Here is a 144,179-nt window from a genome sequence, read left to right on the forward strand (position 1 = left end):
CCATGTGTGGTGTGGGCTTGATATATGGTCTCATGATGTCTATCTCTGGAGACATTGTGTCATTATGTGCAGTCAATCTTCTAGATATTTGGTAAGATAAACTTAACACAAGGAACTTATTGATGGTGTTCTTCTCCAAGATAGGGGTTACCCTCAAGCAGAGGAAATATGCCTTTTAGGACTGCTTGCCCTGCCTTAGGGTGGGATCAGTTGTTGGCTAATTACCTGTATTAGGAATCTTACTTCCTAAACTCCCTGGTTTTTAAAATGGAATCTTAGCCTTTTGGATGGAGTCCTTCCTGTTCTTACTCTACTATTTATATCTCAGCATTTTTCATCGTAGGCAGAAAAAATTACCCCCGATGCTTCTCTTATATCCCTGCTCTACCTCGGTTGTAAAGGGTTTGCTGGCCTTGTGTGAGGGAGGAATGACCAGAAAGGAGATAGACAGCATTTAGAGTGTATATGTGTAATTTAAAAAATAGTTATATAATTTGTACATACAGTATTTTTTACCCTTAACAAGTAAAACCGAAGATGTTTCTGATTGTTTTTATTGCCTTTCACTGATGTGACGTGTGAAGTACTATGATAGATATCAAACCCTGTCACCTCCAGGAGCCAAGGCGAGAAAAGCTGAACAAGCGCTGTCTCCTAGGAGCCCTGAGGCCAGGCAGCTCTGGGAGAGCTATGGGGAGAAAAGGACAGGGGGCAGGGTAAAGGGTCGAAGTGTGGAGTCCGCCCTTACTTTAGAAAAGAAATGCTTTCAATGGAAGGAACGTGATCAACATTAAACACTGATAGGGGTGACAGCTCAGCCCAGTGCGCTCCTGCCGGCAGAAAGGTTGTGAATATTGCCTCTTGCTTCAGGTCATTTATCCACCATGGGAAGGGGAAGGCATCTTCTCAAATATCCTTGGAAAGTTTTAGAAAGAAACTGAGACACCTTGGTTGGTTCATGGGACAAATTTCTAAGACAACACATAAGCGTATTGATGTGATTGTTTATTTCTTAATTATTCTGGGTACGATATTCACTTTAGGCTAGAATTATATAGAGTAAGGCTGTTATAATTGTCACATGCAATAAAACTAGATGAGCATTTAATAATTCATTGGGGCCTTTGGTGTACTCGATGTATACATACATTAATAATGCTTTTATTAGTCTTGGGGCATACTTCTACTCTTCTAAATGTAAAGTCATTTATAATTGTTTAGTTTCATGCTGTATTTTTTGTCGTATCTCAGATGTATCTGATGTTGAAACTTGGTCGGAAATACAGAAACTCCTGTTTGTATTTGCCTCAGATTCCAGGAATATATGGATCCTAAGCAGCACCTTGTTTAAGCAAAGCTCACTTATTAACTGATATTCTTGGAGGATTATTTGCAGTTCCTCGCTGCTGGCGTCTAATGTTTGGGAGAAGGCCAACAGATAGCCTGGGGAATGAAGCAGGACAGTCTGAACAAAGGCAAAATTCTTCTTTCTAACAGATACTTAAATCACACATTAGTTCCATAAATTCCAATTTCCAGATGATGAGTTGTCTTAAAGCAGAGCGCACCAATATTGAAAGAGTCACTACCTAAATACACTCGATGGTGCATTTTGAGTATTCAAATGCTCCGCCTACATACTTTATTGACTCTCCAGTCCAAAGTATCACTAATAACCAGAGTTGCCATTCCTGGAGTGCTCGCCATGTGAACGGCTTTCTGATGAGCACATTTCATACATAATCCCACAAAACTGGTTAATAATTCTTTGATGTAGGCATAGTTAAATATAAATATAAAAGGCAGCTGCATCTGGGGAGGTCTCTCCCTGCACACCTGGTGAAAACTCAACCTGGATGGGGGAGGGTTCTTGACTCTGAATGAGAGAGAATTCTCGAGCAGGTCAGATGAGTTTAGGTAAGGAAAGAATTCATTAAAGCAAGGGCAGCAGGGAAAGGCAGCTGCCTTGCAGGCAGCAGAGAACAGGAAAGTGCAGAGGGTGCGGAGGGAAAGAGAAAGTTCTTGGCCTAGGGCAGATTCCCCTGCCAGCTCTTAAAGCCAGGGTCACTTGGCATCCGTGTTCACTTGGATCTGCACTGCGTGGGGACCAGCCCTTACCACCCCGGGATTTGGGAGCCATTGATCATGAGATGGAGTGAGGTTATGTTCTGAGAACTTCCCAAAGGAAGGATATCTTCAGGCAGGCTCCTGCAACGGTAGTTCCGTCCAGGTCACCCAGGCGACGGGCACTTGTAGGCCTAAGTCTGAGCTCTTAGCAGCCTCTCCCTACTGATCCGGAATAAAGCAGAGACAGAGTGAAGACTGGGAAATAGAATGAAATAGTAAAGAGACAAAATGCAGTAATTTGAGCAGTGAGAAAGCTTTATTTAAAAGTACACACTTAAAGAAAGGAAAATGTGGGTGTCCTCAGAGAGGAGGAGCGCTGAAAGGCTGGGGATTCTGTCTTTTCAAGGCTTTCAAGAAGGGGCAAAAGGCCAAGGGGGTGTTGTTGGGTGTAGGCTTGACTTGTGGTCTCATGATGTCTCTCTCCAGTGAAGGACACTCTGTCCTCATCCACAGTCAGTCCTCTGGATAATTCTGTAAGATGAACTTAACACAAGGGGTTTAATGATTCTGTTCATCTCCGCGGTAGTGGTTACCCTCAAGCAGTGGGGAAGTATCAGTTAAGGCTTCTTGCCCTGCCTTAAGATTGGGTGGGTTATTATCTGATCACCATTTTAAAATGGAATCTTAGCCTTAAGATGGGGTCCCTCCTGTTCTTACTATACTGTTTATATCTCAACATTTTTCATCATATGCAGGAAAGTTTAATCATGATGCTTGTCTCATGTCCCTGCCCTGACTCATAAATAATAAAGAAAATGCCTAGTAGGGGTGTTGGGAAAAGCCAGCATAATTTTGAGAAGTATTAAAATGGAACATGAACCATAAAAATAAAGTCATAGTTCTTTTATACATTGTATTGATGAGACCCATGTGAGAGTAGTAAACTCAGTTTAAGAAGAAAGGGTTAACAAGGAGCAAAAGCATGATCAAGAAAGAGAAGATTTATTCTAAAAACAACAAAAAGATATGAACATGATTTGTTACAATAAAAGAAAGCTACGGGTAACTCGATTATTGGTTTCAAATTATTGTTTTTCAGAAATACATAGTTTCCAGAGAGATACCACCAAAAGAAATGGGTTTAGATGAAGGCAGGAGGGCTTTCTGTTAGATAAAGAGAGGAATTGATAAAAGATATTTGACCTAATTGGGTGGTAGAAAATTGTCTGACCAAGATTGGGTGAACTAGAGATTTGGTGTTGCATAGACTTGCCAGTGTGTAAAGGACTGATAGCTAACTTCTGGGATGTAAGGAAGAATAAAGACTTTCTGCACTACCCTCTTAGGTTCTTGACTGGGATCCTATAAATCAGACTGAAAAAGGACAGATTAGCAAGAGAAAAACAAGCATAAGGTTATTAACCTGTGCATTGTGCATACATGTGGAAGTACCCAGTGATGAGTAACTCAAGGAGTCTTAACAAAAGAACAAAACATTTGTAAAGAAGTGACAAGACAAAGGAAAAAGACTAGATTTATAGGGCGTTGAACTGTGGGAAGATAAATATATGGGGGAAACATAGCAGATAAGGCTAGTTAGTAAAGGTTGTTACAGAGGTTCCTCTGGTGCTGTCTGTGGGCTGAATAGGGTGTACTGTTGTTTCTGGTGATTAACTGCTGTTCTTCCTGGTAGAGGGCAGGGGAGACACATTTACACATTTATATCCTGCTTTTAGGCAAATAGGGGAAGGGCAGAGAGCTTTTCTTGTATCAGCTTTTCAATTGCCTTCAGCTCAAAAATAACCCTTGCCAAACTGGCATGTTTTAGGTGGCATATTCTGCTATCCTTCAGGAACTTAAAAAAGAATCTACTAAATTGTGGTTTCTCTGTGGGAGTTGCTGCTGATAGTTCAGGAAGGAAGGGGGTAGGGTAGCATGGGGTGTGGACATTAATGGCAGGGCCGTAAAAAAGGCGGTGGCCTCACTGGGATGGATCCTCTCACTCTTAACACTAAGTACATCTAGAAAAGCATTACTGGCACCTGCCACAGCCTCGGTGATGAGTTAGTGTGCATGCAAGCCTTTGCACTCCAGTCAGACAAAAATTTTTAAAAGCACTTTGCATCCTGAGATACACCAAGACAGCTCCCCAGATCTTCCTGTCTGCTTAGAGTCCCCACAATAAGGAAACCATGAGCCTTTCCTGAAAATTATTGACTTTGCATCAAAGATAATTTTATCCATGATGGTCTTAATGTTGATGTCTGAAAATATGTGGTGACTTTAGTAGATAAAACACTGAGACAAAATTGCTGTTTTCATACCACAGAGTAACTGTAAACTTGGTTGCATTCTTATCTTGTGTATAGATGTGGGTGTGTTTTGATTTATGTGTTTATCTCAGAGTTTCTTGTTTGTTTTGTTTCTGAGCTAGTCTTTTTAAAACTTGGACCTCCTCATTAAACTTCTTTGCAAGTAAGCGACTTTTTTCCCCCTAAATGCTTTTCTCAGAGGGAATGTGTGCTTAATGATGGATTAAATAGTAGAAAACTAAAAACTTGGGGCCATCAACAAAATCTCAGGCAAACTGAAACCTGTGAAAGTGAATGCATGAGGCAGGAAGCTGTACGAGGTGGGAATTCAGAAAAGAAATTTGTCATCCCATTCTTGATGGCTTTGAAATAAGAGATCAGGCACAGAAGAATGAGTGTTGGAGGAAGAACTGACAGGGTTGACTAGTCTTACACAGAAACATACACACTTCAATGATGTTGGCCTGTCCTGTTAAAGGAGTGTGTGGTGGGGGGCATCCTGCCAGTCTATTTCATGTAAATTTCACGATTACCTGGAGGGAAATATCATAGGTAAGTAGTAGCCCATGAAGTTAATTATCCAGGAAATTAATATTCACATAATTATATACATTTACTGTGTGAAGGAAAATGATGGGGTTGGGCGATTTTTCTAAAATCCAGACATCTGCCTTTGGAGAAGCTTCCAGCTACAATGGCCCATGTGCAGAGACAAGTCAGAGCCCCCTTATCTTCCCTTCGGTATGGTTCTCTTTGAAATCTGAATCTTCCCCCAGTCTTTCTCATCTTCACAAAGTCTATGTATGGTTGACTCTATTTTTCTAGTGGTTTTTTAACTGGGGAGCCCAGTCCCAGGGAAACTGTCTTTCAAACACGAAGACAATATGAACAAAGATTTGTTCTCTAACTGCTTCCCTTAGTTTCCAGAACACAGCCTCTATTTTACAACTTCTTTTTCTTTCTTTCTTCCCATCCTATCTTTTGTGTCAATTTCTCTGCCAACTCAGAGAGTCTATTCTCCTACTTAATAGTTGGGAATTTGAGAAAATGGTTTTAAAAATCAAATTGCCTTTTAGAATTGTTAATTGAAGAATATGGGGAGGAATTCAACAACAAAAAGTATACAGTGAAAAGTACACCTCCGTTTTAGCTGTGCTTGTTCCTCTCTGCAGAGGCTTCTTAAGTGTGCATCTTTAAAAACATTTTACAGCTTAGTAGCTTCTAAAGTATCCTTCAGTAAATAATTTTTGTGTATACAAGCATGTATGTTTATGTTGGGGGAGCGTTGTGTGTTTTCCTCGGTTCTTGTCCCCGCCACGACAAAGGATTGAAGGGCAGAGACACAGTAGCGAAGCAGAGTAAAAGTTTTATTTAAAGTTACTTAGAGAGAAAAAGTACAGGCCACGTCAGCGAGGACCACCCCTGAAAGGTTGAAAAGAGAGAGTTTAAAGTTAAAAGGTTACACACTTAGAAAGTGTGGGTGACCTCAGAGAGAGGAGTGCCCGGAAAGGTTGGGGCTTCCCCCTTTTAAGGATTCTTCAGGAATGTAACTAAGGGATGGGGGTGTAGACTTCTTAAGTGGTGTGTGTAAAATTGTAATATTTCCAGAATATCTCGCCTGGCTTTAGTGTATTTGCATATCAGCAGGTGTTACTCAGGTGGAGAGAAGTTCATCTCCATATCAGTGGGTAATTACCTGGACAACAGAGAGATTATCTGAACCTGAGAGGTGAGGGAGAGGCCCTTGCTTGCATCTGCCTGAGTAGGAGAGAGAGAGATGGCCCCAACTGCAATTTGTAAGCAATAAACCTTTTTTAAATCTTATTTCTCCTTTTGACTGATTTTGGTTTTAGAGGTATTTTGCCCTGGGATTTCCTCTCCCCAGACTTACAAGTGGTCTTTGAATATTTATAATTAACCTAACACAAGAAATTTACTGCTCTTATTTTTTCCTGTGATACCAGCATTGTGGTCTGGGGGCATATCAAACAAGACTGCCTGCCCAGCCCCCAAGGTGGGCTGAGTTATTGTCTGTTTGCCAAAGAGTAAGTTAAGAATCTTACTTCTTAACTTCCTGGGTATTAAAATGCAATCTTATTTTTAAGATGGAATCCTTCCTGCCTTTTACTATGTTGTCTACAGCTGGGCCTGCAGGCTAAATTAGTTGCCTAGGTTGCAAACTACTTGATTAGGGCTGAAGGAGAAAAAAAATAGTATATAGGTAAAGTTAAAAAATAAGCTGGGCCTGCATGATTAACACAGTGTAGACATGTGCTCTGCTGAGGTACCCTCCTTTATCTGGGGAATATTCAAACATTCCAGGCCAAGTTGCTCCTGGATTTTTGAGCTTTAACTGATTAATTCTGGGTACTTTCAGTGGGCTTTCCTGGCCTTAGTCTCTTTCCACTCTGCTCATATCTATTTTCCTGCCTAACATTTATGTATCTCATTTTACACAAACAGTATTGTGCACTCCACTGTAAAATGTTTTTTAAAGATGCACACTTTAAAGATGTTCCTTTATACATACCATGCTTTCCTTTTTTCTTTCTTTTTTCTTAATCAATTGTAAACCTGAACTAAAATTTTACTATTTAGTATCCTGTAAAGTGTTCAGAGAAAATCTCACCCAATAGCAATGATGTTTAAATTCCCTAACTGGATCAAATTTTTAAAGACATCATTGTAAAGGGCTTTAATATTAAATCCACAAACGATATCTAAATATGGTCTGATCTCTTATTCCAGGAACAATTATTAACAGAAGATTTTGGTTTTATTTATTTTACAAAGTAAAGGCCTGATTTGTTGACTAGGTTCAGCTACTGAGTGGGCAGGAATGACATGCAGGTGTGTAAATCCGGGAAAAGGAAATCCTGGGGCAAAATACCTCTAAAAATCGAAATCAGTCAAAGGGAGAAATAAAGTTTAAAACCCGTTTATTGCTTACAAACTGCCATCTGGCCCATCTCTCTCTCCTGCTCCAGTAGCAGCAAAACCAGCCCTTCTCCCCTCACCTCTCAGGTACAGGTAAGCTCTTATTGCCCAGGTAATTAATTACCCATTGATGTGGAGATGAACTTCTCTCCATTCCTGAGGAATTATGCAAATCCACTAAAACCATACTTCTCTCCACCCTTGAGCTCCTGTTGATACGCACATGTACTAAAGCCAGAGGAGATATTCTGGATAAATTACAATTTTACCCTCAAGGTGTTGCTGGGCAGCTGTGTCCAGGGAGGTCCCTCAACCTAGACAGGGCAAGGTTCTTGATGCTGAACAAGAAAGAATCCTTGAGCAGGCGGGTCTAGTGTAGTAAGGAAGGAATTCATTAGAGCGAAAGTAGAGATGAATGGCAGCTGCCCTGCAGGTGACTGAGAATAGGACAGTGCAGAGGAAAGAGGGGAAGTTCAACGAAGTCCTTATCAGCCTAGGGCAGATTCCCTTGCCAACTCCTAAAGCCAGGGGCACCTGGGGTCCTGCTGTCCATTTAATCTGCCCAGCATTGGGACTAGCCCCTACCAGCCCAGGATTTGGGGGAGCCACGGAGCACAGGATGGAGTGAGATGATGTTCTGAGAGCTTCCCAAAGAAAGATTTTCAGGCAGGCTTCTAAAAAAGCAGATCGTGCAGCTGTACTTCCGTCTGGCACCCAGGTGACAGGAACTTGCAAACCCAAATCAGAGCTTTCAGCAGCCCCTCCCTGCTTATTGGGAGTAAAGTGGAGACTTGGAAATAGAACGAAATAGCAAAAAAAACAAAATGCAGTAAGTTGAACAGTGAGAAAGCTTTATTTAAAAGAACATTCTTTATTTAAAAGAAAGAAAAGTGCTGATGACCTCAGAGAGGAGGTGCGCTGAAAGGCTGGGGGTTCTGTCTTTTAAGGATTTTTCAGGAATGTGACAAAGGGCCAGGATGTATAGACATGTAAAAGTGGTCTCAAATTGCTTATCTCATGTGGGAGACATTATATCTCCTCTCTTCTATTATCAGTCTTCCAGGTAATTCTGCAAAATTAACACAAGAAATTGGTCAGTTCTTCTCCAGGATAGCAACTTCCCTCTGGAAACATTATCAATCAAGCTGTCTGTCCTGCCCCCAAAGTGGGTTTCATTATTGTCTGTTTGCTGGAGTATGTTAGGAATCTTCCTAACTTCCTGGTTTTTAAAGTGGAATCAGCCTTAAAATGGAATAATCCCTCCTGTTCTTACTGTCTGTTTGTATGTCCTGCCAATGGGTTTCAGCCCTGGGCAAGTTCGCTATGGATTCAGTGTGACCAAAGAAATTGACAGCAAAACGTTCTTTGAGGTGAAAGGGTTTATTACCCGGCTTGTTCTCCCGGGGCAGGTCTAACACTAACTTCTCTACCTCTGTCCAGAGCACTGGGCTGAGCTCTCTGTATAGGGCAATAATAGCTTATTGCCTGAAGGTGTGGAAGCGGTAGCCTAGCAACAGGCCAGTTACTTCATCAGGTGGTTTAAGTTCAGTAAGGATCCTGGCCATAGGAACCCCAACTTCCCCACATTATATTGCAGCATTTTTATTATAGGCAGGAAAAGCTAATCATGATACCTATCCCATGACTCTGTCCTACCTCACAGGTACACAGCAGCACTTTCTGTTTTGAATGTGTGCCCATTTCCTTATGGCAGAAGGCTACCTCCTCAAAAAAGGTGCCTTTGACTTCAGGAAGATATTCTGCAGAAGCTCCATGTTCTAGCAGGAGAATGCATTACTGAGGAGTGGTGGGCACTGAAAGAGGTCGTGTGACCTGGAATAGCTGGAGGGGTGTGGTATGAACTGATTTCCCTGGAGGGTGGTGCACTGCTGTGCTCACAGAAGAGGAAAAGGGCAGACAATGGAGAGAAGGAACCAGGCTGGCAGGACAAAGGGCAGTAGAATTCCCTCCCCTGTCTGGTGAGGTTGAGGGTGGAAGCAGATGCACAATTTGGACAATCCTCAGAAAGGGGCTTTGATCCCAGGCACAGGGAGAAAAGGAATGAAATCTTGATATATGCTATAATACGGAGGAACCTTGAAAACATTACGCTAAGTGAAAGGAGTCTCTCACGAGAAGACTGTGTATTAGACGATTCAATTCCTGTGGAATGTCTATAATAGGCAAATCTACAGTGATAGAATAGACTAGTGGTTGCTTGGTGCTGGGAGAAATGGAGGGCTTGGGAAACATGTGATAGCTAATGGGTATGGGCTTTTTTTTCCTTTGTGTTAATAACACTCTAAAAGTGGTTGTGACGATGGTTACACAACTCTGAAATATGCTAAAATCCATTGACTTGGACACCTTAAATGGGTTAATACATAGATAGCAGCAATTGGAATTACCAAAGGGTTCTTAACATAAACAGTATCTTTCTCTCTTTGTACTTATTAAAGATATTTAGGTTCATCTATTGACAATAATATAAGTTAATGAACACTTCTGAAGGGTCAGGTTGCATGTTACGAGCATTCTATTTTATCCTCAACACAGGTTTTTGTCCCCATTTTAGAGTTATGTTACAAAAGGTCAGAGAGGTTAGGCAACTTGCCCTAGATCACACAGCTATTGAGTTGCCAAGCTGGGATTTGAAAGCAGGCAGATGGACTCTACAGCTTCCATCCTACCCTTTATCTCCTCCTGTCTTCATTGAGAGTATATGTTGAAATGCTTTGGACTCTATTCTGTCTCTATGAGCTTCCTACTATTTAGATGGATATGGCTAGTCTTATTTAAACATTTACCATCAGAAAAAAAACCCACAATCTATCTTTTTGGGGGAATAATTACTCAAGACAGGCAAAAACTCAGTCCCAGTACCTCCATCTGACTTCACTATTGGGTGTATTGATCCTGAGATCATGCCAGGAGGATACGTGTTCCTTAGCCTTTTGTTTCACCTTGCTAGAAAGTCACAGCCTCAGACCTTACTTAAAGCCTGTATGTATACCTGTTTTCAGAGGAGAAAGGAAGGTGAGCTAGGTTGATTAACTCAAGAATTGTTGAAAGTTTTGTAAGGCTTGCAGGGCCCGGTATGGTTTTGTGATATAACTTGTCATTAATACAATAGGCTATCGGCGCGACGAATCTGCAGTTTCCCCACGTGCTCCAGATCACTCTCTCCTTTGATGTAGGGTCAGAGGCTGTTTCCCAGCACTGTGGCAGGCCTTGCCACCAGAATAGATTAATTTTGTCATTACCCTTTCTCAATTTCTGTCTTTAACCAGAAAAAAGAGGTTAATTGTGTTCCATTTCTCAGGAGAATGAGGTATCAGCTTTTTAATTCCTGATATTTTATGAATTGTGGGCAGCTAATTAAAACTTAAAGATTAGAGGAGCTATTTTAGCTAAGAGGCCATTTGCAGGATTGTGAAATGAAGAGAACAAAGGATTGTCTTTTCTTTTTATTCCTACAGCTTCAATGAAACTTCATGCCGAAATAGAGCCTGGAATTGTTTTACATACTGAGTATTCATTGTATTGATTCTAATTTTAATTTTGCAGCAAGTGGTACAGTATCTGAGAGCTACTGAGGGGTCAACATTGAGATTATTGGCAAATGTATGGAGGCTCCATTTGACCTGTCTTGACTTCTGGGAGACATCTTAAAGTCAGATAGGAACCACTTACAGATTCTATTAGATGTCCTTAATTACCATCTCAGAACTCATACATATCACATCTTCTGTTCTTCCTCACAGTTAACTCTTTGAGTTGCACCACAGTAAAGTAATGGACCTGCCACAAGCGTTGGGCTTTTTCTTGGTTCTTTTACTACCTGGTTGACTTTCAGGCTATTCCATGTCTTTGGCTACCACTGAAATCACCAAGGGCGTATGTCTTTAAGATGTGAATCAAGGAAACCACTAGCCTCTACCTTATTTTGCGCAAATTAGAAAAAACTCCACATCTTCAGCTGATGCAGTCCCCACAGACACATGGCTTAGAAAGCCAAGTGTGGATGGATTTTAGGTCCTACCCACCTCCTGACTATGTTCACTTAAGCAGGGCAGAACCCATGTGACAGATGACTGTGGCCATGATTCAAACAACTCTTTCCATCTTCCATTTCTCAGACATGTGTCTTGATATATTTCTTGATGTAAAATAAATTCTTCTTTCTCAGGTGGCTTAGATTAGATAAGAATGAACCAATGTCCAAATGCCAACTTCTTAGGTGCAAAACCAGGCTGGGCTCATTTTTTATATCCTGACCTCCTACTTTTTTATTCCTTCTGTGCAGAATTGAATAAGCAGCTACTAAGGCCTAGAAATAACCATGGTGGAGCAAAGAAGAGAACACATTCTTTCCAAACAGAGGAGTGTGGGCAACCACTCTGAATCTGTAAAGAACTGGGTCATTCTAAGAACTGAAATAAAACCAGCAGATTGAAGCTTAGGGATTAAGGAGAAGCATGAGGTGAGATGAAACTGTAAGGAGCAGAAGGGACTAAATGAGGGGTTTTGAGTCCATGCTTTGGATTCAGGAGTTTTACCCTAGGAGGAACTGCGATTGATTCAGATACTTAGTTTTAAGTACAGACATAAGATGATCAAACTAGTATTTTAAACAGTAACTCTGGTCATGAAAAATGAATCAACTGGAGGAAAGAAAGCATGGATGTGGGGACCTGTGTCAAGCCTATGGCCCCAGTTTAGGCAGTGGACAACGGGAAGCCAAACATGGCCTTGGTGAAATGTAGAGAAAAATGAACCATTCTGAGAAATCTTCAGAAAGTAAAATCCGCAGGACTTGGTGATGGATCAGCCTAGGGTGTGAGCAGAGGAAACTGATGAGGGTGACTCCCAGGTTTCTGGCATGAGTAACTGGGAAGGATTAGTACCATTTCCTGAACTGTGGAACACTGAGATGTAGGTTTGGAGTGTGAGATTCTGAGATCAGTTTTGGACACATGGGATTTAAAATGCCTGTGTGACCCCTCCACGGTGAGTTGGCAGTTATGTATGTATGCTCTGGAACATGACTGAGAGCATGCAGTGTGGAAGGCACATTTGAGGCTCACAGTCAGCAATTTTGGGTCGCATCAGTCTGCCTGGTTGTATGATTTTTCAGCCACAGCACTTAGTAGGTCAGAATAACCGGAGATGACCAATGGTTAGATGGGCCCAGGGTGGGGAGTAGCTCAGCTGGCTATGGACAGAAGGGCGAGGGATTATGAGTAGGTGCAGTATTGTAACGATGGACGGGGCATTCAGGATGGACAGGGAGGGAAGAGAAGACAGAAAGGAGGGTGAAGAGGGTGGGGAGGAAGCCAGTGAGCCAAGGGTTTTGCAGCCCCACAAGACTAATGGAATATCAGGTAACACATAAAGGTTATAGACATAGCTGAGGTGAGATTTACAGGTCCCAGGGCTTGGGACTAAACATCTTTTGGGCCATTATTCAGCCTACCACAGGATACTTGAGCAAGGAATCAGGAAGGATGGGAGGTTCTGGTCACAGAATTGGGTATTTACACATTTTCACTACTTCACCTCCAAAATTACAGTCGTCATTTTTGGAAGTGAAAACTTCAGGTGATGTTGAAGTCAAAAATGGGACCCTGAAGGTGGTATCTGAACTAGAAGGAAGGAGTTATTTATTGGAGGTGAGGTCAAGGAGATGAGCACCCATATACTAGGGAGGCGTCCACACGGGCTTTGAAGTCATTCTGGACAATGGCAGAAACAGCAGTGGTCAACTGTCGAAGTCTTTAAACAATGTGGAAAAGTGATTATAAATTAAAAGAGGACAAAAAAGGAGGAAATATTGTTGGTGGGTAGAATGCAACTCAAAAGGTGGAAGGGAAACTGTCTTGAAGCCATTTTCAACCTATACCACTCGCTTCAATCTCTGACTTCATCACTTAACCTTTCTTGCAATATAGCAAAAGTTATGTTTTGGGGGGAAATTCTAGAAACTACGTAATCATGCCTTGTGATATCTTATTTGCAACAGTGAATCTTTGTGTAAGTTTTACTTTTTAGAATATACTTTTGATACCAGTTATTTTGTCCTTCTTTGAATGATCTTCTAAATTACTTGGCAGGTAAACATGGAATGCTTTTAAAGATTTATTCTTTTAAAAGGTTCCCTCCCCCAACCCCACTGCAAATGAGACAAACCATGAAATCTTTAGCACAGAGAAGAGTTGTTTAGTTCACTTAGTTTGAATCATGGTTTTCATCGGACATATTTCTCTTCTGGGCTTTATTTCATTTACATAAGGGCTTAAATTTAATGTAGAAAACATCTTACCCAGCGTATACCTCAGTCCCTAATTCTGCCAGTTTTCCTCTCTTCCCATCCACACTTGACCATCACCTCTTCCTATTTTGAGCTAATCCAGATATACAATACGTGCCTGGCACACTGTGTCAGGAGATCCTTTTCCGTACACAGCCTGGTCAGTAGTGCACTGGATGGATAAGATGTGGCTTGGGAGCTGCTGGGACCACAAGTCTGGTGCTGCTCTGGAAGACAAAGGGCTCCGAAGGTTAGAGATGGGTGGGCAGCATCAGAAAGCATGGTTTGCTGCTTGCTGTTGCCTTGTATTTTGGCCCACTGTGGACACTGTCCTTAAAAACTGTCTCTCATTTTTCTTTCTGCAGTCTCTCTGGGTAACGTCATTTCTGAGCCCCACAACTCTCAAATCTGGCCTTCTGGTTCAGAGCCTGTGTGTGTGGCCTGGATGCATATACTGCACCTCCTCTGGGAGATCACACAGCACACCCCTACTCCACCTCCGTCCCCAGCTGAGCTTCCAGGGGAGCACCTGTTAGTGTGTGACAGGCCTCCCAGACAGCTGCTGACTGCTTCTTAGGGGTGGACTCACACTGGCATTGAGGCTGGCATCCGGGCTTTCCTGAAATTCTTCAGTCCTGAAGTAGCCTCTCCTCTGGGCAGCAGCTCTAGAGCATCTGAGAACCACTGCTAACCCTTGAGATTTTGTAAGCCTCTAGTTCCCGTATTAAAACCTGCTGTGCTCGGAATACACAGAGCAGCTTCTGTTTCCTGACCAAATGCTGTCTGATTCAGTAATTGTTAGTGACCTCACCACCTGCCCAGTTGGCTATGCCTTAAGCTTGGAAATGGTCCTGCACATCCCGTGCCCCTCACCACACACACCCAGTTGGTTTCCGAATTCTTTGTATTCTTTGGTATCTCCTTAATACAGTTTGAATCTGTCCAATCCTCTTCATTCCCCACTGTTGCCAACTTGGTGTAGAGACTAATGTATTCAGTAATTGGATTATTTCAACGGTTCCTAAGTGATTCTGTGCCTCCTGTGTCCCCTGGAACCCGGAAAACTTTTTCCACACTGTCGCCGGGTTCTAAAACACAACATTGATTAGATGCAACTCTGTTCTGATGTTCCATCCATGCCTAAAACCCCTCAAGCTCCTCACTGCTCTCAGGGTGACTCCCCATCACCTCTGCTCACCATACAGGTCAGCCATGCCCCTTCCAGGTCTCCACCTGTATCTTTTCCCCCTCATACCCTGCATTCCGGCCACATGGAAGGTCTTCAAAGCACCAGCCTTTCTCATTTCTTTGCCCTTCTCTGCAGTCTTCCCTTTGCCTACTTATTCCCATTTTGCCCTGTTGACTTTTTTTTTCCTTCCCAGGTCAGTGAGGTCTCTCCTAACACTGCCCTGAACCTTGAAGCCTGGATCACGGGCCTCATCACATGCTGCAGCGGCCCTGGGAAAGCACAGGATCTTCCAGGGATTCAAACCAGCCACAGGTGACCTCTGGGGAGGTCGCCACTCACTGTGCTTACCTGGAGTCTTCAGGGCTCAGCGCAGTCTGTGCAGGCAGGAAGGGAAGCAAGAGTGGGTGGCTCGGAAAGTCAGCTTAGACTCAAATGTGGTGAGCCCCGTCCACCCCTCCTGCTTTGGTGGTCTGGCTAAAATTCATACTTTACTTAATTTCCTCTTCCTTAGGCAATCCCTGTGTTGCCATGATGTCACATCTGCTCTCCTGTTTTCCAGCAGGAGGGAAATGGAGGAATTAAGTGCAGACACAGTAGGCCGCCAGGCGTTTGGCCTCGAGGCTCACACCAAGAAGTAAGGGGGCCTTCTACCCTTCCAGCCTGGACATTTTCACCTGAAGTACAAGGAGAGATAATCAAGGATATCTTGCTTTATCCCCCAGCCTCATTCCCAGGAGTCAGGTAAAGTCTTCCTTAAGGCCTGCCTGGTCCCAGATGGTGAGAATCACCTGATTAGTGCCTGCTTGGGATGCATCATTGATGTTTTTGTTAAGAGTAACTTAATTTACTTCTGCAACCCATTTTTATTGAGTGCCTGCAATGTGTCAGGTTCCATGGATCCTGATCCAGTTGTGCTTATGGTGTAGTGGTAATAGGAGATGACATTTTTAAGCACTCCCTGTAAGCCAGGCACCAGGCTAAGCACTTCACATGCATTAACTTGATGGATTCACTCTCACTTGATTCCACAGCCCTCCTGTGAGATGAGTGCATTATTCTTCCATTTATGGATGGGAAGTATGAGGCCTATAAATGTTCAGTAACTGGCTCAGGACTGGTGTAAGAGTCAGGTTGGCAGTTATGCTGAGGTAACACCCTCAAAACCTAAGTGGCTTAAAACAACAAGGATTTATTTTTCACTTACACTGCATGTCCATCATGCATGACAGATCTCTGCTCTACACTGTTGTCACTTTGAGACCAGGCTGCAAAACTCACACTGGCTTTACAGATATCACGTCCCAGGCCAGAACAAGTCATGTGGCCACAGCCAGTGTGTCGTGTGGGGAGGTCTAATCCTACTGCACAGGATAAAAGATCTGGAAATGTTTGGAAATAGCACCAGTGACTACCCCAGCCAGGAGATGGGAACCAGGAATTGGACCCAGGCACCACTGGGGAGAGAAGTTTACAAAGGTAAGAGTCTTCCAAATATTAGAAATCACGTAGGTCTCACTTGCTCTGAAAGGCTCCGACGTCAATTCATCGAATATCTAAACTGACTTCTTATCCCCGAACACTGACTGAGTTTGCTTCTGCTCACTCAGCACATACCAGACGAGACAGCAGGAGCGAGGCGCTGCACATCACCGCCTCTCGCTGGGGCTGTGCAGCTGCCACCAGGAGGCCCAGAATTCCTTGCGGAGCTTCTTGGCTACAAGAAACTTACAAGGTCTTCTAATGTAAGTATCAAGCCCCTGCTTTTATCCTTCTTTTTGTCTGTCTGGGGACCAGGAGCTCACCAAGTCCTCAGGCAGCCTTGTCTGTCATTGGATTTTCCAGCTAGAAAGAGTTTCTTGAGAATGAGCTGAAATGTGCCTCCTCTCTGAACTTCCTTCTCAGACCACACACAACAATTCTAATGCCCCTTTCTCAAAACAGCCCTTCACATTTTTTAAGATGGCATTCATGTTCCCCCTGAGTCTTTCTCTCCCAGTTTGAAACTTCTCTAATTTAAAACACATCACAGCAAAAGTTCCACTGGGTGACAACATGGAGAATCTTCATGCAATTCTAGATGTGTCTCCTTTCCTTCCTCTCTTCCCTACTTTTCCCCCCTCCCCCCATCACAGTGCTAATAATTTGATAAGAGGGATAAAAGGGGATTGGCCAACAAATAGTGGACATCGCCTGTGGCACCCCAGTCACTCCCCCAGAGCAGAATGTCCATGGCGCCCCGTGTACACCCACCTAGCTCTTTCTCTACAGCCACTTCTTACTAACAGATTAAGGTCTGCTGCCTCATCTCTGCCTGCCTCATAGGGTATTGACAGATTAAAGTAAATAATCCAGTAAGTTGTCTTCCCAGTGCCCCATACATAGTAAGAATAAAACGTTAGTTATTATAAGAAAAAATTAGAGCAATGTTAGACAACATCTATGGCCCACGTAATATATGTAATGATTAGTGGTGACCACTTGTTCCTCATATTAGGAAACGTGGCATGCTATTATGTTGTGGACATATTGGCAGATAACTGAGGTTTTGACTATGTAAGTCACGTGAAAACATAAAAATATGACTACAGAGCAGTACAGAAGGACCTGATGTGCACCTTCTTTCTTTTGTTAATGATTTGGATGAGCAATTCCTTCTACCCTTAATGATGTGAAGGACAAAGGCAAAAACCTGTAGACTCTTGACTCTATAAAGTTAGAAGGGATTAATTAAAACCGGGCTAATGTCTTACAGGGATTTAAAGAAAAATAGCCAATATAGCAGAAATGCAAACTCCACCTGCTGTTGAAAAGCAAGGTGTCCTTTGATATGGCTTGATAAGTATCTAGTAAGTAGAGACTTTCCTAGTGTAGACCAAAGGTCTTCTACCCACTAAGCTGTGGTGTGAGGCTGAAAGACCATTAGAACTCCAGCCTTAGGGTACCAGGTGGAGTTTTTTATTTTTAATCTTTTTATTTTGAAGTAACTTTAGACTTGCCTAAAAGTGGCAAAAAAGAGTAGAGAGACATCCCACATACCCTTCACTCCAGCTTACCCTTATGTTACTATCTTATATAACCACAGTATAATGATCACAACCAGGAAATATTGATACATATTTGAAAATTGATTTAATAATTAATAATTAATGGACACAAAACATCAATACAATGATATTAACTAATATAGAGATTTTACTTGAATTTTACTAGGGTTCTCTGATGTCCCTTTTCTGATCCCATATGGCACTTAGTTGCCATGTCTCATTACTCGCCACTGATCTGTGAAAATCCTCAATCTTTCTTTGCTTCCATGTTTGGACACTTTTGGAAAATGCTAGATAGTCAGAAACCTTTGTTTTCCAGATCAAGAAACTAAGACCCAGAGAGTACCACACAGTCAGATCATAGTAAAACTCTCAATGTGCATCTGTCTGATTTTGTTTTTTCGTTAATTCAATGAAGTTAGGCACTTTTGGCAAGAATACCGTCAAAGTGGTATTGTACCCTTCTTGGGGCATGGTATCAGCAAGTACATGACATTTCTATGTTACGCCTTATTGTTAGTGATGTTAAATTTGATTAATTACTTGCTTAAGGTGATATCTTACAAGTTTCTCCAGTTTTTTTTCCTTTTATAATTAATAAAGATCTTGTTTTCAGACTATGTACATATACTATCTCTCATCGTACAATGATTACTGTGGAGTTTGTCTTGTTATTTTCTAATTGCCCCATTCTTTCTATGTTTATTAATTCTATTGTCCCTTCTCCCATTCTTACTTATTTATATTATAAGGGACTCATGAATATTTATTTAACTCTGTGGGTTATAATCTTATTACTATCATTTAATTTCTTTCTCAACTTGTTCCAGGTTGACCACTGGAGGATCCTTCAAGTTGGTTCCTGTGTCCTTTTGACACACCCCATCATTTTTTTTTGACCCTATCCTTTCTTGAGCACTTCCTTATTTTATGGAACTACAAAATGTCTTAGGCTCTGTTTTTGTTTCTTTCTGCCCTAACTCTGGAATCAAGTTTTTCCTTAGGAGCTCTACTTCAATTGAGTGGAGAAACCAAGATCAGGATGCTAGGCGACCAGATGGAGTTTTAATCAGCAAAGTAAATACCAGAGGGAAGAATAAAAAATAGACATTGGTGTTTAGACTCCATGGTGCCAGGTAACAAACTAAGTTCTTGATACCAAGCATATTAGTTATTAGGTATTTGCTCTGTAACAAATTACCTCAAAATTTGGCAGCTTCAAACAGCACACATTTATCATCTCACAATTTCTGTGGGACAGGGAATTCAGGCATGCCTGAACAGGGTCCTCTGTTTCAGAATTTCTCACAGGCTGCAATCAAGGTGTGGATTGGACTGCAGTCATCTTGAGGATCAACCGGAGATAGATTTGCTTCCAAACTCATGTTGTTACCAAGATTTGCATCCTTGCGGGTTGTTGGACTGGAGGCATTAGTTCCTTGCTGGCTGGACACTGTCCTCAGTTCCTGCCACTGAGCTTCATCAATAAGGCAAGTTTGCTTCAAAAAGTTGTTCAAACTGAGAAGGCAATAGAGAGAGTTTGTTAGTAAGATGGAAGTCACAGTCTTTTATAACCAAATCAAGAAGTGACATCCCATCATTTTTGCCATATTCTGTTCTCTCTACTTTTGTGCCATACTCATTCTCATTCAACTCTGATTACATAAAACATCTCTTGGTATTTCCCCTGTCTTCCTCCAGGGATGATAAAAAACATATTCTGCCATGGAAACCAAGATGATACATGGCCACATAGCTTACATTCTAGAACTTGAAATATTTGTTTTTCTGAAATGTAGCTTCTACAAATGATGTTTGGCCAAATCCAGACTCTGACATTGAATAAGATAATGCCTGCGGTTAGATTAGAAGAATTAGGAAATTGTTAGCCCTTGGCAATAGGGATGTGGTGTCTAATCTTGATGTGCTTTTGTCTTTATTTAACAAAGAAACAGAATTTTTGAAGCTGATAAAGACCTTTGCAGACCACACTTTAGCTTTCTTTGTTTCCTGGATGAAGAAACTAAGACTTCAAGATGATGATAGAACTCACCTGTCAAGAACCCTAGGCCAGGATACCAGATCCTGACTGAAGCTGAGCCCACAAGTATTTCTGTAACAAAAATGATTATTTATTCTTATGAACATTTAAAAAAACTTTTTGGTTTACCAAGATTTCATTCTCTCACTCATCAACCTGAACTGGGGAGTCACTCTGTTCCTGACGTGTGCTGGAGATACACAGATGCAGGAAGCGCTGCCTCACTTCTGGCATAGCACAGAGCCCGTGGGGAGATGGACGTGTGAACACACAGGCCTATCAGAAAAAAGCACAAGGCCGTCATCTAGAAGGTACCTCAGATACAAAGACAAGAAGCCAATGCAAGTCACTTTGATTATTTTTCATTAAAGACGAATGACATCTTTTTGTCGTGTCACAGAGCCTCACCCGTGGCTAACTTGTTTGATTTCCCAACCACCTGATCAGATAGGTGTCAGATAGGCATTGGAAATCCATAGCAATAGTTCTCACAGTGGTGCATATGGGCATTTTGAGTGGGATGGGCTTGGCTTCGGCCCATTGAATTCCAGGAATGAGCACCCCCAGATCAAAAGCCAATGGCCCAGCGCCGCCAAAGGTGTGCATGGTGGTCGAGAACCTCTGCCTAAGCCAACAGGCAAGTGTCTACTTGCAGCGAAGCTGCTGAGCTCACACTGAACACAAACAGAAGCAGGAGGGTGCTTTCCCAACAGTTTGGGAGTGTTAATTTGGAACTGATGATTTTGGCTGACGATTAATTACATTTGCCACACAGAAGTATCACATATGCCTTAAAAATAGCAAAGATCGCACCATTTTACATTAGCATTTTATTAACTCTGCATCTCGCCAGTTCGGCTTTGGATTAGGATAGACTAATGTTTATTTTTGCTTTGACTTTGATAAATGAGTTCAGAAAGCCAAGACATAAACAAATAAGACAGAAATAGTTTTACCTCGCTTATGCACAAGGAACACCACTCATTTTGCACGTCAAACACAAACATGTAACTCATGAATGACCCTCAGAGAAAACCGGGGCCCCCACTTGATAATTATGTGGGCAATTTTTAAAAAGCAAGTGTTGGTTATGTACCTATCTGTATTAGTTTTCCTCGAACTGCTGGAACAAATGACCACAGAATGGGTGGCTTATAGTGACAGAAATCTATTCTGTCATCGTGGTGCTGGCCAGAAGTCTGAGATCAAGATGCAGGCAGGTGGGGTTCCCTCTGGAGCCTCTGGGGAAGATCCTTCCTTGTCTCTCCCAGCTTCTGGTGGCTCCAGCCTCTCCCTTCAAAACTCTTTCCCTTCTTGAACTCATAACCACGACACGAAGATCGTCTCTGGGCCTTTGTAATACTGCACCCTGTGGCCGGGACACTGCCTCCCTTCACAGCCCCTGTTCTGGTGTCGTGCCCAATGTCCCCACAGCCCTGTCTCTTTCTCGATCTCAGTGTGTCCATGTCCCTGACCCATAGCTCTCTTCTTCCTCATTATTGTGAGCCTGGTGCTTAGTGCAATGCCTGGAGTACAACAGGTGCTTAATAAACATTTTTTCAGCGAATGCACTAATAAGCTAAGGAGGTTGGGAGGTAGAAAGGTCAAGTTACTTTCTATGTAGTAAATGTACTAATTTGTTTAACTTTCCCAACCACCTGATCAGATAGGTATGTACACCAGCTCCATTGTATAAATGGTAAAAATAGAGACTCAATGAGATAAAGGCACGCAAACTGCTTTAAAACCTTTTTGGAAAAATTATTTAGAATGAAAGGAGCTAAAAATAAGTCGTGTGAAGTTGGCAGAGGTGGAGGAGTCCGGAGGAGTCGCCACCAAATGTAAACGGGGTTGTCTCTGAGTGGTGGGTTGTGCGATTCAGTTTTTGTTCTTGTTTATCTGAATGATTGTTTGAATGAAAGTGTATTTAGAATGTGAAGGCCAGCTGTGTTTAGGGCTGGAGTGAAGTGGGGGTGTAATCATCTCCTATGGAAAAGGTTAAAGTCTGGGAGGTGGGACCAGCCAGGGTATTAAGGGGAGGTTGGCTTAATGTTCTCAAGGTCTTGGAGCTTGAGTTTGGATTCAAGTGTCAAGTGATTTCTAATGTCATCGATTGCTTCTGGTGTAAAATTGTGGTCATGTTCAGCCACTGAGGATACCCTTTGCTTCTTTGTCCAATAAGAATATGTGTTTAAAGTGAGGCAGTCTAATTCGTGCGGCCACTTTTGCTTGTGAACATCTTGAAAAGATCCTTCTCTTTGCTATACTGCCGTCAACAGGCACTGTTTGGTGTTTCAGACAGAAAAAAGAATCCTTCCTCCGTGCTCTTCCTGCTTCTGGAATGGATATAAATAGTCTTATGCTTTTAGTTTTTTTGTGTTAAATTTTATTCAGGAGATTAAATGAATAGCTCTCAAAGGCTTTCTGTTCAGCCTAGCCTATTTATTTATGTTTCTTCGACAATTTTAAGTGTGGTACTGAACAGACTATCAGCAAAGCCCTTCCTGTTAGGCTGGGTCCACCTGCTTTCTCCCACTAACGGCTTCAGCAGGGCCCTTAGCGGGGGTGGGGTCCTATGCATCCCTTGATGCACCAACACTTGTGGTCTGATGCCTCCAACATTATTCCTTTCCTGGGAGGTAAGCAGACTTGTGATTCTGTCTTGCTATTGTCCTCTATCCTGTTTGCGTCCTGAGGACAGAAGCTCTTATTTAGACCTCTAAAAGGTTGCATGGTTCTAAAATTCTGGAATTTTCCCCTGAAAAGTGTAGAGCAGGTGTTTAGTCAGAGTTTTCCAGAGAAACAGAACCAATAGGATGTGTGCATGTATATATATATACATACATACATATATGTGTGTGTATGTATGTATGTATATCAGAAGGAGACAGAGACAGAGAAATTTTAAGGAATTTAAGGAACGTGCTCCCAGGATTATGGAGGCTGGTAAGCTTAAAATCTGCAGGGTGTGTCAGCAGGCTGGAGACCCAGGGAAGAGCTGATGTTGCAGGTCAAGTGTGAAGGCTGTCTGCTGGCAGAATTCCTTCTTGCTCCTCTGAGGTCAGTCTTGGTTCTATTAAGGCCTTCAACTGATTGGCTGAGACCCACCCACATTATGGAGGGCAGTTTGCTTTACTCAAAGTCCACCAGTTCAAACATTCATTTTATCAAAAACTCCCTTACAGAAATATCCAGAATAATGTTTGACCAAACATCTGGGCATCCAGTCACAATGACACATAAAATTAAGCACCACAGCAGGTTTTCCAGAGGCAAGACTAAAGAACACTTTTGAGGCACAACCTGATTCCATACCCACGGTGCTCCTTGTGAGTCTGAAAGGAAGCCCAGAACTCGGGTAGGGACAGGTTGGGGCACTGAGAAGTGTCTCTCATGGCTCTCCTCTGCAGCACCCTAGGTTACTCTCCCCAGAACCTGTGGAAGCCCCTTTATCAATGTGCTTTGAAGTCCCCCAAATCCCAAAGTGCACTGCAGCTTGCTAGGCAGGATTTCCCAGGACGAGCAATGAGCAGGCAGGCTGAGCCCCCCAGCGATTCTTCTGCTTTTCCCACCAGATGTGCAGAGCTGCGCTGAGGCTCACCTAGGCTTACATGAAATGCAGGCCGTCTCAGGGCAGGACTGGGCTGTAGAAAGCACTGGATAGTGTTGTCTGGAGGAAGCTGCATTTACCTCAAGCTTCCGTAGGGAAGCCAGTTGCAGAATCTCAACAAATTGCAGGAAGCAAAGATGTAGAAAGTGAGCTTCAGTCCTCATGGTTAAATATTTTGCAGGGATACCCCAGAGACTGCTCACTTCACTGTGGAAAGAAGGCTGAACAATTTCAATATCATAAAAACAAAGAGTAAAAATGCCACCCTAAGCTGCTCCAAGAAAACAATTGGTCCATAGAAACAAAATGCCCAGCGTACGGGGGAATAAGTGTATCCTGGCAAAGAGAAGTGCATTGTTTATCAAACCCTTTGGGAACTAGATACTTTGCAAGACTGTGATATTGTCCACAAAACTACTAATATATTGTCTGTTAGTCTTAAAAATACCCCACAAGATGTACACCCGAAGCTATTAAGTCCTTAGTTTTTTGTGGAAGAACACATTGTGCTTTATGAGGGTATAGGTCAAAGAATTTAGTCAATGGGCCTGGAAAGGCAAAACTGCAAATGGTGCTTTAATTCTAAATGTAGCTGAAGATGTCTCCTTGCAGTGGGAAAATAAGTATTTTCCCTCAATTAACCTGATTTAATATTCACATTTGATGGGCTTCTTCAAGCAGAACTAATAGGTCAAGAATAGGAGGCAGAGACACTGTGGGAAGAATGGCAAAACACTGGGAGGTTGTTACCCTCTCTCTGGGCTCTCAGAGCACTTCCCTGGGGCCTCTCCGTGTTGTCCTCCATCATCAGAGCTGGCCCAGTGGCTGGCACACACCAGACTCTCTGTATGTGTCAGTCGAATAAATATATGAGTGAAGAGGCAGGAAGAAAACCGAAGTATGGCCGTACAGGACGTTCTGCTGAACCGTAAGAAAGGAGGTAGTCCTTGCCTCCCCCTGGCTTACCAGTTGAGGTTATCTTGGTATCTGCAGCAGGCTGCAGTGAAATTTAGTTTTAATCAGGTTAGGATCTGCTGTTTTTCTTTAAAGTTACCAGGGGATGGATAGAGTGGGAAGAAAATTACGAAGCATTTTATTAGAAGAGTATTAAGAAGGGAACTGGAAAACAAAATAAAAATGCAGGCAGTCAAAGTCCAGGTGGCTCCATTTTTGCGGCCATTCTGGTTCTGGATGATTTTCTGGGCCTTTGGCCTGGCCCAGGTCTTCTCTTCTTTTCTCAATCAGGTCTTCAAACAACTCTGCAAGTTTGACTCCTTCCCCGGAGGCTTGGGAGTTTTCATTTGTAAATCTTGGGGACCTAGCTCTAAGTGGAATCTATGTTGCCCACCTATGTTTTGGCAAACAGCAAACCAACATATGACCTGGGGGTTTGGGAGTCTGTCTGGTTGCCTCAAGGCCCTGGAGATCATGGGGATCTGGGATTGTTGGGAAACCAGCCTGGGATGGTTTGGCTGGTATATGACCATCATTACATTGAACTGGTGACCTCTCGAAACCTCTGAGCAGTAGCGGGCAGCAGGAGGACTTGGCTTTCTATTGATACTTAAATATCAGCCAGATTTCACTCAACGTTGCTATCTCGGTGCTTTAGCAGTTAAAAGAGGATGCTCGGCAAATCCAAAATATGCCATACATAAATATCTTCTCTCCTTCACATCTCCAGTTTCTATGCCTTAGAACATCCAAATCATGTACCTTACCACTAGCCCATACTTGAAGAAAATCAATGAACTCTGCACATGCTATTGTAAGATCTCTGAGATGAGTGGAAAATGTTGATAACATGCCAGAATCCACTCCAAAAACAACTGGTATAACATACAACACTTAAGCTCTGAGTTGATTAACCTGGATTGCACTTTACAGGGTTCAGAACAAGATCAGAAGATAGGGTTGGGTAGCAGCAATATGTCATTTAAGGTAAGTGAATGTCGATGACAGAATGAATGGAGTATGAGGAAAGCAGAGAGGAGTCAGTTGGCAATGCTCAGAGGCATGCAGGTGTGTTATCCTTTTGGGAAGAGTCTGCTATCTAGATTTCTTTTATAAAACAGACTTAACATGCAGTGTCACTAGATATTATGGAGTAATCTTTGCATGAATTCTGCAGAGGTGCCATATTAAATTATTTATGACCAGATTTAAAAGAGATTGCTCCTAATTGAAATGTGAAATCATCACATTAAACCTAATGACTTTATAAAGGCTTATACAGTTAAACCATGTTTCCCTCTCTCTTTGAGATATGGTCATTCCTCTGTCCTCTACAACTATGGAGTTATTAGTATAGAGGTGGGTAACAATTAATATTTAACAGAAATACTATATTGTTAGTGGTGTGACATATTCCATAAAGGTCTCATGTGATATTCTTATTTTCTCTTTGAATAGTTACATTTACATCCATGTTTTAATGAGTATTCCCAAACCCACTAAAATTTAAACTCTGATGATAAGTGAAATACATTTTTCTTTAAGTTTGGCCTTAAAGGTGAAATTATTTCTTGGGCAATTGCAAGAAATAATTTCTCTTGGGAATGGAGTTGGTGCAATCTTTCTGGAAGGCAATTAGAGAACACGTAACAAAAGCATTGAAAATAAACATGTACTTTAATACAACAATCCCACTTCTAGGAATTTAACTCATAGAAATGATCAAGAATGAGTACAAGGACTAATCAGCAACGATATCTGTTGCACAATTGTTAATACAGGTGAAAAACTCTAAATAAACAATGGTAAATGCCCCCTATTAGGGAAATAATTAAATTATGATAATATCACAAATATTTGTTGTGCAGTGAGTACATAGCCCTTAAAATCAAATGAGAAAATTGCACATAATATGAAAAAAACTCTCATACAGAATATAAAAATGATCACAGTTTTGTTTAAAATTATGTACAAGTACTGAAAAGATTGAAAACATAACGGTGAAGATGTAAGCCAAGGTTATTTATTTCTGGGCAAAGGAATAATGGGTGAATTACTTTCTTCTTCGGCCTCTTTGATACTTTTTAAATATTCTATAATGAATCATTCTTTTGTAAGAGAGTAATGGTAGGTGAATGCTAGGGAAGATCCTCAAGAAGCCAGACAGCAGAGGATTAAACAAGATTTCCCACACAGATGCCCTGACTTTGCCCACAGCGGAGGGTGTGTACAGAGGACCAAGGGGCGGAAGGGAAGACCAGTGCCCAGCAGGTATCCTTGAGAAGATTCCCTGCCCAGGAAATATTCAGAACTAAGGAAAAGGAACTAGTCTCAGGGAAATCCCCAGCAGAAGAGTGAGCCAGACTGCACCTGGAACCGACCTAAGCGACCCAAACAAGGGTGGAGGCTGGGGATGAAGGGACAAGGGAATGAAACTAGACCTCCAGGGGCGTGCCAGGAACCAGGACCCCGGGAGGCCAACCCCGGAAGGCAGATGTCACCAGCTGTGAGATCTGCAGGGGCCGGTGGCCCTGTGTGCGCCACAAAGACTCGCGAGAGAGCTGGGGAGTTGGTTGTGGATTTAATGCAGGGTTTCTAGAGTTTCTGGTCTTGCAGGATGAGCTGGAGATTTGAAGTTTTAGATGGAATCTGATTTTTTAACTGTTGGCACCTTACAATTTTTTTTTAATTAACAGATTTTATTTTCTGGAGCTGTTTCAGGTTTTTAGAAAAATTGATCAGAAACTAGGGAACATGTAACAAGATATACCATATGCCCCTTTCCCCCTGGCCCAGTTGCCCCTGTCATTAACAGCTCGCATTAGTGTGTTACATTTATTACAGCTGATGAGCCAATATGGATACATTATTATGAACTCAAGCCCATAGTTTACATTAGGGTTCGCTCTCGGTGTTGTACAGTCTATGGGTGTTGACAACTGTATGACAACATGTATCCACCATGACAGCATTGTGCAGAATCATTTCACTGCCCCAAAGATCCCCTGTGCTCTACCTATTCATCCCTCCCTTCCCCAGAACCCTGGGCAAGCCCTGATCTTTTTACGGTCTCCACAATTTTGCCTATTCCGGAATGTCATGTAGTTGGCATAATACGGTGGGTAGTCTTTTCAATTGACTTTGTTCACTTAGCAACACACATTTAGGCCCCTACATGTCTTTTCCTGGCTTGATAGCTTATGTCTTTTTATCCATGAATAGAATATCATTTTATGGACACCCCAGTTTGTTTATCCATACACCTATTGAAGGAGACCTTTATTGTTCCTAGCACCATTTTTTTTTAAAAAAAACACTTTATTGAGGAATAATTGACATACAATAAACTGCACATAATTCAAGACTAAAATTTAAGAGTTTTCACCTACCTCTACACCAGTGAAACCATTGCCAAAGTCAAGATAATGACTGTATGTACCACCCCCAAAAGTGTCCTCATGCCTCTCTGTGATTCCTTCCTCATACTCCCCCCTGCACCCTGTTCCCAGGCAAGCACTCTGCTTTCTGTCACTTGTGATTAATTTGCATTTTCACCTGAGAAAAGTGTATATAAATGGAATCATACAGCAGGAACCCTGTTTGTCTGGCTTCTTACACTCAGTGAAAGCAGGACCATGCATCCACCCTGGATTCTGTCCAAGTCTACACTTCAAGATGCCAGCGAGTCTTCTGAGGATACTAACTAATAACATGGAGCCAGAGATTTGTGCTAATGTCAAAATCCCCTCATCAAATATGTCCTTACATATGATATTAGTTATTATGGAAAGAGCCCAAACCGTTCTTTCCCTCAGAGTCATGTTGCAAAAGAGTCTCCCCTCTCTTTAGTGCTGACACGAAGCATCTTCACGTCTGACACAATGAACCTCCCAAGCACAGCGGACCCCCTGGGTGCTGTCCATCTGCACGTCTGCCGTGCTCTGATGCCACTGACATGGCTTACTGAGACTGAGGGAAGCTTTCAGCCTTCCTTTGCTCTATACTTTGACAGCTGCAAATTACGGAAAAGCATTTTCAATATATAATGAAATGGGAGATGAAAGGAGAATATAAAGATGTGTGCACTATAATTCCAATTTGATTAAAAAGACTATTGAAGGAATGAATAATTACATTCATCAGGAATAGTAAACAGCAAAAGATTAGAATTATTTCTCGATGGAGCGATTTAAATTTTAAATTTTCTTCTCTGTAACTTTCTGTGTTTTTCGCATTTTCTAAATGGAATGTATGTATTGTTATCAGAAGTAGTGTGAAAAAAATTTATATTAAACCCCAAAAAGGGGCTTATGATTTGCAATAAATCAGCAAGTTATTTGGAAAGGCTCTCATCCTTCAAACCCTAAGTAAACAATGATAGTCATTGTTTATCATTCATTTCATATTCATCCAGCAAACATTTATTATTCAGTTACTAGGTGCCAGGCTCGGTGTTAGATGCTGGATATAAAGATGAATAATCAGCAATTCTCTTCCCCTGGAAAGATCATGCAGGTCAGTTTACTTATTTGAAGGAGTCAGTTAAGGTGGATTGGGGGTCGGAAGGTGCTTAAATTTTCAACTAGGAAGGAGGCTTTGAAAGAGAAGGAGAAATGTGCAGCTCCTGTTCTCAAGGTCGTGGAACCTATTCCGATGACAAATGCCATTCCGCATGATTACACTGGGGCTCCCATCAGGGAAGGGCCTTTAAGTGCTTCAGTGTGGTGGCAACTGCTGTTATGTCATCGTGCCTGCTGATTCCCTTATTCTAGAGATGTTTACTTCGTGATAGTTGTAGATTCACATGCAGTTATAAGGAATAATACTGAAAGAGTCCGTGTGCCTTTCTCCAATGACACCTAGCGGTAACATCTTGCAAAACTGTAGTACAATATCACTTATTCCACAGATGTCAAAACCTAGGAAAAGGAGAAAGGGACAGCTTGGCTCCTCTTCAAACCCGGCATGCAGCAGGAACCTCTCCTTTCCTTGGCAAGATTCTGCAACTCTGGCCCTTTCTCTCACACTTCAATGAAGGCCTCCCTCGAGACAGATTTTCCTTTGCATCTGAAAGTATTTAAGTACTTCCTTTAAAGGGTTCCATGGCAATCATCTCACAGGGATGAAGTTGCCATATAACTGAAGGAACAGTTGCTAGTCGTCAGGTTGTGGGGTCTCTGTCAACAGCGAAACATAACGTGTGAACGTTCAGTGTGATTGCAGGAGTGGGAGGGAGACGGGGAAGGAAGGTTCCTGAAGGAGATCATTCAGCAGTGCGCACTCGCAAAGGAGACTAGGCAGCGGCAGCCAGGTGAGCGCAGACTCCAGCCACAGCCAGAGTGCTGTGATGGATGCAAGGAGGCTTCTCTTTGTCCTGCAAGCAGGGGAGCAGCCACACTCAGGGGCTCTAAAGAGTTCAGTGTGAGATAACAAAAAGGGGGGAAGAAAGAGAAAGCTCCCCCAGAAGGAGCCCAGCCTACCTCCTACCTCATGCAGAAGCAAAGGAGCTCCCTGGACCTTTCCAGAAGATGGAGGGGTGTGGAAGTCAAGAGACCACCTGGATGTTCAAGTGAAGAGTTTATCCTTAAAGGTACAGTGCTTCTCATTCACGCATCTGCTTAATAAATATCACTGAGCACTTTCTCTCTGCCCATCCCTAACTGTTGAGGTGGCAGAGAGATGAGAATTAAGAGTTACTTTTAAATATGAGGTGTTTGAGACAAAGATGAGAGACAAAAACGTGTCCATACGGGGCAAGACATCTCATAGTTTACTCACCTTGATCCCCTAGTGTCAGGAGAGGGCACTGTGCTATGATCAGGAGACCGAGGTTCTGTTACTAAACTGCATTGTGGTCTTGGGTAAGTTATTTTTGACTCTGAATGGGCCTTGGTTTTCTCAAAGGAGAGTACTGGTCTAAACTACCTTTAAATTTCTCATCCAGGTCTATGATTTTTGAGATTATATGGTTCAAGGAGACCATGGGTAGCACTACCAGGAGCTCCTGGCACTGCCTGACATATGCTACATGTGCAGAAATAGCCCCCCATCCACCCCGCGGGGAATTTCTGATGAGATGAAGAATTCTTTGTGTCATCATAGAGCAGCTAAGTCTTATGGTGATGTCTCCCCGACTTCTCTTCAGCGTCTCTCCCCACCCACTTGACCCACAACAACTCTCCTTCTAAACCCGAAAGCTTGAGGATGAGCGAGGGTGGGCTGGTTGTGAGAAGAGAACGAGCTTACGAGTTTTAGTGACCAGTTTCACCATTTACCATGTGTTATGAGTGGAATTGTGTCCCCTCCACCAAATTTACATGTTGAAGTCTTAACTCCAGTGCCTCAGAATTGAATACTATTTGGAAATAGGGTCCTTGCAGATCTATTTAGATGGGAGATGAGGTCATGCTGGACTAGAATAGAGTTGGCCCCTAAACCAATACACCGATGTCCATATAAAAATGGGAAATTTGGACACACACACACGCACACACAGGGAGGACACCATGTGAAGACTGAAATCATGTTGCCCCAAGTCAAGGAAGTACCAGAAACTGGGAGAGAGTCCTGGGACGGATCCTTCCCTGTGGCTTGCACAGGGAGCAGGGCCTTGCTGACACCCTGGTCTTGGACTTCCAGCCTCCAGAACTGTGAAAGAAAAAAGTTCTATTGTGACTCAGTTTGTGGTGCTTTGTGTTGAAGAAATCAAACAGGGAGGCCATTGGTCTGAGGTGGCTCCAGTGCCTTGGTAGTCCACCAGAACCTAAGCCAGAGTGAGTGTCAAGGTTAAAAGCAACCGGTCCCAGTTAGCTAGGCTTTCTCAAAGAGTGCCATCACATAAACTGTAGCAAATCAGACGAGTTCTTTTTTTGGCTTCTGCATCCTCTGTATAAAAACCTTGCCCTTAGCTCCAGTTGGTGGAGTGCCTCTAACCATTTCTGGGTTGGGCCTATCCAACTCAAATCCATGATTGCTAAAATAAACCCTTAAGATTTTAATATGCCTCAGTCTATCTTTTCATAGTTCCTTACAACAGCCGTAGCAAATTAATATACCATCTGTGTGAACTTGGGCAACTCTAACAAATTCTGTGAGTTCAGAAAATGTCCTCAGTGAAATTAAAGATGTATAAGGGGGTTTATTAGTATTTTAGAAAGGTGTTTCTTAGAAGGGTGCTTTACTCTTTAACTCTTCACCCTTCCTCTTTCCCTGTTCCCAAATGCCCCATGACTTTGCTCGTTCACTTACAGCTTTATACTCCCTCAGGTCTTCAGTGAGGACAAACATATCGCCACCAAGAAGACTGCTCAGCCCTCCAGTGTATCTGCACCTTCTCCTGAGTTCTGGCTTTTGAATCATCCCGCTAAAGATGGAACCCATTTCCATGGCAAAAATGAACAGTTGGTGTTCCTAACTTCAATCGATTTTGTGATGATGAAAATATTATGTTACTATAAGCTTCTCTTATAATGGAAACTAAACCAAAACCTCTAAGAAATTATCTTGTTCTGTTGTTTCTTACACTAGAACACTTTTTAGAAAGGAAAAATTCATTACAGCCTAATTTACATTTAGTAGGCAGTTGCCTGCCATGATTTGTAAGAACATATCTCTTTTTTATAGCTTATAAAATGAATTGGAAGTTTAGAGTTATTCTTTTGGGTTGTGTGTGTGTGTGCGCATGTGTGTGTGTGTGCAGTTGGTCTATTAAAAGTAACTGAATTAGTGCAGTTGAGATTAAATAAAGAGTCATTTTCAAGTGGAGTGTCAGACAGACTCCACGGTCGGATGCTTTTTGACAGTACTTAGAAAAAAATGAGCTCGGCGTAAAACATCAGATTCAGGTCAAGTATTTTGGGAAGGCAATTTATTTTATTTATTTTTCTTATTTTTAATGGTAGAATTCATTTTTTGTCACCTTTTGAAATTAATAAGAGTGGTTTCAAATTTGATGGACCCTGCCCATTAGTCCCCCTTCCAAGAGACATTTACTCACACAGACAGATAGGCACACTCTTTCTTTCTCTCTCTCCTTCCAACCCAACCCCTTCACATGTGAATTCACAGTTATGTACCTTATGTTTTTCACTTGACATTGTATTTTGGTGATCCCTCCAGACCTCAGACAGTCTTAAGTTTACATTATCAGTCTGTACAATCTCTTACAAATGTATATGTCGTATTTGCTGGGTTTGATCAGAAGTGGGCAGAAAGGGGAGTGATTCCCTCCATTCAAAAGATCTGCATTTTGAAGAAGGAGTAGCTATATTACTTAGCCAAGCCAGTCATTAAATTATAGGGGTAAACACAAAAAAATCCAAATGAAATACCCATTGCCACAATGAAGGATAGAAGACAAAATGATCAAGTGAGAATTGGAGGGCACAAGTGTGCATAATGAAGGACTGAGATGCACTATAAAGATGGCTGATGCAAAATCTGAAATTAAAAAAAATGTGTTTGATGTAAATACAGCTGTAAGGCTAGACTATCAAAAAATGCATGCAGGAGGGAAAATGAACATTCAGTTGAAATACCAGAAACCACACAGCCCATTCCTAACTCTTAATGCCTCTGAAGAACAATTCACACCACCAAGAAAAGAAAAGCTCTTAGATGTAGAAAGCAAAACCCTTATCGGGACAGATGCCTAGCATTTAGGAAACAATTTGGACACAGGCAAAAACATGATCTCTTTCCCCATGATGTGGCAGCAGAGAGGAGATCAAAAGCGTCAGACAGAGGAGTCCAGCAGGGACTTAAAATGAAGGATTTTCACATTTACAGGCATAGAGAAAAGAGCAGGTGACTGGCTGACAAGCAGAAGAAAGATTCAGATGATTTTTTTGTATTAATCTTAGCAACAACTCTAAAACATTTACCACCTCATTCAATTGCTTAGCAGGCTTTGCACAGTCTCTTCCTCCTTTGAATGTAGGGAAGGCATGGGCTGGCATCCTATCCCCAAAGTTTTGCCACTCACCCTGCATCATCCACTCACAATTTGTCTAAAGTATCTAATTCAATTGACTCCCCCGAGGCCTGACACACAAAATAAAACTATGCAGAACATCTCTTTTCGTTAAGAATCTTGCCTCAACTGTGCAAGGACAGGGTAAAATGAATTGCTTTCTAAGAAGGCACTTTTTTCTACTGTCAGATTATTTAGCTCTATGATACACAGCTGCCTCTTTTTACTGGTTTCAGAATAAACCTTGATTTTATAGCTTTCAGTGGCAACAAATGGTCTCAACACACCCATGAAATATCCCCTCCTGGATTCTGCTGTTTGGTTTCCGACAAAGACTTTTCTTTTGGTAAATCAGGCAATATTTAATTACAGCCACACTCGTGATTTGATATCTTGGCTTTTGTCCTTTGCTCTCTGATTACTTACACCAACTTCTCAGGAATTCTACCTAAGCCCTGCTTGCTTACAAACAACAACTTGGCTGGGTGTTTATTACCTTTGGACTTGCACAGAAATATACGTGTGCTCGTATGTATGTCTCTGCTTCCTTTCTCAAGAGATTTTAGAAAGGCTGGAGAAGTACATAAATTTGAAAAAGGATAAAATAAGAATTTCAGAGTCCAGGAACATAAGGGAAGGAAGTAATCAAAGTAGATACTGTGTGAATTGGTTGCTTGACATGGGGGGTTGCAAATTTGGCTCTAAGCTCCATTCTAGCCAAGGCAAAGAAAGAAACACTATCCTAAGGTGCACAGGGTTTTAAACTTCAGGACAAGCCAGTTGCTATGAGGAAGCACAGCTTTTCTGGACACTGAGCCCTGAGAGAAGTCTCTCTTCTGGATCCTCATGAAAATGACACTGTGAAGTGTGTTACATGATATAAAAAAAATGCCTTAGAAGTTTCATAGGATGTTTTCCCATAACATATGTAAGCAGATGTATTAACACCAAAAGGTAATTCAGTTAATGTAAGCCTAGGACAGACCAAAAATTCTCAACATCAGCCAGTTTCCTCCATCAGATGAGGCTTCTTAATTCTATTCCGGCCCGATCCTAGCCTCGCGCCTGGAGCAGAGCAGAGAGTGACTACATTAGGCTGCCTTCCTACTCCGAACATGCCAGAATCAAGTAATAATAGAAACTAAAAAGGACACAAAAATCCAATGACCTTGAGGTAATCATAACATATACATAGCCTACAGCCACATTCTGTCAAATCCAAGTAAATCTCTTCAACTTTTTGAAAAGCATTCGGTCGCTCCCTTGCAATTCTGCTTCAGGTCAAATCTCAGTAACTCTTCCAACCCTTTCTCACCTATCCAGCATTACTATTATTATTCCTTGGGGCAATTTGTTTCCCCTGCTCTCTTTCAAGGTGTGGAAACTCAGACTTGATGTTTCCTTGGGATAGATAAACACTGCTCTGCCTTTATGGAGGATGATTATGGATTTGGGGAGGACACCACAGATGAAGTTTTATTTATTCAACAAATATTTATAAAGTGCTTATGATGTGCTAGACTATATTTATGTAATTGCAGCCTTTTGAAGCCTTTTCCCCTAACCATCCATTTAAGCCTCTTCATCCAAGCCTAAGTGAGCACACAACAACTCTGGGCCTCCACCATTCTAGGAGGAGAGCAGCAAATGGTGTCAATTCCTCCAGTGCAGACAAGCAGACAGTTGGCTAAGGGCATGGCTTCCTTCGGAAGCACCAGTGGTGTCCGGAGTAGCTCAGTGAACTCTAAGGGTTTCCTGTGCTGAAGTCTCAAGGTCAGAGTCATGGGTCCATTTGAGAAGCTAACCAAATCTATGAATCTTCTTCATCGAAAAAGACCCGTGGCTCTGTTCTCCATACAATGTGAGGATGTTCGAGGACCCCCCGAAGTGTACGCTGTAGCCCAGGAGTTGGGAGCCTCTGAGTGGCATGCCCCGGGGTCCTGCCTTAGACCTCTGCTCTTTTTGTCATTTTCATGGGGGAGTGGGCTCTGAAGACAATGACGACAAGCCCACCAATGTGTGGTTAAGACAAAGGTGGGAATGGAAGAAATCTACATTGCTTGGCACACCAATTTACTGTAACAGCACTTAATAGAGGTGCAAGCAAACTCTTGCATTTAGACCTTGTTACAGGCTGAATTATATTCCCTCAAAATTAGTATGTTGAAACCCTAACCTCTAGTGCCTCCAAATGTGACTGTCAATGGAAATAGGGCCTTTAAAGAGGTGTTTAAGGTAAAAGGAGGCCATTTAAGGTGAGCCCTAACCCAGTCTGACTGGGGACCTCATGAGAAGAGGAAATCTGGCCCCACAAGGAGGCGCTGCAGTGTGTGCACAGAAGAAAGACCAGGCGGAGCGGAAGCACGCAGACCGCCCTCTGCAAGACAAGAAGGGACCCAAGTGGTTTTCAACTGTGGCTACACATTAAAATGGCCTAGAGAGCTCACAGCAAATGCTCTAGTTCAGCCACACCCTCAGAGATTCTGCTTCACAGGCACAGGGTTCTGGCTGGCATTGCTGTATAGTCACAGCTGAGAACTGCCATCTAACTAGTCACAACAACTTCGTAGCATGGGAATAATGCAGAGGTACATGGACAGGAACATCTAAAGAACATTTTTTCTAACCTTTGGAATTTTCTTTGGACATAACATTCCGTATCTTTATGCTGAAATATGAAGTAGTCTTAGAAACTGTCTGAAACAGTTCTCCATCAGCTGTTGTGCAGGCTCTTCCGGCCCTAAGACAGTCCTGTTTGCACCATGAGGGGACAGGTGGCTGCTCTGACGAGGGCCACCACTACTGATCTGGATTATCCCCTGGCTACCCCCAGAAGCACTAGGGGAGGCATTGCCTTCTAGACTGAAGCTTGATAATGCTTAACTTTAACATTAGTCAAAAGCTGTCAATTGCAAGTCCTTGCTCCACATTGTCCCACTGCCTTCCCTACAATCGGATAATGATCATTTTGAATTTCTGAGGGCATGTACTTTGTGTAATTAAAAAAAACCCTGCTGCCTAGATGTGTTGAATGGGAGAATAGAACTTGATTATTTGAAGGGAAGAGGGTCCCTAATTGTGGAACAACGCAATCCCTTGTACGTAAGCCCTAAATAAATGTTTCTTTATTTCTGAAGTTGTGTGACCTCTTGTCGTGGTCCTCCTAGCGTGTCAGGGAGCAGTCAGGAGTGAATTGCAGTTAGCAATGCGTGCTTGTCTGTAAAGGCCCTTTGAGGAGCTCACTGCCTCTATTGACTCCCGGGGAAGTCTGAGGCCACAAGCTTGGCTGGAGCACATGAGCCTAGATAATGAAGATGGTTTTGCCCTCTTGAAACAAAGCCAGAAACTGTATGTACTTCATTGTGCACTTTGGGTCATGTGCTAACAGTGAGGGTTTTTCTAATGCTAAACCCACTAATGACGGCTTCTCCCAGCCTTTACACAAACCCACCCCACAAGGCCCCGTGATTTGGCAAACCAAACAGAATAAAGGCAGCACGGTGTTTGGCTTTTGAACTGAGTTCAAGGCAATTAAAGTCATGGGCTAAAGAGGAGGGAGGGGGTTTAGAAATGCCAGTATAATAAGTAGTATGACTGGAGCGCTCCGTAAATTAACTCAATTAGACAAAGCCTGATTTAACGGGGGGAAGATGATGAGAAGCATTATCCTCATTAAATCTGGCTGTTGGAGGTGCTTCTAATGGAATTAAACTTGTTTTGTGTGCATCACATAAAATAGTCTGTGCATGTGCACATACCCATGCGCACACACATGGGAGCTGTGATTCTTGTGGGTATTTTTTAATAAGGAGAGGAATAGAATGCAAAACAAAAATATATCAAAAGGAAAAATATTCCAGACCCCAAATTGAAAACCAAGTGAATGCTCAAAAACTCCAGAGTGAAAGACAAGGAGGAAGGCAGTCTAAACACAAGGAGTGGAGAGCCAGAGAGAGTTCTCCTAATCATAAAGCCATGAGCTCCCTTCGGTGGGGGCTGGTGCTCAGTTGCCTGGCCTGTGGAATCCTGCCTGGAGCCTGGGCGCAGTTCCCCAGGGTCTGCATGACCGTGAACAGCCTGCTGTCCAAGGAGTGCTGCCCGCCGCTGGGAGCGGAGCCGGCCAATGTCTGTGGCTCTCAGGAGGGCCGGGGCCAGTGTGCTGAGGTGCCCACTGACACCAGGCCCTGGAGTGGTCCCTACGTCTTGCGAAACCTGGATGACCGAGAACGGTGGCCAAGGAAATTCTTTGACCGGACCTGCAGGTGCACAGGTGAGGGGGAGCAGCACTGGGCAGGCTCCAGTTGGGTGGGCAGAACCCTCTGGGAGAGGAGCCCCTTCTAAGGAAGAGCTCGTTAGACTGGGCTTTGACAGGTACATCCAGTTTGTGTTTTTGTAGGTGGCAAATAGGGTCAGGCTGGTGTCTCGGTTATATTCTTCACACCCTCTGGTACATCTTGTTATGGAAACTAAACAAATGTTACACGGGCCAAGCCTGGTTATATGAACTCCTGCCAGCACACTATTGGCTTGTGTGCTGGTAGGAGAAGCTGAAGGGCTCCAGATTCAGCTTTGAAACTCAGAGCAAGTCTGTTCACGATGCAGGCAGTCAGTGTCCTCCTTGTCCGACATGCGTTTGCACTTGTTGGAAAGGTGGGAGGGCGAGGCTTGGCAACGAGAGGACAGGTGTCCATGGCAGGCGTGTTCCAGGCCTTGTCTCAGCATTTCTAATCATTTGAACAGGTTTTGGGGCAGGGCACGGCTTGGCCTGAGCTGTAACTCGGCCAAAGTTGGAAAGTTCTCGGCAGAACAAGCTTCTTCAGAGAGCTGGGGAAGGAAGAGTTATGAGACAATGACTTTTTTCTCTCTCTCTGGCCTGGATGTGGGCATTTCAGAATTTGCTCAGTGTCCCTCTTTTAGACCTTGATCTCTCTTAATACCTGTTTCTTTGAAATCTCCGTGGGCATTGCTTATTCCCCCGTCTTGTCTGAGTCTCCTCCAGTTCTCTGGAGTAGCGCTACCCTCGGGGTTCAGCAGCCGTGCACAGCAGTGATAAACACGCAACGGCTGGCAGGACATGAGAAACACAAAAAGCATAAGTGGCAACTCTGGTAAAATCCTCGGACTCTGCTCTGCAGGGGCCAGCTGCCTAAGAATGCTTCCTTTTTAAATTTGTTTTTCTACTTATGTTCTCATAGGATGCTGGGACATAGGAAAATACAGATCATTGAGCTACATAAGGGTGTAAAAAGGTAAACTAAGGGAAGGTATAAAGGCTGTGATGTTGTTGTAGGAAGGAGAGGAGATTTTTTTAACCTTTAGACAATTTTGGCTTCATGACATTCTGTGGTCATATTATTAATTCTGTGATGATTCAAAGGAACTGTTCATTTTGCCTTGGGTATTCATTGTGACAAAAGTTTTAAATAGCATATTAAATATATACTATCTGGCTTTTTCTAAGCTAATTGAGCATTTGCTTCCATAGACATTATCTCGTAGATTCTCATGGCTTTTCAGTCTGAGAAATACCAGGTTTCATATTACCCTTGTGATTGGAAGCCACACTATACAGTCACTTCTTTTGTCTGTGACTCAAGAACATTACTCCCAGATCAATCAGTGGTAAACTGTCCGAGCTTACAAAAGTTGGGACTCTCCATTTCATAGAATTCTGGGGCAGAACATATTAGGAAATCAGATGTAACTGTTAACCCTTCTTATCATCGTCTACTTTTTTTTTTTGACGTGGCACAAGTTTTACTTTCTGTCTGTCTTTTCTTTTTAAGGTGGGGATGGAAAGAACAGAGAGTGGCAGAATAGCAGGCATAATGGCAATCTCCCTTTCCCAAAGGAATGCTGACACATTTTCCTCCAGAAGCGACAGGAAGTTAGGGTCACAGCGACCAACTTTCAAAGCATAAAAAGGGCTCCCTTGCTCTGGGGAGGATAAACCTACCTACAAGGCAGTATGGCAGAAACAAGGCCTGTCCTGCAAGCCAGGCTTCCTCAGGGTGCATGGCTTTCATGTCCAGCCACTGTCAAGACCATGAGTGCCCCAAGACCCACCACCAGGCTGTGGCTTGTTTCCCCTCCTCCGTGATTTCTCTGCCTCGACTCATTCAGGGCCACAGCTCTTCCCATTAACAGCTTTGGATGGCTCCACCTCTGTTGGCTAGATGGTTTTTTCCTTTGAGTCTCAGGGCAGCAGTCTAAGTCTTTAGTGGCTGAGCTGGAAAGGTAATTAACACACACAATAAACACCATTCTGTGATGTGTCATGTGTCCCAAAGCAAGACACATGTCCTTCAGTTTTTTCTCCTCCAAAGAGTGAGTTGCTTGCCTTCCAAGGGTAGCATTTTCATGGACTGGGAAGCAGTCCTCAGAATTTAAACCTAATCTTGAACCTCCCCCCCAAACCGTCTTCTCTGACATCATTATTCTTTTGCATATAGGCCCCCGGGATGTTCGTAGATCACCCACAATTTATTAAGGGAGACATGTAGATTAGCTTCCTGCAACCAGATTATTGATGACCCTAAACTTTGTTAATTCAATGGAAAAATAAAGACATCATTCATCTGTCGATGAACACTTACGTTGCTTCCACCTCTTGGCTGTTGGGAATAGTGCTGCAATGACATAGGAGTGCATGTATTTCTACAAGATGGTGATTTCAGTGCTTTTGGATAAATACCCAGAAATGGGATTGCTGGATCATATGGTAGTTCTATTTTTATTTTTTGAGGAAACTGTACTATTTTTTCCATAGCGGTCACACCATTTTGCATTCTCACCAACAGTGCGCAAGGGTTCCAATTTTTCCACATCCTAGCCAAGCAGTATCTACATTAAATGAAACACTCTTTGGCTTTTAAAAAGAAGGAAATCCTGCAATATGTGACAACATGGATGAAGCTGGAGGACATTATGCTAAGAAAATAAATTAATTTCAGAAAGACAAACACTGAATGATGCCACTGATGTGAGGTATCTAAAAATACTCAAACTCATAGAATCAAAGAGTGGAATGGTGGTTACCAGGGGCTGGGTGCAGGAAGAGCAAAATGGGGAGTTATGAACCAAGGGACATGAAGTTTCAGTTAAGCAAGATGAATAAGCTCAGTGATCTACTGTAGAACATTGTTTCTAGAGCCAGTAATAAAATAGGGCTTAACAAAAAAAGAGAAAAGAAAATTAAACAAAAAAATGTTTTAAGGGCATAGATCTCATGTTAAATGCTCTATCACAATAACACAAAATTAAAATAAAAACATATCATAGTATCCACGATCTTGAAGCTGGTAGAAGACATTAGCTTAATAAATAGAGATAAATAAAAACTCTGAAGGGGAAAAAGCCCTAAACTTTGCACTCAAATTTTCTAGAGAGAACTGGTCTATTTCCTGTAGGGATCAATTGAAACAAAAAAATTACTGGACTTAATTGTCAGGAAGAGCTGAATTTCAGGAGATGGGCATTAGCCGTTCATCTTACAAGTCTTACTTGCTAGTTAGCATTTCTGAGAATATACTGTTCCAGCTGTCTTTGGGCTTTTGAAATGTGCATGCTAAATAGTGTTTGAACAGTTGTCTGAGAACTTCTTGTCTGTACAAATGACTAAGGGCCTCCATTTTCCAGTCTCTGAAATGGGGATAATGATGATAAACCCACACTTGTAAAACCCTTTTGAGCTCTGTAGATGAAAGGCCCTGTGTGAGTATAAAGTATTGTTATTAAAATAATAGAATCTTTAATTAAAAGAAACAGGGTATTTACAGCTCCTTGTAAACTCGCTAATCGGTACTCTTTAAGCTTATTTATTCTAATAGCCTTCTGAGGTTGAACTGCTGTAGGTCATGTAGGGACGTGAATTGTTTGGTCCTTCTTACTCTTTTTCCATTATTTATCCCAGTCCTAAGTAGGCATAAGAATTTGTCTTTTAATTTTTGCTCAAGGACGTACTAAGTGGGAGACAGATTGGTATCAGAGCACCCTTTTTCTCTTACCTCTATTACCCAGTAAGGTAATGCAACCTCTTCTAAAAGACCCCCTGATATTTTTTGTTTCTGCTATTGGTGGATTAAGGGAAACAAAAGTAACTCACATTAAGTTGATGTAAGGAAGGACTAGGAAACCTAAATTAAAGAAATAACTGCTGTGTACTCTAGGCTTTCACGTTATCACACTTTTCAGTTGTCTTCTGTGTTATAACAAATTCCTTAGACCAGGTTCAGAACTGCAGAAGACAAAGGGCACCTGACTTCAGAGTTTCAGCATGTTTTCTAGGGGACATGCCTGAAAAGGATTTTTCTTTGTTTTACTGAATACATTTCAGGGTCATAGACGAGCTCAAATCCAGCCAATGGGTTTCTTTGTTTCTTTTTAAAAATTGTTTTGAGATATAATTGACACACAGTATTACATTAGTTTGAGGTGTACAACATAGTGATTTGATAGTTGTATATGTTGTGAAATGAAAGTTAATACAATGTTATTGGCTATCTTCCCCATGCTGTACATTACATCCCCATGACTTATTTATTATAACTGGAAGTTTGTACTTAATCTCCTTCACCCATTTTGCCTCTACCCCTGACACCCTTAGACAAATGCTTTCTTATTAGCACTCCTACATTTCCCTTTTGGGACAAGTGTGGTTTTGTGAAAGGAGAAGTCTTTGTTCATCGTAACTGTGAAGCCTCTCTAGTCTTCTGAGTTGGGGTTAATCATTTGTCTTCTGTTTCCCATGGCATTTGGTTTATTCTTGTTTTCACTTTTCCACAGTTAGACTTGTGTTGATGCTTCACTGTGCAGATGCTGTTCATCTCCACAAGATGAAGGCACTGTGCCTGATTTCTATGTGTATTCTCTAGTGTCTAATGCCCTTAATTCAATTATTCATTGATGTCTTCATCATTCATCTAAATGATGCTTATTTAGCACCAATTATGTTAGGCCCTGCAGGTACAAAAAAAGGGGAAAAACCCACAGGATTTTTAAGGTGTCCACAGCCTAGTGGATGAGTAAGACAGACCTGGAAACAAATATTTACAATACTGCTTGTTAGGTGGTGGCTAGTAATAACACTTAATATAGAATTTACTATATACCCGACATGATTCAAAGTGCTCTAATCTATCCACCTGCTTGTTTTCCATGAGAACCCTTTGAAGGAGAGAACTCTTACCCCATGACAGGCTCTGAGAGGCTAAGTCCAAAGTTACCAAGCGTGGCAGCTTGTCTGAATGTGCAAAAATCTGCGGGAGCGCAGAGAGAGAGGCGTGCTTGGTTTTGACTGCTTTTTTGGGTGTAGGAGTTAATAAATCCTTTGTTGAATACATGAATGAAGGAGATAATTAGTTGTAGATAATTTTGTTTCTAGCAACCAAAAAGAATCATGGCAAAGAAAGTGCAGAAATCTGTAAAGTCATGTTACAAGCTATGAATTACTTGGTTTTCAACATTAAGACTCCAAAATTCAAAGACAAGTTTTATGCCTTTAAATGTAGAAATGTGTTGCATCTATTATTAAAAAATTTAGGTGTGCTATTCCTGAACACTTTTAAGCATGGAATGACTCTTACTCTGTAGAGCTGTGACTATACATTCACTTCCAGTCATCTGGTCATAGGTAAACCACTGAAAGTTTGGGTAGTTAGTGTTCTTTGGAGGCATTTTGTTCCATCACTCCTCAAAAATACTCTATTCCTATCAAGGCTGCCAGAGTAGATTTGTTTCAATTAAGGAGTTTTAAAAATAGGCATTTCACAATCTTAGCAGGTAAAATAAACCTGGAGAGAAAATAAGCCTGGGGCACCTTGTGTAGCATCTGACACTATAGTAGCTGCTCAGTAAATAGTATTGAATGATCTGTATTTAACAGCTTCACTCCAGTAATCAACATACATTTTTCATTCAACTCAAACTATTAAAAAACATGATATTCCATCTTGGAACTGGTAAAACTTTTCCTTTTAAATGTTTTTTTACTTATGTTCTCATATGGTGCTACAATAGAGGAGCAAATAACTAGGTAAGGGTAGGCAGGATATTCTGCATGTTATAAGGAGGATAGAACTCAAATAATTCATTGCTTTTAATAAATTCTTCCTAATAATGGCTTTTTAAGGACATTTTCTTTAATCATCAAAAAACCCATTGGTTTAATGGAAAATGAAGCCTGTGCTTTGTCTTTACATAGCTAATCATTTTATTTTCATGCCACTGTGAAATTTTCTTTTCCTTTGGAGATCCAGGTAACCTTTTCTCTAGTGCGGTCAGAGCATTTTTCACTTACCACTGCTTTGGTGCTTACAGTTTATTGGAAGCTATTTATAGGGAGTGTTCTTCTTTCTTATCTATGAGGATAGGGGAGAAAGGATGTTTATTGGATTATTTACTGCGTGCCTGATGTTGTTTTTTATTTTTTTGAATTAAAATTTTTAAACTTTCAGTTTCATGGAAGTATAACTGACCCAGGAAGTTGAAAGATAATTAAAATGTACCTTGTGGTTATTTGGCTCTCCACTTCTCTCATTCATTTGATAAGTGCTCATTTTGTACAAAGCCAAGCCCGGACCCGGGCAGCAGAACTGCCTTCCAGGTGCCTGGAGCTTGGGCAAGTAGAAGACCATGGTCTGTGGGATGAATTCAATGAGAGGAATATGAGGCGCTGGGGAACACAGTGTGGGGGTCTCTCACCCTGATGGGGAATCAAGGACGACCTTACAGAGGACCCCTTGTGAAACTCAGAGGAGTGGCTAACCCAGGCAAAGAGGGATTGATGGTGACCGCGAGGGAGAAGTGCTGTAGACAGGGGGAAGAGCAGGTCGGGGAGGATGGGGGAGAGGAGCTGAAGGCAGCACGAAGTCGGGCACCCATTTCAAAGGCTTCACACAGCCCGTCCAATCCCCTAGACATAAGCATTTTTGTGTCCTTTGGTTTTAGCATTTCACTCCAATAAGATTTAAGTGTTTACTTTTTAACTGATTGCCACCTAAGGGATGAGGAGCTGATCATACCAAAGGAAAAATCAAGCCTAAGAAGGGATAAGTCCAAGGGAAAGCTAAAATAATTTAAACTTTGATGCTAACCAGAAAGATTCTTAGACCTTGATAGGACCGGACCTCATTCCCTGGTTGACAAAACAGAACATTTGTGCAACAAGACAGGGTAGCCGGCAGCAATTTGCACTTCCAGACACCAGAGCGGCTAATTCACCTTTATGACCTGCCAGCCTCCATTGATTTTGTCTTAACTGTTGTGAAATAAACTAGCTTTTTAATGTTAGAGTTCCCCTAAATTCCTGGAAACCAGCTTATTTATTTGGGTTCCACCTTTAGCTTGGGGTGTATTCTCTTCCTTCTCTAAATCAAAGGACTACTTTGTGTCAGCCCTTTTGAGTGTGTCACAGGAGAGCAGCCCTCAGCAGCAAGGACACCCAAGTGGGGGCAGGGAAAGGGCATGGAGAAGACATAAATCGGGACACCTTGCCTGACCCCTGAGAGGAACGTCGGCAAGGAAGACAGCACATGTATCTGTTCGCCAGGGCTTCATGACCAAGTACCGCAGGGTGGGTGATATGGTTCTGGAGGCCTGAAGTCCAGGGGTGGTTGCTTCGGAGGTCTCGTCCTAGTTTGCAGGTGGTCATCGTCACCCTGTGTCTTCATGTGGCCTTCCCTCTGGACCTATCTAGTGTTCATTTCCTCTTCAGATAAGGACACAAGTCATATTGGAGTAGCAGCCACTTTTACAACCTCATTTTAGCTTAATAACCTCTTCAGGAATGTCATCTCCAAATACAGGCCTATCTAGAAGAGCCGGGGGTGAAGACTTCAACATACGAATTTCGGAGGGGCAGTCAGCCCATAATAGTGTGTAGTACATTTCATATCCCGTCTCTTTGCTGGGAATGTTTTGAAGGTGCTCTCGAGCGCTCAGGTCACTTGGAGAAACAAGCATTTCCAAAGGGGAGTAAGAGAAGGAACTGGCTTTCTTTGCCTTCTCGTAAGCACTGCCTCCCTTCCGTCTCACAGTTCAGACATTGACATTTCTTCCAAGCTACGTAAACTGACGTCCTTTTCCATCATTCCCCTTTTAAAAAAATCACCTAGGAAACTTTGCCGGCTACAACTGTGGAGTCTGCAAGTTTGGATGGACCGGCCCTGACTGCAATCGGAAGAAAGCACTGGTTGTTCGGCGGGATATCCACTCCTTGACCAGTCAGGAGACGGAGCAGTTCTTGGGCGCCTTAGACCTGGCGAAGGCCACCGTGCACCCCGATTATGTGATCACCACGCAGCACTGGCTGGGCCTGCTCGGGCCCAATGGGACGCAGCCGCAGATCGCCAACTGCAGCATCTATGATTTCTTTGTGTGGCTCCACTATTATTCTGTTCGAGACACATTACTAGGTGGGTTTTTTCCTTAGTCTAAGGCGTGTTAGCACCGGCTTGGGATAGGGGGGAATGGGCGGAAAGCAATATCAGGCAAGCCACTTGACTAAAGTACAACCTCAAGGAAGGAGTAGGTTTATGAAAGTCATGGGATTCTTAGCATTTAAAACTGCTGCCCAACATGAGGAGGGAGCAATTTCTTGGCTGAAGACATCTGAAAATTTTCCCGCTGGTAGCTTTGGTTCAAAGTCTAAACTCTTCTCTATGAAGCTGTTAACCCTCCAAGACAAGAGTTGGTGAAGTGGAGGCAAATTCCTTTTGATTCCGGAAAACATTTCTAAATCTGGCCAGGGAAGCACTCTCTGACCTAGGATTAGAGGAATTAGCTGAACACGTGCTAAAGCACATGCAGCTTCTTTGTGCAGAGTGGGAACGTGTTGGAAGCATAAATCTCACTGAACGCACACGTATGAATCTTTAGACTTTCAGGCCATCGTTTATGGGGCCCATGCGCTGCTGGGATGCCCAGGTTTTTCCAGAGTGGTATCGTCAAGGAAAAGCAGAGGCTGAGCCAGCAACGGAAAGTTCCTCCTGGCTTAGCCCTTTGAATCACAGTTATGTGGGATGCTTGGGAAAAAGGCGCCCTGCTCTGATGGATGCTCAAAATCAGGGCCTGGGTACAACTTGGAAAGGGGGGTTGTCTGTTAGGAGCTTTATTAATCTAGAAGGTTCCTCTTTGTCCTCAGCTAATGTTCTGTCAGGGGTCTCTCACAGACATCAGTGTGCTCCAGGGGGGCTTGACTCCATGCCAGGTTCTTCTCGGTGCAGCTCTGAAACCTTGTCTAGACCTGTAATTCCCCCCACTTCTGGTGTCAGGGTGAATGCAGACACAGAGCTCACGCTGATAGTCAGTCTCACAGGGAATTGTCTGTCCTTGTGTTTATCCCTGATTCCCTATTACTTGATTCCCCCTCATCATTTTGTTTTGAGAACATTAAACTTTGTTCTGGATTAAAACATTTTCAAAGCCTGCCTGGCCTGCCGCGGCAACAGCACTTCCTACTGCAAGTCTTTTAAAAACTTGCCTGTCAGGTAAGCATCTATCTTTCCTTATCAATAATGAGGAGGCTCTTCTGGCTTTAAACCTTTATAGTTTTTCTGTCACCACTCTGAGGAATTTTTGCCTTACGAGAGGGTAGCCTCTCAAGAGGAAAAGAAAACTACAGTTTCTGGTCGTATCTAGGAATTAAATTTATATTCATGCCTGTTCAGCTCTCTGAAGTTATTTCAGGAACTTTGAAGGAAAGGACTGAAGTTATCTAAAGTTTCCTACATAACCATCAAAAGCTGTTATAAAAGGGGCAGAAGGAGGAACAGGCAGTAAGGAGGTCATTAAATTGCCCAAAGCTTTTCACTAAACGCGGCAGTTCCAGCCAAATTGGTCTGAATGTATTTTTCTCTCTTCCAGTCGCGGTGACCATGCTCATCAGCTGGTGCTTTTAATGATTGATGACTGATGCAAAATCTATACAGCCCTCTGGTCATACAAATATCTGAAGTAGGGCTAAGAGCAGTTGAAGTTGCTTTATTATTAATTGATCCCTCCCTTATAAATATGTGCATTGTAAGAAATAGGTCAGAAAATGTCTTTTAAAAATACATTTCATTTAGGTTTTAATGATCTGTTCCTTTGGATATTTTCCTTTCATCTTAATGAAACGTTGCTTGAAAATTAAATCTACCACAGTGGCTCTTTAAGCGTAAAGTGACCTGAATTGCTCTGGATCTCTGTTGACAATCAAACTTTCAACAGATGGAGAATTTATCTTCAAAGTGCTAAAAATTGTTTAGTTGCTGTTGTTTTTAGAGAGAGAAAAATAACAAAAACAGGTTTTTTTCCCCCCAACGGAAACATCATGGAATTTCTGGCTTTGCAGACACATCCCAGGTAAGGCATAACATTACAAAAATTCTGTTCTGCAATCTCTACTATGTTTCCCAATTGTTTTAGGACCAGGGCGCCCCTACAAGGCCATTGATTTCTCACATCAAGGGCCTGCCTTCGTTACCTGGCACCGGTACCATTTGCTGTGGCTGGAAAGAGAGCTCCAGGTTGGTCAAAGCTATGAATTTGGTGCTTGTAATTTTGCAATGAATTTGGTCAAGACATGTATAGCTCTTTGCTGATATGCTTTGCTATATCTGGTGGTATGAATTAATTTACTGTGCACGCCCTTGGCTTTTAGCGTCTCACTGGCAACGAGTCCTTTGCTTTACCCTACTGGAACTTTGCCACTGGCAGGAATGAGTGTGACGTGTGTACAGACCAGCTCTTTGGGGCAGCAAGACAAGATGATCCGACTCTGATTAGTCAGAACTCAAGATTCTCCAGCTGGGAAATTGTCTGTGATAGGTAATGGCATGTATTCCTGCAACAGCTGTACAAGAACCATGTTTTCTTGTGTCCAAGAGGTGGAGAGCCACCTTATATTCTGTTTCTAATGCATGTTGAGTTCTGTTCCCATACTTCTGAAAATAATTCCCTTGAGGGACGTGGGATTTTTTAAAAGCCTAAGCCCCTTAACAAAAAAAAAATTAGAGGTATGGAAATCACACCTGTGAATTAGATGTGCCTGGCCATCACTGGGAGATCAACTGTTTTAAATTAGAAGTAGTTCTTGCATTCAGCAAGTACCCATCATATTCTAAGCAGTGTAATAGTGCTGTGAATACAAGGGCAAACAATATATAGCTTCCCTTTTGAATATCATTTTATATTTACAAAGGTAGATTGCTTGTAAACAAACTACAATACAACTTTTGAAGTATCATAATAGATGAATACACAAAGCCAAGAAAAGAGTCAGGGAAAGTCTCTGATAGGCAAAAATTGTTCTGAGACTTTCAGGAGGCACAGACCTTGACCAGGTAGGGGAGGGTGGTAAATGTGTCCGAGGTGGAGAAGGTGTCCTGTGTGAGGCTGGAAGAGTCTCAGGAAGGGTGCGGTATGACTGGACCGTAGGGTGCTGGTGAGTTGAGAGGCCCAGGGGGTGGGGCAGGAGAGAATGGTCCCCGAGGTACTGCACAACACAGAGCAGACAAACAGCCCAGGAAGAATTCTGCCCTCAGTGATTCCTGGAGTTTGTTTCTCTTCCCTGGTTCATAGGAGAAAAATGTTCCTCAAGAGGCAACTCTGCCTTCCTTTATTCATGGTTTCCTCCCAAATCCTCCTGTTTTATCCCTTCTGCTCCAGCTCCCTGGCCGTGTCCTTCGTCTGCTCCATGACACACAGCTTCACTGTCCACCCCTGCAGCTGGGCGTGTGTGTGTCCTGGGGTACAGGCGTCCCTAGCAGGAATCCCGTCTCCCACATCCTAAGCCTTCCCTACAGCCCCCGGGACAGCGCCCCACAGCGTGTAGGGATGGCAGAAGTGCTTTTTATGTGATGGTGTAATTCCATAAAGCACCATTTCCCATGGTACCTAGGGGTATTCATAGGTGGTATGTGAACAGAAATTTCTATGACCAAGTACATTTAGGGAATACTGAATTTAAAGGTTTTTTTTAAATTTTAGAATGTCTCAGAGCTTTTCTTATATAAACCTATTATTATTAAAGAGGGGCCTAATCATACCTGAACTCGCACCCTTATTTCTCAGACCATCTCCCTGGAACACATTTGGGAAATACTGCTCTTGAGGTCTTTTTCCTCATTTTTAGGTCCGGCCTCTTCCATCCCCATGTGTGTGGATTCAATCTTCACATTCCCAGGATATCCTTTTACCCATTGAAACCCACACAGAAGCATCTGTCACATTTTCTCTCTGCCAGGGTACCAGTCCTCTGAGGGTGGAATTCCCGGCCACAGCAGGCATGGAGGACCTTGTGTGGGCATGGAGCCCTCTCAGCCTCCCTGTTTCCCACATAACCATCCCTACCCCCTGGAACATTCTCTAATACAGTGTTTCTACTGATACTTTTCCCCTTACGGTTTTGTCCGTTTTTATTCTGACTCCTCAATTTGCCTTCACTTAGTCTAAGATGCTTTCCTAGATGTTCACAGGCACTTCCGGCAAAACTGGCTTCGCTCAGTATAAACTGGGCCACCCGTTCCTCTCTTCAGTTACTCAAAATTCAAAAGCACATGATAGTCACCATCTACTGCTTTCCAGTGTAATGGTAATTTTTCTTCATATTTAGGCACGTATTCATATTTCATGCATCTATGTTTTTGAAATGCCTTAATCCATAATCACTTTTGGAGGTAGTACTTTTACCCCCTATTTTTGACCCTTGTAAGCTATTTGTAATAATGTTGTCATTACATGACTGATTGGTTTGCTTGGCCTGAAGTTATGGTATCCATGAATTAAGACACATTCTTTTAAATCTCCTTACAAACCTTAGCTTAGATGACTACAACCGCTGGGTTACACTGTGTAATGGAACTTACGAAGGTTTGCTGAGAAGAAATCAAGTGGGAAGAAATGGAGAGAAACTGCCAACTTTAAAAGACCTACGAGATTGTCTGTCTCTTGAGAAGTTTGACAGCCCCCCTTTCTTCCAGAACTCCAGCTTCAGCTTCAGGTTGGTGCTGTCAGCGCTGCTAGACTGGCATTTACAATACTTACAGATTTTCATGCCTGTGGTTGTAACAAACTGGAAGGAAATCCAGGAGTTGGGAGACATTTACAAGGCTAAGTAGTGGAGAGAGGCTGATAAGAGAGAATAACAAGGGATCTGTTAGAAACGCATCATCCCCTCACTGAAATTAATAGTGTAATTTAATATCTTGAAACTTAGCTATTCAAAACCATCTTTTGTATTTCTAATTATGGTACACATAAAGGTCAGAAACAGGGTACCTCATGAATGGAGTATTTTAAAAATATTTGCTCATGTTTTTTCTTTTGTTTTCAGTTTATTAGCCATAGACCTTAATATTGGGGTCTGAGATCTCAGAGGAGTCTTACAGACTAAATGCAACTCAAATCATGGCATAGCAATGACATTACAATACTTGAAATTTAAAGGCCAGTTGATAATTCACTTCCTCTTAAAAGACTCAAAGAATTGTGAGACATAGATGTATGGATACAAATATAATTTTAAATAAATATGGATGGGGCTCCAAAAAGCAGTGGTAGATAGATTCTTCTCCCAGACTGATTTTTTTTCTCTTATAACTGTGTAAATTCTACAACTGGTGGGTTATTTGGGCCGGGTCAGCGTAGACTGAACTTAACCGCAGAAGTTGTGCTAAGTGTGTGGGGCTCAGAGTCTGTGCTGGGGTTGGACACAGCCCTCAGAATAGTGTCAAAGGCAGGTAAAAGGTGGCATTTAAGACTGTTGTGGAAAGGAGCATGTGTTAGTTAGTTTTTCATTGTGATGAAATTGTTATTGAAACAGTGCAATCCACATAGAGAAGGATGGGGGACTTGGGGGATATGTTTAGAATGCTGAATATATCAGAGTCAAGCTGCAGGTGTATTTAACTGAAAAATAAGAATATAATGTCATATGTGAATCCAAAAAATACTGATTACAGGCCATGTATTGGTCATGGTAATGATCCCTGGAAATAAAAACCTGAAGAAAACAGTCCCTCTCCTCTAGGAATTCATAGTCTGGCATGGGAGATAGATATGAAGGTAAACAATTGTCATACAGACACAAAAGAGATAGAATCCAACTGAGCAGGTGTATAAGAAGGATTCATTAGGAGTTCCCTCTCCTAGAAGATTATCATTAAAGATTGGGACTAATTCATAGTTAATTAGCTATGGCAGAACTTCCTATTTCCCTACCCAGACTCAAATCAGAAGGCTGTTATCTAGGCTGGAAACAAAAAAAAACTTTATCAATCCATGACTCTTGTTGCTGACATACTGATTTCTCTCAGGAACGCCCTGGAGGGGTTTGATAAAGCAGATGGGTCCCTGGACTCTCGAGTGATGAGCCTTCATAACTTGGTGCATTCCTTCCTGAACGGGACGAACGCTTTGCCACATTCGGCTGCCAATGACCCCATTTTTGTGGTATGTTTAAAGACTCAGAATAGATGAAAACATTTTCTAGATAGCATGTTGGATGTATTTGCTTTTGTATACAACTAAGCTTGGGTGTGTGTTTTACTCTCTGTGAACAAGGGGATGCATTCATATTTAAATTAACTTTAATCTGCACCACAGGGGTGGTAAAATAGCATTGGAAGTCCCCTCATCAGAAACCCATCATTTAGAGATGGTTACCTTTGGAATGACCCTACCCAGGAGTTTACAGTCCAGAGATGGATTGAAAAATTAACATAACAATAAATTACAGCATAATTTAGCATAATTTATATCATGAATTAGTATAATGATATGTTATTTTTCAGCGGTTATATGAGTGTTGTTGGAGATGAGGAGAGGCTAGAAGGACTGAGCAGGCACCTCAACCCTTGCACGAAACCCAGCAACCTGGCACTTTTGGAGCACAACACAAAGCCTGAAGCCCTGTTTTCTCTTTGGTTCTTGGCCCCCCTCACTGTGGCTGTGTGCTGACTAAAAATGGGCTGCTCCTGTCAGAACGTCATTGTGTCCACTTCGGACTGAAGCTTCCATGCAAGACACTTGTTAGAGGAGAGTCTGAACTTCCCTGGTTGGACGTTAATAGATTCTTTCATTCCTGTGTCTACTTGCTAATAAGTACTTGTAGGTTTACCAGAATCTGGTCCTTACTTGCTCTTATGGTTACACACCACTCAGTAACAAGTTTATTGGAGAGGAAGGGACAAATGGCCGCTAGCAGGAGGCCGCTGATGTGTGGAAGAACTGGCAGTGCTGAAAGGACAGATCAGGTTGGGTCAGTTTGCAGACTGGAAGGTATCTTCTCTTTTGTTCACAAATGAACAGAGATTCCACTCAAACTAATAGAGGTTCCAAAAAATCATTCATTGACTTAAATAATTGGAAGTTCAGGAGTGCTGCTGGTTTCAGGTACTACTGAAGCGGGGGGTCATTTTTCCATTGAAACGCCACCGGATTACAAATCAAGTTGGTTTTACTTAATCCTGACTTGGGATCTTGGGAGCCTCATTGAATTTTGTGGGGCCTATTTCCCACTCAGCAAAGTGCAGGTCACAGGACCTGATCTGGCCTTGGTGAAAAGTGTGGTGCTCGCTAAAGCAACTCTTAATAGATTGGGATAATATGCAGCTGCTCTGGAAACTGCCAAGAACAATACAAATGTTATCATAAAAACAACAGTGTGCTTTATGGTAGTAGGTAGGAAAGAATTAGAGAGCTATGTGTTGACTTTTGAATTTCCAAGCCTGATTTAAGCTTCCTTACCTTGTTCTCCAAAGCACACAAGTTGTGCCCCAGGGCAATGAACTGACAAGCACAAAGTCAGATGTATTTAAGAGGTGATTTATTATTTTTACTCCACCAGGGTAAAAAAGAAGATATGAACAGGGAGGGTAACCGTATAGCTCTCAGTGACTCTAAGCTTGTCTGGTGGCATGAAGGTCTAGATAGCTTTTTGCACCCCCAGATAGATGGAGCTCAGTAAGGGTGAGCTGTAAGGGATCCTGAGTTGCAATAATATTTTAATGTCTTTGGATGTAGACAGGCGGCAGCTACACTCATGGTGGTGAGCATTTTGTGATGTGTATAATTGTTGAATCCCTATGTTGTGTATCTGAAACCAATATAATATTGTATATCAAATATATTTCAATTAAAAAAAATAAATTCTGAGATGGGGCAGTTAACAGAGCTGCTCCTTCTTTCTAAAAAGTATGCATCCCCTCATATTTGTGTGGTAGCAATAAATGAAGGGGTTGTCCGAAATGTGAACTATTGGTCCAAACTTCTAGCAGGGTGAGGGGTTTACCTGCATAGTCTTCAGAGCCATCTTTGCTCTTCTGTAGGACGCCTGCCTTATTTAATGGTTGTAAGTTGATAGTTCACATCATTTTTCTGGCTACCACTCAGCCATCATTTATGCAAAGCATTTCTGGTGTTTACTGTGTCTGCTACATATCTATAAATCTCTTTATACTGCATGTTCCTAAATAAGTTTTCATTAAAATATATATTTCAACTACATAATTTGTACACACAATCCATATTCATGAGCAGAACCATCTGACAAATGGAGAACTATATCCCAAACCTTTCTCTCTTACTGTAGAAAATAATGGTGATGCTAGTAATCTGATTTTTAGCGTCTATGTCTCAAGGATGTGCTACATTTTATTTTCCTCATCTGGGGAAGCCTGCTGAGGATGCAGGGGTTGGTAACAGTTTTCTGTGAATGGCCAGGTTGTGTGTTTTAGGCTTTGCAGGCCAGATCATCTCTGTTGGAACTACTCAGCCTTGCATGAAAGCTGCCATAGACAATTCATGAACAAGTGAGGGTGGTGTTCTAATAAAACTTTATTTGCAAAAACAAATGGTGAGCACCCTTGGCCTGAAGGCTTTCATTTGCCAACCCCACCTCTGTTCTATGCAGTAGGGATATATATTAGTCATATTTCTTTTCCTGCTTTGGGTGCATGCCACATTATGACTTTATGGATGAAAAATCTATGACTTATATGTAGTTCAAAGATACCAGATGTTTAGTTATCCTTATCTTCACTACTTTTAATATCTTCAATATTTAAAACTTTGGTTTTCTTCTGTATAAGTTATCACGTACATATAAAAAGACAAAAATCCACAGCCTTTCTTTGAAGGCATAGAAGGAATACGGTTTTGGCACTAGTTCCAGAACTCACAATTACTTTAGGCAATTTACAAAGAGTTTCATGTTGAAGCCAATTCAGCCTTAAATGATTTCTCACATACTGAGATCCAGGCTAAAGCATTTAAGTTAAAAGAGTGATAGCTTCAGGAATTTCAAGTTCACAAGGCATTTTATGCAAATATATTGCATACAACATTTGTTAAAATTATTTTTGTGGAATCTCTTCAAGCAAGAAAAGCACAAAGTTATATGCAATTGCAATAATGAGTACAAGAAGATACAACGTTAAAATGCAGGAAAGACTGAATCAATCCTGAAATTCTAATAATTCATAAGGTAATTGAAGGAAATGCACCCATTTATCATGGAAAATAAGATTAGGTCACAGGCATGCTAAGTAGTGCTGTCTTCAATATTAAATTTAGATATAATCTAAGGAAGATAAAAAGGGGAACCAATAAACTGTAAAGTTACATAGCTGAGTTAACTGACAAGAAAGAATTATGTTAGAGACTAATAATTTTCTTCCTGCTTCCAAAGATACTCTGCTTAAGGGTGTATTTGGATGTTATTCTCTTAGAAAGGGACATTCGCTCACTTCCTAGTGGCTGGGGGATTCATAGGTTCACAGCTAATACTGAAGGGCTCCTATCATTGTTCTTCACCTTACGCATAGAAATTCTTAATAAATAAGAGATTTAAGTCACCTTATTATTATTTGTATTTTTAACAATGACAATTAAGTGGATAAGCTAGGTCCATCGATTTAGGAATATAAAGCAAGAAAAGAGAAAATAAGTTTCTAAAAGCAAGGATCGAATGGATGACACCAAGTCAGGCCTGTAAGACCCCCTCTGGCTCCCTGCTGCTCTAGGCTGCAGTAAAATCAGTAAAATTAATAGGTCACAACAGCAAGTATAAAAATATCTCCGAGTTAGTATGAGTTTAGTTGAATTTTTAAAAAAGAAGTATAGGGGATCTTGCTTTTCTCTGCCCAAGAGGGAAGCACTTAAAAATGGATCCATTTTATTTATCTTTCTTCAAAATCAAAGTCATACTTAGACTAATACCTTAAGTAATTTAAATAACATTATTTTATGTCAATTTCCAAGTGGTTGAATGATTTTTAATGATTTATGATTTCAGAAACACTGGCTCCAAATTTTTAAATGTCCATAACGGCATCTCAAATTTTCTGCATATTTCCTTCCATAGTCTTCTATGTTTATATTGTTGCAATTATACTGCACATATTTTTTGGGTGGTTACATAATTTCCAAAATTTTTTAATTAAAAAATTTTAAAGTAGATAATGCACAGAAAAGGTTCAAATATAAGACACAAAATGAAATACTTATACCACTACCATCTCCAAGCTATTCAATCATTTTCCCCTGTTCTTCTAGATCTACTTTATAAATATACAAACAAATATACAATCCAAATGGTGGCATTCTAGAGATGCTTCAGTGACTTCGTTATTGTTATTATTACTACTATTATTATTTTTTTACTTATTCTAAATCACTCCATATTAGTTCATAAAGGCCCTTTGCATTCTGTTCTTATGTCTATATAGTATTCTAGAGTATGGATTTATTCTGGAAATTTAAACCAATTTCTTACTTAAGTGTATGTATTTGGTTTTTAACCTTTTGCTTTACAAGTAATGGTGCAGTGAATGAATATGTTGGGTGAGTCCAGAGAATAGAATCACTGGGTCAAAGTTTAAATAAATGCATTTGAAATTTCGATAGGTATTGCCAAATTGCCCCCCAGAAGTTTGCATAATTTTCCATCCTATCATCTATGTAGCAGTGTGACAATTCCCCATTCTCTCATTAATACAGTGTATTGTTACATCTTCAACTTTTCCAATCTGATAGATGAGATGGTATGTCAGTGGGTTTTAATTTGCACTTCTCTTAGAAATGAAGTTCAACATTTTTTCATACATTTAAATAACCATTTGCATTTCTTTATCTGTGATCGCTCTGTTCATGTATGATAATGACTTCTGGAAAGAGAAAAAGACTAAAGATTCATAACAGAACCAGCTACCATTAGTTTCTCAAGAGCAATTCAAGGTATCTTGTTTAGGAACAATATTCACACTTTTATAAAAATATTTACTCTACAGGCAGCACTACTTCTCTTTCTAGCCTGTGGGTACATTAGCGTTTGCAATAATTTGCTTATTGCATGCTTTGCATCTTCTTGGCACACACTAACCTTTTTTACTACATTCTATAAATTAGGTACTCTGTATATAGTTCCTACTACAGCATTTACTGTATAATGTTTTATAGCCCTTCTGAGACCTAACATCTTATTATTTTTACCTGTTATTTTATCTCTTCAAATTATGAATTGCTTTAGAGTCCTGTTGCTCCCTTCATTATTTACACTTTGCACTGGGTATTCACCTCTTGAAGCACTTTCTATTCCTGAGAATCTTGTCTCTTTTTCTAGTCACAATTTGATCTTTGACGACATCTAAAAGCTCAAGAGATATTCCTTCCTCAAAAAGTACATTCTGTTACACTCTTAGATACTTTTTCTTTGTATCACTTAGGATTTGGTTCAGCTGCTTAGAACAGAAAAAACAAATTTTAGGAGCCTAAACAAAATAGAGGCTTATTTTTCTCTTTATATAAAAGTGCCCCAGGAGCAGTCCATCCAGGGCTGGTATGTGTCTCATAGTCATCATGGATCCCTTCGGTTGCTGCACTTTGCCATCCTTGGTGAGGGGCTTCTTTTCTTAACTTTGCTTATTGGCTGTTAAGATGACTGCTGCAGCTCCAGCCATCACATCCATATTCCAAAAGCAGCAAGAAGAAATGGAAAGGGAAAAATGGACACTTTTAAGGTGAGGCAACCACCTTTAAAGAGTTTTCCTGTAAGTCCCCATCCAATGGATATCATGGACAGCTTGGCACATTGCTTCACCCAAAATACAAACGAAATAATAGAGGCAGAGAAGGAGAATGGATATTGGGTAAGCAACCAACAGTGCTTGCCACCCTTTGACGTTCCATCTCTATTGCTGCATCTCCATCCTTGAAGTAAAACTTTACTTGAGGAAGGCAGGCTCCCCTGGCCACACAACTTCCTCCCGGGAACCTTTCATCATCTGGAATTTGGAGGATTCAGGGCATCAGGTACTCTTTTTCAGGGACTTAAACCAATAACTAACACTTACCACTTTTCTAGGGCTGATACCCTTTCTCAAAGATGACTTTTCCTGAACTTGTAGCAAACGCTGATCACTTGCATTATTACATGTTCTTCCAAAGTTGTTGCTTGTGAAATAAACTGTATGCCTTGATTTATTCAGGGTTTAAATTTTGTTACTCAAAGACAAGATTTTAGAATTCAAAGTGGCTTTTATCTCTGTAAAATCCCAGGCCTTATAATTTTGATGTTTTGGTTTTGAAGATGATTTCCTCTGCCATGAACTTTAAAAATCCATTTGGGAAAAGAAATTCCTTCAGTAAATCACTTGATTCCTTTTACTATCCTGAATGTAGCCACATGATACAACATAGGTAGAAAGCTCTCACTGTTGCCTGAATAGGACAACTAATAACAGAGAATTTCCTCCAGTAAGATTTGGAAATATTACTTACTGAATAAAGAATAGTAATATAAGCCAGAGGGCAATGCTCTAAAAGGATTGAGAAGTGCCAAGAGCCAAGCATTCAGAATGGGACAATCAGGAAAAGGGTTCAGGAGAGGCCTGTTGAGTTGGTCCTTGAAAGAGGCTGATGTCAGGAAACAAAAGCAACAGCCTTGCAGACTGAGGAAGTGGCACCAGCCAGAAAGGGGCCTAATGAGCTGAACTGTCCAAAAAATAAAACTGCTTTGCATGGCCCCGTCATCAGCCAGCACACATTTTTTAATCATTGATTCTGCCCAGTTTACATGCTAAACATGAGGATTCAAAGGTGAAAAGACCTTCACTCTGACCTTCAGGAGTTAGGGATCTTGCTTGGAAAAATAAATACCAAGTGATAGTATAATTGCACCAGTGCTATAATTGGGTTACAAGGAACAGTGGTGAATGGAGGAATGAACTCATTTAAAATAAGTATTTATTGGAAGGAGTACCTCCCTGTCCCCACATGACAGTCCCTGGGGTGACAGACACTAGGTAGGGACACAGAGGGGAAGGAAAAGCAGTGTCCCAGCTCCCTTACCTTACAGTCTACGAAAAAAAGAGGAACCCAGCCTACAGCCTGGCTGTTCGTAAATATATGATATGTTTTAAATCATATTTAAAAAATAAATATATTTCCATATAATCCTTTATTTAATCATATTTAATCATACATTTAAAAATATATGATACATATCAGGATATAAAATTCTCACATTTACATCCTGCTGCATAATAGGGGCTATGAATGTAGAAATTTTGCTGTTAAAATTGTAAAACTTATAATAATTGCTGTGTTTGAATAGGACTTTAACAGTTTCCTTGAGAAAATAAAAATGAGTACTAGGCACAATGCATTTTTACATGTTCTTTTGCTGGCCTAACACCAAGAATTCAAACGAGAGGGTTACAAAATGAGCACAGAGAAGGGTGTTCCTGATGAGCAAAATCTGACAACCCATTCTGGACATTTCACTTTTACTTCCTGTCTGTTTGTAGTACAGCCCTGGCAAACCCATCTCTTCTTTCTCTGCTGTTAAAAGCAAGGCATCTGCATATTGACTAGAATATGTATCTCATCACTATTGCCTTTCTTCTGAACTTAATAATTCACACACACTTGCTAAAGGCCTCACATGTTCCCAAACCCATGTTAAATCTGTAAATGCATTTTCATTTGTTCACTTGGCACAAGGGTTTTGGAGACACATGCTGCACATTCTTGGAAATTTAACTGAAAATGCCAGGGGCTATGTCCCTGAGATGAGCTTGGGTGTCCAAAGTTGCTCCTGTCAAGGAGAACCCGGCTGCGTGGTGGAGAAGACTCCTGTGAGATTGGTCTGCTTGGAACAGATCCATCAGTGTTAAACGCCACGTTCAACTGTCTTGCAGGTCCTTCATTCTTTCACTGATGCCATTTTTGATGCGTGGATGAAAAGATTCAATCCTCCTGTGGACGCCTGGCCTCAGGAGCTGGCACCCATTGGTCACAATAGGATGTATAACATGGTTCCTTTCTTCCCTCCGGTGACTAATGAGGAACTCTTTTTAACTGCAGACCAACTTGGCTACAGCTACGCCATTGATCTGCCAGGTAACTAATACAACTTCTAAGGAGTGATTCATTCATCTTCTAAAGGACCTTTTTTTCTTTCTTTCTTTCTTTCTCTCGGCCTCTCTTTATCTCTCTCTTTCTTAAATGTAAATCAAGATCATAAATTGAAGTAATCAGGTCTAGGTAAATTTATTGGCAATTTCCTAGAAAATGTATCTTTCACAAAAATGAGTCTAAATGACAATAAAACATCAGAAAAGAGACTGGTGAAAATAAACATGAATGATTATTGTTTGAGAAAATTGTAAGTTGTTAAGAGACCTATTCCAAAGAGGAAGTATCTATTCCTACACCTAATCTGACAATTCCATCTGACTTCATCAGAAACTGACTGTGGTTTGAGATGTCTAACCAATAAAATCAAAATACAGCAGCCACATGTGGCCAGGGACTTGCAGGACTTAGAGATCATTGCTTGAATGCTGGTCTGGGTTTGGGGAGAGGCCGGTACAATACTTTGCTTGAGCACAAAGTTCAAGGGATGCCAAAAAGTTCAGTAATCGAGATAAGTAATACTGTAGCACAATTTTTAAAAAATCAAAACTAATGCAGAAAATTCATGATGAGTATGCTATTAAAATTTTAAGTAGAGACAGGCTGTTGTTTGTTTTATTCCCCCTGCTTTATTTTGTAATAAGATCACTTGTTTCCAATTAGCCCACACCACCCTGACCAGGTAGGTTTGTAAGGTTGCCACTGGCCTGCCAACAGACTGGGCTACACGGGGCTTCATGTGTATGTTTTCTTAATAAAAGTTTTTTCAGTCATGCTTTTAAATTATAGATTTTTACTGGCTTTTTCCTACGTGGTTCAAAATATGGGAGGATATTTTGATAAGTGTATATAGGAGCACACATTTTCCTATTCGCCCAGGCTCCAGAGAAGCTCCACGTGCCATTTAAGTACTCTTAGGACAGATTGAGAAAGAAGAGGTAAAACAATTTTCAAAAAAATCTTAATTTGTCAAGAAGCTGAAAAACACACAGTCCATCTGCTGGTGGCCTTTTCCCATTTGTGTCTATTTTATCTTCCTTCAATCTCAGCCTTCAAAGTAATCACAGCAGCTCCTGCGCTCACATCTCTCTCTGACTTCAGAGTCTTTCAGGCCCTGGAATCTCCCCTGGGTTCCCTTCTGGCTTTGCATCTATTATGCTCTGTCTCCTTACTGATTTGATGCTTCCTTTCTTTGGGAACCTGAGGATATCTCTTTGAAGCTTCTCTCTTCACTGAGATTGAACATAATAATGATCAAAAAGTTTGGAATGTGCATTTGGCCATGTTTCCATCTGCTCTAACATCAGCCAATAAACAGGTATAGGCTGAGAATCTAAATATACCCATTCACTTATTAGAAGATACAAATGCACTTGCATTTATTGGCTTGACAAAGAAATTTACAGTCCTATCTGGGAGACGCGACTATAATTAAAGGTTAGAGAAGGGTGTGGGGGATTTAGGAAAGACTGCTTGAAGAGGGTGGGTCTTGAACCAGTTTTAAAGAGATGGTAGATCTTAAGCAGGTGAGGCAGAAAGAAGGGAGCATTTTAGATGAAAGAAGGGCAGGGAACAAGGCTATGAGGGGCGTGTGTAGTCTACACAGAGGACTGTAGGAAGCAAGCCTGGCTGACGTAGACTTGGGTAGAAGGTTCATGGATTGAGGTTGGAGCTGTGAGAGGGCCTGATTATGCAGGGCCTTAGAAGCTAGGCAGGAAGCACAATGAAGAACCACTCTATACCCATTAGGACGGCTACTACTGGAAAGCAGAAAATAACAAGTGTTGATGAGAAGAAGGTACATGATGAGAAGGAGTACATGGAGCCCTTTTGCACTGCTGGTGGGGGTGTAAAATGGTGCGGCCTCTGTGGAAAACAGTGTGGCACTTCCTAAAATAATTAAACTTAGAATTACCACATGAACCAGCAATTTTACCTCTGGGTATATACCCCAAAGAATTGAAACCAACAGATATTTGTACACTTCTGTTCGTAGCAACATGGATGAACCTTGGGGATGTTATGCTAAGTGAAATAAGCCAGACACAAAAGGACAAACCCTGTATGATTCCACTTATATGAAGTATCTAGAGAAACTCATAGAGACAGAAGCTTGTAGAATGATGGTTGCCAGGGTCACGAGACTTGGGGGTTGGGGAATTACATTTCAGTTTTGCAAGATGAAAACAGGTCTATGGATAGGTGGTGGTGAGGATGGCACAACAATGTGAATGCACTTAATGCCACAGAACAGAGCATTTAAAAATAATTAAGATGGTAAAATGCATATCGTGTGTGTATTACCATAATTAAAAACAAACTCATTTTTCGTTCCTGAACAAAGAAATGGCAGAATAAAAATCTGTGTTTCAAGAAGATGATCCTGGCAGGGGAGAACTGCTGGATTGTAGAAGGAGGAGAGAAAAATTAAAATCTTGTAGGCGGAATCCCGTCAGGGTGGATCAGGGCTCTCTGTGGGGTTGGAGGAAAAGAATTAGGAGGATTTTACCTTTGAGTATGAGAAACTGAATTCAAGAATAGCTGGCCAAAGGTAGGAGAATTTTTACAGAAATGATAAATAGGCATAAATATATTAAAATGAAATCTATTAATTTTGTGGAACAGTGATTCTAAAATAAATTTTAGTAGAGGATTGGATTTATCATGTGAAAGACAGATTTTATTCACAGCTATTTAAATGGGTACAGGTTTCATCTGCTTTTGTGCTATTGAATGTCTCCTATTACAATAGCATTCAAATTTGTCTTACACATTTATCACCCTATAAAAAGGTAGAGACAATAGAGAATTTCTCCACCTGAGGGTTGTATATTTTGTAGTTCCCCAGATACCATTTTAGCATGCACTTTTACAAATAAGTTGCTAGCTCACAAAAGTAGTTATATACTTCCTTGGAGGGTTTATTATGTTTAAGTATTTGCTGCAGGAAATTTAAAAAATGCAATGAGCTATATTTAAATAATGGTATGCCATCTCAAGAAAAACAATTGTGGATACGATAAATAGCTGGTAGGAAAGGAGAAGATAAATTTTACTCTAGCCAGTGTAGTTTTGCTTCATCAACAAAAAAACATGTGAAAGGCAAATTGGTTTATTATTTTCTTTTCTAAGAGTATTCAGCTGATGAAAATCCCAATTGTAGACCCTCTCATCTGCTTTAATTTCAGTTGAAGAAAGTCCAGGCTGGACCACAGTTCTCTCGGTGGTTATGGGAGTGCTGGTGACTGTGGTTGGTCTTTTTGTGCTGCTGGTTTTCCTTCAGTATAGAAGACTTCGAAAAGGATATGCACCCCTCATGGAGACCCATTTAAGCGACAAGAGATACACAGAGGAAGCCTAGGGTGCTCACAGCAGCGAAGCCATAGTTCTGACCCTGAGGATGCAAACTAACTCTCACGAACTGCCTTGAACTGAAGATCTTTGGCATAGTTCCTCCTGTTGTGGTGACGATCCCAAATACAGAAGATGCTTCGCTGTGGTTTCTGGTTTGTGGGTTAGCAAACTCAAGCCGAAGTGCTTGAGGCTATTCCCAGGAGCATCAAGCAAAAGTAGAATGGACAGTGTGTGCTACCTGACAGTGATTCCCATGTTGATTAAGCCTTCTTGTATTTTGAGAACACCAGAAAAAAAAGGTTGGTAGGTGGATTCGTTTTAATTTGCAGGTCAGTGTAATTTGAGACCCGGCCAACATCATGGTGCAATGTTTTTCAGTGCGAGTGTCCTCCTTTGTAATGAGGTGAGGGTGAGGGGCGGCAGGTGCTGCATGCGCCAGGATCCCTTTCAGCTGTAAACATCTATGCTTCAGGGCCCTTTCTGATTGTCTCCTGAGCCTTATTTTTCTTCTTCTTCAGCCTTTAGAATGGCCTTAATAGGCCTATTTTACCAAATAGAATGGACAGTAAATGAGTAAATGAATGACCCATTTGGTTCTCTTTTGTGAACTAGACTTTACAGAATTTATCAAAAGTCTGCAATTCTTAACACTAGACCTGTCACAAGATTTAATAGCTGGATAAACATTGATCTGATAGAGATAGATAAATAGATGAGGGATTAATTTATTGAGCTTTCTAGTTAATTCATATACTATTTAAAAATCTATTAACAAGCATAAGAATGACTCTTTACAGGAAAGGCTGGCTGGAGAAGGCTGGTGAGACTCTAATCCTGAATATAAGACAATTTGATTAGTGCATCACTGTTCTGAGGTCTCATTTGGTGGATCCTGAACTAATCTGGTACCCGACCTGATAACCTGATTCCAGCAAGATAGCCTTAAATGAAAAATTCATCACGTGTAATGCATTTGACTTATTTTTAAGAGCTGACTTTAGATTCATTAACATGCAGTGTACTGGCAGTTACCTATGAATGCTAATCAATTAAGTCTTATTTAAAAGCAAACCATCCATACAAAATATAACAATTCAGAATTAAATGGTTATGTTCTGCTAAGCAATCATCAGATCATGAGAGATAAGAATGAGGCAATCTTTGCTAAGATGTTCAGCTTTACCGAGATGATCCCTACTTCTAAAAACCTAATGGTTATTGAGACTTAAAGGCGAATTTTGTGTACTCATGTCTGTACTGTGCATCAGGAGTGAGGCCAGAGTGGTGGCCTGTCTGCTTATTTCAGCCCCTCTCTACCTGAATGGATGTGTATAAAGAATGGAACTTTGGAGGACCCTGGAGCTCCATAGAGGGGGCCTAGAGGGTGAGTCATCAGTGACCATGTTATATTCAGGAATAAGGCAATGAAAGCCAGAGATATAGACGGATCCCTGTCTGAACTGAATTTGTGTCTGTGTGGGTCTCATAGAGCTACAGTATATCTGAGCTTAGGCTCAGTGAATGAAAATCAAGATAGCCCAGAGTCCTTCGTGGAATCATGCCCTGCTTAGGCCTTTTTAGCTACAACCACATGCATAGATCTCAATTCCTGCCTTTAACAGTATTCATGGAAAATTCAACAGTGTTTCAATAACATGCTCCTCTCTGGAAGGTTGATGCTCTGAATTCAGAGTTGTTGGGAACACATTTTAACCCCCTCCTTTTTTAACTGAAAGAGAAATATATTAAAATGAAGATACAATTGTGCATGGTAGGTATGATCCTGAAGAGTTACATATAAATCAATTTCATGTTAAAAGCACCAGGGGAAATCACTTTTTCTAGATGAACTATTACGAATAGTCCTATAAAGCAAATAACCCCCTCAAGCTTATCTTTCAGGTTTATCAGAATTTTCAAACATCATATTCCAATAAGATTTATTTAAAGGATGATGTATCTGAGGTAGAAATAAACAGTAATCATTTATAATTAGTTACTTTTATCTACAGGGTGTACAACTTTTTATAAATATTGTGTTTTATGTTTTCCTAAAAGAAATGATTTCCTAACATTATAGTTCATAGAGAGGGATAAAATTTTCTAACATTTTCTAACATTATAATAAATCAATGATGAATGCCTCTTAAAAAATTTAAAAGTAGGACAAACCTGTAGAATAAAAAGGTTGATATTTACGTACATTGAATATCATGCAAATAAACTCAGAAAATACCACTGAGCATTGTAAGGCTGTACTTCCCAATAATAGGGAAAAAAATTCAACATTGGAATAAATGAATAAACTTTATCCTTATATCCTCGGTGTCAGAAAAACTGTATGTATATGAATTATGATTTCAAAAGAAATGTTTTATAAAGCTCACATTCAAAAGTGAAATGAAATCTAACAACATCTTTCCTTTGTGAATTAAAGTCTCTTTTAATTCTAAGCTTCTTTGACATTAGTTTGTGTCTTGTTTAAGATTTAACATTGTTAATTATACTAATCCTAATGAATAATTTTAATCTCACATTAACTAAAAGTAGAAAATGTATAAAGAAGAAAATAAAAATAAATGTTTTGTAGATTATTGTTCATCTGTTGAGGGCTATTGTTTTTTAATTTGTGAACATCAATTTGCATCTTTTTGGTACTTAATATTCATATATTGGGATATATACTTGTACACTAATAACTACTTCACTTTTGAAAATAAGTTCTTGAATAAACCAATGTTTCTGCTTTCTTTTGAATTTCTAATTAATTGCTACTTCCTGGCTTTCTATGATATATAGGTAGAAAAATGAGACACCAACCTTTTCCCAGTGAAGAGTTACTTTTGATGTCTGCACAGCCTAAAGACTTATCTTGAGGTGCAGGGGAGGTAGCATGGGTTTCTGCAGCAGCTAACCTTCTGGAAAGTCTTCCAGGTCAGTCAGCTTGTTGGGAACCCCAGAGGAAGACCCCAGAAATTAGAGCTAAGTCCTGGTTACGTGTGTTTGCTTCCACATCTAGACTTGAAGTTTCTGGAAGTCAGGTTATGTATCTTTCTGTGCAGCTCCAATGCCATTGTATCAAAGCACATTAAGATCTCAGAAAATGTGGGTGGTTAACTAATAATACAAGCACATAAAAGCCAATTCATCCCCTAGTGGTAGATAATTACTCTCCCCAGTGCAACAGCAAAACCCAATTTTGGATTCTTCCTATTTCTACAGGGTCTTGCTTATCCTGAATACTCTCTGTATATTTTTTGCATGATTAAACTAATCTCAAATAACTTTGCATTCAGGGCTTCTGGCATCTGTTTTGACATATACCAAATAAAACATTAAGTTAGTGGGGTCTTGCATCCACACCATGAAATTATAACAACCTATCTTTGGGTCTCTGAGTTTTACATATGTTAGGTAAAATTTTACTCTGTGCTACGTGATACAAGGGGACGCTTTTCAGCCATATTTTCTTATTGGGCATATCTTCTCCCTGGTAGGGAGGCCTTAATTCTACCAATTATAGAGACAAGGATAGAAAATTAAGATCCCACAGTATCATTTAGGGTTCTCCACTCTCTAAGGTGTTAAAGTCTCATTTCAGTGAGAGGAGTGAGGGGGCAAATTATTTAGGAAGGCAAACCAAGACTTTTCTTGTGCAATTGGACCCAAGAGTTAAACTCTTCCCTAAATGGCATGATTCTGACTTTAGCGACCATGACGTTCAAGCTGAACACCACCCCTGTGGATTTAATTATGATTTGGCAGGTGGCTTAATGAAATCTTGAAAACAACACACAAGGAAATTGTGAGCAGTAGAATAAGTTAAAGTTTTCTAAAGCAAAACAAAACAAACACTCAAGATTCCTATTCAAGGCCTATAGGCTTTCTATTTTTTCACCAAGACTGTACTTGGCGGAAACCATTAACCTGCTTGTGTTATTTGCCACGCTGATGCAAGTTAGACTTCTTGGATGTAATATGATTGAGTTTGGCCCTTTCTTCTTCTACCATTCTCTGCTTCTTGGCCGCTCATAAACACAAACTAAAGGTAGCAGCATCTCCCAAATACATTTGTTCTTTGTGTTGTAAATAATGGCTTGGAGAAAGGCTTAAGTTTGTGCCTCTTCTATTAAGAGTAGAATTTCGCTGCTGGGGTACATGCTCTTATTCCTCATTCCCTTTGTATATTATTGAGCATTTCTGAATTTGTAATTAGAACAATGACCATCCTAATTAACAGATCAGAATTAGGCTTTACAATAAAGCAAAACCTGCCCTCTTGTGTTTTATTAGAAAATTGCACATTGTGGCCGAGTTCTTCAAGCTCTTCTCTACTGTGGTTAATTGCCTGGATCCAAGAAAAAACAAATGCCGGAAGATTTTGCCATGAATTCAAGACATCAGCACAGCTAAAACACAATATGTAGAAGGAAACCTTGGGCAGGAGGGCAATCAAATATGAAGCCTCTTAGAAACTTCCTTTTTAATGTATTTTGAAATGTTAAATGTTCAACAGCAAAACCTAAAAATTTGGGGGAACATCTCAGGCTGCCGGGCAAAATGCTCTTATGCTTGTCAAATTCACACAAGGCATAATTATCATATAATATTATTTATATGGTCATTCTACAGTTAGAGATTAGGGAAATTTCTTTTTCAGTTAAAAATTCCTGTTGAGAAGCGAATATATTTTGGAAATGCTTTTGGAAGTATTTAGAAAAAATACTGGGCCAGTGAACTGAAACCAGATACAGAGAGTCAGAGCCTGGGCTAATGGAGAAAGGACACGTTTATTTGGGTGCTCCCCGTGGTTCATATTAGGTTAGGTGATTGAAAAAGGGACTCAAATAATAAAGAAAACATGATCTTTATCTAGTTTCGGCAAAGTTTTCCTTCTAGTGTGCAGCACACCCAAGTAAAGATTAGAGAGGAAACACAGGCAGGGCACTTGTTTGCTAATTCAGAGAAGTTTGGTTTAGTGGGAAAACTGGGGCTCTGATTTCCAGCTGGTCCTTGTATTCTTCTGCTCTGGTGGCGCTTTCCAAATGAGGAGTCCAGACATGGTGACAGTGGCTGTTTTTATGGAGACTAGGAAAAAGATAATAATAATAATAATAATAACAACAACAACAATAATAATAAAGAGTAGAAACTGAGAAGTGAGATTCAAAACACTTAAAATGTTGTCAGAATAGGCAGTCTTCCTTTGAGGAGAAGCATTCATTTGCTCCCTATTAATAAATATATTATTATATATTTATATAATATATAATTATAATAATATAATATATATATGTGCACACTTTGCTGAAAACTTAATTTCCAAAACAGCAAATATATTATTTGTGTTTTCACTTAGTCTCATTTCCAGTATTTTTATTTACTTCTTTAAATAGAAATTTTTGAATTGATTATTGCCACAGATCATTTTTTTTTCCTTCTAAAAAATATTTGTATTTCAAAATTATTTCAAAAGTCTTGCATTTCACACCACAGAGGCGGGCTCAGTGAAAACACACGTGTTGATGCCTCAAGTCACAGGCCTAGGTAAGCTATCAGATGGTAAGCCTTGAGCACAGAAATGTTATCTCCATCATAACCCTGCAGTTACCTATTGTTCCTATTTCTTCTGCCTTTGTGGCAAGCGTACAACTTCCAACCTTTTCAAGTCTGAATCTCTTATTTGAGCTGTGCATTTTCTTTCCATTTCAGGCGTTTTACGATTCTGATTCTTGTAACATTATACAGACTCAAGGTCGTTTTCTTTCTGTGCATTTCTCTCCTCCGAGGTGTCCTCTTATCAAGATTCAGGCTTCTCTGTGTTCTTGACACTTTACTTGAGATAGTCCTAACTCTTTGATTCCATGTTGACTCTAAAAGCGCTGGCTGTCAGCCACCCAGGGCAGATACCTGGTGCATGCCCGCACTTGACAGCATCAGCTGCCTCTCCAGCCATCAAGGGGCTCTTCCCGTCCCAGTAACATGCAAATTTATTCCTTTTCTGCTTCAGTCTGTGACAGCCCACACTTCCCAGCTTAGCTGCACAAAAAGCAGGCGTGATAAAATCTTTCTGAAGTTGACGCTGGGCGTAATGGACCTAAATTCATTGTTGTTAAACAATTGCGACTCAGCAGATGACATGACTGAGACTCACCCTGCAGCTAGATGGCCGCCGAGGACCTGGTTTCCGTTTGCCGGGCGGGTGACGCAACCCAGCGGCGTTTATCACAGAGCAATTGCTTACCTTTGTTGCAGCTGTCGGAAGTAAGGAGTCTGCTCTCTGGAAGGTTTTGCTGACAGTGCTGGGTATGGAACTCACTGTACAGAACCGCCGGAGCAAGCGGACGCCACAGCTCACTTCCCGCTTGTCTGTCAGTGTTGCCCCTGCTAGAACTTGCTTCCTTCCTCTGTACACGAAAAAGCCCTCTAGAAATATTAGAAGGAAGCCCACAGATAATTGATTTGACCTTAATTATCACCCCGTCTGAAATCTCTAGCAGTCCAAGATAAGGGTTCTCTGCTCTTGTGAATGGCACCAAATTTCCTGAGCCCAGTCACAAGTCAGTGTTCAGCACAACCTGAACATGATTCTCTCTGTTGACACTTGGCAGGTTTCTTTACATGCCCGTTGGCTCGGCCCTGGCACTGGGTCCGTGGTTAGGGAGGGCTCCCAAGGGCTATTTGCAATGGCAGAAGCACTTTATGGATGAAATGCCAACTGCCTCCGTTGCTGTGGAAGTGAAATGTATTAAGGAAGTTTTTCAAATCTTATTTTAAAAATTATTTTAATTTCTTTTTTGGTGGCAGAATATATACAATATAAAATTTGCCCTTTTAACCATTTTTAAGCGTAGAGTTCAGTGGCATTAAGTACATTCACAATGTTGTACACCATCACAGCCATCTTTTTCCAGAACTTTTTGATCGTCCTAAACAGATACTCTACCCATTAAACAATAATTGTTTCCCCTTACGCCTGACCCCACCACCTCTGGAAACTGCTGATAAGGCTTTGAAAAGTCTCCCACATCTCCATTTTGAGACCCTCAGCTCTGTGTTTTGAGTGGGAACCTGGCTGTCTTAAAACAACTACTCTATTCCGTACCCCTGTGTGGGTAAAATTGCAGTATTTCCAGAATCTCTGGCCTAGCCTTAGTGCATCTCCATATCAATAGGTGTTTCCCAGAGGTGGAGGGAAGTAGCCATCTCCATATCAATAGGTGATTACAAGGGTGGGGGGAGTGAGGGTATATCTGGACCAGATAGGTTTGGTGGGGTCCCCTTTTGGCAGCTGGGTCACAAGAGACAGAGGCAAGTATAAGTGGACCACTGCTTGTAAGCAATAAATGGGTTTCTCTCACTTTATTTCTCCCTTTGACTGATTTCGGCTTCAAAGGTAATTTGCTCTGGGCTGGGAACATATTTTCCCACTGGAATTACATTACCTCTAAAGGATATGAATATGTGACCTCTGTAATCACAGCAACCATTTTGTCTGCTTGAGAGAGAATTTGAAGAAGGCAGGGAGCATGTCACTTTTCTTTCTTTTTTTTTTTTTAAATTAAGCCAGGTGGAGTTGGAGTTTCTGCTTATATGAAGAATCATCACTGATAAACTCATCTTAAGGGAAACTGAAAGTGTCATGAGGATACAGGAGGTATTTTACTTATTTATTTCCAGACACCATCACCCATGCCTTTACTGAATAAAAATTTTTCTTTGTTCCTTAAAGACTGCAAGAGAAACATTGGTGTATAAGGAAGGGTCCTCTGAATGTAGAGACACAGGACACAGTGGAGGGCTGGTATGTGGCCTCTGGGGGTGGAGTACACGCATTTAAATCGCAGCTTCATCACTTATTTTCCACCTAATCCCTATTTTTAACTGCTCTGGGCTTTAGCTCCTTTGTCTGCCAACGGATACTAATGTTAGAGGTTCTAGCAAAGCCTAACTCACTTTTGAAATAAGTTTAATAGTTCCCTCCATGTTGCCCTCTACGCAGACCTTTCTGAGTTTCAGGAATTTTGCCTGGAGCAACCTCCCTGGAGACAGACGGAAGATCATTCCATTCCTAAGGCAGCACCTTGGCACCAGTGACAGCAAATCTGCCCTGAGGCCATTGATGAACTTGTCCATTCTACACCCGCCCCCTCCTGCCTCCTTGAAGTTTCACTTGAAGACGCCTTCACTCTGAACCACACTTTGGAGACCGTCTTGGGACACTAGTCCACCCTCTCCCCAGGGCGCCAGACTCCTGAAGAAAGCAATCTTTGCTCTTCACCAGCCCTTGTCTCTAGAGCTTTGGCTTTGGAGGTGATGGGCAGCTGAGCTTAGGCTTGGAACCAGGCCACTGTTAATAATGCTCCTCCCACTCCATGCACACGTAGGTTGCTGAAGATGAACTGAGTTCATGTACGTAACTTCTTCAGAACACTGCCTGTGTGTCACACTGGAGTTTAAACAAGAGCGATTTATTTTCAGTTCTGGAGACTGGAGGCTCAAGAGCAAGATTCCTACCGGGTTGCTTGCCTCCGAGACCTCTCCTGGGCTTGCAGATGACCAACCTCTTGCCGCTTCCTCACGTCTTTCCTTTGTGTACACCCAGCCGTGGTGGCTTTCTGTGTGTCCACATTTCCTCTTCTTCTCAGGACCCAGTCAGACTGGATTATGGCTCACTCTGTAATGGCCTCATTTCAACTTAAGGCACCCCTTTAAAGGCTTTATCTTCACCTATGGTTACATTCTGAGGTACTGGGGCTTGGGATATTGACATAAGAATTTTTTAAAGGGGGGCTTGCAATTCAGCCCACAACAGTCTGGAAGAGAGAAGTCACTCAAAAAATTTTGAAATTATTGGCCCATCTCCTTGGAAGGCGTCTGTGTGAAACCAGTGCTTCCCGTTAAAGCTTATTGGTCAAGACAGGCAATGGTGGCTCCAGAACTCCAGGGCAGGCTCTGCAGAGGGTGCAGAGATACCTGAGCAACTAAGTAGGGCTCTGCTGGAGGATTACTGCTCTTTTTTATTCATAACGGAGGATCTGTGTGATTTCTTGGTGCTTAGGGGGGCGGTGGCAGTGTCACTGGGCCACAGACGGTTTCGGTGGGCACAAAGACCTCTCGTCTGAGTGAGGGAAGAGGGGAGGGGCGGAGTGGCAGAGAGAGGGGGGCACTTCCAAGAGAGCCAGTCATCCTGCTCAGCCCCGAAGGGCACCGCTCTCTTTTCTCACTCGGTGGAGAGAGAACTGGACTGTAAATGGTGTGTGAAATGTTAAATGTGAGTGAACTTAAAGCAATTGACATGGTGCTTCTGCTTCATTACCGATTTCATTTTTTCTGCTAATGGAGTCAGAGAAAATGTTCCCGGTTTCCAGTTCTTTCTAAGACGTGAAGAACTTTCACAGCGGACTCTGTTGGCGTCCCACAGGTCCACCTTGGGTCCTCGGAGCCTGCCCTTTGCGGGTCGTGTACCTTAGTCTGGCTCCGAGGTGGGAGAGAAACTGAAGGGGTGGGGGAACCAGGAAGGGTGGACTGACTCTCCCCTCAGCTCAGGCTGGAGCCTGAGCTAGTCTGGCCTTACAGAGCAGGCGGGAGAAATGGCCAAACTCTCCTGTGCTCAGTTACATGCCGGCTACTCAGCTCCTGCCTAGACACTTGACGGTTCCGATTTACCACGTGAATCCTCCAGAGATTTTTTTTTTTTACCTTTGCATTTTGTGTGTTGTCTCTCACATATATGACTGTTGCTGAACACATTCTTCCAAAAATTGTGCGTGATACGTTTAGAGGGCCCTACAGACTGCACGTTGGATTTGCATGTACCATCGAGCCAGTCAAGACTGTGAGCAAAGGGTGTTGCCTGCCGGGCAACAGCTTGGTTTGGACAGAGTTGCTAGGTTTTTGTCTCCACGGTATTTATGTACTTATTTGGGTATTTAATTTCATCTTTACTCTTTAACCTTCCAGAAAAGTGGGTAGAAAATGAAGCAAAAAAATAAAAATTCATACCGGTGATAAATTTCACAAATTTAGTACATTTGAGACAAAGATGGTAGATTTAGCATCAAGGTATGCTGGTTATCTGTGGGTTTAATCGTGAAGGAAAAGAATAGAAAGATAATAAAAATCCCGGAAAGACATCATCAGAGTTTATGTGGGAAAAGAGGGCTATGATCAAACATTTTAGACTATTTTTCACTCTCTGGAAATATAGCCACATTTGTTTTTGGACTTACAATTTCAATGTCTTTGGATATTTACTTTCATTAGAATTAGAACTGGCTGCTGGCAGGTAAATGGAAATTTGACTGAGGCTAATTTTTACCTTCAATCCCAATCTGAGCAACTCTTTTTCATTAGGCCTTTAAACTATTAAGGTAATTTTTATATATTTAAACTGTTAAACCCAAGGAAAATGAACTGCACCCACTCCCCCCACCCTGAATCATATAATGATTGACCAAAATTTAAAGAAGAAAAGGCAAATATAATTTGGCCCTTTTGTCACTCATCACTGTTACCAGTTCAATTAACAAATAGAAATTGTATTCCTAACTCCAGTCTAAAAAGTCCCTTTCTAAAAGTAACAAGCATGACTGAGATTGTCACCGTGGGGTCCAGATGTGATCATATTTCTTTTTCCCAGTTACATGATATATGACACACTAGCAAGAAATCTAGGATTTCCAAGAAATCTAGGAATTCCTTCTTGAATTACTCAGAGCTGCTGGGGCTTATATGGTCTTCGGTCTGACTTCATCCAGAGAAAAATGCGCTGGACATCTATCAATTGTTCTGGCTGTTATCTCTCATGATCCCACCGTAGGGGTTCTGGAAAACCAGTTGTACGCAGTTCGATAGATCACTCTGCTCAGCACTTACTGAAAGAGTCTGCGCTCCATTGTCCACTCTTGTCCTTTGAAGGGTGCTGACCTCCTGGGCTCCAGCTTTTCCAAAGCCACGTGCAGGCACCTCCCAAGTACCAGTCACCCCAGGGACATGGGGTTTGGTATCATACCAGTGTTGTTTGTGACCTCACTGTCCCCTCCCCTGTGGGAGAAGGAGAATGTTTCCCTTCAGGACCTGGCAGCTTTTCCTTTACAATCCTCAGAACTCAGGATGTCTGATTATATCCTTCCTGGGACAATGGCATGCTACCTGTTCTATTTCCAAGAGAAGCTAAATTTAGGGCCTTTGGGCACCCTCGTCCTCTCTTGTAGAGTCCTACATTCAGTAACTCGCCTTCCCTAGGATACCCCAGGTGACATTCAGGCATCCCTCTCTTCAGAGCAGAGAAAAAGAAATCACCCTAACACTGTAAGACAAACTTACTCTCTGGGCAAATATCTGGTTACAGAACTCAACCCAAATTTTGGATCCTGACTTCCTTCCAGCCTTCCAAACTTTGAAAATGCTGGTTATTGACTTTCTATTAAAATTTTTTGACTACTACTACAATCGGCTTTCTTTCCTGATGGGTTGTTTACATCATTTTTCTCTCTCTCATTTTCACTTAAAAAAGGAAGTGTTTCAAAGAGTTGGAAGGTGGAGGGAAAGAAAACGGTTTTACTTCTTCCTGAGTTCTTGAATGCTTTTTTACCCTGTACAAAAGAGGTAGATGTGATATTAATCACTTTAGGTTGTCCCTACATAGATGGTAAGAAAGTTTGTGACTCTTTCTGTTCCTTTTTGTCCCTGTTTCTTTCTTCCAGTTTTTTAATCAGAGGAAGTAATTGTTGGTTAGGAAAAGAAGAGCCATAGCTGTTACTGGTAAATACACTGTGTTATTGGGTACTTCAGTAAGTGATCTTTAATCAACCACCTTAGTATGGCACATGCATGCCTCCATTTGTGGGTATAGATGTCATGGCAAAGTAGGCATAAGGAATAGGTTTAGTTAATAGCTCAGATTTTCATCAGAATAAGAACTGAATCTCACCAGGCTTTCAGTAGGAGAAGTAGGATTATATACTGAATGGAGCTTGGATAATTATTTGGAAATATTATTAACCTGGCTTCCTAAGTATATTCCTTTCACCACAACAGATTGCAGATCATTTAAAATTCAAATTTAATAAATGAGGTTATAAAAGTAATAGAAGAAAATATAAGTTAATATCTTTGTAATGTAATGGTAGGTAAGTCCATTTCTAATTCCCACAACAAATTTAGAAAGCATTTTTTAGATTTAGGCAGCATTAATTTAGGAAAATCATAAAAAATCAATAGATTTCACAACATTCAGTTGTTAAACATTTAATTTTGCGCATTGGTATGTGTCAGGCACTGTGCTAGAAGTGAGTAAGCAGTCCTGTTTCTGCCCCTGCCCGCTTCAGCCTATCTTAATACCATCTCAGAAGCATAGTGATGATGCCACTTCCCATGAAAACCCTCTAATCACACCCCATGTCACTCAGAATCAGAACTCGACTCTACAGTGACTTAAAAGACCCACAAAAGCTGCTCCTTTCCTTCCCTCTCTGAATTTATTTCCTACTTCTCTCCCTGTCTTGTTCATTCTGTGATGGCCACACCCGTTTCTTAGCTGTTCCTCAAATAGCATGTTCTGCTTCAGGACACTTGCACCTGCTGTTCCCTCTCTCTGGAGTACTTTCCTCCTTGATACATGTATGGCCTGCTCTCTTTCTTATATGCTTTTACCCCAACATCACCTTCTTGATGGGATCTTCCCTGACCACTCCCTAAAATTTCTGCTCTTCATTTTGGCACTTTATATCCCTCTCTCTGATTTATATTTTCTCTTTAGTTCTTAAATTATTTAACACTATCATTTTCTTATTCAACTTGTTTATTGCCTGTCTTCAACACTAGAAAATAAGTGTCCTAAAGGCAGGGATGTTTGTTCCTTTCCAGAGCCCAGAAGAGTGTCTGGCACATACAAGTCACTTAGTGAATATTGGTTAAATAATTGAATGAATACATCATAACAGTTTTGACTATTTGAATCAATGACCATTTGGAAATAAAAGATGCAAATTGGCAATATGGGTGAAGTTCAGAGCTGGAACTACTTACTGGTTTGGAAATTCATCTGCAGGATCTGACCACCAAACCATTAAGGTAAAGGTGGTGAGATCTGCAACATGACTCCAGAGGTCAGGGTGATGGGGAGGATGAAACTTCAAGAGTGCAGTAAGAAAGAGGGCCTGGGGAGAGCCAACACTGTGGGCCCCAGAGGCAGAAAGCTTGGGAGATCGAATCCCAAGTCTTCCATTTGCTGGTAGAGTGATCTTGGGTACCCAACCTGACCCCCTGAGTTTCATTTTGCCCATCTGTTTAATTGGGGGATTTGGGATTACATGATCTTTAAGACTCCACTAAGCTAAAGAGGGAAAACTGCCTAATACAATAGAAAGAAAAATGAGGCAGCAGAAAGCTGGGTCTAAATTCCTTTTCTTACATTTGCTAGTTCTAGACTTTGGGTAAATTACATATGTTGTCTGAACATCAAGGTTTTTTTTTTTAAGTGGAAATGAGAGTTGCTAGGATTGCATGAGGTAACATGTAGGAAGATGCTAAAAATGGTGCTGGCACAAAAAAGGTGTTGAGTAATCATTCACTGAATCTCAACGAATGCTCTGACATTCATGTTTTGTGATTATAAAAGAACTGGAGGACATTTCATTTCCGTGGAATTTTTGCTTCACTTCAGAAATTTTGGCTGATGAAGGTTAATAAAATATAAAACAGAGGACAATTAAAAATATCAAGAGGACAGAAATGAAGCCAAAGGAGCAGAGGAATCAATAATATCTCATTCTGGACATACTTGATTACAGAGCAGGACACCAACTGTAGCTCTGGGTTTCGTAGCAGCTAAATGAAAGCTAGGGGTATGCTGGCATTTATGAGCAGCAGTAGATCCTCCCAGAAAGCCTATGTACTCACTTGCAGAGTTCTGTTTGTGGCATATAGTTGATCATGCCAGTCTTAGATCATTCTGGGGGAGAAAAGATAACCTCTGGCAGTGTTTTCATCTCTGCTTTGGCAATTTATTGTGAACTGCAAAACACAAAGATGGAGTACAGCTTTTTGTTTGTCTTATTTTCCATTCAGAGAATGGGAAAATATGATTGGTTTCAAAATAGGATGATAATAAACTAGCGTTGACGTCAAGGAATATAGAGCAAAGAATAAAATCAAAAGTGACCCCCTCAGCCCTCCTTAGCTTTTAGCTGCTCCTTATATTGCTTTTGAACAAAGATCCATCTGTACTGTTTAGCACCCAATTTGCATTTTTAAACAAACCAACTAGATTTTTCCACATTCATTTTAAATTATGAGAATTTCATTTGTCCTAGTGTGAAAACAGAAACAATTTACTTAAGAAATAAAGACTCTATACAACTTGAATGGCTTCTATACAGACGTGAGTTTTCTCCTCCATTTCTGACCCTGGGCAGATAGAATGCAGCCTGTCCCTTCCCTTTCACACCTTATGATACAATTTAAAAAATATCTGAAAGAGATTACAATTATGTTTCAAGCACAAAGGAAAGAGGGTGAGATCGATTTCTTAGTAAACTCTTGATTTAGGACTTTGTTATCCCTCAGGGAGAACAAAGCAGAGTTTGAAGAAAAGATAAATTGAGAGGAGTATTAAATGACCTGTACAGGTTAATGAAATTTTAATAAGCTCCGTATACATGTATTAGCTATCGATTGCTGCATAACAAATAAACAAACTTGGAGGCTTAAAACAACATCACTTATTATCACATAGTTTCTATGAGTGAGGCTGAAGCCTTGATTGCAGCCATATGAACCTCTGAGCAGGGGACCCAGCTCTGTGGTGCCTCCACTCTGGACCCACAGAAATTCTGAGATAGGTGTGTGCTGTTATAAACCTCCAAGTTTATGTTCATTTATTATGCAGCAATAGATAGCTAATACATGTATACAAAACTTTATAAAGCTTACATTGACCTTTGCAGGTCTTTAAGCTTACGTGGACACTCGACCAGGGAAGGCTCGGCTTCCTCCTGCCTCGGTTTCCAGCTCCCTGGTTCATACCAACACTGCTGCTTGTTTCCTAAAGCCAGCAAAGGAGACACACTTTCAGCAAGGCGGATATTTCAGTCTGACTGCATGTATGTAAGCTCGTATATGCGGTCATGTGCTTCCTGTCTCCTTTGTTGTTTTCTATTGGTTAGAAGCAAGTCACAGATGCCACCACACCCAAGTGGACGGGAAGGCACAGCAGCAGGAAACTGGGAGGTACAGATGACGGGGCCACCTTCGGGTCTGCCTGATGCACAACTGTGTATCATAATCAGATGGAAATAAAAGTTGCACAAATGATGTAATGACAGTAAAATTTGCAAAGCCAAGCAACCAGTTAGTGACCACCTGTGGCCTTTGCCTCGTCTTCTTTCATCCACCCTTCAGAGCCTCCCACCGGCAGCAGCCTCCCCTCAGTACCTGCATTCAGTTCCTGGCAATTGCTTCGTCCTATTTTCTGAAGCTTCAGCTCTGATTCTGACCTTCAGAGCTCAAATAACAGCACCTCACAGGAAATCTTGTACTTTTCCCGTTCTCAGAGATACTCATGTGGCTGCTTCTAAAATTGGATCTCTTCCTTCCTTTTTTTCTGTCACCCTGCCCCCATGTCAATTTTCCTGTTTTGAACAGTTCTCCCCTTTATATACTGGAGAGCCCCTCTTTTCTTCAAATTATTCCCTATAGGCACCACTGGCTTTGAAAAACTTGTTGATGCTCATCTCTTTCTAAAGTATTTTCCAGAACTGAGCTCATCTATGTGGCATCCCACTCAGTAACACATCTTAGATTTTTCTTTTTTGTACATAAGATCATTTTGGTGCTTTTGTTTTTTTTTTTTTTAACTGCACAAGAGTGTTGCTGAGAGGGCACCTCTCATATTTATTGATTAAATGGTTGTTAACAACAATAGAATTCTGTATAGGAGACTCAATACACAAATCATTAATCAACCCAAAGCCTAACTCTCAACAGTCTCCAATCTTCTGAAACATAACGAACGAGTTCTTACATGGTGAACAAGTTCTTACGTGGTGAACAGTGCAAGGGCAGTCATATCACAGGAACTTTCGGTTTTGATCATGCATCATGACCTATAAACAATCCAGTCAGATAAGATTATTCATTTGATTTTTATACTTGATTTATATGTGAATCCCACAGTAACAAAATGTGTTAGTTCTAATTTACTTTTGTACATGTTCTATAGCTGTGCTTTCTGTGGTTACCAGGGGAATTACATTTTACATCCTAAAGTTTTTTACATGAATCTGGATTTATACCAGCCTATGTTCAACAGCATGCAAAAACACCTACCCCAACCCTAACAGTTGTTAATGTCACAAAGTTATACCATTATACATTGTGTGCCCCAAAACATGATCTAATGATTACCTTAAATGTGTTGATTTCTCTTCTCCTGTTTTATTGAGATATAGTTGACAAACAATATTGTATTAGTTTAGGTGCCACTAGTCATTTCAATTATGTAAAAAACATGTGAAGTTACAAACCATTGTTGTGATAATCTTAACTTTATGATTACCCATGTATTTACCTTTGTTAAGGTTTTTATTTCTTCATACTGCTTTGAGTTACTCTTGGTGCCCGATCATGCCACCTTGCAGATGTCCTTTGAGCATATTTCTTGCAGGGCAAGTCTAGTGGCAATGAACTCCCTGTTTTTGTTTATCTAACAATGCCTTAATTTTTCCCTCAGTCTTGAAGGGCAGTTTTGTAAGATATCGAATTCTTGATTGACCATTTGTTCTTTGAGCACTTTGAATATATTGGCTGACTGCTTTCCAAAGTTTTTGATGAGAAATATTCTTATGATCTTATGATAAACCCTTGTATGTGATGAGTTATTTGTCTCTTGCTTCTCTCAGTTGTCTCTGCTTATATTTGGCTTTTGAAATTTGATTATAATGTGTTTCAGTCTGTTTGACTTCATCTTACCTGGAGTTCACTTAGCTTCTTGGATGTTTATATTCATATCTTTCATTAAATTTCAGAAGTTTTCAGCCCTTATTTCTTCAAATATTCTGCCTGCCCCTCTTTTTTTTCTTCTGGGATTCCCACAATGCATATATTGATCTGCTTGATGGTGTCCCACAGATCACTCAGGCTCTATTCACTTTTCTTCAGTCTTTTTTTCTTTCTGTTTCTTAGAGCTGACAAATTCCACTATCCTCTGTTTCAGTGATTATTCTCAAAGAGTCATCACTCAAATCTGCTTTGAACATTTCTGGTGAATTTTTCATTGAAGTCATTGTACTTTTTAGCTCCAAATTTTCTTTATAGTTTCTTTTTAAGTTTTCTATCTCTTTTTGACATTACAATTTTTTTGTTTGTTTGTTTTTCTGAGAGGGCACCTCTCATATTTATTGATCAAATGGTTGTTAACAACAATAAAATTCTGTATAGGAGAGTCAATGCTCAATGCACAATCATTAATCCACCCCAAGCCTAATTCTCGTCAGTCTCCAAACTTCTGAAGCATAACAAACAAGTTCTTACATGGTGAACAAATTTTACATAGTGAATAAGTTCTTACATGGTGAATAGTACAAGGGCATTCATCACAGAAACTTTCAGTTTTGGTCAGGCATTATGAACTATAAACAATCAGGTCAAATATGAATATTCATTTGATTTTTATACTTGATTTATATGTGGATCCCACATTCCTCCCTTTATTATTATTATTATTTTTAATAAAATGCTGAAGTGGTAGGGAGATGCAAGATAAAGGTAGAAAACATAGTTTAGTGTTGTATGAGAGCAAATGTAGATGATCAGGTGTGTGCCTGTAGACTATGTGCTAATCTGAGCTAGACAAGGTCAAAAAAACATCCATGGATGCAGAAGCTTTCTCTCAAAACAGGGGGGGGTGAGGTTCTAAGCCTCACCTCTGTTGATCCCCAATTTCCAACCTGATGGTCCCCCTGCAACTGTGCCTGCCTTAGGTTGTTCCTTCCTTGAGGAATCTTACCCGTCTCTGGCTAACCAGTCATCTTCCAGGGCCATACAGGGAAATGTAAAGTTGGTAAGTGAGAGAGAGGCAATATTGTTTGAAAAGGTTAGCTTTTTACTTCTTTGCAGATTTATGCCCTGTGGCTTCTATGCCCAGCATTTGTCTTGAGGTAGCTTTACCACTTGGAGGAATTATGATACTCAGTAAATTCGATATGAGGCACGAATTCTACTTAAGGGTTGTAATTAGGACGGAAGAAGAAAAGCTATAGAGGTAGCAGATGGAAGAAAACATGGAAAGATTGATTATTTCTTTGACATATCTTCTTGTAGAGTAACTTAAGCATGTATAGGTTTTAAACTACTAATTAAATTGAACACACACATTAACATAATAGGAATACAGTTACATAACCAAAGCAGATCTATAATTACCAGCCATCTCCAGTGAAGCCAAGAAAACCAGTTAGGCACCCTAGGCATTTGTGAAAATTTGTCTATGGTATAATGGATATTGTCCAACTGTACTTGAACAGTCTGAGAGAAATCAGACAAATTAAAACAACCCATTCCTGGAAACTGTTCACATCCCATATGTTCTTTTAACATTAGATAGTCTGTAGTTGTAAGATTTTGGAGCGCTACAACTTGCACTTCTCCTAATTCTTGGTTGAGTTCCAACAGTATAGATCAGTCAAATTTGTTGTTTTACTGTATGCACAGGCCAGCTTAGATATCTCCTTCTTCATTCCAATGGCAAGTCCAGGAACCAGTGGGATGAATGCAGCTACAACTGCAACAGCGCCTGGACCTTTGTTGAGGTTTTTTGATGATCATCTTCTGGTATGACTCTACCAGACAGTGCTGATGTTGGAAGTTCTTCATATCGTATCTTAGTTCATTTTCTGGGTAGCCAAATTAGGCTTTGATCCTCTGTATAAACACAAACAGACCCTTTGCCCACACTTTGATATGCCCTTCATAGCATTGTGTAGAACTCATTGGAGGTCACCACACAGGAACTGTTTTTTTTTTTAAGAGAAAGGAATATTATCAGAAAAGTGTACCTCCATAGCCGATCATCTGACACCCTTTAAGTGATCAAAATTAAGGATATTTAAAGCATGCATTAATCGTTGATTTACAGTTAGTTTTATCCTATCAGGGAGTAATCCCCCCTTTTCTTTCTTTCTTTTTTTTTTGTTAACTTTAATCTACACTTACATGAAGAATATTATGTTTACTAGGCTCCCCCCTATACCAGGCCCCTGCTATAAACCCCTTTACACTCACTGTCCATTAGAATAGCAAAATGTTGTAGAATCACTACCTGTCTTCTCTGTGTTGTACAGCCCACTCCTTTCTCCCACTCCCCGCATTCATGCTAATCTTAATACCCCCCTTTTTCTTACCCCCCCCTTATCCCTCCCTACTCACCCATCCTGCAGAGTCCCTTTCCCTTTGGTACCTGTTAGTCCATTCTTGGGTTCTGTGATTCCGCTGCTGTTTTCTTCCTTCAGATTTTCCTTTGTTCTTATACTCCACAGATGAGTGAAATCATTTGGTATTTCTCTTTCACTGAGCATAATACCCTCCAAGTCCATCCATGTTGCTGCAAATGGTAGGATTTTCCCTCTTCTTATGGCTGAGTAGTTTTTCATTGTGTATATGTACCACATGTTCTTTATCCATTCATCTACTGATGGACATTTAGGTTGCTTCCAATTCTTGGCTATTGTAAATAGTGCTGCGATAAACATAGGGGTGCATCTGTCTTTCTCAAACTTGATTGCTTTGTTCGTAGGGTAAATTCCTAGGAGTGGAATTCCTGGGTCAAATGGTAGGTCTGTTTTGAACATTCTGAGGAACCCCCATACTGCTTTCCACAATGGTTGAACTAATTTACATTCCTACCAGCAGTGTAGGAGGGTTCCCCTTTCTCCACAGCGTCGCCAACATTTGTTGTTGTTTGTCGTTTGGATGGTGGCGATCCTTACTGGTGTGAGGTGATACCTCATTGTAGTTTTAATTTGCATTTCTCTGATAATTAGTGATGTTGAGCATCTTTTCATGTGTCTGTTGGCCATCTGCATTTCTTTTTTGGAGAACTGTCTGTTCAGTTCCTCTGCCCATTTTTTAATTGGATTATTTGATTTTTGTTTGTTGAGGTGTGTGAGCTCTTTATATATTGTGGATGTCAAGCCTTTATCGGATCTGTCATTTACAAATATATTCTCCTATACTGTAGGGTCCCTTTTTGTTCTATTGATGGTGTCTTTTGCTGTACAGAAGCTTTTCAGCTTAATATAGTCCCACTTATTCATTTTTGCTGTTATTTTCCTTGCCCGGGGAGATATGTTCCAGAAGAGGTCACTCATGTTTATGTCTAAGAGGTTTTTGCCTATGTTTTTTTCTCAGAGTTTAATGGTTTCATGACTTACATTCAGGTCTTTGATCCATTTTGAATTTACTTTTGTATATGGGGTTAGACAATGGTCCAGTTTCATTCTCCTACATGTAGCTGTCCAGTTTTGCCAGCACCATCTGTTGGAGAGACTGTCATTTCCCCATTGTATGTCCATGGCTCCTTTATGAAATATTAATTGACCATATATGATTGGGTTAATGTCTGGAGTCTCTATTCTGTTCCACTGGTCTGTGGCTCTGTTCTTGTGCCAGTACCAACTTGCCTTGATTACCATGGCTTTATAGTAGAACTTGAAATTGGGGAGTGAGATTCCCCCTACTTTATTCTTCTTTCTCAGGATTGCTTTGGCTATTCAGGGTCTTTGGTGTTTCCATATGAATATTTGTATTATTTGTTCCAGTTCATTGAAGAATGTTCCTGGTAATTTGATAGGGATTGCATCAAATCTGTATATTGCTTTAGGCAGGATGGCCATTTTGACGATATTAATTCTTCCTAGCCATGAGCATGGGATGAGTTTCCATTTGTTAGTGTCCCCTTTAATTTCTCTTAAGAGTGACTTGTACTTTTCAGAGTATAAGTCTTTCACTTCTTTGGTTAGGTTTATTCCTAGGTATTTTATTCTTTTTGAGGCAATTGTGAACGGAATTGTTTTCCTGATTTCTCTTTCTATTGGTTCATTGTTAGTGTACAGGAAAGCTACAGATTTCTGTGTGTTAATTTTGTATCCTGCAACTTTGCTATATTCTGATATCAGTTCTAATAATTTTGGGGTGGAGTCTTTAGGGTTTTTTATGTACAATATCATGTCATCTGCAAATAGTGACAGTTTAACTTCTTCTTTACCAATCTGGATTCCTTGTATTTCTTTGTTTTGTCTGATTGCTGTGGCTAGGACCTCCAGTATTATCTTAAATAGCAGTGGGGAGAGTGGGCATCCCTGTCTGGTTCCCGATCTCAGAGGAAATGCTTTCAGCTTCCCGCTGTTCAGTATGATGTTGGCTGTGGGTTTATGATATATGGCCTTTATTATGTTGAGGTACTTGCCCTCTATTCCCATTTTGCTGAGAGTTTTTATCATGAATGGATGTTGAATTTTGTCAAGTGCTTTTTCAGCATCTATGGAGATGATCATGTGGTTTTTGTCTTTCTTTTTGTTGATGTGGTGGATGATGTTGATGGATTTTCAAATGTTGTACCATCCTTGCATCCCTGGGATGAATCCCACTTGGTCATGGTGTATGATCCTTTTGATATACTTTTGAATTTGGTTTGCTAATATTTTATTAAGTATTTTTGCATCTACATTCATCAGGGATATTGGTCTGTAATTTTCTTTTTTGGTGGGGTCTTTGCCTGGTTTTGGTATTAGGATGATGTTGGCTTCATAGAATGAGTTTGGGAGTATTCCCTCCTCTTCTTTTTTTTGGAATACTTTAAGGAGAATGGGTATTATGTCTTCTCTGTGTGTCTGATAAAATTCCGAGGTAAATCCATCCAGTCCGGAGGTTTTGTTCTTGGGTAGTTTTTTGATTACTGTTTCAATTTCTTTGCTCCTAATTGGTTTGTTTAACTTTTGTGTTTCTTCCTTGGTCAGTCTTGGAAGGTTGTATTTTTCTAGGAAGTTGTCCATTTCTTCTAGGTTTTCCAGCTTGTGGGCATATAGGTTTTCATAGTAGTCTCTAATAATTCTTTGTATTTCTGTGGAGTCTGTCATGATTTTTCCATTCTCATTCCTGATTCTGTTGATTTGTGTTGCTTCTCTTTTTCTCTTAGTAAGTTTGGCTAGAGGCTTATCTATTTTGTTTATTTTCTCAAAGAACCAGCTCTTGGTTTCACTGATTTTTGCTGTTGTTTTATTCTTCTCAATTTTATTTATTTCTTCTCTGATCTTTATTATGTCCCTCCTTCTGCTGACTTTACGCCTCATTTGTTCTTCTTTTTCCAATTTCGATAATTGTGATGTTAAACTATTCACTTGGGATTGTTCTTGCTTCTTCAAGTGTGCCTGGATCGCTATATACTTTCCTCTTAGGACTGCTTTCACTGCGTTCCACAGAAGTTGGGGCTTTGTGTTATTGTTGTTATTTGTTTCCCTATATTCCTTGATCTCTATTTTAATTTGTTCATTGATCTCTTGATTATTTAGGAGCATGTTGTTAAGCCTCCATGTGTTTGTGAGCCTTTTTGTTTTCTTTATAGAATTTATTTCTACTTTTATACCTTTGTGGTCTGAAAAATTGGTTGGTAGAATTTCAATATTTTGGATTTTGGTGAGGCTCTTTTTGTGGGCTTGTATGTGGTCTATTCTGGAGAATGTTCCATGTGCACTTGAGAAGAATGTATATCCTGTTACTTTTGGATGTAGAGTTCTATAGATGTCTATTAGGTCCATCTGTTCTAGTGTGTTGTCCTTACTTATTTTCTGCCTGGTGGATCTATCCTTTGGGGTGAGTGGTGTATTGAAGTCTCCTAAAATGAATGCATTGCAGTCTATTTCCCCCTTTAGTTCTGTTAGTATTTGTTTCACATATGCTGGTGCTCCTGTATTGCATGCATATATATTTAGAATGGTTATATCCTCTTGTTGGACTGAGCCTTTTATCATTATTTAGTGTCCTTCTTTATCTCTTGTTACTTTCTTTGTTTTGAATTCTATTTTGTCTGATATTAGTACTGCAACTCCTTCTCTCTTCTCGCTGTTGATTGCCTGAAATATGTTTTTCCATCCCTTGACTTTTAGTCTGTACATGTCTTTGGGTTTGAGGTGAGTTTCTTGTAAGCAGCATATAGATGGGTCTTTTTTTTTAATCCATTCTATTACTCCGTGTCTTTTGATTGGTGCATTCAGTCCATTTACATTTAGGGTTACTATTGAAAGATATGTACTTATTGCCATTGCAGGCTTTAAATTTGTGGTTACCAGAGGTTCAAGGTTAGCCTCTTTAGTATCTTACCGCCTAACTTAGCTCACTTATTGAGCTGTTATATACCCTGTCTGGAGATTCTTTTCTTCTCTCCCTTCTTATTCCTCCTCCTCCATTCTTCATATGTTGGGTGTTTTGTTCTGTGCTCTTTCTAGGAGTGCTCCCATCTAAAGCAGTCCCTGTAAGATGCCCTGTAGAGGTGGTTTGTGGGAAGCAAATTCCCTCAGCATGTGCTTGTCTGGGAATTGTTTAATCCTGCCATCATATTTAAATGATAGTCATGCTGGATACAGTATCCTTGGTTCAAGGCCCTTCTGTTTCATTGCATTAAATATATCATGCCATTCTCTTCTGGCCTGTAGGGTTTCTGTCAAGAAGTCTGATGTTAGCCTGATGGGTTTTCCTTTATAGGTGACCTTTTTCTCTCTAGCTTCCTTTAAAACTCTTTCCTTCTCCTTGATCTTTGCCATTTTAATTATTATGTGTCTTGGTGTTGTCCTCCTTGGGTCCTTTCTGTTGGGTGTTCTGTGTATTTCCGTGGTCTGTTCGATTATTTCCTCCCTCAGATTGGGGAAGTTTTCAGCAATTATTTCTTCCAAGATACTTTCCATCCCTTTTCCTCTCTCTTCTTCTTCTGGCACCACTATAATATAGATATTGTTCCTTTTGGATTGGTCACACAGTTCTCTTAATATTGTTTCATTCCTGGAGATCTTTTTATCTCTCTCTATGTCAGTTTCTATGCATTCCTGTTCTCTGATTTCAATTCCATCAATGGCCTCTTGCATCTTATGCATTCTGCTTATAAATCCTTCCAGAGTTTGTTTCATTTCTGTAATGTCCTTTCTGGCATCTGTGATCTCCCTCCAGACTTCATCCCATTTCTCTTGCGTATTTCTCTGCATCTCTGCCAGCATGTTTATGATTTTTATTTTGAATTCTTTGTCAGGAGGACTGGTTAGGTTTGTCTCCTTCTCTGGTGTCTCTGTGATCTTGGTTTGCCTGTAATTTTGTCTTTTCATGGTGATAGGAATAGTTTGCAGAGCTGGGACGAGTGACGGCTGGAAGAACTTCCCTTCTTGTTGGCTTGTGGTCTTCCTCTCCTGGGAGAACAGCGACCTCTAGTGGCTTGTGCTGCTGCTCCAAAATGGTGGAGTTGCATTGGAGGGGGAGTGGCCGGGAGGCTATTTATCTCCATAAGGGGCCTCTGTGCTCCCTGCAGCCCAGGGCATTAGAGTGCCCAGAAATCCCTGGATACCCTACCTCTGGAATAAGTGTCCCGCCCTGCCTCTTTAAAATTCCAAAAAGCACCCACCAAAACAAAACAATACCACAAAAAACAAAAACAAAAAACAAACAAACAAACAAAAAAGGCCACTCATTTTTCTTTATTCTCCGGCGCCAGCCTCAGGCACCCGCTCACCGGTCTTGTTGCCTTGTTTCCCTAGTATTGGGATCCCTGTCCCTTTAAGACTTCCAAAAATCACTCACCACAACAAAACAACAACAAAACAAAACAAAAGAAAAAAAAATGGCCACTTGCTTTTCTTTTGTTCTCAGGCGCCGGGCTCCGATACCTGCTCGCTGTTCTTGCTGCCCTGTTTCCCTAGTATCCAGGGCCCTGCGCATGCACTGTGTCTGCGCTCTGGTCTGGATGGCTGGGGCTGGGTGTTCAGCAGTCCTGGGCTCCTTCTCCCTCCCGCTCTGATTCCTCTCCTCGTGCCAGGAGCTGGGGGGAGGGGCACTTGGACCCGCCGGGCCGGAGCTTGTATCTTATCCCCTTTGTGAGTCGCTGGGTTCTCGCAGGTGTGGATGTGGTCTGGATGTTGTCCTGTGTCCTCTGGTCTTTATTCTAGGAAGATTTGTCTTTGTTGTATTTTCATAGATTTATGTGGTTTTGGGAGGAGATTTCCACTGCTCTACTCATGCCACCATCTTGGCTCTGCCCCCATTTTGGTGCTTTTTTAAGTTACTTCCTGTGATTTTCTCAGCAAGCTTTAAGTTCAGACACAGAGCTTCCTTTTTGATAACCAGCACCCACCTAGACTGAATGACCACACTCACTATTTTAAGGGTTCATTATTCTCCAGGAAGTGGGTCCTTATTCCTAAGACTGCCCTATCTGTTTAGTGAAAGTTTTCCATAAGTAACTCTAGTAGCTACACATCAGCTCCAGGTGCATGGCTCACCCAAGGCTGGGGGCCATGGCCAGCTTCACAGGTGTGTGACTTGTCCTGTCACAGAGGGTCAGGACCCTGTGCTCACATTAATGCTCTGTGGTCACCATCTTTAAGTTCTCAATAATTTTATCTTTGAGTTTGGTCTTTGTAAAGTCTGATGGGACAATGCAACATGTATGTGAACAAGAAGATATGCACAATATGCGTGTCTTTCTTCCTTGCCACTGCTTTCATAGATAACATTTGTGATGTCCCAAGAACACAAAATTCAGTGGACCCACCACAAGTGAGAGGGTTCAGCTGGACACAAAGGCCATTCCAGTAAGCATGTTGCCCCTAGCAGGGATAAGGGGGGATGCTGGCAGCCCCAAGGGGCCATGCTTCCGTTCAAATGAGAACTTGCTCGAATGCAGAAAGAAGGTGCTCGTGTTTCAAGGAACACAAAGGACCAGGAACCTCATCTTATCTTTTCTTACTCGTGTTAGTTCCCTATTTGTGCACCAGTCACCTCAAAACAAAAGGAAAGAGAAAACTAGAGAAACCCAGCGTTCCTTTTCATTGCAGTTTTTCGTTACTCACCAACAGCTGTAGTAGATTGTTGACAGAATGTGTGAGTACCAAGAGGCGAAATGAAAACAGTTGAGTAAGTTTGGAGCAGTTGGAACAAAATATGGATGCATGTGCTTACAAGCCATGAAATACAGAATGTGTCATTTCAATGCTTCCCCATAAGAGTTAAAAAAGCACAAACATGTGAAAAACATGGCACTAAACAGACTGTGAAAAGGACACTTGTTTATCGTAGATGAGCTGAAATTGGAAAGCAGAGCGTCACCTTGTTCAGCTGGGATGTGAGTGCCAAGTGTGACTCAAATCTTCCATTGCTCTGTGCATTTGCCTGGCTGTGTAGGACTGTGGAAGCACCTGAGGATTGATTTTGGGGTGACAAATAAATTTTAGGACACAGGCAAATTTACAAATATGGAATCTGCAAATCATGAGGATCCCCTGCACTGAGAGAAAGTAAGAAAACACCAAGTATTTGGCATAGGGTTTCAAAGCAACAATCCTGGTGTCTTCACAGAATGAAGTATCAAATGAGGGTGAAAAGAATGAACAGCTTGGAGTATGAAGGTGTCACAGTGTACCTACCCCATCTGATTCTTATGAGGATGAAGTTCGCAATTATAATGGTTCTGCTGATAAAGGCTTGGTTATTGTTGCTGTTGCAATTTGTTAAAGGTCAACTAAGGTGTGAGTCGGTTCTTCACAGAGGGGAAAAGTGTATACAGCATAAAATAAAAGACTGTTGCAGAGTTAATTCCTAGTGCCTATCTCAGGGTTGAATACACATAACAGGAATAACTACTGGGTTCATGGCCTGAAGAGATGGTGAGTTTGAGGGGGTGCTTCTCCGGCAAGCTCTAGATTTGCTAGGAAGGCATCTGTAGGGATTCTGAGCCCTCTTTTGAAAATAGGGATTGGAATAGGTTTAAGGGTTTAGGTGCCCACCTTCTTGGTGAATTTTAAAATGGGGTTGCAAACTGTTTTGGGGAAGATTTCTGCTCCCCCGTCTGTTTCCTTTACCAACTGTGCGCTGATGGGTGAACACTTCGGGAATGCCCGGGGAAGTCCTTTATGTGAAGCTGGCTCCTGCCCCTTAGTTAACTGTAGCCTCCCCTGTTGCTTTACATCACGCAGTTCTTACAGTTTATTTTCTTCTAGGTTAGGGAGGCAGTTATGTAGGCCATTCCCAGAGAGGAATTTGTTGTTTTTTTCTGTCTTTCTTGCAGCCTTGACCCTCCTTTGCATTTGGGCTTTTCTACATTTGGAACGTCCTACTTTGAAATATAAAAAGGTTTCTTAATCATAGCAATGAGGACATCCAGAGAGAAATTACATGCCTAAGGATTTAGGGGTACTTAACTCTTTTCCTTTTTTCATGCTTTTGCAACTGTGATTAACTCAGCACAGACCACCCTCCACTATTTCTTACGGCTTAATTAAGAAACATCTCAGAATTTTCTCCCTATTAGTTTCAGGCAGATTAGAAGGAAAAAAAAATATTTTAACAGATGCTAAAGAGTCTTTCCAACGATTTGAAGATGAGGAGAGTATCTTTCATTGAGCTCCCCAAATGTTCCCTGGCTGCTTCTGCCAGAGATGAAAAGAATTTAGTGGCTGAGTACTTCGTGCAAAGCCAAGATGCTCTGACAAAGGACTCTTGGGCCACTGTTACTCGGGCTCCAAAGAGTGATTGCAAATTAAATTCTATCCTTGTCCTTTATGATCTATATCAAGCAGTATGTGTAACAACAAGACGGAAATATTCTTGTCTTATACTGTTAATAAAAGCACCCATTCATTACTCAATGTGTGTCAGCAGGAAATAAATGGTGTGCTACAGCTGAAAAGCTGGATATTGTATTGACAACTTCGTAGGCAAAAAGCAGGGGAAATGCAATTTGAGTTTGGGGACAGGGTAATTACTGTTGCCATCTGGTAACACATCCTTTATCTGAACCCAAACCTCTTCTGTGTTTTAAGTGCTTATGGGGCATCTTGCTAGGCAACCTAGGATTTCTGTATATCCTCCCAGAGCTGTGCATTCTCCCCATACCCCCGGGTCTGTATAGGAAACACAACTTTAAAAATCTTGACGGAGTAAAAGCATATATGGAAATGAGATGATCATGGACTAATTTTCATGTACTTTGCGAACAGTGGAGCCCATACTAGATTATTTGCAGAAGGTGGCCACTCTTCTTCCTTCTACGCTCCTGCATAGTGGGCAGGACTTGGCCTCCCTTCATTCAGAGCTGTGTCCCTGTTCAGCGAACCACACTGTCTTTGGCTTGGGTGATTTCAACATTTTCCTTTACTTTTTCCCCAGTTTTATTGAGATATAATTGTCATGTAATGTTGTATAAGTTTAAGATGTACATGTTGATTTATTTCGTATTGCAAAATATTCCCCACATAGGGCTACGTAATTCCTCCATGACATTACACAACTACCATTTCTTTTTTTTATTCATTTTGTTATCATTAATCTACAATTACATGAAGAACATTAGGTTTACTAGACTCTCCCCTTCACCAAGTCTCCCCCACAAACCCCATTACAGTCACTGTCCATCAGCGTAGTAAGATGCTGTAGAATCACTACTTGTCTTCTCTGTGTTGCACATCCCTCCCTGTGCCCCCACCGCACACTACACATGCTAATCATAAGGCCCCCTTTCTTTTTCCCCGCCCTTATCCCTCCCTTCCCACCTATCCTCCCCAGTCCCTTTCACTTTGGTAACTGTTAGTCCATTCTTGGGTTCTGTGCTTCTGCTGCTGTTTTGTTCCTTCAGTTTTCCTTTGTTCTTATACTCTACATATGAGTAAAACCATTTGGTACTTGTCTTTCTCCACCTGGCTTGTTCACTGAGCATAATACCCTCTAGCTCCATCCATGTTGTTGCAAATGGTAGGATTTGTTTTCTTTTTATGGCTGAATAATATTCCATTGTGTATATGTACCACATCTTCTTTATCCATTCATCTACTGATGGATCCTTAGATTGCTTCTATTTATTGGCTATTGTAAATAGTGCAGCAATAAACATAGGGGTGCATCTGTCTTTTTCAAACTGGGATGCAGCATTCTTAAGGTAAATTCCTAGAAGTGGAATTCCTGGGTCATATGGTATTTCTATTTTGAGCTTTGTGAGGAACCCCCATACTGCTTTCCACAATGGTTGAACTAATTTACATTCCCACCAGCAGTGTAGGAGGGTTCCCCTTTCTCCACAACCTCGCCAACATTTGTTGTTGTTTGTCTTTTGGATGGTGGCGATCCTTACTGGTGTGAGGTGATATCCCATTGTGGTTTTAATTTGCATTTCTCTGATGACAAATGATGTGGAGCATCTTTTCATGTGTCTGTTGGCCATCTGAATTTCTTCTTTGGAGAACTGTCTGTTCAGCTTCTCTGTCCATTTTTTAATTGGATTATTTGCTTTTTGTTTGTTGAGGTGTGTGAGCTCTTTATATATTTTGGATGTCAACCTTTTATCAGATTTGTCATTTATGAATATATTCTCCCATACTGTAGGGTACCTTTTTGTTTCATTGATGGTGTCCTTTGCTGTACAGAAGCTTTTCAGCTTGATATAGTCCCACTTGTTCATTTTTGCTTTTGTTTCCCTTCCTGGGGATATATGTTCACGAAGAAGTCACTCATGTTTATGTTCAAGAGATTTTTGCCTATGTTTTTTTCTAAGAGTTTTATGGTTTCATGACTTACATTCAGGTCTTTGATCCATTTCAAATTTACTTTTGTGTATGGGGTTAGACAGTGATCCAGTTTCATTCTCTTACATGTAGCTGTCCAGTTTTGCCAGCACCATCTGTTGAAGAGACTATCATTTCTGCATTGTATGTCCATGGCTCCTTTATCAAATATTAATTGACCATATATGTTTGGGTTAATGTTTGGAGTCTCTATTTTGTTCCACTCATCTGTGGCTCTGTTCTTGTGCCAGCACCAAACTGTTTTGATTACTGTGGCTTTGTAGTAGAGCTTAAAGTTGAGGAGCGGGATTCCCCCCACATTATTCTTCCTTCTCAGGATTGCTTTGGCTATTCGTGGTCTTTGATGTTTCCCTATGAATTTTTGAAGTATTTGTTCCAGTTCATTGAAGAATCCTGTTGGTAATTTGATAGGGATTGCATCGAATCTGTATATTGCTTTGGGCAGGATGGCCATTTTGACGATAATAATTCTTCCTAGCCAGGAGCATGGGATGAGTTTCCATTTCTCAGTGTCCTCTTTAATTTCTCTTAAGAGTGTCTTGTAGTTTTCAGGGTATAGGTCTTTCACTTCCTTGGTTAGGTTTATTCCTAGGTATTTTATTATTTTTTATGCTATTGTGAATGGAATTGTTTTCCTGATTTCTCTTTCTATTAGTTCATTGTTGGTGTATAGGAAAGCCACAGATTTCTGTGTGTTAATTTTGTATCCTGCAACTTTGCTGTATTCCGATATCAGTTCTAATAGTTTTGGAGTGGAGTCTTTAGGGTTTTTTATGTACAACATCATGTCATCTGCAAATAGTGACAGTTTAACCTCTTCTTTACCAATCTGGATTCCTTGTATTTCTTTGTTTTGTCTGATTGCTGTGGCTAGGACCTCCAGTACTATGTTAAATAACAGTGGGGAGAGTGGGTATCCCTGTCTAGTTCCCGATCTCAGAGGAAAAGCTTTCAGCTTCTCACTGTTCAGTATAATGTTGGCTGTGGGTTTATCACATATGGCCTTTATTATGTTGAGGTACTTGTCCTCTATTCCCATTTTGTTGAGAGTTTTTATCATGAATGGATGTTGAATTTTGTCAAGTGCTTTTTCAGCATCTATGGAGATGATCATGTGGTTTTTGTCTTTCTTTTTGTTGATGTGGTGGATGATGTTGATGGATTTTTGAATGTTGTACCATCCTTGCATCCCTGGGATGAATCCCACTTGGTCATGGTGTCTGATCCTTTTGATGTATTTTTGAATTTGATTTGCTAATGTTTTGCTGAGTGTTTTTGCATCTATGTTCATCAGGGATATTGGTCTGTAATTTTCTTTTTTGCTGCGGTTTTTGCCTGATTTTTGTATTAGGGTGATGTTGGCTTCATAGAATGAGTCTGGGAGTATTCCCTCCTCTTCTATTTTTTGGAAAACTTTAAGGAGAATGGGTATTATGTCTTCTCTGTATGTTTGATAAAATTCCGAGGTAAATCCATCTGGCCCGGAGGTTTTGTTCTTGGGTAGTTTTTTGATTACCGCTTCAATGTCTTTGCCGGTAATTGGTTTGTTTAGATTTTGTGTTTCTTCTTGGTCAGTCTTGGAAGGTTGTATTTTTCTAGGAAGTTGTCCATTTCTTCTAGGTTTTCCAGCTTCTTAGCGTATAGGTTTTCATAGTAGTCTCTAATAATTCTTTGTATTTCTGTGGAGTCGGTTGTGATGTTTCCTTTCTCATTTCTGATTCTTTTGATATGTGTTGATTTTCTTTTTCTCTTTTTAAGTCTGGCTAAAGGCTTATCTATTTTGTTTATTTTCTTGAAGAAACAGCTCTTGGTTTCATTGATTTTTTTCTATTGTTTTATACTTCTCAATTTTATTTATTTTTTCTCTGCTCTTTATTATGTCCCTCCTTATGCTGACTAGGCCTCATTTGTTCTTCTTTTTCAAATTTTGATAATTGTGATGTTAGACTATTCATTTGGGTTTGTTCTTCCTTCGTTAAATATGCCTGGATTGCTATATACTTTCCTCTTAAGACTGCTTTCACTGCATCCCACAGAAATTGGGGTTTTGTGTTGTCGTCATTTGTTTCCATATATTGCTTGATTTCTATTTTAATTTGGTCATTGATCCATTGATTATTTAGGAGTATGTTTCTAAGCCTCCATGTGTTTGTGGGCCTTTTTGCTTTCTTTGTACAATTTAGTTCTAGTTTTATACCTTTGTGGTCTGAAAAGTTGGTTGGTAGAATTTCAATTTTTTTGAATTTACTGAGGCTGTTTTTGTGGGCTAGTATGTGGTCTATTCTGGAGAATGTTCCATGTGTACTTGAGAAGAATGTGTATCCTGTTGCTTTTGGATGTAGAGTTGTATAGATGTCTACTAGGTCCATCTGTTCTAGCATGTTGTTCAGTGCCTCCGTGTCCTTACTTATTTTCTGTCTGGTGGATCTGTCCTTTGGAGTGAATTGGTGTGTTGAAGTCTCCTAAAATGAATGCATTGCATTCTATTTCCTCCTTTAATTCAGTTAGTATTTGTTTCACATATGCTGGTGCTCCTGTGTTAGGTGCATATATATTTATAATGGTTATATCCTCTTGTTGGACTGAGCCCTTTATCATTATGTAATGTCCTTCTTTATCTCTTGTTACTTTCTTTGTTTTGAAATCTATTTTGTCTGATACTAGTACTACAACACCTGTTTTTTTCTCCCTGTCATTTGCATGAAATATGTTTTTCCATCCCTTGAATTTTAGGCTGTGCATGTCTTTGGGTTTGAGGTGAGTCTCTTGTAAGCAGCATATAGATAGGTCTTGTCTTTTATCCATTCTATTACTCTGTGTCTTTTGATTGGTACATTCAGTCCATTTACATTTAGGGTGATTATCGATAGGTATGTACTTATTGCCATTGCAGGCTTTAGATTTGTGGTTACCAAAGGTTCAAGGTTAATTTCCTTACTATCTAATAGTCTATGTTAACTCACTTAGTATGCTGTTACAAACACAATCTAAAGGTTCTTTTCTGTTTCTCCTCCTTTTTCTTCCTCCTCCATTCTTTATATATTAGGTATCATATTCTGTACTTTTTGTCTATCCGTTGATTGACTTTGGGGATAGTTAATTTAATTGTGCATTTCCTTAGTAATTAGCTGTTCTACTTTCTTTACTGTGGTTTTATTACCTCTGGTGACAGCTATTCAACCTTAGGAACACTTCTATCTATAGAAGTCCCTCCAAAATAGACTGTAGAGATGGTTTGTGGGAGGGAAATTCTCTCAGCTTTTGCTTATCTGGAAGTTGTTTAATCTGTCCTTCAAATTTAAATGATAATCTTGCCAGATAAAGTAATCTTGGTTCCGGCCCTTCTGCTTCATGGCATTAAATACATTGTGCCACTCCCTTCTGGCCTGTAAAGTTTCTGCTGAGAAGTCTGTTGTTAGTCTGATGGGTTTTCCTTTGTATGTGATCTTATTTCTGTCTCTGGTTGGTTTTAACAGTCTTTCCTTATCCTTGATCTTTTCCATTTTAATTACTATGTGTTTTGGTGTTGTCTTTCTTGGGTCCCTTGTGTTGGGACATCTGTAGATCTCCATGGCCTGAGAGACTATGTCCTTCCCCAGATTGGGGAAGTTTTCAGCAACTACCTCCTCAAAGACACTTTCTATCCCTTTCTCTCTCTCTTCTTCTTCTGGTATTTCTATAATGCGAATGTTGTTCCATTTGGATTGGTCACACAGTTTTCTCAATATTCTTTCATTCTTAGAGATCCTTTTTTCTCTCTATGACTCAGCTTCTTTGTATTCCTCTTTTCTAGTTTCTATTTCATTTATCATCTTCTCCACCATATCCAACCTGCTTTTAATACCCTCCATCGGGCTCTTCAACGATTGGATCTCTCACCTGAATTCATTCCTGAGTTCTTGGATGTCTTTCCGCACCTCCATTAGCATGTTGATGATTTTTGTTTTGAACTCCCTTTTAGGAAGAGTCACAAGGTCCATATCATTTAAATCTTTCTCGGGAGTTGTATTAATAATTTTTCTCTGGACCAGGTTTCTTTGGCATTTCATATTTGTCTATGGCACCTCTAGTGTCCAGAAGATCTATTCTGGAGCTGCTGAGCCCCTGAAGCAATGTCAGGGGTCGCAGGGGAGTGGTATTGGTGCCTGGGGGGAGGAAAGAGCTATTCCCCACTTCCCGGCTGCTGTTCCTGTCTCCACTGCCTGAGCCAGTGGGCTGGGCAAACAGGTATAAGATTTTGTCCTAGAGCTGCCAGAAATGGATCCCTGCTTTCCACAAGCGGCCGGAATCCCAGTCTCCCCAGGAACTCTGCCTGTTCCAGCTTTCCAACCCCATAATCAGAAGAGTATGATGAAAGCACCATGAAATGTAGGTTTGTGCTCCCAGCACAGATCTCCGGAGCTAGGTATTCAGCAGTCCCAAGCCTTCCACTCCCTCCCTGCTCCATTTCTCTTCCTGCCGCCAGTGAGCTGGGTGGGGGAGCGGCTCGGGTCCCACGGAGCCACAGCTCTGGTACGTTACCGTTCGCTGAGGTCTGCTCTTTTCACCAGGTGTGTGCAGTCTGGTGCCGTCCTCTTTTCTGTTGCTCTCTCAGGATTAGTTGCACCAACTATGTTTTCTAATTGTATCCAGTTTTAGGAGGAAGCCTCTGTCTCTCCTCTCATGCTGCCATCTTTAATCCATGTCCCATTTCTTTTTTATGGTAAGAATATTCAAGATTTACTCTCTTAGCAATTTTCACAAATACAATCCAGTATTAACTATTGTCACATTGCTATACCCAGAGTTTATTCATCTTCTGAATGGAAGTTTGTGCCCTTTGATCCACACCTCCCCATTCTCCTACCCTCCACTCCCTGGTAACTCCCATTCTACTCTCTGTTTCTGTGAGTCAGACTTTGAGATTCCGCATTTGTGTGATCATACAGTATTTGTCTTTCTCTGTCTGACTTACCTCACTTAGCATAATGCCCTCAAGGTCCATGTGTGTTATTGCAAACGACAGGATTTCCTTCTTTCTCATGGCTGCATAGACACCTCATCTTCCTTATCCATTCACCCATTGATGGATAATTAGGCTGTTTCTGTATCTTGGCTATAGTGAATAACGATTTCAGCATTTTTCCATATCTGTTCATTTCTGGCTATTTGGGATCTTAGGTGAGTCATTTAGCTGATCTGTGCCTCAATTTCTTCATTGTCTAATTAGGACAATAATAATATCTACTTGTTTTTTCTCAGGATGTTTTATTTTTAGAATAAAATGAATTACTATGTAAGAAAGGCTTAGAACAGTTTCTACAGATTGTTATTACTGGTGTTGCTTTGTTATTGTTTTTTAGTAGGCATTATTATTTTCTGATAATCAATTTTTTGATCAATTATATGTTTTCTGAAACATGTATCAAAGTATTAATATATGAGGAGCATTTAGATCATTGGTTAGGTTTTACAAGTAAGTCTTGTATAATTTCTTTTTTGTATAATGTTTTAGATCTAGTAGAAATCTTCATCTCTACTGTGTAGGCAATGTAAGTCTACAAATTTATGCCCCACTGATCTTTAAAGAATATCTTTAGGAGTAGGTGTTCCTGCAAACCAAAACCTGAAAGACTCTTTGCAGGGCTGAGTGATTTAATCAAAGAGTAACTTTCTTTTTGTCGATGGCTTTCAATCAAAGAGGTATCTTTTTATGTCAGACATCAATAGGTGGCATTTCTACATCACACTTTGTTCTCTCTGGGAATGTCCTCCCAGATGTTAAGTGGAACAGGGCACTGTTTTATAAATCCAAAGTAGAAATCAATTGGAAGTTGTTGCAAACTGTGGTTTGTTATATGTAATAACTGAATGAGCAAAATTTGAGAATTACTATCTAAAGTGGAGATAATTTCTCATTAATTCTGTGATAACTTCATACCTACTGCTTTTCATTCTGGTGTGCTCACTTGAGTGGGAGAGAAAGGGGTGGGTTATGGGAAATTGTTGGTACCACTTGATGTGAACATCATGTGTCCTGCATGATGGGGAGGGAGAAAGGTTGAGAACTCTGATATAGACTGACAACTAGCAAGAACCTGATCTCAGGCAACTCAAAAAATAAAAGAAAATGATTGTAGTTGTTATGGGACAGCTAGGATTGGCAAATGAAGAAAACATGCCTCAAATCACATCTTCCCAGCAGTAGTAAATGGAAAAAAAATACAACTTCAGAAGCAGCATCAATTGTCAGGGGTTTTGTTCACTGACATATCTGGCAAAATTGCTGAAAAACAGGAGAGGTCATCACCCGGGATCAAGTTCTAAGTAGTCCATTTTGCCATGAAAGCTGGCCAGTGTTTGGAGCGGGGCATTTGTGAGTTGGAATTATATAGTGCACTTGAAAATATTAGAGTCGTTTTTGGATTCTTGATTCTGACACCAGATTTTCAATACAGCAAGCAGGGTAGATTTAAATAGGAAGTTTAGCTGTGAGTAACATTACTTAGTACTTCTTCAGCTGGGTGCATAGTTGAAAAATTATAAGGTGTCATACACATTTGAGCCTACATTGATCTTGTGACTAGCTGTTATGCATACCAAGGGTGACCACATAATTTATCATTTAAACCTGGGACCCTCTGGAGAGTGAAAGGGGATGCTGTTAATAATTATATTGGGACAACAGATATAACCAAGACCATCTTGAACAATTGAGAACATACAGACTTCTTATTTATACCTCATGAGAGAGAATACTAGAGAAAGGAGAGGCACAGTGATTGGTTATTAATTATTTATTAATAATTGTGAGAGGAGAAGAGTATGTATCCATTCAATGTATTATTGGTCCCCTGTGATTTTTCTTTTCTTTTTTTAATCAGTTTTTCTTTCTTTCCTTTGTCTTTCTCTTTACTCCCATGGCACTTGTGGGAGTCTCTCACATTTATCACAGCAGTTATACATATATTATGAATTTGCTCTGTATTCCCACACTTACACTCAATCCTGGCCTTCTTGGGAACAGGGCACATGTATTCTTATCTATTTATGTATATTGTGGTAGAAACTATATAATGTAAAAATGCACCATCTTTGTCATTCTTAAGTGTACAGTTCAGGAGTGTTAAGTGTGCCCACACCATTGTGCAACAGATCCCCAGGACGTTTTCATATTGTAAAACTGAACCACTACACTCATTGAACCACCTCCCCTTTACCCCTCCCCCAAGTCCCTGGCAACCAGCATTTTACTTTTGTGTCTAAGAGCTTGACAACTTACACACCTCATGTAAGTGGAATCATGCAGTGTTTGTCTTTTGGGGTCTGGCTTATTTCACTTAGCATAATGTCCTCAAGTTTCATCCATGTCGTAACATATGACAAGATTTCCTTATTACTAGCGTTCCACTGTATGTGTGCACCACAGCTTCCTCCATTCACCCACTGACAGACGTTTAGGCTGTGTCTACCTGTTGGCTGTTGTGCATGAAGCTACAATGCCTGTGGGGGCATTAATATCTCATCGAGGTCCTGTTTTCGGTTCTTCTGGATATACCTGGAGTGTGGAATTATTGGATTGTACATATGGTAATTCTGTGTTTGGTGTTTTGAGGGGGCCACTGTACTGTAATCCCCAGTAGCTGTACCATTTGACATTCCCACCAATAGTGCACCTGGACTCTAAATTTTTTTTGCATCCTTACCAAAGCTTGTTATTTTCTGTGTTTTTTTGAGAGTGGCCATCCTACTGGGTGTGAGGTGAGAGCTCATTGTGGTTTTGGTTTGCATTTCGCTGATGACGGGTGAAGCTGAACATCTCTTCATGTCCTTGCTGGCCTTCCCTTGTGATTTCTTTTTGAGTTTTTCATGAAGTGCTATTATTTTGTATTGTCTGTAGGTAGTCTTTGCTTTAAGAGGAGACTGTCACAGGGAAGGTTCAGAAATGGTCAAATAAATGTAGGAAACAGGATGTTTCAAACCTCATTGGATTTCTATTTTTTTCTCTTTCTTCATTTTACCTCCTTTATGCCATCCTACTTAATCCTGCCTGCCCATGAGGCACAAGGAGGGGAAACACCATGAGATTGCTCCAGGGGAAAAAGAGTTCAGATATGGGCAAGTCTTTTTTATTCCTTTCCTTGAGAAATCCATTCTGTTTGCACATTTCTCTTGACTCATGCTATCTACTATTATACTACTAAATGTAAAACTTCCTTTTCCATCAAAAAGAAAAAGACCCTCAAGCTCAAAAAAAACCCCACAAATGCTTGGAATCTGAGCTTATCTTTGGCTGTAGAAAAATAACCTTAACATACTAATTCATATGCAATGGTTCAAACAAACAAAAACCAATACAATCATTATTGCACCACTAACAAGCTTTTAATAAAGCTGTTTTGGTGAAACTTCTTTGGCTTCATGTAATTTGGGGACATTTGATTTTTCACTTATAGAAACTCAGTGTGAATTAGAAGATTCTTGGTGTATCAGTCTATCAGGCTCAACTTAGAGAATTTATTTGGGTTCCTGTGGTTGAGCTACTGGGCTGACTTAAAAATTAGTGAGAGGATGATAGGAACCAGAATGTTTTACATTAAGATTCTTAAGATTTGGGTGGACCAGGGACAGAAAAAGAAGAGAGGGAAAGACTAAAGATGCTGAGAAGAGCTTGGTTCCACTGGACAGCTTCTCTGATCTGTAAAAAAGGATAATAATTCCTGCCTACTTCCTGGAATGTAGTAGTGGTAGTGAAGGTCATGAAAGAAAATGAATTTGAAAACACCCTAAAGGGCAAAATGCTCTTGGTAAATATAAGCCATTTTGTCTTGAAAGAGAGAGAGATTTGTAGACTAATTTCCCTAACTTGATATTCACCTACCTTTATGAATCATGTAAAGAATACCTCTTTAAGAGGGATGAAACCTGTAAACAAAAACCCCAGCTCTCTCAGGGAAGGAGGGCAATGGCACGAAGGGGTATCCAACAATAAAAGGAAGAAGAAAGGTGCAAGGGAACCCTGCACCTTTGCCTCTCTGGTCTTTATTTTAATGGAGAAAACCATCCCCAGGACTTGGGTGCAGCTGGGTCTTCAATGTCTTAGACTTCACAAGATGTTGCGACAGTCAGTTTAGTTAACAAAGCAGCCCAATTAGTTGTCTGTTCATATTGACTAAGTGTTGGATTGCTTAGATTTATATTTAGGGTCCACTTGGCCACCTGTAAAGGTAAATCAATTACAGATGCAGCTAATGTAGAAGAGCCCCTAAGAGCTGGGCTGAGCCCTGGGGATGGCTGGCTGTCGTGACTATGATGCTGAAGTCACACTGACGAACAAGCTGAAAGATGTACTGCGCATGCTCCTTCCTGTTCTAGGCATCAAACGTGGGCTCACAGTGGCTTTTGGTTCAAATCTATGCAAGCACCCAGAATCAGTAATTTATTTATTTAGGATTTTTATTTTGAAAAAAGATTGAAACAGAAAGCAACTCAATGACACTACATCTCAGAATAAAATTTTCATACATACCCTCTGTGCAACTAAGCATCTATGGATTCCTGTTCCCGCACATGTTGGCAATTTTCAGAACATCTGTGGAGAATTCAATTGCATTTGTAATTTAAAAAATTATCCTTACATCCTTCCACTTTTCTGCCTGGTTGTTACGGATCTTAGTTTATAGCATGGGCTCCCTGTGTGACCAGGCAAGTAGATTGACCTCTCAGTGTTTCATTTTACTCAGTATAAAGTCGCCATAATTATTCCTACACGATAGAGAGCCTATGGAGATCAATACTAATATGTGCTTTAAAATACTAGTAAGTGACATCCAGCAGGTACTGTGTAGGGATGGGTCCTTTCAGGGCTCTGGCTTCACCAGGTGATAAAAGATGATGGCTTTGTCCAGTCAGCTTAATATGACTGTCCCCGTTTAGCTCAACCATCTCTCACTACCCAACAGCTCACTTCTAGTCCCCAGCCACACTAGGGTGCCCCAAGATAATTTCTGGGCTGAGATCTTTGCATTTGCATGTTCTCTGCTGGAAATCTCTGTCCTCAGGTCTGCACAGGACTGTCCCTCCTGTCATTAGATCTCAGCTGGAGTCTTACATGGGGGTGCGCTCCTGGACCACTGGACTAGAGTCTCCTCCTAATTTAGTGTCCACCCCATTTTCTGTTCTAGTTCCTTCATGGCACCTCCCACTTTTTGAAGTCATCTTATTATTTCCGTGTGTGTTGTCTGTCTCTCCCGTACTGGGATGTAAGTTACCTGAGAGTAGAAATCTTGGTGTTTTGCTCTGGCACCCAGAACTATGTCTGGTGTTTGATTAATTGTTTGTTACATATCTTCTGAAAGAATGAATAATCATGATTGTCTAAGTCATTTTTTACTTTTATTTAAAAATCCACACTTATTCCTATTGAAGAACAGATGGCTTTATTCAAGGTCAACATTCCTCCACTTGCCTTGCATCCAGCTTTCAGTCTTCTTTCCACTTCTCTCCAAAGTTGTGCACTCACAGGTAAAATTCCCCTTTTCTTGCTCTGCTTCATGTCTCAAGGTAGTCAAGACAAGGAGCTCCTTACCCAGGCTACAAAGGTGGGTGTCTGATTCCTTCTGGCTTTGCTGTGTGCCCCGTGTGTCTGAGTGAACAAAATGCTTGCCCACATGTTTATGTAAGCAAATAAATGTGTCTATGGAATGGAAATGTTATCTGCACTAAACGAACGGTGGACATTTATTTGAACAGACATACCTGTGGCTACATCTTTCTAGTTCTCAAGCCACAAAACACTCCATGTCTCATTACCACTATTTCACAAGTTAGTATTTTAAAAGTCAATGTTATCGGTCATATTTGTATGTATGTTTTGACTCTATCTCAGCCTGTTTCTCCAAAGAGCAAATTAAAAAAAGTATTGTTGTTATCTAATAAAAGTGTCTGAGGTTTTATGATATTTATTTTCCACAATCTTTGGATGTTTTTTCCTTTCCATGCAATTGGTTTGTTTATCTCTAAATAAAATTTGTTATATTCTGATTTTGAAGGTGGGATTAATCTAAAGTTGCTTATTTTGTAGAAATTACTTTTCTCATTAGAAACCAAAATAATAACAATGTGAACTAAATTATAATATTGCTTACAGCTAAATATTGTATTTTTGAGAACTTTATTTTTATACATTCCTTTATTTATCAAAAAGAGCATTCTTGAAATAAGTGATGTATTTGTCATAATTATGGTTAACTGTGGTAAAGAATGAATAATTTCCAACTGGTGATTTTGACAACCGGGGATCAGCATCTTGAGCAGGGTTAGCACAGAGTAAGAATTTAATAAACATCTGTGAAGTGAATCTTTAACATGTTATACAATATTTAGCATTCCTGATAGCATGGAATCTTTCAGATATGTAAAAATCATCACAATTTGCTGAATTTGGAAATTGTTACTGTTTACGTGTATTTTCTTATACTTCTGCCCTCTTTTATTAAGTATTGATGTTAAGTTCTCCACTAAATTTAACCTTAGAGAAAAAAACCATACAAAAGAAGAGAGATATAGCATCTTTCATATGCACTTGGAAAACTCTAAATGTTCTAAAGTTCTCGAAGTTCATGTTTTCGAATGCCAAGTATACCTAGGTGAGTGGTGCTGATTTAATCTATGGCTCTTTTTCTTTTCTTCTCTCTCTCTCTCTTTTTAATATTGCAGCTTCTAAAAAGGTCTCAAACAAAAACCAGTCAAAAGCTCTGAAATTTAGACTACGACAATAATTAAGAAAATACAGAAAGGGCACTGGTAAATTTTTAAAAACTATTTTAATACAAGATTAATAGCAATTTTCTATCCAAATCAGAAATGAAAAATGTTAACTCAAGTAATATTCATTTGACAGTCACATACAACTTTAGATTTGATTGGTGCACACATTTGTCCTGCATATATATTATGCATACGCACAGAGACCTCACTATATGCCATAGGTGTCTTTTCATGGAAGTACCTCATGAAGGTAACGTCAAAGATTCCAGGAATTCTTCAACTCTGAATGAGGTTCAAATGGCCCCATGCTAGGCTGAGTTCTGCACTGTAGTAAATAGTGATATAGCAAGGCTCCAGAATGTATACAAATCAATATTCATATAACTTGGCCTAAATCTAAACACTGCCTAATGTCTCCATCAAAGAGGAACACATTGCAAATTTATAAGTTATGGGTTTCCTTTACTCCTCCGTTGGCAAAGCTAAACTGCCTTTTTTGTATTTTTAGGTTGGAAGTCAGGTCTGTTAGTGACTCTAAGTAAACGAAAATGAGCTTGAATTTCTGCAAGTTTGGATAAGTCGAAACTTACATTTGCTAACACTTCCACCTTTAATCAAACCACCTGATAATTAGCCTTGCAAAGAGAAGTAATAAAAGAATCACAACTCAGGAATTTGCTAAGTCTTTATTCCTCCTTGGGGACTTCAGTTGGTGTTCAGTGTGTAGCCAAAACGTGTAATGGCTAAAGAATTAAAGTAGGCTAATGTCTGCAGCAGGGAATATAAATTAAATATCAGGGTTCTGCGTCCAATAATATTTTCAATTTGATTTATAGAATGTTGCTTTTATAATTGCTACTGTTTGTCAATGAAGAATACTGTTTTTCAGTGTAGACAAAAGAGTATTTTCTGTCCCTTACAATTAAAACAGGTAATACCAGTTACTTACCTGGGTAAATCACTGTAAGGGAATCAGATTGCTAGTGTTAATATTGTTTTATGGTCGCTATAATCAAAGTACTGATTTCATCTTCATAAGATGATAGAAGGCTGTCATTGCTGTCCTTAAATACAGAACCATAAGCAGACCTCTAATTGGTGAATCTGCCATTCATTCTCCTCTGCTAAAGACTTTAGCCTCTGTTTAGCTTTTGTTATAACATATACAAAGTATAATATACACCAATTACAGACGTGTATTTCTGTTAGAAAAATACATATTATAACTAAAGAACATGTAAATAGAGGCACTTCAATAAGCTAAGTGTTTGCAGTTATGAGCATTACCCAACAATTTCTAGTGTCCGATTTCTGTGAGCCCATTCCTTTCTACTCATAACAGAGGTTATGACATGACTACAGAATTTAGGGGACATAAATGCAAACGAGGGCAGGTCAGGAAAAATTATGGAGCATCATCACATCCCCTATCACTATGCTGAAATGACAGAAATTAATTTGGTTTGGGGGCAGGGGAGGAATTCCAAAATGCTTATTGAAATGGGATAACTAAATTAAACTAATTCACTTTAGGCAGAAAAAATCCTTACGTTAAATTAGGCTGAAAATCATACAACATAGTAGGATGATGATAGAAAACTAGAAGTACAACTGGAATAATATTTTGACCACATCCATGCAGGTGGCAAATGTTGTGGCATCATTAACTGATATTATTTCAGCTCTCTGCCTGGCTCATGGAGATCACTATATCTCACCGAGATGAATAATATTGATAATGAAGGTGTAGAAACAAATGAAGCAGGTGTTTATATATTATCTGTGTGTTTAGTGTGTACAGAACCTGGGTTCATATTCATTAATACAGTGTGTATTCATACACATGCAAAAAACCTTTAGGGGGTGAAAGCACAGGGTTTAAAAAAAGGCATTCTGATCTATTTCATAGAAGACAATCCAGAAATATTTTAAAAGGAACCACTTGAGGTTTAAAGCCATAAAAACAACTTATTACTCAAATATTCTGGAATATCAAGGTTGATTTAAATGTGTATTGCACCTTAATTAGTGGAGAAAGACAATACTGATTTCTGAACATTCAATGAAATGAGCAACATAAATGATTGGTCCTTCATAGAGATGTTTTTATGTGTAATTGGTGATGCAAAGCTGAAGTTTGGCAGTGGAATGGAGTATGTAATGCTGAATTAGATTTAATTGTTAATTTCATAAAATTTAAATGAAAAGATGCCACGAAGTCTCTCAGAATCCTACATTTCATATTTCAGTAGGCATAAAACAGCAATAGATGCTTCTAAATACTTTTCAGTTTTGCAGAAGTGCTCAAATATACTTGACAGTATTGTGCCGCATGTGTTCTACTTAATGTGATGACTAAATCAATAACTAATTATAATTTTGATGAGAACGGAGATTGAAAAATACCATTACGTGTCATTCCTGTCAATGGGTTAATGAAAATGTGACTGGTATACCACGGTGTCTTGAAACATTATTTTTCCCAACCACAGATGTGTCATAAAAACCAAGAAAAACATGGATAGCCAACTGTATTCATAAAGCCCCAGTTTGGTTTATTTTGCTTCTCTCTGTCAGGGGGAGCACAGGGCTTGGTTTTGGCACTCTTGGCAGATCAATTCGGCTGTGGTTCTAACCTGGCCTCTTGGTTAGGTCATTTAACCATGTGCCAGGGCAGCAGTCCTACGCTAAAGGTGGTGCACATGAAAGCAATGGTTTTGCATGTATAACACATTCTTTATGCATACAGTTTCCATCACCATTAAAGTTCTGCATGCCCGTGGCTCTCCCCACGAGCTCAGTACTGTCTGGAACACCCAGGACAGAGCACGCTTATGTGAGAAGGTTGTGCCCCGGCAAACTTTTAATAAATGGACAGTTAGATACGTACAAAGTTCTCTCTCTTGATTCTTGGTGCTCACAGATCATTGAGGAATCCCTTCTTTGAGCAGCACAAAACAAGAAGAGCTGGTTGACAAAACATTTTCGTTACAAAGATGTGTCAACCCTGAGCTTGGAATTAAGAAGTTAAAATCTGTGATTTTTATATATATAGAGATATAAAAATAGATGATCATACTAAGACTAAAAAAGTGAAAGAAATCTCCATGTCAATACTATATATATATATATATATTTTTTGTCTCGACTTTTTGTTGTTGTTGTGAGTTATTTTGTAAGAGAATGCCCTTGTGATGCAGAAACCAATTGACCAAAAGCAAATAGTTAAAAATGAAAACTCACTTATAGATCTAATTGCTTATCAGTTTAAAAGAACTCTTATCTTGGGAGGGTAATGAGCACAGGGGCCGAAACATCTAATTAATGTCAAACTTGTGGCTAAAGCAACGTGACTGTATCATTGAAGATTATTTTCAATTCAGGCCCGTGAGGAGGATGAATTGATGGGGGTGTCCACTAGTCCACTGAGGATGAAGGGAAAAATCTGTGCCAATTGGATACAGTGGACAGACATTAAGAGAATTTAGGAAAATGGTGCCTTTACAGGAATTGAAATTGGGCAGGGTGGGAGAGTCCTAGGAAGTTTTGTTCTCATATTAAAGATGGCATTCTAAATTTAGTATCAGTACCTCCAAATCAGTTTGGCATTGTGTGGATAGAGTGCAGGACAGCACCTCCAAGACAACAGTGTACTTTCATTACCATCAAAAGAATGTGAGACGTTCTCTCCATAAGCATTTTGTGAACCCAGTTTATCCCAGGAAAGCTGACACTGGGAATTGGCTGGCAATGCAGAATACAGCATTCAAGCCCTTTGATTTTTCTCTCATTTGCTTCTTTGTTGAAAATGCATTGTCTTGGGGTTTGGCCTGATTTTATAAGAAAAATCATTTTCTTACTAACTTTTTTTTTTCAATGGGGAAAAAAAAACTCACAATGTGAGATTCCTTTGCTCCTGCAGCATAAAAGCAAACGAAGGTACGAAAATCTCCTGGTACGAAAGATTTGAGCAAGAATTCTCTAGAATAAAGAAGGTCCCCACAGACAGCTGAAGGAAAGAGGAAGCAGTCCAGTCTGGCACCCGGTACTCTTTGGGAAAGCAGGAAGGGAGGCAGAGTGCAGAACTGCTCTCTTCTCATAGAAAACGGTTAAGTTTTGGTGGCACGGTCCATCGTCCAATAGTGTAAGAAAAGAAGTGAGTTGGCCGTTCAAATTGCTAAAATGCAGTTTCATGTGACCAAAAAACCCAAGATTATCTGCACAACCTCTGCAGTGCTAGGACGATGCAGACGAGACACCCTGAGAGCAGGGAGTGGCTGAGCCGGGCTGCAGAAGAGTCCACTTCTCTCCGGTCAGGATCAACTGCAGGGGCCTCTGTGGTGACGAACTCAAACTCCGTGGGACACACGTCATCCATGCACCCACTGCCACTTCCTGAGCCGCTGGATTCATCGCCTAGTGTGGACAGATGGGGAAAAAAAAGTCAGACCACAATCATGGGAGAGCGGGGGCACACAACAGGTTTGGGCATGTGGTCATTTCCCTGCTCTGGTGCCCCCTACCCCGCCGCAGGGGGTTTGTTTCCAGTGGGCAGGTTTGTGAAGAGCAGGTAGACCGTCCTGAAATAGATGTCTGAAGCCAGTGTTCACCGAGACCCAGAGTGGCCCGGCGTAGGCAGCACGTGAGTCCCAGACCCAAGGAGAGGCCACGCCTACCGTGTTGGCATTTGAAAGGTGTTTCTTATGCTGGCCAATATTTCCATTACTTTTAAGAAATTCCAGTCTTTGCTCTCTTTGTACCCCAGAGCCATTGTTCTCAGCAGATACCATGCTTTAATAAAGGACCTGGAAAGGATGTTTTAAAGTAAAATATGGAAAAGGAAAACAAACCCTGCAAGTAAGAAGTCGGGAGAAGAGCGGCACTCGGTGGGAAAAGGCACCCAGGATCATTATTCCTGCCCCTGTGTTCCCCCTGCGCTCTCCTCCGAGAGCAGGAGGGGCTCCATCTCAGCCAGCCTCCGCCTTTAAGCCAGGGGCCGGGGAACGATGGACTGCTACTTGTATTTGGCCCATAACCCAAGAATGTTTTTTTTTAATTTTTAAATGTTTGAAAAAAAAAATCCAATGAGGAACAATATCTTGTGACAGGTAAATAGTGTATATGTGAAATCTAAACATTCGGGTCCACATATAAAGTTATATTTTATGAGCATGGCCACACCCATTCCCTTAAGCATTGTCTAATTCTGCATTCATGTACGGCCCTCAAAGCTGAACATAATTAATATCTGGCTCTTCACAGGAAAGCTTGCTATTCTCAGCTTGAAATCAGTGCCTGGGGGGCCTGCCCAGTTTGCCATCGGGGCGTGGCATCTTTCCTGCCTGCCCACCATGCCTCCTGGGCCTGCTGTACTTCCACTGCTTACTGTCAGGTTCCTTCTTGTTTCACAAACCCTGTGTCTCAGACCTGGGTCCCAGGTCAGCCTCCACCAGCTACCAGCTACGGGAAAGGACTTAACATAATTTGCAGTTATATTATTTACTTGCTCTCTTGTCCCCTTTATGGGAATGTCCACTCATTGAGGGCAGAGACGTTGTGGAAACTGGTCACCTCTGTATCTCCATTGCATTCAGTGGTTCCTGGCATACAGCTGGCACACCATAAACGCGTGAATAATTAAATGTGCCTGGGATAGTCCCTCAGCTTCAGTCAGTTTTCTTATCTCAACGGGTACAGACAATAACACGGACGGTCCAGAGTGTGCGCAAAGGTGCCCTGATATAACGTGGAGAGCGCCAGCCCAGGGCTTGCCATGATGCCTGACAGAAAAAATACCGTTCCTACAGCAAAGATGACCTAGCTTTTAACCTGTCATTTTTAACTTTAGGTGATCTAGGGTGAGCCAGATAGCTTCATAGGGGCTTTGCTTCCACCTGTAAAAATGAGAATAATTGTTATCTACTGCACAGAATTGTTAAGGGGTGTCAGGGAGATCATGGTCCTGGGCCGACTAGATAGCTGCAAACCTGGGGATGACGTTTGCTATTTCCCCCACTTGCTCAGTGACTCATTCAGTAGCTCTGAACTCCTCCCAGCTGGCCGGAAACGGTCCAGACGCCCTTGTTGAGCTGAGCCTGGAAGACGGGCGCCACCTTGGCTGCTAGATGCTGCTTCAGCGAAACCCTGGCAGGGCAGGGACTCTTCTAACGTCCCCCTGAGCAGGCAGAGCAGCTCCTTTTTCTTTAATGGCCCATCTAAATGCTAGATAGGATAGGATCACTTGAATATACTATATTAGGCTCTTAACATTTTCTCTGATTTCTCTTTAGTGGTCTTTACAAGGGAAAGATGCCCATTAATTAAATTCAGAGGTATCAGCATTGCTCAGGGAATTGTTCTAAACATTGGTATTAGGAACAAGAAGTAATACAACCTTTACAATGATATTATTAAAGTGATTTAGAAAATTAAAAATACGGTAAGCAAATAATGACACGAAATCCCAGCTGAGAAAAATAATGGCCCTGTCTCTGAAAAGGAACCACATATGCATGTATTTAAGGGGCATTTTTAAGAAATGTCAAAGCAACAAGGGTGATGATGGCTATAAGATGTGATAATAGTATATATGAGCATTATCCTAAACTACAGTGCCCAGTGTGGTGCTTTGAGTTACAACTAAGTGATGTTCTTAACTATGGCAGATTTTTATTTTCTTTTGAGGGGAAATGAAGCAAGATCTCTCCTCAAGGACATTCCTAAGCTTTGCAGATTGACATGTATATAACCTCCTTGGGTCAGAGAGGAGAGAGAAATAAGGCCAACATCAACTAATTCTTACTTACTTAATTCTTAATTATTTGTTGTAATAGCCACTCTCCAGATAATAAAGCATTTTATTAGATAGAGAAGACAGGATGCTTAAACGGAGAGGAGTGAGGCTAAGGAATGAGCAGGGGGGAAGCAGCAAAGCTAAAACCTTATCTAAGTGTGTCTTCAGAAGAGGAAGGGAGAGGGTTAGGAAAGAGGGAGAGACATACTGGGAGGACGCTGAGAAATTTTACAGCGGTGGAGTCTATCAGATTGGCAATTATCCTGCACTTAGAAAATTAATTTTAGAGTTATGTAAAAATATAAAGCACTAAAAATTTTCTGCAGGGGTCAGCTCAGCAGGATGATGGCGAAGAACCTAGATGACAACATCTCCCTCTGTAACTCGTTCTTTCCATCTCACTAACTCCAGCACACAGCATCATCTTTTGCTTCAGGGACCAAATTACAGAATCGCTGGCAACTTCATATCATATGTTAAAAAAATCTTGTCCTGAGAACTTTTCTGTAAGCATGCATATCTTAAAAAAAAAATCCAAAACAATGAAACAAAAAACATAAAAACTTTATAGTCATGCACGTTGAAATCATTTAAGCAAAAACCAAATATAGTTCATTTCAATATTCACTTAATAGTTTTTCAAATACTTCCTGTTATTTTGTGATCTTTAATAGATGAGTCATGTGTGATGTTGCATCGGCATTTCACTATTTTTGTCAATATTTCAGATACAAATGTCCATGGTTCATATACATGCACGTCTGGTGAAATAGAACTAATCCAGTTAATCCATGGGACAGGAGATGAGATCTTAGCTTCTTTACATATGGTCTCAAAAGAATATTCCAATAACCCTATAGGCAGGAATGCTTTCCTTCTGTACAAGAGGGACTTGGGACTCAAGAAATAATTTTTCTATAATTAATAAACAGGGATTCCAGCCCAGTTTTTGTCTGAGCAATCTTCAGAACATTCTTCTTTGGTGGCTGGGTGGGGAGGGACAGGAGTTTGGGGCAGAGACAGAATTGGAGAGGACAAAGTGAAAACATTACTTCGTTGCTTTATCTGGATCATTAGGCAGATGAAACTTAATTTTAGCTTTGGGATAGCCGAATGTTACCCACTTCAAGTATTCCTTAGGACCAGTTAGGATTTTAGTAGTAGCCTAAGCTTTGTCAATCAGAGCTCTCTGTCCAAAGCACTATACACAGCTTTGCAGGTTGTCCAAGAATGACACAAGATTAAAGGTGCCCATCGCTCTTGAAGAGAAATCAAGGTATAGTCTTTTATGACCATGTGACCCTGGAGGGTACGGGTACCAGTCAAGACTCTCTTACTCGTGTCCTGGAAGTTGACGTCATTGCCGTTGTACGCGTTCTTGAGCTTGTTGGTCATCACGCGGAGAGCCATGATCTGCTGCCTGATGAACGTGTCCGGCCGCGTGATGTCCACGTCGACCTCGGGGTTGTTGATCTGGTTGGTCAGCCCATCGTTCATGATCTCAGGCAAGTATCTGCAGGGCAGGGAGGTAGCACACCAATTAGGATGAGACGGGAGGGACCTCGAAACCAGATTCTGCCATGCTGGCTAGCAGTCAGCCAAAACGTCTGCAACCACTGGGCTCAGTTCCTGGGAAAAAGTCCAAAAAGTGAAAAGAAGGAATACATTTTCTCAGAGGGAGATATGGCTCAAATGGCTTTGCAGCAGTTTTTTAAAAGGTACTGAATTTGGAGGTAGGCTTGCCTACAAATGAATGCTCAATGGGGGACTTAGGGAAATTATTACTTAATACTAACTATTCCTTCTATCCTCCATTCCAAATGGTAGATACTGAAGTCAAGGACTTACTAGTTTCCTCAGAGATCCAGTTCATTTTGCTACTAAGAACTGAACTTACAAATTATATGTGATCTTAGAGAGTTCTTTTATATGAAGAGACCATTTCTCAACAGAGGAAACCCTACCTCAGATTTTAATGAGCAGCTTCTGGATATTAAAAAAAAAATCTTCGGAAAGTTCAAGGAGTAATCAGTGAGTGCTGGAATGTTTGAGGTGTCTACTAGGGTTTTTACATTATAATAGGATCTAAAAGGGTCTAATTCAATACTGGGTAAAAGAGAAGGGTAAAATCTAATATCTCTTTAATTCTCCTACCTGAACTGAAATGGACAATTTATATTGTCTCTTTTACTTGTTCTAAAATGGCAAAATTGTCAGTCCTTCAACGTCAACTGCCTAAGCTGCTTGTGTGTACTTATACCAGTGGAGAACAAAGATCTCAGAAAAGAGCTCGGAGCCCACTCTGACTCCTGACCCTCATAACCTGTCAATTTTCTAGACCCTGTTTGATCCTAATACAATGTACAAACCCTAGTGGACACCTCAAACATTCCAGCACTCATTGATTACTCCTCGAACTTTCCAAAGTTTTCCTCCCTCTCTTCTTTGCATAAAGCTTCTCTCCGCTGCATCTTGTTGCCCATTTTTCGTGTCCCTCTTGGCGTGCAGACAGCTGCAGTGGCCTCACACTGACTCCCCTGCCCCTTTCCTGGCTAGTGCTTCCTGCACACACTGTCTGAGGAATCTTCATAAAACATTGCTTTCGTCTTGTTGTTTGTCTATTTAAAACCTTCTGATGATAGCAGCTAAGGCCTTCTGAGCACTTACTAAATGGCAGGCACTGTGCTAAGCACTTTACATGTATTTTTTAATGTAGTCCCCCAGCAAATCTAGGAGGTAGCTGCTATTTTATCCCCATTTTATAAAAGAGAAAACTGAGGCTTAGAGAGGATAAATAATTGCAAAAAGTCACAGAGCTAACACATGGCAAAACCATGGTTTAAGCCCAGGTGGTCTAGTTTCAGAGCCCACGTGTCAAACACAGCACCATACTGCCTGGTTGATCATAAACTACAATTCACATTTGATAGCTCTGCAGTCAAAGCCCATCTCCAACCTGTCTCTACTTTCTTAAGCTGCAATACTCCCTTCAAGAGACCCTCCTTGCCTTATACACTATATATCTTATACTTGCCTGTCCCACAGGTCTCCCTTATCTACAGTGCATCTTCCCATTTTAGTCCCAAATATCCTTAAAAACCTAGGTCAATCCTCACTTTCTACCTAAGTCTTCCAGCATTTAGGGATCTGCCTATGCTTTTGCTGCCAGGTTTGGCTGGGTATTTGGTGCACTGCACAAAGTCACCTCCCAGAGAGGGAGTTGGGGCCGAAATCCAGCCTAAGTTCTGTGCCCACAAACCTACGCACCTGCAGAGAACCACTCACCAAAAGGGACACCTTTTTCTTTTCGGAAATTGTTTTATTCAAAAAAGTTTCAGTATATACCAAAGTAGAGATACCAGTATAATGAGCCCTCATGAACCCATCTGAGTGGCTTTTTCTCATTCTTACAAAGGTGCTATTTTTGTCTGTGTCCTGGTAAGAAATAGCTGGCACATTTGAAGGGGCAATAAAAAGAGTTTAAAGAAAAGACTCTTTCTAAAGGTGTGAACAGGGTTAAAGAAAACCAGCATTGGGCTGGCAACCAGAAGGGCGGAGGGCAAGGAACCGTTACCAGAATGCACGGACAGGGGCCAAACCACACGGCAACTGCCAAACCAGGGTGGAGAATGATACCCTGACCTCTCTAGTCCCTCCTTCTGACCTCCAGCTGCTGCCTCCCATTGGTGGAACCCAACGGGAAGCCAGTGAGCGAGGGGACCCAGGTGATGCAGTCTGGAGAGCTCCTTTATCAGGGCCCAGATCACGATGGAGGGATGAGGAGTGGATCTCCGGGAATCAGGACATCCAGGACAGGCCCCTGATAGGCTGCTGGCAGCCCTGTTTGAATGCTGAAAAAATGTCCTTTCTTCTATTTTGTCCTTCCTATTTACACAGTCTTGCATAATACACTAATGCTTAATATTCTTGCCCTTCTTTTTCCAAGTTCTGGAACCAAAGCCTCTATATCCGTCAGCCTCCAGAAGAAGAAGTAGAAACACACAGAGAAATTTTCACGTCTAAGCCATTTTTCAGGTACTGAAATCTTTTGCATGATGTATTTGTGTATGAATTGGTTTGCCCATTTTAAATCAGAGGTCCTCTGACTGAGCTCCATGTCTGCATCCATATCTCGAGCAAAATCGACTTCACAATGTTCACTACATAATGAATAATGAAACATACAAAGTGCATTGCAAATTATTTTCCACAGTGCTTCACAGTATTTGCTGCCCTAAAACAATGTCCTAATTGAAATTTTTTAGAAAGTCATGGAACCCTATCTCTTTATTTTTGCAGTAAAGCATAACTTCTATGCTGCCTTTTAATATATCTGGTACATCAATCAACTCTTGTAACATTCGAAGATGGTCTTCCTGATATAACTTCTAAAGTACGACATCGGATTAACTATTATTGCCACTCAATGCTGTGCTCTGGGCTCAGTGAGCTCTACTTAATTAATAAAACCCCGTGGAATAAACAATAGCAAGTGCAGGCTAGCCGTGGCTGACACCCGGGTGGAGAGGGGCTGAAAGGTGACCGTCCGTTCTGGTGTTGCCCTTCGACATTTCGGGCAATGACTCCTGCAGCTGAACCTGGGCTGAGTCAGAGGAGGGCTTTGTTTCTTTGAGATTCTGTGTGCACTGCACGGCTAGCTGAGACTCATTTATCAGAAGCTGACTGCGATAGCTTACACGGGAATGCTGCCCCTGGGAGTCTGAGCATCCAGGAACAATAAGAGACTGCCAAGTAAACCCAGCCTCTAACTGTGCCTACTGATGCTCAGCCACTTGCAATAAAAACAAGGAACAATGCATCTGTGTCCTCAAGAACCTTTTCTCCTTTCCCTGTATTCAAAGGGTAACTTTAGAAACAACGTGAAAACTTAAACCGAAAACACTGCTGAAAAAGAAAATGGCCATTTTGTTACTCGCGAGGTACATCCACCAAATCTGTGGAAGAATTTCAGCCTGAAGGATGTATGGCAGCTCCGTTCAGCACCAAGACTCACGAGCCCTTTGCTGCCTCTCCTGTTTGATCTCCTTACATTACATCCTGTAAAAATGGGTGCATTATGGAGCCCATACTATTTTTCTCTCACTAGATTCTGTGCCATCTCTTTGGCCTGACAGCAGTCTATTTTTGCACCATCACGGTCCTGGGAGACCTGGAAAGAAAGGAGAATCGCAGTGCAGTTAACTCGGGTTCTCAGGCTGGAAGCACGTTTCCCTGAGGTAGGGAGACCCCAGAAATGAGGACAGATTGGAGGGGTGAACAGGGGTGTCATTGTTTGCCAATGCTTCATGATGAGGCGTGGTGAGTGAGGGGCATCCCTGAATAATTAAGCATAGCTTCCCCCTCCTGGTTACCTTCTATTTTCCAGGAACACATGTAAGAACCAAATTTTTGGCAGTTTTGAGGAATCATTCTCCTTCCCATCTGCTATGGTATGAAAGTTGGTATTCCCCTCCGATTTACTTGTTGAAAACTACTGTCCAGGGTGATGGTCATAGGAGGGGAGATCTTTGGGAGGTGGGGAGGTCGTGAGGGCAGAGCTTTCTCAGTTGGGATTAGTGCCCTTATAGTAGTGACCCCAGAGCACGGCCTCGTCTCTTCCACTGTGTAAGAACACAAGAAGTCTGCAGCCTCAAAGGAGCCTCTCACCGGCCCGTGGCAGCACCTGATCTAGGACTTCCAGCCTCCACATGTGTGAGAGATAAATATCTGTTGTTTCCAAGGGACTTTGTGGCATTTTGTCACATAAGCCCAAATGGACTACGACAAATCTAATTTCATATTGCTGAGGTAGGTTTCCCTGATTACATTCAAAGATTACGCTGATTAGGGTGGGTGACTCCCATAGGAATTTGGGGGGTGCCTATACATTCAACTTTGGGGGTAGCTTCAGGCTCCATGCTGGGGCTTTTACTGGCAGAGCTGGCCACCTCTGTCACCTGAGAAACGTTAAATGTGACCTGTCCCCACAGAAGGTTCCCACTGGCCAGACACAGTATCTGTCATTGTCATCACTCAAAATCACTTCTTTTAGTTGAGCTGATGCTTCCTGAAAGATGCTGTTGGTTTAGATGGGCTTGCTGGGAGAAGAGACGTGTTAACTTACCAGTATTCAGTACTTCTCAGCACCACATCACTGCTGAGAGGGGTTCTGGTGTAAGGAGCTGCACAGAGAGGGAGAGGCCCACACAGCTCTCACGATTTAATGGGGTTGGAAAGCTTGCAAAGTCTGAGAAGTGAGACACTTGCCAGGGAGGTTAGCTCCATGGTGCCCAGTGGGGCTGGCAAGAGGCCGAGTGGAAGCTGGTGCGGGAATGGGGAGAAACAGCATCCCTAGGTGCCTGATACTTTGTTGCCAGATGCCTGATACTTCCTCGGACTTGCCGGGCCTCAAGGCACACTCGGAAGAGGGAGGGGAAAGCACTTCCAATCCTGTGTGTTACCACAGATGAACTCTATTCAATACAAATCTCTCTAGCAATTTTGATTTCCAAGCTGCATATTCATTCATCTCCCCTGGGTTGGAGAGTTTTACTAATCTTAGTAGATATAATACTACCACAGATCTAAAATTTTTTATCTGCAGTTCCAAGATTTAAAAAATCTCCAATGGTTCTTTTTTTTTTTTCAATCTACTTGTTAGCAAAACTCGATCTGATCTGAAACGAGACCAGTCACAGTTCTCATGTATCCCATGTAGTGTGAACAGTAATACACTGTGTGCAGAAATGTAATGTGTTTGATTAAGAGTCTCAACCTTGACCTTTCTGGGGAGTATTACATAATATATAGTATACACATTATGATCATTTTCTCAAATCTAAACAAATTCTGAATTCTGAAATATGTATGGTCCCAAAGACCCCAAATAAGGGATGATGGACCTATGGGAGCCAGAGCCCCATGCAGAAGCTTCCTTCAAACTGAAGTTTTAGACTCCACACCCATTAGGAGGCTACTGTGAAAATAAGCAAAGCAAAACCAACCAGGACTGGTGTGAATGTCAAGTACGGGTTAAATGCTGGACCTGAAGGTTTTGACTGCCGATTGCATCCATTTCCAAGGCCACAGAGCTTCCAGCAAACCAGTCAGATGAGGAACCAGCTGCCCCCACCCAGGCAGGTCCCCTTTCACAAAGCCTGGCATTACCTAGATAACTGACCACTGGGGTGACCCACACCCTCCTTCCCTCGCCCTCATTCCCTCTCTTATGTTTTAAATTAGCCAGTAAAAAGCAAATGTGAGAAACCTGATACAGGCAGAGCCCCGGGTCACCCCACATTTTTTCTCTCTCTCTCTGTGCAATCATGCTGTCACCCTTGATTGTGCCATGCACATCCAGGTCCTGTGAATAATAAACCTGATTTGTCAAAATTCCCTGATGATTCCTTGCTAAAATATGCCCTACAGTCATAAGAACCACATGAGCCTTCCCAGTCACAAACAGGGACTCTGGTTGGGGAAATCAATGTCCGTGCTTGCTATGAGTGACATGGGACAGGCCAGCACTAACCAGAGGTGCCCCCATCGGGACTGATGGCACATGGAGAAATCAGGACATTGTGCAGTGCTGCAGGGACTATAAGATGGGGCAGCGCTGTGGAGAACAGAATGGCAGCTTTTTGAAAAATCAAAACTAGAATTATGTATGAACCAGCAATTCCACTTCTGGAATTTGCAATCCAAAGGAATTGAAAGCAAGTCTCAAACAGATATCTGTACATCTCTGTACATTGTGGCATTATTTATACTAGCCCAAAGGTGGAAGCAACCCAAGTGTCCATTGTCTAATGCCTGGGTAAACAAGATGTGGTGTATACATCCAATACGTTCAGCCTTGGAAAGGAATGAAATTCCAACACATGCTACCACATGCACGAAACTTAAAGACATCGTGCTAAGTGCAAGAGGCTGGTCACAAATGGACAAATATTGTATAATTCCACTTATATGAGGTACCTGGAATAGTCACATTCATAGAGCCAGAAAGGAGAATGGCGGCTGCCAGGGGATGGGGGAAGGTAGGGTGGGAAGTTAGTATTTAATGGGTGCAGAGTTTCAGTTTTGGAAGATGAAAAAGTTTCGTGGATGGATGGTGGGGATGGTGTCCAATAATGTGAATGCACTTTATCCCACTGAACTGTATAAAGAGGGTGAAACGCTTACATTTTATATTATGTATATTTTACCACAATTTAAAAAAATCCAAGTTTTAAGTATAACTTTTCTAAAGTTCTTGTTATCGATTCCTTTTTCCCCTTCCACTGTCCTGCCTGAAAAGTGGAATTACACAAAACATACTGTGATTTTATGCTTTAAGTGGATGGATAAATTCTTGAAGACTGTTAAGCTCCAGTTGTGTCTGGCTTAGGTACTTCCATCAGCTCTGACACTGAGATGTAGTCCAAGGCACAGGGACTGGCCCCAGGACACCTGGGACCCAGCAGTGTGATGTGGGCACGTCACTTAGCTACTTTATATAATTGCCTGTTCTTAAATATTTATGTGAATAAGACTTACCTTGTTTGTTTCATAAACTGCCATTTTGAGCTACGATACACGAAAATGTTGCAAAGTACACCACTATGCAATTCTAATGCATTCTTATGAAAATGAAGTTGTTAACACAGTTCCTTCCACTGCCAAACTTGTTTCTTGGAAGTGGCTGACAGAAGCAGAACTTGGCGTTTTAAAGCCCAAATTCGTGTGCGGAAGAATGATTTGTGTGGCTTTCCTCCAGGTGGAGAAAGCGTGGCATGAAGTGGTTTGGAAGCTCTTGGAGGACACACAGCTCATTGGTTGCAGCAGTGAGCAGAAGCAAAATTCCCTGACTTGGCCTCTTAAACCATTGGCAGGAGCTCTCCTACCAATCCTTTCTTCTGAGAAAAGATGAAAGGATGTCAGCAACCTAGAAGGAGCCCACAAACTACAGGGTGGAAAGGAAAGTAGAGCCGAGAGCCAGTTCTCAGGGCTGCCAAGCTGTCGACAGCAACATGCTTTCTTCCTACTTTAGCCACATTTTTGTACCACTTGCAGCAGATGTGTGCAAGGCCCCTCTGCTCCTGGGGTCTTCCCTCCCCTGTGTGCCACAGAAGGGCAGTGGGTGTTCACGAATGCCAGGTTTGACAGTTGCCAGTCCTCTCCCCAGACACATTTCCCACCTTCCTGAGGTGGCTGCCTGGCTGGGTGTACATCAGATATTTCCCAGTTCTTCAAAATGTAGCTGGAGTGCTTTGGGACATATTCTGCCATCAGACAAAAGCAATTTTGTCCTCCACATCGGCCACATCACTATCTTTGGCAGATTTTGTCCTTCCATCTCCTCAAACTTACCCCATCATCACTTGCTATTTTCTTTGTTTGGTCAGTCCACTCAGTGGCTGGTGAGAGTGATCTGTTTCTAGATCTTTCTACGTATTTCTTACAATTTACTGTATTCACCTCCAGCCTCAGGAAAGATATTCTTGGGGGCACAGTTATTTCCATGAGGATCAGATCCTTTGAAAGACAGCAGAGTCTCTCTGCAAAGGCTATGTTTTCAAAGGATCCAATTTAATCCTCATCCCTCAGCCCACATCTTGGTCGCCTCCTGCCGGAAGGTGTTTCAGAGAAAGAACGCAGCGAGGGCTCAACACCAGCTCACGGGGGGCGGAAGCAGAAAGTTGTTTGCCAGTTTGATGGGGGAGAGGGAGGAATCTGGAAATAACTGACTCAAGAAACCCTGAGGACTCCAAAATAATGCATGTTCGGTCATGAAATCCATGGGCTTTGCTGCTCAGAATGACTTCCATCTTCCATGCTTTCCCTTCCCTTTAAACTCCTATCTATGAGCTTAGGGAAAGGATCCCCATGAGAGAAATCAGTTCTCAAGAAGAGACGCAGGTGATGTGGTTTGGCTGCGGCTATGTCCTTAAAAGCAAGAATCTGTCTGTATAGCAGCTGAAAGCTAAGAGCCTGTATGAACACCGGGAGGACTTTGCTTTTGCTGCTGCTGCCTGACAAAGTTGTAACCTCTATGCTAACCACATAGAACTTTTATTTCCCTCCGAGCCTGCGCTTTCCTGCCTCACCTCTAATCATTCTTCTCCAGCTCCCCCTGCACAATCAGCTCATTCTGGCCACCCGGCTGCCCACAGTGCCCTTTTCAGGGATGACAGGTGACAACAGACATACTCCGGGGATCTCTATATTCACCCTGGGAGTTTTAGGAGGCCTAGATTTGTCACCTGCATCAAAACTCTTTAATACTTTTTCCCTTGGCTTTCTAGATGACTGTCAATGTTCCTCCCTCATTACCAGGTTCCTTGCAATTCCTGTTTGTCTGAGTTGAGTCAGAATGTTGCTGCATTTTCTCTCATTTCTCCCTAAGAGTTGCTTAGGTAAGTGAGATATGGGGAGAGTATTGCTGCTGGTCACCGATGATGCCTCTGAGGCTGCTTGTTCTAAGGGACAGACCCTGCTTGAGTTCTGAGGAAAATCCCTTGGTAGCTCTTGTGATAAAGTAGGATATGAATCTGAGTACAAACTGCTATTGACTGTCTCCCCACAAGACCCATATACTGATGCCCTACCCCCCAAAAGTGATGGTATTGGGAGGTGGGGGCTTGGGAAGGTGATTAGGTTTAGATGAGGTCGTGAGGGTAGGGCCCCATAATGGCATTAGAGCCCCCACAAGAAGAAGTCAGAGCCCTCTCCCTCTAATTTCCAGCCCTGCTGGCACCCTGATCTTGGACTTCAAGCCTCCATACCATGAGATATAGATTAATGTTGAAGCCACCCAGTCAATGGTATCTTGATTAGGGCAGCCTGACCTAAGACACTAACTGAATCAAGTACTGATGAGGGATTCAAAGTATCCACCCTTGGCCCACAGGGGTATCTTATTTGAGACCCAACTCAGAGGTTTGGGTGGACAACCTCCTGCCTTGCAAAGACTGTGTCACATCTCCAACTTACTCTCTCCTGGTGCACATGTGAAGCCTAAGCAATTCATTGTCAAGATGACTCCCCCCAGCCCGTACTCTGTCTGTCTGTAGAGTGTGATGTTACAACTGAACCATGAGACCTCCCCGGCCTAACTGCTCTTGTAATTTTTAACATAAGAAAACCCCATTACAGGAAACACTAAGGGTATCTGTGGGGGCAAAGAGAAAAAACAAATCATAATGTGCTTCTGCAGGCTTGGGCCTGAACGGGCAAAGGGAACATCTTACATGTTAATAGGCACCTAAAGCAGGGCTGTCAGACAAATCTGAATTTCAGATAAACAACGAATCCTTTCTTCAGAATAAGTGTGTTCCATTTGATGTCTGGCATTTTTATGTGTGCTAAATCTGGCCAAGTCTCTCTTAGAGCCCTGCTCCTCAAAGTGTGGGTCCTGGCTGAGCAACAGCTGCGTTCCCCAGAAGCTAGTGAGAAACGCAGAATCTCAGGTCACAGCTCAGAGTTACCGAATCAGAATCTGCATGTTTAAGAAGATCCCCAAGAGTTTGGTGTGCACACGAATTCTTGAGAAGCAGTTTTAGGGTTTACCATGTATTTTTGCAGACTTTATTGCTTTGGTCTTTAAGTTGTCCCAATCAGAGGGCAATGGGAGGGAAGGGCTTCTCCTGACCACTTGGTCTTTTTGTCAGAATGGAGAATGTAATGCTTACAGGGTGGTTATTGGCACTCCTGTGGTCTAAGGACATGGTCTCTTCCTTCTACTTCACCTCCTGTTTCTAGACCTGCTTAGCTATTGGTGGGGGTTGGAGCAGGGGGTCGCAGGTGGGTTCAGATGCTAGGGGAGCCACCACTCACATATCCTTGGCCATTATCTCAACACAGCAGAGTTCTCCCTGTGGACACCCTAGCAGCCATGTCTATGTGTATTTTGTCCTATTTCATCATCATTAATTTCAACAGGTACCATTCATTTAGTAATAGCTATTTGGGAAAATAATATGTACTGAAGTAAATGGACATACCCACTGTAGGAGTCATTTTTATTTCAGAGATGTTACTATGTGAAATAGGTATGCTTCTGAATCCAGGAAGCATGGTAAAGAACTATGGAATGGCATTCAGAAAACAGCAGAAATATGGGTGATGGAAGACATGTTTGATCAAATTATTAGGATAAAAGGGCTGTAGGATAATCAAAGAATGTGGCTGGAGTCAGATGGATGAAACATAAAGAGAGGAAGAAATTTCTGAGTTATTGGTGGCCTCATACCATAGGCTTGAGTTTAAAAACTCCAGACAGACTATGACAATCTCTGTCAATGTTAATAGCCATCTCTGTTCCATATCCATTAACACTTGTTGATAGATTCTTTAAAAAAATTAAACTTCTGGTTATTTTAGTTCACATGCATGATAAGAATAACCTTTCTTTCTTCTTTACAAGCATTCCTAAACATTTAGGAAATCTTATCATCTGAAAATCCATGCTTGAAAGGTAGGAAAAAGTAGGTTATTATCTGCATTACAAATGGATTTTCTAACTTACTACATAGCTCAGTGAGCTTTCTTAAAATGAAGAACTTCTCTCATGTGTTCTTAGATCAACTAATATTTGGATGAGAAGACAGCATCAATTAAGTTAGTTCAAGAAGTTTTTATGGTAATCTACTTAGTATGCTATTAAATATGAAGTAATACTAATAAGGTTCCATTCTAGTGGAAGAATTTTTTAGAAAGGAACTGAAAGGCACCATGGAATTATAATTTTTCAATGGGAATATAATTGGAGTCCAAATATCTGACAGCCTTGTCTTTTTAATAACATACAGGACTAAATTCTGGAATACTTCCGCAAATCATTTTATTGCATTAATTTGATGGTTCCCCTCACCTGCATACATCCCCCGTTGGGTTCCCATTGACTGCAGGATAAAACTCAAATCTGGTACCTGAGTACTGAGTCAGATGCTTCTCCACCTATGTGGTCCTTTCCCCATACTACAGTGGCACAGTATGGTACTTGCCATTCCTAAATCCACTGTCACCTCTCCAACCACTGTGACTTTGCATTTGTGGGCAGACACCACTGCTATCATATAGACTGAATTCATAGAGCCTTGCACAGTGCCTGGGAAGAGGGAAAGCATAAGAATATTTTGGATGGACTGATGGACTGATTGAATGTAGAGCCACTAGGTCTTGTATAGAGCGAGGAATCTGTTTCATTAGTTCTAATATTTAGCTGTCATTTGTTTTAGAGGCAGGGTATTGAAGAGAAAAGGGGACTGGGCCATGATTTGGGAGAGTTCCAGTTTTCACCCTTGTTAGTTGGGTAACCCTAGACTAATTGTTTACCCTGTCTGGTTTCCTGAACTGCACCGTGAGGAACTTGGCTTGACCCTCTCCATCTCCTCTAGCTCTGACTCCAGCAGTCTTTATTTTCCCTGTTCACTTTCTTAATGGAGTGTAGCCCGTTCCCCAATCTCTGCCCCAAATCATTCTTTATATTTCCTTTTGTAAGAAGTTGCATATGCACTAATATCCAGCAACTTGTGTAACTACCCATGGGAATGTAATTCAAACCCAGCTTCATTTTAGCCACGGCTGAAAGGTAAATATGTGTGGGTGACAGAGCAGCTCAAAAAATTAGCCACTTTCTTCATGAGGCCATCTGGTTTTTCCTTTGGTGTCTTTCTGCATAGTCATTAGGAAAAGACACATTCAAAACTGGTAATTCATGGCTGAATCTGCCGGCCAAAGGTCTCCTTCCTAAAAGGCTGGACACTGGTAAATTCCTAAGCTTTTTTGAGGGACATGTTGATATTGCGACTATCCCACTATAATCTCAGGATCTAAGATTTGGATGTTGGTATGTTGGGGCTATGGAAATGATTACAGCTCTTTCTATAACAGGCTTGTTTTCATCTTGCTAAATTCTCCCTAGGATAGCTAATAAAATCATTAACAAGAGATGCTAAAGCACGACACAGCAGTGTAAGAAGCACCCCCAGTGACCCATCCCTTGCACTCCTGCAGCTCCTTCTACACTTGATATCCACTTATCTTCTTGTTACTTTTTGATCACAGCTGCTTCCTATGCTTGAGACACCCGGGCAGGCCCCAGAGGATTCCCCCTTCTTAACTTCTCCACCTGCTGGTCAATCCCCAAAGAGTCCTTGAGCCCAATTTACCAGCTGCTCTCCCCACCTGCGCCCCGGCTGAGACTGGCTCTGGCAGACTCCTCTCCTGGTGTTCTTCCTTGCTTGTCAACTCTCAGCCGGGTCCCCCATCCGACATCGCCACCCTACGAAAACTCAGGCCAAGCCCGCTTCTGAGCTGACCCAGGAAATCCGGAAATACTCTTTCACCTGCAGTAGCATTGGGCCGCGGATGGAAACCAGGATGGAAAGCAGGCTGGCTCTCACCAGGAGATCCCAGTGGGACTTTTCAGGGCACAGGACCTGTGAGAAAACTTCCCTGGGTGTCCCCCAGTCACGTTCTCTTTCCCCTACCCTTTCAGTGAGCACTTCAACATTTTTTTCTCCAAGGATGAAAAAAATTACAGTTAACATTTCACTTCCTGTTTAACTTGTGATGGGAAAAAACCTAGCAAGCCAAATTTAACTATGGATAAAAATAGCTGCTATCTTAAAAGTCACTAAGTGAACGTAAAGGACTCTTAGGGATCTCAAGATATCCACAAGCTGGCATCTGTCCCCATTCCTCCGTCCTCATCCAGAGGCGAGGCATTCAGAACGTGGGGTCCACGCTTAATGGCACCTCGAGAGTAAGTGCTCCCAGGTGCTCATCAAACCTGTCACTCTGAACAGCTGTCGCTAAGTGACCACTTGTCCCTCCACTCTCCGTTGCTTTTTGCATAACGGGTCTGCAGAGTGGTGCCAGGAGAGCCTTCCGGGGCGGGATGCGCACTGCCCGGCCCCTGAGCACAGCGAGTCCCCTCACCTGGCTTTGCTGTGTCCGTTCCAGCACTCCTCTTCGCTGCCCGCGCCTGCTGTCATGCTCCCATCCTTGCAGATGGTGTAGGGCAACGCCGACCAGACCTTTTTAGAGAGCTTCAGTTTCTCTTTTATGTCTGTGACCTGATCAAGAAAGCAGGAAAGAGAGTGAACATTCTCCCCAGGCGTTGTCTACACAAGGAAGCAGCGCAGGGCAAGGTTAGGAAACCTGTGATGGGGTCGAGCACAAGCTCCTTATCAGTCTTATGAGACACCCCGGCTGCAGGATTCATTGTCCAGGAAAGCCTCCCTCCCTCCTCCCTCCCTCTTCCTCTAGCCTCTGGCAGAGAGTTCTCAGGTAATTGGTTTTTTTGTTTTCCACCTTTTCTGTCCTCCCATCCTTTGAATTAAAAACTTATGAAGCATCTCAGCTGGCTTCAGGTCCCTCTCTCCAGCTGGGAGAAATAGGTGTTTCCTGATTGCAAACATCCTAAATATGTTCTATATAATTCATTTGCTTGGATGTCAGATAAATGCCCCTAAACTATGCACCACAAGATAGAAGGCTTTTCCAATGGTCTATTTGTTTTAGCAAGAAGTAAGTATTGTCCTTAGGTGAGTGCTGAAAACCTCTGCTCTTGACCAAATGGCAGGTCCATACAGGGCACACTCGGATGGTGAGCAGCAGCCCAAACACATTAGAAAAATCTCTAGATTTTTAGAGTGAAAAGTCATTTCCAAAAACAGGTAAGTATAAAATCCACAGCCCTGTGAACTGATGCCTGGGAGAAGCTTAGTAACATGTTTTAGTGCTTTCAGGCTCAGGACTGACTTTTCACCTGTGGGAAGGTTAGGGCGAGGGATTAGTACCAATATCTGGTTCTATAATAAGTATCCAGGTTCAAGCAGTCGCCACCACCATTTCCTATTCTTCCTGTGTGGACATTGGGGAAGTGTGTGGATGGCTGATCTGCATAGGTTATAGGTTGGATTATGTGTCCCCCTCCCCAACATTCACATACCGAAGTCCTAACGCTCAGCGCCTCCAATGTGATCTTACTTGGAGACAGGGTTTTTACAGACGTAAGGAAGTTAAAATGAGGTCATTAGGGTGACCCTAATCCAGTATGCCGCTGTTCTTATAAACAAGGGCAATTTGGACATAGGAACAGATGGAAGACGAAATGAAGGGCCATGGGAAGAGGACATCCATCCACAGCCCATGAGAGAGGCCTGGGAAACATCCTTTCCTTGAGGCTCAGAGGGAACCAACCCTCCCGGCATCCTGACTTTGGACTTTTGGCCAATGAACTGTGAGACAATACATTTCTGTTGTTTAAACCACTCTGTCTGTGGTGCTTTTTTACAGCCGTGCTAGCAAACCTGCAGAGCATCCCAGAAGGGAGAACTGCTGAGAGGAATGGCATTAGGATTATGTATTGGAGATCAACATCTTCTGGAGACAGAGGATTCTGTGTGTACTGTGGATGGTGTATCGATTTGAGAAACACATTCCAAAGTTTTTGTTTTGTATCAGGCTTAAGAGTGAACACAGAGAAATGAAAGATCTCTGACATTTTATTGTGTCCCCAGTCATATTTCTCAGTCGTTTCAGAATTGCCTAGTTTTGGGTCCTTGCTTATCTGTGATTCTGATGCTGACAGAGGCGATAGTACTGGGAAATGTCTGCTCTTCCATAAGGTGCTGAAGATGACCAGTTGCTGAATTGGAGAACCTTGGCACATACCCTTGGATAGGGTGAGGTTACTTTTGTTTTAGAGCGTGAGAGATGTCAATGAGTAATGACATTTCCAGAAGTAGCGTACACGCAGCAAAACGTTTAGGATTGCTAAAAACCTACACTCTTGGATTTCCTCCATTCATGCTGACACAGGCCCACAGGCAACCCCCTGGCTCTCCTTCCAGCCAGTCTGATGGTGAGGGGATCTGCACGGGGAGTCAGTCCTTTTCTGCTACCACTTGGGCACCGAGCTGTGTGCATGTTGTCATCTGATTTTTATTCTTCATTTTAAATATATGTAGCCATTTCTATCCAGCCATAGAATGGATCTATATTGTCTATTTATCACTTATAAAAAACCTGGTAATCCCCCAAGCCAAGAAATAAGTGTTGAAAGAATGAGAGGTAGAAAAATCACCATTTTGCTACCATCATGGTGATAATTAATCTCAGCAAGTATCATCAACAGATGTTATCATGGGTTGAATTGCATACCTCTCAAAAGATGTTGGGGTCCTAACCATAGTATCTGTGAATGTGGTCTTATTTGGTAATAGGGTCATTGCAGATGATCAAGTTACCATGGGGTCATAGGGTAGCCCTAATCCAATACACCTGTGTTCTTATAAGAAGGGGAGATTTGGACCCAAAGACAGACACACAAGGAGAACCTGAAGATGAAGATGGAGATCAGGGTGATGCATCTAGAAGCCGACACCAAAGATCACCAGCAAACACCCAGGAGCGAGAGGAAAGGCAGGGAACAAGTTCTGCCTCTCAGCTCGCAGAAGGACCCAACCCTGCTGACTCCTTGATCTCCTCACCTCCTGGCTGCGAGACAATAAATTCCGTTGTAAGCCACCACCCAGTTGGTACTTTGTCACAGCAGCCCTAACAAACTAGTACAAATGCAAAAAACGCTGGGTGGAAATTTTACAGGGTCCGGGTTATTCACACAGTCTCAACGTATCCCCCATGGGTCACTCATTTTTCCAAAAGGAAAACCAGTCACTTTATAGTCCAGACACTTGGCAGATGGCAGACCCCCACCTTATCCAAACGGCCAAACTAATGGGACAAATCGCTCTCAGGTCCTTCCTGATGTAATGTCACAAGAAGGTTATGTCATTCATGGAGCTAAAATTCATAACCTGAATCCAATCACGAGGGCACATCAGACAAACCCGAAGTGAGGGACATACACCAAACAACCGGCCTGTATGCCTCAGAAATGTCAGTCATCAAACACCAAGAAATGCTGGAGACTTCTTCCAGATTAAGGCGAGTAAGGGACATGGCGTCCAATTGCAGGGTGTGACTCTGGACCAGTGCTAGATTGGGAAAATAATTGTCATAAAGGATGTTATTGAAATAGTTGGCAAAATGTGAATACAGATCCTATATTAAGTAATAATAGTGTATCACTGTTCAATTCCCTGAATATGAACTTACATTGTGGTGATTTAGGAGAATGCCATGTTCTTAGGAGACACATACTGGAGTATTCAGAAGTAAAGGTTATGATTTCCACAGTTTTCTCTAGAATGGTTCAGGAATAGTAATAATAAATAATAATAATGATAAATAACACAGACGTATAGACAGGATCTGAGAAAGCAAATGTGGCGAATTCTTAATGATTGGTGAATCTAAATGGAGGTAAACAATTTTTTAGAAAATGCAGTTTTTCGGGAAGTTTGATCTTTTTTTTCAAAATAGAACATCTCAAAAATAAAATCCCTCCCATTAGGTTTGTTCTGGAACCGTCCATCTAGGCTCATCATATACATAGGCCACTCAGTCAATGTTGTCCAACACAAACCCCAGAAAGATACAGGTATTACATTTTCACAACTAGTTCAGAAAACTCTCACCAGCTTCAGGACTTAATTACTGTTGGATTTACTCTGTGCCAGAATAAAGTACACCAAGAATGAGCATTCTCTTTTCTGCCTGCTTCATCCTAAAATGGCACCTTTAGGCTGTGGGGATCTGAACTAAATATTCATATTGTGAAATGCAGAGAAAGAATGAAATCACACGGTGTCCCACAGGTATCTCCTCTTTTAATATCTGCAAAACTGAAGTGTGTATGTTCTGCTGCTCATTCTTTAAATCAAACCCAAGAATCGTCTCTTTCAAGATGCATTATCTGGCCCCCACGTTAGATTTAGCTCCAACTTGCTGTGTTCCACGGTGCCCTATTCATGATTCCAAGTACTGGTCACTCCAAACCCTTATAATTGGCTTACTTTTCTGATTCTTTGTAAGAAACCATGCTTCTGTGCTTAGTATGGGTCGGCTGACCAACCACCCTGGTTTGCCTGGGATTTAGGGGATTCTAGGATGCCAAATTTTTAGCACTAAAACTGCTGATTTCCTGGCAAACCGGGATGATTTGGTTCCATAGGCCTGAGCACACAGTAGGTGTTCAATAGATGTTGGTGGAAAAAATGGATTTAACTGCCCTGTTCTATTACAAGGTCATAGACAATATGGTAACACAAAGTAGTTGGTGGCCACGCAGTGTGGACTTTTATCCCAGAAGGGCGGGGAGGAGCCTTGCAGTGGAATCGACTGAGTGAGGGGCGTGTGGATACCCCCCAGGGATTCACCGCAGCACATCTTACAGTCATGTTATGTACATGCTGGCATTTCTGGAGCCAGGCATTTTCACTGTATAGCTGAAGGCGGTAACAGCAAGGGAGTAATGAGAGATGTAAATGCTGTTTTGACATTCTGCACTGAACACCAGCTCATTCACTTCCAGACAGGGATGGCGATGGAAACAGCTGGAAAAAAGGGGCCCTACTGGCCACCAGAGAGGAACATGCCTTTGCTTCTGAAGAATAGCTGAATGCCTGTAGTTTAGTTTTCAGTCTCAAGCAAGTTTTCCCATTCTTACACTTTTTAGAAATATTTTTTCATTTTCTTTATTTTTATTTCTGAATAATACATGTGACTACTTTGTTGTAGTTCCAGACTGGAGTTTTTTTTTTTCTTCCTGGAAACTTAAGTGCACACAATAGTGAGCAAGCACTTTTAGTAAAAATTTTTTACTGACAGTAACAGTGAGTTGTCATTCATTAATACCACAAACCTGATGGGGACAAAGATCTGGGATCAACTATGGAATTTACAACTTTTTCCTTTTTCTACTTCCCAAATGAGCTGTTCTACTGTAAATTAACTTTATTTAATACTTGAAAATTATATTTACCATTTGTCTGGTATTATATTAGCAATAGTGTTATATTAGTAAATTAGTCATTACTGATTATTAAATATTTTTCATCTATGTCATTGAGAGATCTGAAAGTTAACAACTTCTGTTAAGCCCTAGGAATCTGATCCAAATATGTATCCAAAAATATATACTGGTAAGGAAAATATGAGCTGTCATTTCAAACTTATCTGGAGTTTATACTAATTTCTGACTATTTCAATTACTGGCTTCAGTGAAGACTTAAAACTCTTAGCTTAAGGCTGGTCAAAACATCCATGAACACTTGACTATAGGAACACAGGGGTAATCATTTTCATAACCACCCTTAATAGAACTGTAAAACTTGACAAAAGAGAGACAAATTTGACAAGGTAGAGTGATTGCTAAAAACAAATGGATTAGTAAAATCAGAAGCAAAAAGAAGGATGTTCCATGGACTATTGTGTGGTAATTTCATTTAAGAAGTAATCTTGTCCTTAATAGTCAACCTGACTCTCATCAAGATTCTGAATTAACAACTTCCAGTTTACAGGAAATACTGGGAATAGAAGGACAAACTAAATAATACCATAAATAAATGATCAGACACATCCAGTGTATGGGGTTTTATATAAGACAACTGGCCTTGACACTTCAAAAGAGGTGAAACGTTTAAAAAGATAGGAAGACTGTTCTAAATGAAAAGAAAATTCTCAATATATCAACCAAATGCCATGTGTGGGCCTTAACCAAATCCTGGGTTTGGAGATGGGTACCCAGTTATTAGAGAGAGTTTTGCAATAATGGGAATTTTCAACATAGAATAGATGGCAGATGATATTACTGAATTACTGGTAATATTCTTAAATGTAGTCAGCATATTGTGGTTGCATAGGAGAGTGCCCTTGCTTTTAGAAGATTCAGGTTGAGATATGTATAGATAAAGTATTACTTGTCTTTTACTTGTTTAAAAATAGCAAAAAAAAAAGTCAGCCATTCCTGAGTCTACACGAGGGGTATATGGATGCTCACTTTATTATTTTTCAACCATTTCAGTATTGCTTGAAAGAGTTAAAGATAATGACAAGTTGGGAAAAGAAATGAGGCTGTTTTGGGGGGCACCTGGGGTTTAAGAGCCTTGCTGGATTCAGCACGGGGCGGTAATCGACTCTAAGTAATTGGGGGCTAACTTGAGCTTTCACTCAGCTAAAGCACTCTCATTCGACCTTCACAACTCTGTCCGTGCTGTAGCATTTTCATTATTCCCTTTTTGCAAGTGGGAAGCAGGCTGAGATGTGGAAAAATCTTGCCACATATCTAGTAAATGGTGGACATGAGATTCAAATCAGAATGCAGCCTTCAGAATTGGTACTCTTCACCCCTGGGCTTAACAGGGTCAATGGCCTACAGCCATGGTCTCCTCAGCACACGGTGGTGGAGTGTGTGTGCATCCCCAGGGTGGTGTGCACAACGGCTCAGGGTGATTCAGGAGGAACACAGAGAACTTTCTATTTCTATATTTTAAATATAAAAATGTAAGAGGAACTCAGCTTACCCAATATTGAATTCATCCACAGATTGGTATGCCCTTTCATCAGTCCATACGGCCACGGCTACCTCTCAATTATCCCATGGGAAGAGTAAGGCTTCCCGAGGGGACAGGGGCTCACAGTGGCACCCTCCCATTCCTCTTTAGCTTGCTCCCTGAATGTTGAAATCTATCACAGTCCATATGTGCTCGTTAAAATGCATTTATGGATTAGATCATGTAAGACTGATTAAATGGACGAGTGACTTAAAATGACTTTTGCAAAAAACTTTGGTTTCTTTCATTTCACACAGTGCAAGTGCAGGTGCCAAACAATCACACAGCAAGCGTGATATTTCTCTTACTCTTGATATGTCTGCAATATTAGAAAGTAAAAATAATAAAGATTCTTTGTTTTATCTCATTCTTCAAAAGTTTCTAATCTTTGCATAACTTTTACAAGCTACAGAATATACATCAGGTCAGTCAGTAGTGCTCATATAGAACTTATGCATAAATAGTTACAAATACACTGGGTGTCTGTGATTCCGAGTTTTTGCTGACAGAGATGCGAAATCAAAAAATTTTGAGCTTGCTGGTTTATGGCATAGGATGGATAAAATATATTTCGAATCAGTGACTTAGCAAGCAAAAACATTCAGTGAAGTCAGTTTAAGGAGATAGGGAAGTGTATTCTAATTTAGAAAAAATTTCAATATGTTGGTTAAACAATAAAAAGGCTTTTGTTGTTAGCATGAATTCAATTGACACTCCTTTATCATTTCTTATGTGCCATCTCTAAGTCAGGTTTTATGCTACACTCTGTAGACACAAATGAGGCCAGGATGTAGTTGCAGCCTTTGAAGGGCTTCTAGCTTCCCTGTCTAGGGCGGGGAAGCAGACGCAGAGCAAACATGATAGGCATGGGCAAGCAACGCGCTGTGGGAGCACCGGTACCAGTTTGCCTGGAAATTTTCTGTCTGGGGAAAAGCATATTCCCTCCGAAGCCAATACGGCTTAGCTGATGTTTGCTCTTTTGTGGCTCCTGAACTCTGCCATGGGGACCATTAGGAAGCCAGATTTCTATCCAGAGGGATTAGAAACAAAAAAATGCATCGTGGCCTCCCAAGTTTTCACCCCCAACAGTGGGGTGATTCGATCCACGCAGAAGCTGCCGCTTTGAGCCACCGCTCTGGTGCTCATTTCCTCCTTTTTCCAAGAAGCTCCTGGGCTTTCCTGACCCCCAGGGAATACCTGCCTCGCAGCAGAGACTTGGTAAACAGCGCTGTGTGCATCCCGGGTGCTTGAGAAAAATATTTGTTGAATGAATAAATATGTGAACAGCGCTGCCGGTTATCTGCTAAGGGAAGTAAGATTTCGGAAATGATCGATTACCTGCCAGTTCCTGCCTTCTGGACTTTCCTTTAGAGGGTAAGGAAGACACAGACAAATGCTGCAAGCCTTCTCCCCAGAAGTGCTTTCTCTTGACCTGATTATCCCCTGAGGGACACAGGAATCTCAGATGATCCCCTCCAATCCTCTAATTAGGTTCCCAGTCTCCTGTCATCTGGAAAGTCATTCCAGGTGTAATTTACACAGGTACGATGCAGGAGCCTGGGAGATCTCAGAGGCAATCTCGGCCTGGGGGAAAACTATGAGAACTGCACTAAAAATGAGATGAATCCCATCTTAAACAGTCTTTATAATCCTCATAGAGACATACCTTTTCCAGTACCTTCCCTTTGGTTTTTTTTCCAAGTGAGCGGCCTATTAAGTTCTGATTGGGATGTTTTTGAACCTTCTTTTCCTATGTAGATTCTTGGACAGCACATATTTGAGCTCCGAGAGACTTTGCCCGTGCTGTCTACCTGCCTACCTAAGGCCCAAAGTCCATCTGCCTGGACCTTTATTTCCTCTGGATCTTCCCTGTGAAGTGTGAGGAGTGACCTCCGCAAAGGCCACCTCAGAATTCGCTTCCCTGGACACCTGTTGTGGGCCCTGGCAGATGCCCTACTTGCCCACGACTTCAGAAAGGTTCAAGTGTGCCTAATTCATCTATATGAAAACATAATGTAAATGGATGTAAATAATATATACCATATCTTTAGAAAAAAGATGGTTAATATTTAAAAGGCTATATGTTAAATAATACATATTGAGGGGGGAAAAACAATGTGAATATTTTATAGACTTAAGGGCATTTGTTAGCTTTGGAAAACAATCTGCTTAAAGAAACAAAGGTGGCTTCATTTCTACCTCGTGGATAAGAAGAGCGCTTTACTTGGTCAAGTTAAGGGAAATTCATGATATATAATGCCATGTTTGCAACCAGAGAGTCTAATAATCCAGTGTTACAGATAGTGATCTTGTCCAGCTTTGCTTGGGTGAATAACGATCTTTCTTTCAGTACCCCAGCAAGTCATTCAATTTACTGTGTGAACTTGCAGTAGAATTCAAGTCATATGTACTGGGTCAGTGATCAGAGGTCTGTGGCTATACCTGCTCACAACTTCCCATACTCACTTGACAACACAAGCAGCATCTGGAGCAAAGTGTTTAAAGTTCTGAAGTCTTAGGGAATACTAATTTTCCTGATGTGGCTAAATATTTGTAAATACGATCTTACTAACGTTCTTGAGGAAGTAGGGGTTATGCAGGCCATATATCTCAATGGGGAAGCTGTACACATGACATTGTGACTTTCTCAATTCAGGTTGAAGTCTGCAGTCAAGCCCAGTTTTTAGCATCCTATGCACTAGAACTTTAATTTTCCATTCATTTTGAGTTTGAAACTCTTTGGTGCTTTTTTTCACGTCTCACGTCCCTGTCTATAGCGTTGTGCCCGGGTAGGTTCTGGAATGTGTGGAGAAGCGGCTTGTGACATGTTTCCTTTTGGGGAGATGAGTCTTGGGCATGACGGCAGGGTCCTGGGGAGTGCAGTTTGTCAGGGAGCCCCAAGCACACTTTGGCCACACAGCACACCCAAGATTCCGCCGAGTGCTCAGGTCACCACACAACCTAAAACCACCCTCGCGTGCTGGGCTTCTCAGACATTCTTGGGGAATTCAACAACAAATTCTAGTCTACTCACATGTGACACGTTTCCCCCTGAGATAGGGTGCTTTTCACATGACTTCTCAAGGAGACAAATACACATGCATTTTGCAGGAAAAGCTAAGAAGGATGAAAATACTGGTGGGAAGTGAGAGAATCTCTGAAGGTTCAAAAGACAATGCTTAGCTCTGTCGGGTTTCTCAGGGGACTGGGAATCGGATGGACCATTTAAAGAGCGTGCATCATCCCTTCTGGCTTCAGGATGGGGATTTCTTGGCTACACTATGACACTGTATTAAGGCCTGACCCTGAAAAGGCAGATGGAGTCCTTCTCTGGCAAAACACTGGTCCTCGAAGTGGAATGAATATGGAATAATTAGAAATCCCTTCCTATGCTGTTTGGGTCAATTTCTGCAGCACATTTAAAGAAAATAACAAACTTTCAAATCTTCATGTTTCCATCTAGTGTTCTGATTGTCCCTTATTCCCCATGGTACTACATTTTAGGCAAGTAAGGCAAGCATTTTAGTAAGACTTCTACACATCCTTGAGGCATGGCACAGTCTGACATTGAACTAATATTGAATTCAGTAGTGAAGAGGAACAGACAGGAAGATGTTTGGTCTGTGGAAATACATATGAAATCAAAGTGTCACTTTGCACAGTGGGTGCCTAAATTGTGGCACTATTTATTTCTCAAGATTGAAAATATAAATAATTTCAAGGGGTGGTTTTATCACTGAATCATGGAATTCAGTGGCTCAGCAGAGGTCCCATGGTCCAAAGCTTCTGGAACCTTCTTGAAGATTCTCACCTAGACTCTATGTGATATTCCCAATGACAGACATCTATGCCTAATGTAGAGAGGATGTGGGACTTTGCAGCCTGACCTGAGAACAAGTCATGTTCCCTCTTTGAGCAGTGCCAGTGGAGGGGCTCTTCGTAGATGTGGCTTGACTACCAAAGGTGAGCATATTCTTGTTCCTCCTTCTGTGGCTGGTGTTGAGGCTGAGTCCCTCACTCTTTCTCTTGGTTTGCTTCGTTCCTTTGCAATTTAGAGCTACTTTCATTCGCCGAGAGTGGATTCTATTCTTCTCTGCCCACCACCTGACAAATTCTCCCTTTGGTTCACCTCTGACCTTGGGTCTATCCAGTCTTTGCTCTCTCACTTTCTACTCTTGGCTTTTGAGGTGAGCTCTATCTTCCTTGGCTGCTGACTTTGGCCTCTCTTATTTCTCCAGTATTATCTTGGTTGTGTGGTGCAGACCTCCCCAAGGAACTTGCCCTGACCTGGAGTGTGAATCGCGGCAAGGGCTGATTCTAAAATAGGTTATTAGATACGTGGTCTTCATACAGGAGGACAGGAAGATCCCAGATGCGCCCTCAAAGGAAGAGAATGAATGCAGTATTTCTGGCAGTTATGTAAGGCACATTAAAGCAGGTTGAATATTTAAAAACTGACCTCTGCTCCCATCCTCATCTATGCTATTGCTATGGAATGAAAACATAAGAAAGTTCTTTACAGTTAGAAAGGCAGATTTCCTGATATAGCCAACAAGATCATGGCAGTAGCACGGGACTGGTCGCTTTGCATAGGACAGACCTGGAAAGTAGCACTAATTCAGGACACTGCCAGGAAAAGCTTGTATATTCAATAGTTCAAGCTTGCCAACTTAAGAAAAAGGTTTGGTGTTCTGGACATCCAGTCTTGGTGAAAAAATTCTGATTGTTTGCCAATGATTACTTCAAATGTGTAACCCCTTCATAGGGTCTTTGACAATATGCAGGAAATCCATACGGAGTCTCTGCTTCTACCTATGATTGACATAATGCAATGATTCTGTTAAGCTCATAACCTCCTGAAGTTACTCTTAAAATGCTGATAAATGCTAAATCTCTCATGGAATAGACAACAAAGAGCATATACATCTCTTCTGGGCATGTGTGATTTTGTCTTCAGGGAATGAAATTCAGGACATTACAAGTATGTCTGCTAATTTTAAAAAAGGGGAAGAGCCTTGGCAAAGCGTTACATTTTGAGTTTAGACATTACTGGACGTTTTAGAATTCATCATTTAAGTCCAAATGTGTGGGGCTGTATTCTTTCACACCAAAGATGAGAAATAGGTGTGTCTGCTGGTCTCTTTCCCTGAAGCCACTACAGACATTTGGAACTTACCAGGGAATGAGAGACATCCCTTTGTTCACCTGGGATTGGTGTACTTGAGCAGAGCCTTCTTAAGTAAGAGACAGTGAACATGATTTCATCCAACAGTGAGAGTATCCACAAAGACGAGGTAGTTTAGATGCAGCACAGAGGAATATTCAGCAAGTGGTGGGTAGAAATTGGGTTTATCTACATTCTAAAGCCATTTAGGGTAGAGATGGGTTGCCCTAAATCTCCTATGGAATAGACAACAAAGAGCATATACATCTCTTCTGGGCATGTGTGATTTCATTTATTCTTAACTATGTAGACTTGTACTGTGTGATGCATAATGAATGCTGTTTTTGCAAGGATTGTGTTATATCATAAATGTATTTATCAGTTGTGTTATATCATAACTATTTCGTGTTTGCTTTTCCTTCATGGATTTAATTGGGAATTGGGTCAAGTTTCATTGCCAGTGATCTGGGCTTAAGGGATTTAAGGAATGACAGAATGAGATACTAATAAATGCACCCAAGAACATAAATCACAGAACCCCAGGATGCCTATGAACTCTGACTTAAACATGTAGTCTATACACCAGGAAGAGGAGAGCATGTCTTAGTGGATAATTTCATCTGTGGGCTTCAGTTCCAGTGTCTCTCCTCTTTGGCTTCTCCCTCAACACTACAGTCATTTAGGACCTCCCTAGTCTTTGCACACAGACATCCCTCTAGTTTTTCATGTCATAAAGATTTCCCCATTCACTCTGACTGGGGGTCTTCCTGCCCAGACTGCTGGTGACATAGGTGCGGGGTCCCTGAGGGACAGACTGAGACACTGCTGAGTGTCCCATCTGGCACAATGCCTGGTGTCTAGTGGTACTCAAGAGGTAACGAATGAAAGGCTGAACAAATGAATAAATAAGTAGAAGAGGGGCAGAGGGTAAATTTAAATCCTGAGTCCCCAAATCAACTTGTAAATGAAATTCAAATTCTAGATGTCCTTACTTGCAAAATAACGTATTACCATAGGGAGGGTGTCCCTCTTGTCAATGTCCCTATTTTATGGACTACTTAGAACCTATCCTTGGGTGGTCAGTTCAAGTAAGCACACACACAGACACACACACACACACACACACAATCTCATTTAGCATCTGTAATGTACTGGTCACACAGTGATATGTATGACATAGTCCTGTTTACAGGGATATTACTAGCCACTGGGGACAGAGCCTTTCACATAAATAAGCATAATAAATGGCACATATGATTAGGGGTTGTAGTCCAGGAGAAATATAATCAATGTTCCCTTATTGAGGAGAAGGTGGGATCCAGGAGGCTCCAAGGAGGAGGTGGCAGCTGGACCATCCTTAAAGGATAAATAGCATTCTGTAGGTAGAAGACTTGGGAAGAGCTCTCTCTGGCAGAGGACCTCTGTGTGGCCAAAGCTCGGAGATGTAACGCCTCTTCCCTCAGGGGGAGAAGTGCAAGTGACGGTGCGTGGAGAGCCGTTTACTTGAACTGTGACTTGGGCACAATTGCACAATTTCCCCACAGATTAGTTCCAAAATAGGGAAAATACTGCCCCCAACAATCATCTTAAAGATTTAATAAAGCTTAGTAAGTTAACATATTGCACGTGGAGCTGGAAGTGCTTAATGAGTGGAAAGATCACCCTGGGGACAGATGGATAGGTGACTAAAGTGTGTTTTCTTGGAAATCAAGCTCTTACCCCTGTGAGGAAAATTACCTTTTCCTGGGAGCCATCTGGTTACCATAAAGACCCAATTTACCCCATGGGGCACCAAGGAGGGGTGCCATTTATGCCTTTTAGGATTAGATTCCATGACATAATAGTACTTGACTTTGACCTTTGGATCATAAACATCCAATAGCCTAAATGGGTCCTCTTAGTCTCCAACAAGCAGCAAAGATGTTAGAGATGCACTTTTTAGTTCTACAGGGAGATGCACAACTGTGTAAAACGGAAGAATGGCCTCTATGCAGGGACACACCGAGAATCTCAAGCGGCAATATGCAATAGAAACACAAAGCAAGTCATGAGCATGAGCTACATGTGTAATTTCAAAGTTTCTAGTAGCCACATTAATAAAAAGGTAAAGTGAAGTTAATTTTAATAACATATTGTTTAATCTGACATATCCAAAATATTGTCATTTCAACATACAATACATATGAAAACATTGTAATGAGATATTCTACATTATTTCTTGTACTAAGCCCTCAAAATCCAGTGTCTATTTTACATTCACAGCACATCTCAGTTCAGTCTACAGACATCTCCAGTGTTCAACAGGCACATTGACCAGTGGCTGCCGCACTGGACGGCACACATTCTCAAGGCATGACTTTTATGCCACAGCACATCTCAGCTCTGTACACAGCGTTATCTCAGGTGCTCAATAGCCATGTGTGGCTGGTGGCTACTGTATTGAGAACGTGGGTCTAAGGTGCTTCCTGAACACATCGGGAGCGGGGCCCAGGGGTGTGAAATGTGCTCACTTGCTTGAATGAATTGAAGGCTAAACATGAGAGTATTCAGCATGTCCTGCTGAATTCTTTGAAAGGATTATGCTTCAAATCAACAGAACTCATCTTCCTCCCTTTTCTTTGGTGTCATTCTCCGGGCCTCCTCGGCCTCCCCCTAACTGACAGCCCGAAGTGTACCAGTAAAGAACTGAATTGATGTAGTTTCTTTTGAAGTCTGGTGGGATCCAGCCCACCTCTAGAATTGCTTCTACTTATATAAATGGGAACACATAGCATTCAGTTTTGTGACATTTGACATATTTTGCCTATGTGGCAGAGATTTTTTGGCTTACTTTTTAAAATTTATACTGAAATAGAATAATCATCTAGAAAAGCATACATATACTAATGGCACATGAGTAGTTTGATGAATTTCTACTAAGATACTCATGTAACAAACCATCAGATATGTGACAGTTTTTAAAAAGGAAAATATCTTAAAAGCTTTCCTGGGATCCCTTCCTTCTCATAGGAGTCACTCTCGAAGTTAATTGCATCAAGTCATTGATATACAGAGAATACAGGTCACCAAACAGCAGAGTCTTATCGACCTGCTGTAATTTTGAGATTATGAATTGCATATTGACTCTGTATGCGCATGCATTTTAAAGACAATAGGCTGTCAAAAAGTTGGTACAAAAGAAAGTATGTGCCAGGCAGCCCAACATCTCACCATTGCCTTCAAGGTGTTCAACCTCCCTTGCTTTTGGAGACCACCTTTCATATGGCCACCAGATGGCAGTGTTGTTCAATCTTTCTGCCCCATCCTGCATTCCCCACCGTCTTTTCCCAGAGAATAAAATTGTAGATTGTTCCACTGAATATAAAACTGACAACCCTGTTATTTTAAACTTGAAACTGACAGGCTGTTATTTTAATGAGGTCTGCCAGAGCCAAGGTTAACCAAAGCTTTATTTCCCTACAAAATGTTAAGGCCACAGTTCTAAAAGGGGGCTGTGAAATTTTATGTTATTGATACTTTCTTTGACTATACAAGTTATAGAATATTTTTTGACAACCAAAGCTACATGACAAGTATAGACATATGTTTATATATATAGCCAAATTCTGCATTAAAATTGGTTCAAATTTCTCCCAATAGGTCCTTTTGCTCTACGTTGCATTCCTCAAAAAGTAAAAAAAAATCCTTCTCTACAGTTATCCATTTCTGTCTATTTTGAAGCAAAATCAAAAGTATGCATTTCTAGCATTTTGATTTTCCAGCTTAATGAGTCAAAGGAATATTTAAAGCTATTTTAATCCCATCAATATTCCAAAATGAAATCAAGTGTAGTATTTGATTTTTTATTTCTGTGAAAAAAGCTTAGATCCAGAACAGTAAAAGTTAGTTAGAAAGGATTTTCTTTTATAATGGGTACTTCTACAACATGTCATGGCTAATGGCATTATAATTTATTTCCTTTCCCTTGAAATGCCTTTTTATGTTGGCCAAGAAAGCATTTAAAGTCAGTTCTTAACTATGCCAATATTAAAAACATTAGCAACTGCCTTTTCTCCAGTGATTTTGTTAACATATTTTCCACCTTTTTACCTCCTCTACAAAATAATTTTTAACATTTCACTACTCTTTCGTCTGGAATTATGAATGTAGATACTGCAAATACTTGATCCAGTTCTACATTTACAGAATTTACTTTGAATGAATATTGTCCTCATCAGCTCTTATGAGCGGCCAAAGGCCTGTCCGCAAAGAGACTTAAATTTGGGAAGAGCCTTGAATGAATGAACCCATGTTCCGTTGTCATTCATTGGTGACAATGTCAATTTAGTTCACAAACATTTACACCAGCCTGCTATGTGTAAAGAACTGTGCCTGGTAGACAGGCTTACAAAACAAAGTAAGAAACTCAGGACCAGCTACATAGTTTGTGGAGCACAGTGCAAAATAAAAATATGGGACTCCTTGTTTAAAAACTATGAAGAATTTCAACACGGCAACAGCAGGGCCTTAAGTCAAGTGTGGGCCCTTCTACATCTGGGGCCCATTGTAAATGCGCAGGGGGTACACTTACAAAGCTGGCCCTGTTGTCCTCAAGAAGCTGCTGTCTAGTGAGGCGTCACTGATACACTCACCCAGGAGGGGAGGTGGATGCTGATAATAATCGTGTAACAGTGGTAGCTACCACGCCCATTGGACAGCAGCAATGGTGTCGATTTGCACAACAACATTGGAAGGTAGGTAGTGGTGCCTTCACTCTACAGACTGCAGCTCTGTGTTGACCTTTGGTCTAGTGAGATGTCATTAAGTGCTTGCTGTGTAGCAGATGCCACCTTAAATCCTTGACGCACACCTCACCATTTAGTCCCACGACGCCGCTTGGACTATGATGACACTGAGGCCCTGAGAGGTCGAATCCCTTGGCCTTAGTCACATGGCCATAGAAGCAGGGCCTGGTTTTGAACCTGACAGTCAGCTGCAGAGCCCGCAGTCTTGGATTAGCCACTGCAACAGACTGGCCTGCTAGGGCGCTTTAAAGCATTCTAAAGGCTGTGTGGCCTGTTGGGAGGTCTCACTCGTTCCAGAAAGGATGGGCAATGTGTGAGGGGTGGGGTGCAGTGCTCTGGAAATCTGTACTCTCCCCAGATTACCAGCTCATGCTAATTCTCTAGACTTCTTGAATACCACTGTGATTTAGCTGTCTTCCAATTTCCTAATTATCAACCTTCTCAAACACCATCATGATTAGAGCAACCCTGAAAGTAATTCCCAGATTGCCTAGGCCTTTTCTAACAATGTCCATGGTTAGAACAGCCCTTCAAATAGTACAAGGCTACACATTTTTTAGCCTAACATTGCAGATTCTCCTGGGAAGTCCAAAGGCAGAAGAACAACCAAATCTCATTTGCCTGGCTTCTTTTCTGGCAGATACGGCAGTGGGCTATACTGTTCTTGAATGCATCGATCTCTGCCTGTTACTATCGATCTAATCTATCTTAGCTATCAGCATAAATAATAACTTTCAGGTGGTGCTAAGAATGTCCTACATGTACCATACCATAAAATATAGGCAATTTCTCCAACATACAGTGTGAATAAAAAAGGGAAGTTCTAAAGAGTCCTCCTGCTTTTGAAAATGGGAAAGTGCTCCCATTTTGTATTTTTTTTGATCATGGAGCTCCGTGGACCAGTTCGTCCCCAGGGTTTCTGTGACAATGGAGAATTTCCCCATAAGGCTACACACATAGGTTGGAGATCCAGTCCTACGTACTTAATGGTCTGTAGCTAACAACACTGCATTAGAAATCCTCTCCTTGAGACGCTTTCTCTTATGAAATGGAAAGTAGTAAAGAAAACAGAATTTTCACTGCCCTGCCACAGTAATCTGTGGGGACTTGAAAGAGCTTTCTTTTTCCTATTACCCTGTACTTGGGAATCAAGTTGAGAAGCCAGACAATAAATCTGATTTCACCCAAATCCAAAGCCCTCGGAGGAATCATCTTTTTATGGCAGAT

General features: G+C 41.2%; 2 protein-coding genes and 2 long non-coding RNA genes across 7 annotated transcripts in view; 2 read left to right on the forward strand and 2 right to left on the reverse strand.

The window, feature by feature from the left end:
• The first annotated feature begins 15,011 nt into the window (after window positions 1-15,011).
• Window positions 15,012-20,603, forward strand: LOC118973637 (uncharacterized). Its single transcript, XR_005063092.2, has 5 exons — window positions 15,012-16,291; window positions 16,423-16,557; window positions 18,690-18,995; window positions 19,159-19,349; window positions 19,809-20,603. It is a non-coding gene; the product is annotated as an uncharacterized lncRNA (long non-coding RNA).
• Window positions 20,604-37,095: 16,492 nt separating this feature from the next.
• On the forward strand, window positions 37,096-66,409 carry DCT (dopachrome tautomerase). 2 transcript variants are annotated; one of them, XM_017673193.3, is made up of 8 exons: window positions 37,096-37,705; window positions 45,549-45,848; window positions 47,842-47,942; window positions 48,077-48,243; window positions 50,237-50,416; window positions 51,732-51,867; window positions 59,616-59,817; window positions 63,021-66,409. In XM_017673193.3, the coding sequence occupies exons 1-8, from the start codon at window positions 37,411-37,413 to the stop codon at window positions 63,191-63,193; spliced, it is 1,554 nt and encodes a 517-aa protein (XP_017528682.3). In that variant the 5' UTR covers window positions 37,096-37,410; the 3' UTR covers window positions 63,194-66,409. The 2 variants fall into 2 exon arrangements, with proteins under 2 accessions (XP_017528682.3, XP_073068556.1); XM_073212455.1 differs by lacking the exons at window positions 59,616-59,817; window positions 63,021-66,409 and adding an exon at window positions 52,209-53,970 and having other exon boundaries at window positions 37,299-37,705.
• Window positions 66,410-67,938: 1,529 nt separating this feature from the next.
• Window positions 67,939-78,701, reverse strand: LOC118973609 (uncharacterized). Of its 2 annotated transcripts, XR_012121016.1 has the most exons (4): window positions 78,625-78,701; window positions 78,152-78,235; window positions 77,092-77,205; window positions 67,939-68,274 (listed from the first exon to the last, which is right to left on the reverse strand). It is a non-coding gene; the product is annotated as an uncharacterized lncRNA (long non-coding RNA). The 2 variants fall into 2 exon arrangements; XR_012121015.1 differs by lacking the exon at window positions 78,625-78,701 and having other exon boundaries at window positions 78,152-78,288.
• A 26,098-nt stretch (window positions 78,702-104,799) lies between these two features.
• Window positions 104,800-144,179, reverse strand: part of GPC6 (glypican 6) — a 1,055,520-nt gene continuing 1,016,140 nt past the window's right edge. For both annotated transcript variants that reach the window (XM_037024937.2, XM_037024936.2), the window contains 3 exons: window positions 126,481-126,617; window positions 112,893-113,068; window positions 104,800-109,178 (listed from right to left, as the gene is read on the reverse strand). In XM_037024937.2, the coding sequence (XP_036880832.2) occupies window positions 108,976-109,178; window positions 112,893-113,068; window positions 126,481-126,617 (516 nt within the window). In that variant the 3' untranslated portion in view covers window positions 104,800-108,975. The remainder of the gene's footprint in view (window positions 109,179-112,892; window positions 113,069-126,480; window positions 126,618-144,179) is intronic.

The sequence above is a fragment of the Manis javanica genome, chromosome 9, assembly GCF_040802235.1.
Source record: "Manis javanica isolate MJ-LG chromosome 9, MJ_LKY, whole genome shotgun sequence".
Classification (NCBI taxonomy): Eukaryota; Metazoa; Chordata; class Mammalia; order Pholidota; family Manidae; genus Manis; species Manis javanica.

Bases quoted from the DNA above. Each gene is read 5' to 3' on its own strand.
- DCT (XM_017673193.3), top strand. From the start codon at position 37,411: ATGAGCTCCCTTCGGTGGGGGCTGGTGCTCAGTTGCCTGGCCTGTGGA. The intron at 50,417-51,731 runs GTTGGTGCTGTC...GATTTCTCTCAG, and splicing joins AACTCCAGCTTCAGCTTCAG to GAACGCCCTGGAGGGGTTTG. The intron at 59,818-63,020 runs GTAACTAATACA...CTTTAATTTCAG, and splicing joins CTACGCCATTGATCTGCCAG to TTGAAGAAAGTCCAGGCTGG.